The sequence below is a fragment of the Barbus barbus genome (genome assembly GCF_936440315.1).
Source record: "Barbus barbus genome assembly, chromosome: 3".
NCBI lineage: Eukaryota > Metazoa > Chordata > Actinopteri > Cypriniformes > Cyprinidae > Barbus > Barbus barbus.
The window spans coordinates 41840779-41947520 of NC_136731.1; the positions used below are offsets into that span (position 1 = coordinate 41840779).

General features: G+C 39.0%; 5 protein-coding genes and 1 long non-coding RNA gene across 7 annotated transcripts; 4 read left to right on the top strand and 2 right to left on the bottom strand.

The window, feature by feature from the left end:
• The first annotated feature begins 380 nt into the window (after positions 1-380).
• Positions 381-15774, top strand: LOC306850903 (cytoglobin-1-like). Its single transcript, XM_079386857.1, has 3 exons — positions 381-582; positions 14015-14246; positions 14712-15774. Exons 1-3 carry the CDS (start codon positions 449-451, stop codon positions 14877-14879), a joined length of 534 nt encoding a protein of 177 aa, XP_079242983.1. The 5' UTR covers positions 381-448; the 3' UTR covers positions 14880-15774.
• A 3307-nt stretch (positions 15775-19081) lies between these two features.
• On the top strand, positions 19082-33741 carry LOC306845963 (uncharacterized protein). 2 transcript variants are annotated; one of them, XM_079378991.1, is made up of 5 exons: positions 19082-19448; positions 28794-28955; positions 29519-30988; positions 31609-31697; positions 33496-33741. In XM_079378991.1, exons 1-4 carry the CDS (start codon positions 19364-19366, stop codon positions 31695-31697), a joined length of 1806 nt encoding a protein of 601 aa, XP_079235117.1. In that variant the 5' UTR covers positions 19082-19363; the 3' UTR covers positions 33496-33741. The 2 variants fall into 2 exon arrangements, with proteins under 2 accessions (XP_079235117.1, XP_079235118.1); XM_079378992.1 differs by having other exon boundaries at positions 19092-19448; positions 33468-33741.
• Positions 33742-36228: 2487 nt separating this feature from the next.
• Positions 36229-47877, top strand: LOC306854068. The gene is made up of 3 exons (XR_013782799.1): positions 36229-36304; positions 36879-36981; positions 45903-47877. It is a non-coding gene; the product is annotated as an uncharacterized lncRNA (long non-coding RNA).
• A 7596-nt stretch (positions 47878-55473) lies between these two features.
• LOC306857620 (uncharacterized protein) lies at positions 55474-70554 on the bottom strand. Its single transcript, XM_079397646.1, has 3 exons — positions 70485-70554; positions 69799-69918; positions 55474-58701 (listed from the first exon to the last, which is right to left on the bottom strand). Exons 2-3 carry the CDS (start codon positions 69881-69883, stop codon positions 57647-57649), a joined length of 1140 nt encoding a protein of 379 aa, XP_079253772.1. The 5' UTR covers positions 69884-69918; positions 70485-70554; the 3' UTR covers positions 55474-57646.
• A 4965-nt stretch (positions 70555-75519) lies between these two features.
• On the bottom strand, positions 75520-82938 carry LOC306857631 (uncharacterized protein). Its single transcript, XM_079397657.1, has 4 exons — positions 82885-82938; positions 82216-82335; positions 78739-78900; positions 75520-78361 (listed from the first exon to the last, which is right to left on the bottom strand). The coding sequence occupies exons 2-4, from the start codon at positions 82298-82300 to the stop codon at positions 76683-76685; spliced, it is 1926 nt and encodes a 641-aa protein (XP_079253783.1). The 5' UTR covers positions 82301-82335; positions 82885-82938; the 3' UTR covers positions 75520-76682.
• A 4633-nt stretch (positions 82939-87571) lies between these two features.
• On the top strand, positions 87572-95584 carry LOC306848426 (cytoglobin-1-like). The gene is made up of 3 exons (XM_079382967.1): positions 87572-87773; positions 94055-94286; positions 94752-95584. The coding sequence occupies exons 1-3, from the start codon at positions 87640-87642 to the stop codon at positions 94917-94919; spliced, it is 534 nt and encodes a 177-aa protein (XP_079239093.1). The 5' UTR covers positions 87572-87639; the 3' UTR covers positions 94920-95584.
• The last annotated feature ends 11158 nt before the right edge of the window (positions 95585-106742 follow it).

Sequence of the window (106742 nt, forward strand, 5' to 3'; positions counted from 1 at the left end):
AAATTCAATGTATTCTCATATATATTTTCAATGGGCCCTTATAAAACCCTCAGAAAGAAGACAATCTCCATAAAGAAACGGTTCAACCAATGACCTTCATGTCATCCCAAACCTGTGGGACTTTCTTTCTTCTGTGGAACATGAAAGATGTTTTAAAGAACATTAATGACCAAACAACACTGAAACAACTGATATTAAAATGAGATAGAGATCTCGTTTTTTTTCTTTCCTGTGGGTGAGCAGCAGACGGACACAAGAGTGTGAGAAAAAAACAAGTAAACCGAAGGGGGAAGGTGTGATTTGAGTTAAGAGGAGAGTGTGTGAGTGAGTGAGTGAGAGAGAGATAAAGGGCAGCATGTGGGAGGATCTTCTTCATTCAGCAGTAACTCTTGAAGAGACCCCAGCAGCAGCACACACACAGCTCAAGTGTTTCTCAGCGAGCGTCTGGATGGAGGGAGACAGAGGTGTGGAGCTCACACAGAGTCCTGAGACTCTGACCGAGTACGATGTGTGTGTGATCCAGGACACGTGGAGACCCGTCTACGTGAACCGAGAGAACGCTGGAGTCGCTGTGCTCATCAGGTACGCCTGTCCATCTTATTTACACACATCAATCATTCACAGAAACTACCATGTTATCACTGTGATTGTTTGCACATACACCATAGATTTATACTTATGTTATACCCAGGTTTTTTGGGCATGGACCATAGTAATTCCATGGTATTTTGGCATTTATAATAGGCAATTTTTTATTTATTTATGTTAAAACGTTTATTTTTATTTATTTATTTTTGTACAATGATAATATCATGGTTAACAGTTTGCAATATGCACAATGATAGAACAATGAACGTACCATGGTAAAACAGTGTTTTTGACCATTTACCATGATGGTTTTGACATTAATAATTGATAATACAAGAGGTTTTGAAAATGCACCATTGCAGGACCATGTTTTGTCTTTTTTTTGTTTTGTACTATTGTAATACTATTTTTGTTTGGACATTTACCATGGCTACACCATAGTTTTGACACATACCATAGAAATGCAAATATTTTTACATATACCATAACAGTGTTTTGGGGCATGTATCAAGGTGTATTCATGTTTGTACGGTGTGTGTGTATATACACTCACTGGCCACTTTATTAGGTACATCTTGCTAGTAAGGGGTTGGACCCCCTTTTGCCTTCAGAACTGCCTTAATTCTTCGTGGCATAGATTCAACAAGGTGTTGGAAACATTCCTCAGAGATTTTGGTCCATATTGACATGATAGCATCACGCAGTTGCTGCAGATTTGTTGGCTGCACATCCATGATGCGAATCTCCCGTTCCACCACATCCCAAAGGTGCTCTAATGGATTGAGATCTGATGACTGTGGAGGCCATTTGAGTAAAGTGAACTCACTGTCATGTTCAAGAAACCAGTCTGAGATGATTTGAGCTTTGCGACACGGTACATTATCCTGCTGGATGTAGCCATCAGAAGATGGGTACACTGTAGTCATAAAGGGATGGAAATTGTCAGCAACAATACTCAGATAGGCTGTGGCGTTTAAACGATGCTCAATTGGTACTAAGGGGCCCGAAGTGCGCCAAGAAAATATCCCCCACACCATTACACCACCACCACCAGCCTGAACCGTTGAGACAAGGCAGGATGGATCCATGCTTTCATGTTCTTTATGCCAAATTCTGACCCTACCATCTGAATGTAGCAGCAGAAATCAAGACTCTTCAAACCAGGCAACGTTTTTCCAATCTTCTATTGTTCAATTTTGGTGAGCCTGTGCGAATTGTAGCCTCTGTTTCCTGTTCTTAGCTGACAGGAGCGGCACCCGATGTGGTCTTCTGCTGCTGTAGCCCATCTGCTTCAGGGGCCGACGTGTTGTGCGTTCAGAGATGGTATTCTGCATACCTTGGTTGTAACGAGTGGTTATTTGAGTAACTGTTGCCTTTCTATCATCTCTAACCAGTCTGCCCATTCTCCTCTGACCTCTGACATCAACAAGGCATTTTCGTCCACACAACTGCCGCTCACTGGATATTTTCTCTTTTTCAGACCATTCTCTGTAAACCCTAGAGATGGTTGTGCGTGAAAATCCCAGTAGATCAGCTGTTTTTGAAATACTCAGACCAGCCCGTCTGGCACCAACAACCATTCCACGTTCAAAGTCACTTAAATCCCCATTCTGATGCTCGGTTTGAACTTCAGCAAGTCGTCTTCACCACATCTAGATGCCTAAATGCATTGAGTTGCTGCCATGTGATTGGCTGATTAGCAATTTGTGTTACCAAGCAATTGAACAGGTGTACCTAATAAAGCACGCTCAAAGTAATGAAGTGCTTTGAGCGACTGGTCCTGGCACACCTCAAGAACTGCCTCCCACCCACACTGGACCCACACCAATTTGCCTACCGTAGCAATAGGAGCACTGAGGATGCAGTATGCACAGTACTGCACTCGGTACTCACACACCTGGATAATAACAACACTTATGCACGGATGTTGTTTGTTGATTTCAGCTCAGCATTCAACACCGTCATTCCCTCCAAGCTGATCACTAAACTTGGTGACTTGGGTGTTAACACCTCCCTCTGCAGCTGGATTATGGACTTTCTGACCAACAGACCTCAGCATGTTAGGTCAGGCCACACCTGCTCCACCACCATCACACTCAACACTGGCGTACCACAGGGCTGTGTGCTGAGCCCATTCCTCTACTCCCTCTACACCCATGACTGCAGGCCTGTGCATGGATCCAACTCCATCGTCAAGTTTGCTGACGACACCACAGTGATTGGCCTCATCAGAGACAACGATGAGACTGCCTACAGGGAGGAGGTACAGCACCTGGCTGCATGGTGCGCTGACAATAACCTGCTCCTCAACACCAGCAAGACAAAGGAACTTATTGTGGACTTCAGGAAGAAGAAAAGTGGAACACATGACCCCATCCTCATTAACGGGATGGTTGTTGAACGTGTCTCCAGCTTCAAGTTCCTGGGAACCCACATCTCGGAGGACCTGACCTGGACCACCAACACATCCAGCCTAGTCAAGAAGGCTCACCAACGCCTCTTCTTCCTTAGGACACTGAAGAAGAACCACCTGTCTCCAACCATCCTGGTGAACTTCTACCGGTGTGCGATTGAATGCATCCTTACCAACTGCATCACAGTCTGGTATGGGAACTGCACAGTTGCTGACCGCAAGGCACTGCAGAGGGTGGTGAAAACCGCCCAACGCATCACAGGGACACCACTTCCTGCCATTGAGGACGTCCAGAGAAAACGCTGTTTACGTCGAGCTCGCGGCATTCTTAAGGACTCCTCTCACCCTGACCATAGACTGTTTAACTTACTGCCCTCTGGGAGGCGCTTCAGGAGCCTCCGATCAAGGACAAGCAGACTCAGGAACAGTCTATGTGATAAAAACATAGAGGTGAATCCAGGAGGACCGATGCTCTATGGTGACTAATCCCACTGGTGCTGCTCATGTGGATATAAGTAAAGATTGATATCCATTGTACAGAAAGAGAAGTTAAATTGGGTGCAGAAGGATAGTTGAGGTGTAACACACTGACCTTGAACGCTTGTTGGGATCTCCAGCTGCTCTTTATGGTTTCAGAGATGACCGCTTTAGTGCAGAAACTTCTCATGCTTCTTTCACACTCCTGATCTTCTGTGCTGCAAAAACTTCACCACATTTGCACTGCTATGTCCTGATTTAGATACCTAGATAAACCAGTGTGTATCTAAATCAGGACATACCAGTGTTGTTATTGATGACTACAACTTATTTCAGTTAACTTAACAGGTGAAACAGTCGATGGGAAACAGTTGATGGGGTTCGTAGAATCAACATCACAGCCACTCTGGCGCTGGATGCTTGAGGCACGACTGTAAAAATACAAAATATGCTTCAGTCAGATAGATTTACTAATCATAATAAAACAGTATTTCAAGGCAAAAATGAAATGAAATTTTAAAGCAACATGAAATCAAACCCAACTCTATTTAATTTTAAGATTCCTCTTTGAGTTTTTCTTCAAAAACTTTCATTTAATAATTATAATAATATATAATTTTAATAATATAGAATAGTAATAATAATATAATTTTTCCAAAAATCTGATTCCATTTAGGCATGAAAAACTCACTTTTTATGATTCAATCCTTAAAAAAAATCCCACCTGCATGTTTTCTAGTTGAATGTCCTGTTTCATTTTATCAGATTTTTTGCTACATAAAATGTTTGTTTTCAGTTTATTTAGCATGTCAGCATGAATTTATAAGCAAGGCAAAGACAAATAATGATTGAACCACTGAGTAACTTATTATTCGGTGTATCCACTGTCTAGGCTACGTCCACACGAAGACAGGTTTCTCAGGAAATATTTGCGTCCACACGGAATCACTGAAAACGACTGAAAATGATGTAGTACACATGCCAGACCAATATGTGGCGCTTTAATTCTGCCACAGAGATACACAAAAAAACAGAGAAGAAGACTTGGACCATGTGCGTAAACCTTGCGTGCTGAATATAAACTAACACACAAAGCAGAAGATTTTGCTTTAATAAAGCTAATGAGCTCAGTAGGTTCTGCAGCACGAACACAGGCACAAAGGCCGTTTCTCAATATGCGTACTTATCTGTACTTGTGTTCTTGTGGACTTGTGAAACGTCATCAGTCGCTGCCGAAGTACTGTTCCAATTCAAAGTTCACATCTAGCCAAGTCCAGTTCAAATCCCCGGATGTGTTCTTGATCCGCCCCTTTTACCGAGGATGCATCCAGAGGTGACTTGTGCGGACTTGATACGGGCCATAACCCAGAATTCAGTTCGTCCTCGAGAGTTCGTTCTTCCGAGTCGAACTTGGCAAGTCCAAACTCGAAAGGACGGAAGTCCAGACTCTGCGAACTTGGTATTGAGAAACGGCCGTAGTCTGACATTGTTGTTGTTGTTGTCGCTGTTATGTGACGTAGCGGTGTCCGATTAGGGGCGAGACGTGGGCTGATGACGTCATCGTTTCAGAAAATATACGGATTCGCCGTCCACACGAAAACATGAAACCGGCGTTTTCAAATTTATCCACCCTGGGACCCGGTTTCAAAAATGATCGGTTTCACTCTTCGAAAACGCCGGTTTCGTGTGGACGAAACGCCTATACGGTAAAAAATGTATGCGTATACAGAGAAACCCGTCTTCGTGTGGACGGGGCCTTGGTAGAAAATGTCACCTGTAGCAGGTAAGTAAATATGAAAATTATAAATGTTGCCTTGGCACACACCCCTGTTCTCTGTCACACCCCTGTTCTCTGTTCTCTGTCCGGGGCCGGGGGCTGTGAGGATGAGCTGGCCGCCCGGTCGGGGTCTGGGCTGGTGGTCTTCTCTGCTGCTGCGGGGACCGGGGTGGTCTTCCTGTCCCCACGCCAGAGCGAAGGGAGTTCAGCTCCGGGATCGGGCGCTGATTACCCCTCTGGGGGTGGTGGTGCCTGGATCTAGGAGTATAGAGTGCATATAGGGAGTGTGAGTGTGGGTACCATGTCCATTTTTGTGTGTCTACATGTGGGGCGAGGGTGAGAATATTCGTTGCGTGCATGAGGGTGGGAACGTATGCTTGTGTATATATGTGCTTGTTCGTCTACGTCTATGTGTCAGGTCGGGCCTTAGACTCCACCTCACTCATCATCTCAGTCGACCCCCACCCCACCACCATGCCCTGCCGGTGGAGGATGCCGCCGGTGCGTTGGTGGTTTCTCGCGCCGGGGCAGGATGCTCGGGTGAGCGCTGGCCCACTCTCGGCGGTCGCTTGGCGGGGCCTGGCCCTACTGGCCTTGCTGGGCCCCGGTTGGGGGGTGGGGGGCCCTTGGATCTCCGGGCCCAGGGCTCGGTCTGCCCTGGTGTGGTCGGCTGCCGGCGGAGCCTGCGGGCTTGCCGCCACGGCACCCTGGGGTGTCTATACTGTGGCTGTCGGATGTCCCACCTTCGGGCTCTCCTCTGCCCTTTTCTGGGTGGGGGCCGCAGTTGTCCCTGCGGTGGTTCCCCTGGGGGTCCCGTGCCCTGGGGGGCCTCCGGATGTTTGGGGCCTGGGTCTCTTCCATGCCTGCGTCATGCCTTGCGGGATGGGGCTGTTGTTCCCCACACACACACTATTAAACATTTACATGGAGGAACCTTATGAACACAAGCGCGCTCACACACACAGGTGTACACTCAAGCATTCACATTGGTGTAAAAACGGGTGCTCACAGACACACATTGTTCTGATCTGCTGTTGCTTCAAAACTTATTTTGTAATATTAGTTATGCGTGTTGCTCAATAACATTTAACATTTAGAATTTATTGTGATTCATACAGATGTTGGTTGTTGCTGCAGTTTCTCTGATGTTGTGTCTTCTGTTGTGTCTTCTGTTGTTTTCTCTTTTTGTCAGCAGGTATCGAAGCAAATTGTCTGTTTTTTTTTTTTTCCTCTCTCTCTCTATCCCCCATTCTCCTTTTTTTTTTATCTTTCTCTCCCCCTTCTCTGTTGACTTTATCCACAATTTTTTTTTGTTTGTTTGTTTGTTTTGTTTTCTAATTCCTTTTTTTTTATTATTATTATTATTATTATTATTTTTATTATTATCATTATAATTATTATTATTTTTTATTATTATTATTTATTTATTTATTTTTTTCTTTCTCTCTCTTGTTTTCTCTGTCCCCTGGTCTTGTCGGTCATAGTATGGTTAAATAAAAGGGTATATAAAATTTTATTAATTAATTAATAAAAAAAAAAATAATAAAAAAAAAAAAATATATAAAAAAAAAAAAAAAAAAAAAAGGCTGTGAATGATGATAGCATAGCTACACATACGTACGGTCATGTGTTATCTGTGTTACTGACAGGCCGGGAAAAAAAAAAAAAAAAAAAAAAAAAAAAGAAAAAAAAATGTTGCCTTGGCTGAAATAAATGAAGTTGAAGTATTAAAAATGACTAAAACTAAAACTGAATTTAAAAATAAATAAATAAAAGGTATAAAGGTTAGTTTGCACTTAAAATAAATTTGGTGTAGAAACATTGCAAACATTGAAACATTCAGACATTGCTAGTAAATTGCACAAATAATTGCAAAGAAGAGGCAAATAACACATTGGATTTAACATGAAAATTTTAGGTATAGGAAAACTGAAATAGTATTTTCTTGTAACGTCAATAATTTGTGCTTAACTTCCAAAAAAAAAAAATGTTGGTTTATTTGGTTTCTTTAAAGGTTTGTTCAACCCACAATTAAAAATAATTCAATAATTTAAGCACCCTTTTGTTATGCAGCTGGAACAGATTCTCTCATGAGAACATGTAGTTCTTAAGGGAATGGTATTTTTTAATAGAGTAAACTAGTCCACTCTTGTTCTGTTTTATTATTGTGGTCTAACAGCCTTAACTAGGATTAACATGTCTGTTCTCTTCTCAGAAAACCTCTATTCAACCTTTCACCCAGCAGCATGATTCAAACCCTAAAACCTTCGAGGATGATCTTATATTAGTAACCGGGATTTTATATGTGTGAAATATGCTGCAAGCGTCAGATAATGTACATTATGAAAATGCTTTAAAGGAAACTGAAGGGATGCACAGACAAGATGACACAGCACTATGCGTGTTTAAAAGGAGAAGATGTGCCAAAAAAAAAAAACACCATTAAACATGCGCATGTGGTGGAACTCGTTTTTAAAGCTTGAGATTGCAGGATTTACAAGCAGAAAAATAAATTAAGTTTGGGATGGTTTTAACCCTGCGGCCTTTAACTGAACATCATCTGAACGTTACATCGGAGCAAACACATACAGTAGCGTTCAGAGCGGAGTTCATTACAGTAACACTGGAAATGTCACTGATGTCACAACAGAAATCGAGACTCATCAGACCAGGCAACGTTTTTCCAGTCTTCTATTGTTCAATTTTGGTGAGCCTGTGCGAATTGTAGCCTCCGTTTCCTGTTCTTAGCTGACAGGAGCGGCACCCGATGTGGTCTTCTGCTGCTGTAGCCCATCTGCTTCAGGGGTCGACGTGTTGTGCGTTCAGAGATGGTATTCTGCATACCTTGGTTGTAACGAGTGGTTATTTGAGTAACTGTTGCCTTTCTATCATCTCTAACCAGTCTGCCCATTCTCCTCTGACCTCTGACATCAACAAGGCATTTTCGACCACACAACTGCCGCTCACTGGATATTTTCTCTTTTTCAGACCATTCTCTGTAAACCCTAGAGATGGTTGTGCGTGAAAATCTCAGCAAGATCAGCAGTTTTTGAAATACTCAGACCAGCCCGTCTGGCACCAACAACCAGTCCACGTTCAAAGTCACTTAAATCCCCTTTCTTCCCCATTCTGATGCTCGGTTTGAACTTCAGCAAGTCGTCTTCACCACATCTAGATGCTTATATGCACTGAGTTGCTGCCATGTGATTGGCTGATTAGCAATTTGTGTTACCAAGCAATTGAACAGGTGTACCTAATAAAGCACGCTCAAAGTTGGGTGCAGAAGGATAGTTGAGGTGTAACATACTGACCTAGAACGCTTGTTGGGATCTCCAGCTGCTCTTTATGGTTTCAGAGATGACAGCTTTAGTGCAGAAACTTCTCATGCTTCTTTCACACTCCTGATCTTCTGTGCTGCAAAAACTTCACCACATTTGCACTGCTATGTCCTGATTTAGATACCTAGATAAACCAGTGTGTATCTAAATCAGGACATACCAGTGTTGTTATTGATAACTACAACTTATTTCAGTTAACTTAACAGGTGAAACAGTCGATGGGAAACAGTTGATGGGGTTCGTAGAATCAACATCACAGCCACTCTGGCGCTGGATGCTTGAGGCACGACTGTAAAAATACAAAATATGCTTCAGTCAGATAGATTTACTAATCATAATAAAACAGTATTTCAAGGCAAAAATGAAATGAAATTTAAAAGCAACATGAAATCAAAACCAACTCTATTTAATTTTAAGATTCCTCTTTGAGTTTGTCTTCAAAAACTTTCATTTAATAATTATAATAATATAGAATTTTAATAATATAGAATAATAATATAATTTTTCCAAAAATCTGATTCCATTTAGGCATGAAAAACTCACTTTTTATGATTCAATCCTTTAAAAAATGCCACCTTCATGTTTTCCAGTTGAATGCCCTTTTCATTTTATCTGATTTTTTGCAAAAATAAAATGTTTGGATACAAATGTTTTAAAAAACGGTCTGATAAAATGAAGATGACTTCAAATGTTAAGTAATATTAAATGTAGAATTTCCAAAGAATATGAAAATAACAGTCTGATGAGAAATAACAAAATAAAAGCCTTTCATGAACTTGCATATAACCATATTTATCTGTACATTCACATAGTTATAAAAAGAAAACTTCCTGTCTCCACAAAAAAGTTTAAATTTTGATTAATAGTACACCACTCCAGAATGTCATTTGCCCAATGTCACGGCTTTCTGATTTTCTGTTATAAAATAAAAGCCCTCCAAAAACTCATATATGACCAGTTTTGTCTTTGATTTTAGGTAGCTCTAAAAAGGAAACTCCCTGTTTCCACAGACCAGTTTCAATTCAGATTAATAGTCCACTACCCCAGGGTCTCACTCAACCAGTTTCAAGACGCCCTAAAATCAAAGACAAAACTGGTCATATATGAGATTTTGGAGGGCTTTAAGTTTTTAGTGCAACATCAGATCGTCTTGAAACTCGTTGAGTGACACCCTGGGGCAGTGGACTGTCAATCTGAATTGAAATTGTTCTGTGGAAACAGGGAGTTTCCTATTTAGAGCTACCTAAAATCAGACAAAACTGGTCATATATGAGTTTTTGGACGGCTCTAATTTTGTAATGCAACATCAGATCGTCTTGAAACTGGTTGGGAGACACCCTGGGGCAGTGGACTGTCAATCTGAATCGAAATTGTTCCGTGGAAATAGGGAGTTTCCTTTTTAGGGCAATACAAATTCACAAGCAGAAGAAGTAGAATATGAGTTTTGGAGGGCTTTTATTATGTAATGCAACATCAGATCGTCTTGAAACTGGTTGAGTGACACCCTGGGCTAATGGTCTGTCAATCTAAATCTAAACTGGTCTGTGGAAACAGGGAGTTTCCTTTTTAGAGCTACCTAAAATCAAATACAAAACTGGTTATATATGAGTTTTTGGAGGGCTCTAATTTTGTAATACAACATCAGATCGTCTTGAAACTGGTTGAGTGACACCCTGGGGTAATGTTCTGTCAATCTGAATTTAAATTGTTCTGTGGAAACAGGGAGTTTCCTTTTTATAGCTACCTAAAATCAAAGACAAAACTGGTCATATATGAGTTTTTGGAGGGCTTTAAATTTGTAATGCAACATCAGATCATCTTGAAACTTGAGTGACACCCTGGGGTAGTGGACTATTAATCTGAATTGAAATTGTTCTGTGTAAATCTGATCTGAATTTTTACAAGCTATTACCGCAATGCCTAGTATATTCGCGCACCACAAATAATGTGGCGGCTAGAATGACCGTGTTTTTCAAAGTGGAGGCTGGCCTGACCTCAGTGATCTAACGCACCTGCGGGGCTTCTGTGAACAGAGAAAATGCAATAAAACTATAGGCTTACATAAAAAGGAATATATATACACTAAATATATTTTACGTGAATAATTTACAGATTAACAAAACGAAAGAAAAAACATATATGCTGAGTTAGGCCAATACGGTTCATTGTGATGCATTCCAACGCTCTCAGAAAGGAAAACGAGACGCAGAAAGTTTTCTTTATTTTGCAAAAGCTTTACAGTTTTATTTTATAGTTTTATTTTGCAATAGCTTGACAGTTTTGAATGATGTCTTGCATCTGTATAACCAACCAACGTTGGTATGGCCATATCGCGCTGGCGCCTCACGCACACAAAGACACATATTTTTGCGACATTGCTGTCAGTTCATTATCAAAATAAAATACAGTTAAAGAAACGTGTAAAAATTTCCAGTGCTCCGTTGTCCAATCTGTTGCGTTCAGCATGACCACCACCTCGCTGTGCTGATATTGCCGATGTCAAGTCAAGTCACCTTTATTTATATAGCGCTTTTTACAATGCAAATTGTGTCAAAGCAACTGCACAATATCAAAAAAGGAAAATAATGTGTCAATAAGTTTAAATAGTGTCTTTGCAATCAGGTCGACGATATCGCTGGAAATGAAGCGTCCCCAACTAAGCAAGCCAGAGGCGACAGCGGCAAGGAACCAAAACTCCATCGGTGACAGAATGGAGAAAAAACCTTGGGAGAAACCAGGCTCAGTCGGGGGGCCAATTCTCCTCTGGCCAAACAAACCAGCAGTTCAGTTCCAAACTGCAGCAAGTCAGATTGTAAGGGCTCAGCTGGTTCCAGTGGTATTTCCCGATGGCTGTCTAAGTGGCGGGGTCCTCAATGGGGATCTGTCTCTGGCGCTCATCCAGGTGTCTGGCCTCCCCCTACGATCAGGGCCACATACGTCATCTCCCGGCGCTGATCCTCCATGTGGCGATGTGAAGGATGATGTTTTACGTCGATGAAAGTAAAAGCCAATTAATAATATTTTAGTATACATTGAGAATATGGAAACATTTGGATTCGTGCCGAGTGAGAGAGGTAGGCATCTGTTTCACCTTTAATTTGTTTTTGGAAGGACGTTTTAGGAACTTAAGGATATAGCCTATAGGCTATATCCTTAAGTTTAGAGGATTTGTTGTGGAGAGAAACTAATAACTGCATTTATAATGTTTGTAAACATTTTTGATTTGCTGGCATTTTAGCCTACATAATTTCTGAATAATAGCCTAATAAAATGCGATGCGGCTTAGCCTTTGTTTTTTTTTTTTCCTCAAAACGCAATTTATAGTAGCACTTTTTATTGTTTTTTTAGAATTTGCAGCAAACATTTTGAAATATCTTTAAAAAATACTTTAATGTCTTTAAAGCATTAATAGATTTTTTTTTCTTTTGTTTAGTAGAAATTATATTTCGAAATTAAAAAATTTAGAAAAGATGATGCTGTAGCGCACCGGGTTAAGATATCATCTCTTTCTGTATTTTTTTTTTCTTTTTGTGTAAAGAAAACACTGTACTTTCTTATTATAGGCAAAGACAATTTTAATAATGGTATTAATGGTAATAATTATATTTTTAATATAAAAATGTATTTTTTTAAACAAAATTTTAAAATATCGATTCTGCTCTTAGTGAACCGATTGACATTTTTTTTTCCATTTTCAAGCCCTGTATGAAACATTAAAATGCTTTAAAGGAAACTGAAGGGATGCACAGACAAAAGATGACACAGCACTGTGTGTGTTTAAAAGGAGAAGATGTGCCAAAAAAAAAAAAACGCCATCAAACACGCACATGTGGTGGAACTCATTTTTTAAATCTTGAGATTGCAGGATTTACAAGCAGAAAAATAATTTATTACGTTTGGGACAGTTTTTAACCCTGTAGCCTTTAACTGAACATCATCGGAACGTTACATCGGCACAAACACATACAGTAGCGTTCAGAGCAGAGGTCATTACAGTAACACTGGAAATGTCACTGGTGCAGCTGAATTATGAATTTAGCTCATATTTAGGGCTATTTGTTGAAGTTGAGTGAGTTTTATAGAAATATTTGTTGTGAGTGAAGGAGAATTTCAGCAATGCTGGTTAAATATTAGATTAGTATTATCTCAGGAACGCTCATCTGTCCAGCTGGGCTGAGATACACTTTCTCACACACGGCACAGCTCACTTTAACATTATCTATATTATCTGTAGGATCCTTATGAAATTGCCCTGCTATAATAGTATTTCCTTTTAAAACAGGAAGTTTGCAGCCTCAGTCTGGAACCCTATCCTCTACTACCTACTACACATTTTTATTATTATAAACAATCAAAAATGATTGAAGATTGGTAACTTTATCATGTGATGACGAGGATCTTCTGTTCCAGTCCAATCAAAAGGCTTCTGTGTGCAGCTCACTTGTGCATGTCTGTAAAATTTAACATCACAAAATGAATTATATTTCATTTAAACAGTTATTTTTTCTGTGGAACATAAAGGTAATATTTTAACAGATATTGGGAAGCAAGTAATATTGGAGCCCATGTCTCAAACTATCATCTTTTAAGTTTCAAAGAACAAAGAAAGTCATAGGAATATTTCATAGTCATAGGAATATTTCACAAAGAAAATGTTCTCACCTTCAGGTCATCCAGGAGTATGTGAGTTTGCTTCTTCATCAGATTTGGAGAAATTTAGCATGACGTTTCTGCAGTGAATGGGTGCCGTCAGAATGAGAGTCCAAATAGCTGATAAAAACATGACAATAATCAACAAGTAATCCACACCACTCCAGCTCATCAGTTAATGTCTTGTGAAGAGAAAAGCTGCGTGTTTGTAAGACAAAATCATTAAGATGTTTTTAACATCAAACCACTGCTTCTGGCAAAAATCCTTTATCCATAATATTTCCTCCTCCAGTGAACAAGTCTCAGTCTCGTCTGAATCAGGAGAGAAATCTGCACAGATCAAGCACCGTTTACAAGCCAGAACATTTTCACTAGAGGAAGTGTTATTATGGATTATAGAGTTGGAAGCAGCAATTTGAACTCAAAACATCTTAATAATGGATTTGTTTTTTTTTTTACAAACATGCAGCTTTTCACTTCACAAGATGTTAATTGATGGACTGGAGTGGTGTGGAGTACTTGTGGATTATTGTGATGTTTTTTATCAGCTGTTTGGACTCTCAGCCTGATGGCACCCATTCACTGTCCATTGCTGAGCAAGTGATGTAATGCTACATTTTTCTAAATCTGATGAAGAAACAAATTTTGGATGGCCTGAGGATGAGTAAATTTAACTTTTGGGTGAACTATTCTATTAAATCTTATGGGGGGGGGGGGTCATGTTGTCAATTAATTTTTGTTTTGAGAGTAACTAAATGTGTGTTTCTCCAGGTTCTTCTCAAACTTCCCATTGGTGAAGCAGTACTTTGAACAGTTCCGTGATATGCAGGATCCTGAGGAAATGAAGCAAAGCATCCAGCTGAAGAAAATCGCACTGCTGGTCATGAACGGCCTCAACACACTGGTGGAAAACCTGCGCGACGGAGACAAACTCAATACCATCTTCCAGCAGATGGGCAAATCACACGCGCTCAGACACAAGGTGGACCCAGTTTACTTCAAAGTAAGTATGAGGAACAAACAGCATGATACAACTTCATAAAGGACGTTTTTGAAAGAAGTCTCTTCTGCTTATCAAGGCTGCATTTAATTGATCAAAATACAGTAATATTGTGAAATATTATCACAGTTTAAAATAATTGTTTTATATGAGAATATATTGTAAAATGTCATTTATTTCTGTGAAAGTCTTCAGTGTCACATGGTCCTTCAGAAATCATTCTAATATGCTGGTTTGCTGCTCAAGATACATGTCTGATGATTAATGTTTAAAACATTATGCTTCTTCATGTTTTTGTGGAAACAATAATGCATTATATTTTTCAGGATCCACAGATGATTAGAAAGTTCAAAAGAACAGCATTTATTTGAAATATAAATCTTTTGTAACACTATAAATGTCTTTACTGTCACATTTGATCAATTCAATGCATCCTTGCTGAATGAAAGTATTAATGTCTTACTGCAGATTCTGGCTGGAGTGATTCTGGAGGTGCTGGTGGAAGCTTTCCCACAATGCTTCAGTCCAGCACCGGTGCAGAGCGCGTGGTCTAAACTCCTGGGCGTCCTGGACTGGCAGATGAACAAAGTCTACGCTGAAGTCGGCTGGGAATACATCAAAAAATCTGCAAAGTGAAATAGAGAATATATGCATGATTATACGAATTAAACCAAAGATTATTACAGCTATGTCATGTATATTTGATTTATTTCTATAAGTGGAAGAAAAAGACATAGTAGAAAATTAAGACGTGTTGTTGTAAAATGAGAACATGAGCTCATACCAGATGATGTTTTATTAATGTTGATGGACCCTACATGATATTTTATCTGGACTTTATTGATGTCAGATCCCTGGAAACTGTTATTCAGCTCAGATAATAAACACACATATAAATCAGTGCAGAAATCTCAAGCTCTCTGCAGTCCATCTCCCATTAAATATTTACACATACTCCAGATAAAGGCATACAAGGGCAGTCGTGGCCTAATGGATAGAGATTTGGACTTGTAACCCGAAGGTTGTGGGTTCGAGTCTCAGTTCCGGCAGGGATTGGGGTGAGTGAATAACCAACACTTTCTCCACCCTCAATACCACGACTGAGGTGAGACCAAACTCCCAACTGCTCCCCGGACAGGTGTATGTCCAGGTGTATGTTCACTACTGTGTGTACACTTGGATGGGTTAAATGCAGCGCACAAATACTGAGTATGGGTCACCATACTTGGCCACACACATGTTTGTGTGGACCCGTACACAAACATGACCTCCAACAGATACAAAAATGTGCATTTCTGATGAAACATTTGGGTGTCTGCTGGAGCTTTAGATAAATATCCAGTTCATCTGAAGCAGATGTTTTTGAAAGAGACTGCTTTTTCAAAGAGTCTCTTCCTCTGTGTGTTGTGAGCAAAATGAGTAGAAAGGACTGTTCTGTGCTAAAGCAGCTAAACTGATTTATTTTTGTACTTATTGAAAGGTTTTGTACATGTAAAATAACCACTGATTCAGAAATAAACTCGGAAACATTAAAGAAATAAACTCTGAGTCTTGCACTTTTATACACTATAATATTGCATATATTCAGACTTTTTTGTTTGTTTCTAGTTTGTTTTTGAAAGAAGTCTCTTCTGCTCACCAAGGCTGCATTTATTTGATCAAAAACAGTAAAAACAGTGAAATATTATTGTAATGTAAAATAACTGTTTTCTATGTGAATATACTGTAAAATAGACTTTATTCCTGTGCTCAAAGCTGAATTTTCAGCATCATTACTCCAGTCTTAAGTGTTCAGCATCATTACTCCAGTCTTAAGTGTTCAGCATCATTACTCCAGTCTCACATGATTCTTCAGAAATCATTCTGATATGCTAATTTGCTGCTCAAGAAATATTTATGATTATTAGCAATGTTCAAAACTGTTGTACTGCAGAATATTTTGTGGAAACGTGCCACAAAAATGTATTATGCTTTCACAGGAATAGCATTAACTGTGGTAAATGTGGTATTTTGACTGACATTGGATACCATGTTAAAGCTATGGAAGCAAACACTGAGAGCTGAATGTGATTAAATCTCTATTAAATGAGTCATTTTATCAGTGTCTTCACCTGTAGTCTGTGTCCGTGTGTGATAATCTACAGCGAACCAGAGATATTCAGCATCTGACCTGATCAAACTTTACAAAGGAACTAATAAAACTTCATTATCAAGAGCTACGTGATAAGATGGAGCGTTGGAGAGAAAGATAAACCACGGATGGAGTAAATGAGCGGAACTCAGCAGGACAAATGTCAGTATAAAGCTCTGTGTGTGTGTGTTTGTGTGTGGGAAATTTCTGTGGGTGATTAACTAACAATGCGCAAATTAAAGAACACGCAAGAAGACGCAACATCTAATTTACATACCGACCAACACAATATACTAAATGCAGTGCAAATTAGCGTAGTCACAAATAAGAAATAAAGAAGCCACAGGATGTTGAAAAGAACCGGAGGTCAAACAGTGAAGGTTTTGATAGACCTGCTATATTGCGTGACTCCTAGTTGAGGGTTCCAAGTCGTCTTTTAGTTCCTGAAGCAAATTAAAAATAACATGGCTTGGGAAACAATATTTTCAGATAATGTGTTCTTCAAATAAATTAATACATGTGGAAAAAATACTCTCCCTTCTACCACGTGCTCTCTGTTCTCTGTGGTGCCTCCTCCTAATTGCAGCCATTTCAAGCGCAAAATAGTTTAAAACATGCTAATTTTGGGCGTTAAATAATGGCGCAAATGCAAATATTTGGAAAAACACATTGCATGATTAAAGAAATCTGTCTTTTCTCTACAAGATATTTAGTTTAATTAGTCTGAGAAAGAGCTAATTTCAACATGATCAGTTTATTCTTGTGTTACATAAAGAACATACTGGATTATTCCTGAATGAACTAAAACTGAATTATCTTCATATCAAGAGTGTGTTTGTGATTTCAACAGCTCTCTGATAAAGAAAACAGCTTATTCTGGAGAGTGTGTTTTTTACATTAAGTGACGAAAAAAAGACTGTATGATCTGAATCTTCTGCTTTTCATGCTGCTGTGTTAGAGTCATTTTCATTTATTAATATGTTATATGATGATCACTCAGATGTTCTTGTTTTTCAGGTTCCAGTGAAGTGAATGATGCTCATGTGCTCATCAGTTCTGGTGAAAATATCCATCTGTCCTGTAATAATGCTCTTCCTGACTGCAAATCAACTGCATGGAACTATAACAGATTCAGACAATCAGCAGCAGTTGAACTGATTGGTTTAGAGATAAAGAAGAAAGACACAGAGAGACATGAGAGACTGAGTCTGGGGTCTGACTGCTCTCTGAACATCAAGGACATCACAGAAGAAGATTATGGATTTTACATCTGCAGACAATATGTGAATGGACAACAACAAGGACTTGATGAATGTGTTTATCTGCATGTTCTTCATGGTAAGTGTATGATTATGTAGTCAATGTAAAAAGTGCAAATTCTTCATTTAAATGTTCATGATTGAAGAGTGTGTGATCTGTGTGTTATTTTGTGTTTCAGTCTCTTCATCATCCTCATCCTCATCCACACAGACTGAGATCAGTGTAGGTCGCTCTGTGACTCTCTTCTGTCAGTTGTATTCTCTTGCTGCAGTCTCTTGTAATGATTGGATCTGTTCTGAAGGAATTGAGCTGTTCTGGGTGAATCAGGCTGGTGTTAAACTGAAGATATCAGATATTATTCTCATCAGATCACTGTATCATCTCTCTGAATACAACACTCCTGAATGAAGAAGACAACAGAGAGTGGAGATGCAATGTTACTCACAGAGATCAAGTCAAGAGCTCAGTCACATATACTGTCAAGATCTCATCAATCAGTTACTGAAGAGTCTCTGTTAGATCTGCTAATATAATGATGCTAGAGTTATCTTGTGTGTTTACTAATCAAAATATGATTGTCATATTCTACAGTTTGATGCATCTGAACTAACATTCATCTTCATACAGTGTCACCAGTGATTCCAGTCCACACCACAAAATCAACTACAACCACACCAATAACTTCTACACAAGGTACAGACAACAAATGATCTTTCACTGTTTTAATGGTGATTTTGGAGAAGTTTTTTTTATAAAATTGTACAAGTAAACCCCATACAGGTGAAAACACACAAAAAAAGTCATAGAATTATTTCCTTTGTGGTCCTTTTTTATGTCCAATAAAAGCTATTATTTGCATGTGTTTATCAGTGTTTTTTTTTTTTTTTTTTTAAGAAATCCCTATTAGGTTATATATGGCACGTGTCTTCACTCAGTTTTTCACCACACTCATCTATTATAAGGAAATTAAATCAGGGAGGGCACACACAATCACAATTCATTTTGCCAGTTGATAATGTTTTGTAAAATGTTACTTTTACCATTGACTATTTTACCATTGTTTTTTTGAGTCTGCTGCCCTATATCAAAAGTTTAATTATATGGACAAATGTTTGTTGAATTAAACATTGATAAATCTATAAAAGAAAAAAAAAAAGATCAAATAAAAGATCAAATAAAACATAAGTGTGAAGCCACACAAATCTCACAGATTGTTTTCATTCAACAATTTAAATTCAAATGTGTATTTCACCAAGAATGTAACTCTGAACATTGTTGATATGTTTTATTATTTGTATTTGAATATGTCTGCACATTTCTGATTTTACATTTACATTTATGCATTTAGCAGACGCTTTTATCCAAAGCGACTTACATTGCATTCAAGTTAGAGTTTTACATTTTATCAGCTCTTGCTTTCCCTGGGAAGTGTGTGAAAGGGACTTTTATTTTGGAGGGGAGATATGACATCACAAGGCTGTGCCACAGTCCTGCTTTGTTGTGATTTGTCTGAAGAAAGATTTGTGTTTTGAGCATTTGACGTGTTCCAAACTCTTAAATGATTGTTTCATTACTGAATGTAACATCGTAATGCTTTTTATAAAATGTTTTTTGGCAAAGTGCATCTGCACATGAGTAACATTTAGTTTGGATTTATTTTCTTTGTGTTGATTATTCTCATCTTGTCCAAACTCACAGAAAAACATCCACATGACACACTATTATAAAGATGGCGTTTATTAAAGAGGAAAGTGAAGACATAAGGATTGCAGAAGTATTCAGCATCAAACAAGAAGATGCTGAGGAACAAACAGGTTGGTTTCTTTCTCAAAGCTGAACTCAGTCATTTGATTCTTATTCACAGTACAGCTCTACAGAAATGAATGATATTTCTGAAGAATGTCATATGATTTTCCTAATTATGGCTTTTATTTGACCTGGAGTGTAGGCCAGGCCAGTTTTAGACATTTAAAATGTTTTTGAAAGAAGTCTTTTATACTTTCATCAAGCCTGGATTTAGCCTATGTGGTCAAAAAATAAAATAAATTATATATATATATATATATATATATATATATATATATATATATATATCAACGTTAGAAACAGTGCTTAATGTTTTTTATTATTTTTTTTTTTTCAGTATTTTTTAATTAATAAAAAGATGCTTAAAAATAAAAATATAAATCTTGTAAAAATATATATATATAAAAAAATAAATCTTTTATAAGAATATAAGTGTTCATTATCACTTTTTATCTGTTTAACACATCCTTGCTGAATATTATTATTATTATAATTTTTTTTTTTTTGATCAAATAAATGCAGGCTTTATGAGCATAATAAATTTCTTTCAAAAACATTAAAAATAGTAATGGGTCCAAACTTTTGACCAGTATTATATGCAAATATTAATTAAACTTTATCTAAGGTAATCTCGTTGTTGTTTGATGATGTTGTTTTTGTTATAATTTTGCTGTTTTATTTAATTTAATCAAGTTTCAGACAACCACTTCAGTAAGTGCTTTTATCATTTTTCCTAGCTGGGTATGGGCAGGATTTCTCCCTCCCATTTAATCAATACTGACTACAGATATTGTCATATTATTAATATCAATAATATGATATTATGTATTGCATTCAGTGTTGGGTAAGTTACTTTCAAAAAGTAATTAATTACAGTTACTAATTACTTAATATTGCATTTAAATTACTTCTCTAATTACTCTGTCTGAAAAGTAACTTAGTTACTCAATAAGTAACTTAATTATTCAAATCACTAATTAGGCTACATCTTAAAATCTATATAAACCTTAATAGAATTTAAACTCTTTATTCTTTCAATTTGAGTCAAACATAGAATAGTTTAGCCTTTTAGCTTTAAACAACTGTAATACTTAAACTTTTTTTATGTAAAAAATGTAACCACCTTTGGTTAACAAATAGAAATACTCTGCAAATTATCTGAATAACAAAAAAGCTTAAAAGTTAAACAATAAATTTCAGTTTGGCAAGATGTTCAGGAAAAGCCCAACTAGTAAAATCCATACAGGTTTATGTAAAAATAACATGTTAACCAATAAAATAAATGACAGAAATGATCTTCTCTGCTGAATAAAGCCATGTCAGATCACGCTGTTCTTATGAAGTAAATTCCTCATAGCAGGTCTATGAAATTTAGATGAATTAGATTGATTTTTTATTTATTTTTTATTTTTGGTATCTAGGTGAGGGCATCTACATATAATGAGCTCAGATACGGGAAAGACTGTACTTCAGTTTCATACAGATTACATAATCAGATAACATTCATTTTTGATTTGAATTCATTAATTTAAAAGTGAAGTGTGAAGTGTGAAGTGACATTCAGCCAAGTATGGTGACCCATACTCGGAATTCGTGCTCTGCATTTAACCCATCCAACGTGCACACACACAGCAGTGAACACACACACACCGTGAACACACACCCGGAGCAGTCGGCAGCCATTTTATGCTGCAGCGCCCGGGGAGCAGTTGGGGGTTCGGTGCCTTGCTCAAGGGCACCTCAGTCGTGGTATTGAGGGTGGAGAGAGCGCTGGACATTCACTCTCCCCATCTACAATTCCTGCCGGCCGGAGACTCGAACTCGCAACCTTCGGATTACAAGTCCGACTCTCTATAATGACACCAAGATGGCGGCGCGAAAACATCGCGAGGCTCAGCGTCTTACCAGATTTAGGAAAATAGTGTTAATTTACCTGGTTATTTCACTCGTGTTCGCGCGATTCAGCTATGCGAACTACAGCTATACTAAACAGTCACTTTTGGACATCAACAAACAGTGTTCCAACATAGTTTTAGATCATCCTTTCGACTTCAGCGAATTCCCGCCGGAGCTACTGAGATCACCGCGGACAAGCGGATCACTCGTACCGGCCGGAAGTGCTCGGCGTCGAGACCGTAAACAAAGACGGGGAAAGCGTGGAGGGCTGCGTGCTAAGCTAAGGCTAAACCCACATCGACCAGCTCTGCCCCGCATCTTCCTTGCCAATGTACGGTCTCTGATGAACAAGATGGACGAACTAAAGATCTGGACCCTCACACAGAAATGGCTTATGGACTGTAATGTTATGTTCTTCACTGAAACATGGCTCTGCAACGATGTCCCAAACAGCGTGGTGCATATGGATGGACGCTCTCTCTTCAGGGCTGACAGAGTAGCAGCATCCTCTGGTAAAAACAAGGGTGGTGGAGTATGCATTTATGTAAATAAATCATGGTGTAAAGACTCTGTCATTGTTGATACCTACTGCTCTGCTGAGCTGGAGTTCCTGATTATCAAGTGCAGGCCATTCTATCTACCACGTGAGTTTACTTGCATTGTTGCTGCTGCAGTTTATGTACCTCCGGACGCTAATGCTAACGTGGCTATGAAAGAACTTTGTGCTGCTATTAGCAAATTACAAACCATGCACCCGGATGGAGCCTTTATCGTTGCTGGGGACTTCAATCACTGCACTTTTAGATCTGTTCTCCCTAAATTTCATCAAAATGTCTCCTGCACTACAAGGGGACATAAAACATTGGACCACGTTTATACTAATGTGAGTGATGCCTACAAAGTCACACCCCTCCCCCACCTGGGTCAGTCTGACCACCTCTCTTTGTTCCTGCTCCCCAAGTATACCCCAGTCATCAAATGTGTGAAACCTACAATAAGGACTGTTAAAATCTGGCTGGAAGGTGCTGACTCCACTCTTCAACATCAATTCCAGCACACAGACTGGAGTGAGTTTGCTGCCCAGGCCACCACAAACTCTCAGATTAACATTGACATTTATACCAACTCTGTCATGGAGCACATCAACAGCTGTGTGAGCAGAGTGACCACACACAAAAAAATAAAAATTTTCCCCAATCAGAAGCCCTGGATGAACAGAGAGGTTCGCCTCCTGTTCAAAGCAAGAGATGCAGCCTTCAGGTCTGGAGACCAGGAGGCTTACAGCTCAGCCAGAGCCAACCTGAGGAAGGGTATCTGCCAGGCCAAACTCACACACAAACAGAAGATTGAAGATCACTTCAATTCTTCAGACCCCCGGCGTATGTGGCAAGGCATACAATCTATCACAGATTACAAACCACCTAACTCTGTGCCCCCCTCCAGCTCTGCCTCCCTCCCAGACGAGCTCAATCACTTTTATGCACTGAGGACCATCTGTGCCTTTGGAAACAAATTTTCCGCAGAGGTGAGAGCAGATCCATTGCTGGCTGACGAGTTAAAACATCTTCTACGGCCGCTTCGATTGCAACGGCGGCGGCGCGACTCTGCTGTCCAGCGCGTCAGGAAGCAGCAGGCAGAGCAGCGATAATCCTGTAATCACCGTGTCGGAGGATGAGGTTCGGAGGGCGCTAAAGAAAGTGAACGTCAGGAAAGCAGCCGGACCTGATGGGATAACCGGCCGTGTTCTGAGGTCCTGCGCTGATCAGCTCACTGGTTTGTTCACTTCCATCTTTAATGAGTCCCTTGCCACCTCTGTGGTTCCCACCTCATTCAAAAAATCTGTCATTATCCCTGTGCCAAAGAACAATAAACCCTCTTGCCTGAATGACTATCGCCCAGTTGCCCTCACATCAATAGTCATGAAGGTTTTTGAGAGACTTGTAAAGAGCCACATTTGCTCCTTCATACCTGATACTTTGGACCCTCTTCAGTTTGCCTATCGCCCCAATAGATCTACTGACGATGCCATCTCTCACGTCCTCCACTCTTTCCTCACACACACAGACAGCAACAATGGGAATTATATAAGGCTGCTATTCATTGACTATATCTCAGCTTTCAATACTATAGTCCCCATCAAGCTGGCTTCTAAACTCACAGACCTCGGCCTAAACTCCTCACTCTGTGACTGGATTCAAGACTTCCTCACCGGCAGACCTCAAGTGGTGAAAGTTGGCCAGTTCACCTCAAACTCCATCACCCTGAACGTAGGAGCCCCACGGGCTGTGTCCTTAGTCCCCTGCTCTACTCTCTCTACACACATAACTGCGTGTCCTCTCACAGTTCCACATCTATTATCAAATTTGCTGATGATACTGTGGTTCTGGGCCTCATTTCCAACTTGGATGAGGTAGAGAGACTCACATCATGGTGCCAGGACAACTGTCTCTCTCTGAATGTGAGCAAAACTAAAGAGCTGATCATGGACTTTAGGAAGAGACAGCAGCAGCCCTACACTCCTCTTATGATCAGTGGGACCCCTATGGAGAGGGTGAGTAGCTTCAAGTACCTCGGTGTAAACATCTCCGAGAACCTGACTTGGACTACACACATCCAAACACAGGTTAAGGAAGCCAGGCAAAGACTGTACCACCTGCGACAGCTGAGGAAATTCAGTGTCTCAGTTTTCAATCCTGAAAACTTTCTATTCAGGGACCATAGAAAGTGTATTGACTCTTATAGACCAATCAGACACACAATTTTGCATTTGATTTAACAAATCAATTAGCTATTAGATTAACAAATGGTCACAGACCATACACATACTGGGTGCTGGTATGTCTGTCAATGACTCCAGGCTCCTGGTTCCATGGCAACCCATCTGATAACACTTATTTTATTAACTCAAAGGAATGCGGGCAGTGCAACACTCACTTCATTTTCCCTTAGGAAAAAGAGACATTAGGCCATAAAAATGGACTCTTCTCTAATTAATTCATAGAAAAACCCTTATTTGAATGAACACACATATCTTTAGGTCATTGTGTATATTATTACTGTTCTTGTATATGTTCTTGTGTACTGTATCCTGTTTTATGAATGCGTATGCACGCATTATCTAAGATGGCGCTGCAGATGGCAGCTACTGTGCATTGCTCTTCAGTGTTTGTACTTGTTTTTCCTGTTTTTTGTTCCTCAACCTTTTACCAGGGTTGACCTGCTGAACATTCGGCAGAACACACCACAAAATCTTTTACCGGATTTTGACTACTCCGATGTTTTGCTGGACATTGTAGTTGGCGGAGCCGTAGCTCTGGTCAAATGCTTCAGGAGGACGCACAGACGGGGGAAGCGAGCCGGCGCGCTCGTGAAGCTTAGTCAGCGCGGATTTCGAATGCTGTTGCCTAGCATCCATCTGGCTAATCTCTGTTCTCTACCCAACAAAACGGACAAACTCCTTCTGCTCTCCCGGACAAACAAGGATTTTTCTAACTCTGCTGCTCTGTGTTTCACGGAAACCTGGCTAAATGGCGACATAACGGACAGCGTACTACATCTGCCTAATTTCCAGCTGATCAGAGCAGATCGGGACGCAGAATCAACGGGGAAATCACGTGGCGGGGGGATGTGCTTTTACATCAATGAGAGGTGGTATACAGATGTAACTGTGTTAAAGAAGATGTGCTGTTCAGATCTCGAAACGCTCTTCATTAACTGCAAGCCATTCTATTCACTGCGGGAGTTCTGCTCGTTCATTCTTGTGAATGTCTACATTCCACCGCAAGCTCAGCTTTACAGAAACTCGCTGATATGATCACAGAGAGTGAGCAACAACACCCGGACTCTGTTTTAATCATTCACAACTTTAATAAAGAAAATCTCTCCCGAGAACTGCCAAAATACAGACAGCACATCACATGTCCCAGCAGAGACAGTAATATACTGGATGACTGTTACACAGCGATAAAGGACGCCTATCACTCGGTTCCACAATCAGCTTTAGGACTCTCTGATCACTGTTTGGTTCATCTTATTCCGTCCTACATGCAGAAACTTAAATCCGCAAAACCTGTATTAAGAACTGTTTAAAGATGGACTAATGAAACAGAGTGGGATTTACAAGCCTGTTTCTCTCTCACTGATTGGACTGTTTTTGAAAATGCTGCCAACGATCTGGACAAGCTCACAGAGACTGTAACATCTTATATCAGTTTCTGTGAGGATATGTGCATTCCTGCCATGACTCATTTAACCTACAACAATGACAAACCATGATTCACTGCAAAACTCAGACAGCTCCGTCAGGCCAAAGAAGATGCTTACAGAAAGGGGGATAAAGTCTTGTATAAACAGGCGAAATACACACTGGAAAAGGAGATCAGAGTGGCAAAGAGGAATTATTCTGGAAAACTAAAGGATTCAGTTCACTTCCAGAGACTCAGCATCAGTGTGGAAAGGTCTGAAAGTGATCACCAACTACAAGACACAATCAACAACTGGCAGACGATCTGAATTCGACTGCAGGTTTGAAAAAACACCCCACAACTGCCCTGAACACCTCTCCACACAACCAATAACACCTCCAGCAACCCCCTCTCCCCCACATCTGCAATTCAGGTTAGCGAAGACGATGTGCGCCAGGTCTTCCAGAAGCAGAAGAGGAAGAAAGCACCAGGTCCTGATGGTCAACATGGGACTGCATTATGTTCTGCAACACCTAGACAGACCAGGAGCCTATGTGAAGATCCTGTTTGTGGACTTCAGCTCGGCTTTTAACACTATCATCCCAAACCTCCTCCTGCCCAAACTAACTCAGTCCTCCGTGCCCACCTCTCTCTGTCAGTGGATCACCAGCTTCCTGACAGACAGGCAGCAGCTAGTGAGGCTGGGACAATTCTCATCCAGCACCCGCACCATCAGCACTGGTGCCCCTCAGGGTTGCGTTCTCTCCCCACTGCTATTCTGTACACCAACGACTACACCTCGAAAGACCCCCGTCAAGCTCCTGAAGTTTGCAGATGACACCACAGTCATCGGCCTCATTCAAGATGGTGACAAGTGTGCTTACAGACAGGAGGTTAAGGAGCTGGCTGTCTGGTGCAGTCTTAACAACCTGGAGCTCAACACGCTCAAAACAGTGGAGATGATCGTGGACTTCAGGAGAAACCCTCTACTCTCCGCCACTCACCATCATGGAAAGCACTGTAACAACAGTGGTGTCATTCAGATTCCTGGGCAGCACCATCTCCCAGGACCTGAAGTGTGACATTCACATTAACTCTATTGTTAAATTACAAAGGTTATACTTCCTTTGCCAGCTGAGGAAGTTCAACCTACCACAGGAGCTTCTGAAACAGTTCTACTCTGCCATCATTGAATCTGTCCTCCGCATTTCAATAACTGTCTGATTCAGCTCAGCTACCAAATCTGACCACAGCGAATCATTGGTACAACCCTCCCTACTCTCCAAGAACTGTACTTATCCAGAGTGAGCAAAAGGGCTGGTAAAATCACTCTGGACCCCTCACATCCAGCACACTCCCTCTTTGAACTGTTACCGTCTGGTCAACACTAAAGAGCTCTGAGCACCAGAACGACCAGACACAGAAACAGTTTCTTCCCTCAGGCAATCCATCTCATGAACATTTGAACTCTTAACAATAAACATGAAACACACAACACTATCATACTTTTTTATTTTTTATTTAACATATTACATTTCAATTTTACACCTAACATACCTGTACATACTGAATTGTCTATTTTATATATTGTGTTTGTGCTACTTTGCATATTGTCCATTTTGTATATTTGTACATTATTTATTATCTGTGTCTTGTCACTGTCATTAAATTTTTTGGATAGCTATGTGATCAGAGAAAACACAAGAATTGAGTCTCCACATGCATATTGGAAAGCAGGGTGGCCGATATCAAGCCAATATAATTTTATTTATTTTAATTCATATTTAAGAAATTAACTCATTTGAAAATGGATAAAAAATAATGTGAATAAGCATACTTAAGAAGCAAAGTATTTTTCACAAATATTTAATAAAAGTATAATTAAAAATGAACTAAACACTGTAACCAACAGGGCACTCAGTATTCTGGGAAGTTTGTGTGCATTGGGAATCATATTTTTTTCAAATAAAGCCAAGGTAACACTCATTTTACATACAGCACACAGTAAAAATGACATTAATTTGACAGTGGGCAAATGCATAAAGCACAGCTTAATTTAAAATCACGAGTTTAAAGTTTTTCTATCGTGCATATCCAGTGAAGCTGTCTGCATTCAATTTGCACAGAAAGTCACGCAGAGAAAACACGATCATGCAGGATACACATGCACACTTCACACAATTACACAACTGGATTCGACTGAGTTTGCAAAGTTTGTGAAATTAAATGTTCATTAGTCATTCAAACAAAGTATTGTTTGCCTATATTACTAATTAAAGCAATCGTTATAATACTTTTTGTATACATTTGATTTCCTTTGTTTAACAGTTCTATCTGTTTATTAGACTTCTATCCGTATTAGACAGAACTAAACGACGACGGCGAACAAGAGGGAGAATGTGAGCACTGTGTGCTCAGGTGCTGCCGTTCTCAGCACCGTCAAAATAAAAGTCCGGCCTCGAACTCATCGGCCCAACAGAAACACTTATCAAATGACAAATATCGGCCGACCACTACTCTGTATACTTGGCTTAAGTTTATGGCATTAACTATTTACTGCAGAACAAGCTGTAAGGTTTTTTTTTTGTTTGTTTGTTTTTTAGTTATTGTGTCAGAAATGTTGGATATTCGTATAGAATTGTATTTTGTTATTAATGTTTCCATTATAGCACTTTTTACAATACAGAATGTGTCAAAGCAGCATTAACAGCTCTTTAAATCTTGAAAAATAGCCTAATAAATTCACAAAACTTTTTTTTTTTTTTTTTTTTCTGGGTCTCACACGTGCTCTAGTGCAGTGGTTCTCAAACCTGTCCGGAGACCCCCAGCCACCACATATTTTGTATGCCTCTCTCATAGGCCACACCCATTTCAAGTCTTGCAGACTCTACTAATGAGGTGATGAGTTGAATCAGGTGTGTTAAATGAGGGAGACATACAAAATATTCTGTGGTTGGGGGTCCCCATGACAGGTTTGAGAACCACTGCTCTAGTGTAGTTATTTACCTGTAGTTGTTAATGATGATGGGTGTCATCAGATTTCTGTTTATGCTTTAATTTTTCATTCTTACTGTTATTTAGAAAGACAGACAACAGAAATACATAGAATGTGAATTAGCTCTTATGTGACAGCAGAGTTACTGAATGAGCATTTTAAATTTATCTACTCTACACTCTCTCTTTTGTGTTGACACACTTCTAATATAGTGATAATGATTTGCAGTGCCTCTTTGATTTCTTGTTGATTTTGGCAAATCTGCTTCTTCCACACAGATATTCAGTTGGAATATTCCCATCAGTTTACAAGTGCAGACGAGCATCAAAGCATCAGGAAGAAATCTGTGAAGACTGAGTTTATTAACGAGGACAGAGAGGAGATTAGAGATCCAGAACCCTGTAGAATCAAACACACTGAAGATACTGAACAAAAAACAGGTTGGTGTTTATTTTTCTTTCTTTATTAATAGTGCTGATGGTTATAATGTTCAAGTAGTTTTAAAGTAGTTTTGGAAAATTATTTAAAGATCTTCATTAATATACCTAAATCAAATAATAATGTACACTTTCTATGAACTGGGTACTTTTTTGCAAGAAAATTATGTTAGATTAACGTTCTTCCTACAGAAACATGGGATTTGTGCCTTCATAATTCGAAAATCAAGGTACCTCATTAATGAAAAGTGCGCAGTGGATAAGACACATGCCTTTGGTGTGAGAGACCCGGGTTCGAATCCACTGTGAGACACCAATGTGTCCCTGAGCAAGACACTTAACCCCTAGTTGCTCCAGAGGCGTGCGACCTCTGACATATATAGCAATTGTAAGTCGCTTTGGATAAAAGCGTCAGCTAAATGAATAAATGTAAATGTAAAATTGCATCAAAGTATCAAACATTTTGTATACCAATTGTCTACTTTCCACTGTTACAACAGGGTTTAATTTGTCTTTTCATTTTTTATGAGTTACTGACAAAGGAACTGTTTTTGATTTTATTTCAGAGTTGAATGAAGAAAATGAGAACAATGAAGAAATAAGTGAAGTTGAGGAGAAAAATCACTTCAAAACTGAAGAAAAAATTTTGAATTGTAGTCAACGCAAACAGATAATATTAAGGAAAACAAGAGCCAAGGAATCTTTCACCTGCACTCAGTGTGGAAAGAGACTGAAATGCAGATATAGTCTTGATATTCACATGAGAGTTCATACTGGAGAAAAACCTTATAAGTGTTCACACTGTAATAAGAGATTCAGTGTGTCATCAAATCTGAAAACACATGAAAGGATCCACGCTGGAGAGAAACCGCACACATGTGATCAGTGCGGCAGAACATTTTTGTGGGCTTCAGTCCTGAAGAAACACCTGAGAGTTCATACAAAGGAGAAGCCATATTCATGTAATTTGTGTGGAAAGAGTTTTTCACAGCTACAAAGTTTGAAAATGCATCATAAAATACACACTGGTGTAGGAGATTACATGTGCTTTGAGTGCGAGAAGACTTTTACTACAGCAAACTATTTAAAACTGCACCAGAGGATTCACACTGGAGAGAAACCTTACAAGTGTTCACACTGTGACAAGAGATTCAGTCAGTCAGGAACCCTGAAAAGACATGAGGTTGTTCACACTGGAGAAAAACCTTACAAGTGTTCACACTGTGACAAGAGATTCAGTGTGTCATCACATCTGAAAACACATGAGAGGATCCACACTGGAGAAAAACCTTACAAGTGTTCACACTGCGACAAGAGATTCAGTGTGGCAGATATCCTGAAAACACATGAGAGGATTCACACTGGAGAGAAACCATATAAGTGTTCACACTGTGACAAGAGATTCAGTCAATCAGGACGCCTGAAAACGCATGAGATGATCCACACTGGAGAAAAACCTTACAAGTGTTCACACTGTGACAAGAGATTCAGTCAGTCAGGACCCCTGAAAACGCACGAGATGATCCACACTGGAGAAAAACCTTATGCGTGTTCACACTGCGACAAGAGATTTGGTCGGTCATCAACTCTGAAAAGACATGAAATGATCCACACTGGAGAGAAACTGTACACATGTGATCAGTGCGGGAAGACATTTCTGTGGGCTTCAGTCCTGAAGACACACCTGAAAGTTCATATAAAGGACAAGCTACATTCATGTCATTTGTGTGGAAAGAGTTTTTCATGGCTGCAAAGTTTGAAAGAACATCAGAAAATACACAATGCTGTGAGAGAGTACATGTGCTTTGAGTGTGAGAAGATTTTTACTTCAGCGAGCCGTTTAAAACTGCACCAGAGGATCCACACTGGAGAGAAACCGTACAAATGTTCACACTGTGACAAGAGATTCAGTCAGTCAGGAGAGTTGAAAACACATGAGAGGATTCACACTGGAGAGAAACTGTATCACTGCAGTGCATGTGGGAAGCATTTCAATGATACAACTGCTCTACACAGACATACAAAAAACTATCACAGTAAGTAGATAATCTTCAGATCTTTCAGATCTGATGTAGCGTCCTCTCCAAATGTTACACAATAATGCATCAAGCAATATAATATAATCTGGATAAATCTGTCATAACAAGCGACATCAGAGAGAAACATTATCTAAAGTTTTCACAGTGCATAAAGTTTTGCTTATAAATATTTAAAAATGTGGTAACATTACAATAAGGTTCATTAGTTAACATTAACGTTAGTTAAAAACTAATTAGTAAACATGAACTAAGAATGAACAATACTTCTACAACATTTATTAATCTTAGTGTTAATTTCAGCATTTACTAATGCATTATTAAAATCACAAGTTGTATTTGTTAACATTAGTTAATGCACTGTGAACTAACATAAATAAACAACTGTATTTTCATTAACTAACATTAACAAAGATTAATAGTGTAATAAATGCATTGTTCATTGTTTGTTCATGTTAGTTAATACATTAACTAATGTTAACAAATGACACCTTATTGTAAAGTGTTACTAAAAAAGTTTATTTTATTAAAAATATTTGTATTACTGTACGGTAGTTTTTTTTTATTTTTCTGATCATAAACTATAGTAACACTAAAAGGGTGTTGTGACTCTGTTACAGGAGATTTCTCCAAGCAAAAGCAGGATCCTGAATATGAGGGCAGAATCATCAAACAGGCAGCTGTCCATTTTACAGAAATGCAGAATTAGGTAGCCCAAAATACATTTTGTTTTACATTGCATTACATTCATGCATTTGCCAGATGCTTTTATCCAAAGCAAGTTATATTGTATTTAAAGTAGGGGAGCACGGGCCACAACCTAACACTGTTTGACTTTCTTAGTTTGTGTAAATCCACAGCCATGGGGTTCAGAGTGTAATTTTTTTAATTTCACACTTTTCTAGTGCAAATATGTTGCGTTGTTTTATAATTACAGTGTGTATGTTTTTCGTTATTTATCTCAAAAGAATGGAAGTGAAATGTGACAACATGCCCCGTAGGTGGGGTACATTGTAACATATGAGGGGCATGCTGTAACATAACCATATGACAGCTTAAAATGTTATCAGATCGAATAAATGGCAGATCATTGAATATCGGATCATTGATATGGCAGCTAGTAAATAGTCAAGTCAAGTCTGCTTTATAGTCAATTCTTCCACATGTACAGCACATACATACAGAGAATTGAAATTGCTTTACTCTCAGACCCTTGGTGCATACAGTTAACATTTAAGACACTGACAGTAGACGTTCAAATACAGATAAATACAGTTTAAACATATGCACATACAACTATACAGATATACAAATGAGGACATTGTAGAAAAATAAAAAGAGATAGATAAAGTGGCATAAGTCGCATGGCAGAATAGATAGAGTGCAAACCAGTTAAATAAAGCAAAGCTGTGTAGATATATGTGTAGTGCAAGAAGAGCTTATCCTGTAAATACTGTAAATTTGGTTATGCTATTACGTGTGGAAATATTTAAACCATGTGTGTTACAACTAACCCCGTGTTAGTTTGTGCCCTGAGCTCCCCGACACATTTGATTAAGTTATTCATTCCCTGGGAATCAAACAGTGGCGGCGCTAGGGGTGGGCAAAGGGGGCTGAAGCCCGAATTTTTTTATTACCATGTCTTGTGTGCATCAAGGTTCAGTTTTCATGCGCATTAAAAAAATTTATATTACTACATATACTTCATTTCTATTTCTTTCCTGTAGCTCAAATAGTAGAGCATGGTGCTTGCAACGCCATGATCATGGGTTCGATTCCCAGGGAAAGCAAGAGCTGATAAAAATGTAGAAACTGTAACTTGAATGCAATGTAAGTTGGTTTGGATAAAAGCGTCTACTAAATGCATAAATGTAAATGTATTAAACCAGCACTTGAACAGCAAAATGCAATTTAGGTATCTTTAACTTACAGTAGCCTATAAATTCATAATACCGATATCCCCATCTGACAAAATTAGATTACTGTTACTGTAGCAACAAATATAGATTTTTAATCATGGTATTATAAGCACAGATTTTCTAGGACACACACATTTAGAATGACTAGATTATATGAACAGATTGGTTAGCATTTAGCATGGTCTGTGGCAGACTTTACTAAGGCAAAGTCAGGGCAACAAAATTCAATAAACAAGAAGTTAATATTAAGTGATTTAAATCTGATTTAGTCTTTTTGCTCTATTTCGCAAAAATGTTTCTGAACAAAGGTTTCCATCCAGATTTTGCACTGTTTTGTTGTCGACAAAGAGAGATTGTCACAGATCTGCCAGGCTCTGCCACAAGCCAATCACAATGCACACCCTCACCCGATTACTGATCACACGCATCTGCACATCATTATGCCACTCATCACCTCTGCCATAAAAGACACACACCGCCAAGCATTCAATGTCCGCTCTCGTTAATCGAAAGAGGACGGCTATCGCTGTCTCAACTATAGTCTTGTTACTTACCTGCAGAACGACCTTCCTGTGTGTGTACTCCTAGGATCTCCAGCCTGTCTGGTCCTGTGTTCCCCCCGAGTCAGCTCCCAGTCTCCTCCAGTTCACCTCTCTGCCTAAAAGAAGATATGCAAGTTATTCCTCCAGTTTATCCGTCAAGACTTCCAAGCTTGCTACTTACCTGACATCTCACTCCATTGCTCACCAGTAGACAAATAAACCCTATTCATTAACCCATCTCTCTGTCTCCGTCCTACTTCTGTAACAGATATGCATTAAAAAAAACTTTGCGAAATTTGCTGTCTACAGCCTGTTTCCATCCAACTGACCTTTTACTGATAAAATGGTGTGCGTCATGACGTCAGCCCTAAAAAACGAATTGTTGTATAAGTTTTGGTGTATCGCAAAAAAATGTTGCCCTCGAGCTGTTTCCATACATAATTTATCCTATTGTGTACATTATAGGCTAGGCTAGTTGTTCTTCATCCATTTGAAACAAAAAAAAAGCCTATATTAAATTGTATAGGGTTACATAAAATAATTTGTATTAAGTGTCATGAGTATTTTTTTTTTGTACTTTCTTATAGACTAGATAGGCCACTGTTGATAATCAAGCAATGATCATAAACAGTTGCAGTTGTATTATTATAATTTTTCTGATTAAAGTTTATAGGAAATATGAATGTTCATTCCGGTTATTTTATTTCTCCTAACCGACGGTCGTTAAGCCATATTAACCATTAACCGACAAGAATATGTTAAATTACAATTCAATTAAATTGAAATGGATAGATGGCTTGACCCATTACAAATACCTAAATGTGTTTTCCAGGGATTCATTTTATACTCGCAAAAAGCAGCATAAACATGAACGTGAGGATTCACGCACCTGCAACGCTTCTGCGAACTGAGAAAAACATAAGCTATTATATATAAAAGAAACAGGCCCATATACAAAATATATATTTTTCTAAATAATTAATGAATTAACAAAACAAAAGAAAAAAAACTGCAACAATTAGCAGCCTATATGCAGAATTTCGGTTCATTTTTGTGATGCACTCTTGAGAAAGCGGCAGTTTTCCTTTATTTCACAAAAGTACGTTTTGTTTTTTATTGTGAATGTACAACAAATAAAATAAATATTTTGAATAGTTTTGAATAATGTCTTACTCTTATATGACTACAAATGAAGGAGTAGGCTAGTGCAAGTTATTTCCACTTTTACAAGGGAAAAAAACCCCTAAAAAACACAAGCGATCGTGCCGGCGCCTCGCGCGCAGTTAAGCATAACTCCACAACACAGCCTGTTCATGTCATAATAAAATGCAGTCAGCCAAACATATTGAAGAAACATGAAAAAAATATTTCATTTCCCCTCACTCCACAACAAATCATTTAAATTGAATGGTTGAAAGAACTCAGAACAAAGCAAGAATAAAAATATAAGAAGCTAACAAGCCAAAACAAATTAATTTAAACTTTTGTACTTCACGTTCATGTAAAACAAAATATGCGTGGCATAATATCACGGGGTTATGGTGGTCAAGCTGAAAGGCACGGACCACAGGCTGTTTAAACTGAACAGTGCACTGTAAAAAAAATTAATAATCATGTAAACGTAGGCTAGCCTAACAACAAATTAAGATAAGTATGTTTGAGAGGTAACTCGTCTTTTTCTTACCATGTATAAAATAATTTTAGATACAGTTTAATAATATGAATATGATTTAATGCGCTTTTGAACTACAGGGAAACAGTGCTTTAACGTGAGCACCACCGTAAACATGGACGCTACCTATAGGCTAATTCTGTCACGTGACACCACATTTATTTGCGTTAAAGCCCCATTTCTTGACAAAAAGTGTTTCCAAACTAATTTTTGCGACATTTGAAGTATCGATATGGAATTTATGCGCTAAAGTTAAACGGAAAAAGATTTTGTCGACACATGAGAAATTTTATCGATAATTGGCATTTCCATCAGCTATATCGTAAATATTTTAAAGCGCTAAATATTTTTTTCGCAAAAAAAAAATCCTTGGATGGAAACCTGGTTACTGATCCATTCATAAAAACAGTTTCTTCAGTCCTAAATGAATCAGCAGTTTTTTTTTTCATCTCTGAATTCAATAATGAAATACCTTAACTGATAATTGAATGTTTAATCTTATTATTATACATTACTGACACTCTATCCTCCAATCTGATACTGTTAAGTGCTTTGACACAATCTGTATTGTTAAAAGCGCTATATAAATAAAGGTGACTTGACTTGACTTGACAGATATATATATATATATATATATATATATATATATATATATATAATTTATGTGCAATTTATGGAAAATGTAAAAAGTTAATGCTACAGTGCTATTATATCATGAAAGTAGGGCATTTAAGTAGAAGCATGCAATGGTGATTTCTTCAGCTAAATCTCAAACTATGTCTCGAGACAAAAGCTAACAACAGTGTGTGTGTGTGTGTGTGTTTGTCTGTGGCTTTAAAAAGATTATAACCAAGCCCTTTCCATTAATAAATAAATAAATAAAACAAAAAAGTTCCTGGCTCCTTAAATGGTTTCTGCAGACAAACATTGTAATGTATGAACTGTATTAATGTAGTTCAAACTCTCTGGAATTTAACATTGGCCAACATTTATTTAAACAAATATATTATGCAAGAATTCACCTCTGAACACCATTGATATGTGTTTTATTATTTGTATGTATATTTTTATGTGCATTTCTGATTTGAGCGCGTGAACGGGACTTTTATTTTGGAATGGCTGAATGACGTCATAAGGCAGCGCTGTTAACCAAACGCGAAACTTGTAACTCACCTGAAGAAAGGTTTGTTTTAAACATTTAAAATCTTTAAATGAAGTCGAACCGTTCATGCAAATGTATAATTTTACCAAGAATTGCAAAACGAAAGTTTTCTTACTGAATGAAACAATGTAATGCTTGATATAAGATGAATGAGTGTTATTTTTGTGAGTAAAGCACATCCACACATGAGAAACAGAAAAGATCCCTATATCGAGAATCAGTTCAAAAACAGGTTTTTTGGAAGTTGAACCAGATGTTTTGTACAATGATCACATCTGTTTGGTTAAAACAGTGTAAATACAACGAGAAGACAAAGATGTAGGCTATAAGACAATTTTCACAATCCAACTGCAAAGGTTTCCATAACAGTACAATCTACTGAATTTAACATAAACATCATTAAATACCAAATGTAAACGATATATCTAAACCTGTCATGGCTTTATTGGCATAATTTGTGTTCTTTTAGTAATGTGTAGTTCTAGTTTTGAGTGTTTTTTGGCTGATTAGTTCACTGACAACTGAAATAGTAAGCTGACTGAGACGCATCCAGAAATTTAGTTTTCTTTTTTTTTTTTTTTTACTCCTGGTGAAGTGCCTGAGATCCATAAAGATGGCGTTTATTAAAGAGGAGAGTGAAGACATAAGGATTGCAGAAGTTTTCAGCTTGAAACAAGAAGATGCTGAGGAACAAACAGGTTGGTTTCTTTCTCAAAGCTGAACTCAGTCATTTGATCCTTATTCTGTCCACTTCTACAGAAACAGTAAGAGTGTACTTAGTTTGTCACACATTGCTTCTCCATTTTGCCAAATGATGACACATGAGTTGTTATTCGTCTGAGGTTGTATTTACCTAATTTAAAGACTACTAAGGACTAGATTATATATTTTTAATATTATTTCCTGATACATAAAATTATAGAATTTAAAGGAGGTTTACTTTCTCTTTCACATGACTGTATCTGTTGTTTCCTCCTCTGAACAGACCAGAGACACAGAATTTAGTCTATATTGCTGCCTCCTATCTAGCAGGCCAGAGACTCAGGTGTATATATGGTTTAATAGGGGTACTGCAAGGCTCAGTACTAGGCCCATTGCTTTTCACCCTGTACATCCTACCTTTGGATATTAGATATGAGGAAGCATGGCATTAGTTCTCTTTCATAGGTTCACTGAGGCAATGGGTGTGACAATTGTCTGAAGCCCATATAGAATCACGCCAATCAGGAGGAAAGGGAAGTGGTGTGTGACCAAGTATGGTGACCCATACTCTGAATTTGTGCTCTGCATTTAAGCCATCCAAGTGTACACACAGTAGTGAACATACACCCGGAGCAGTGGGCAGCCAATGCTGCGGTGCCCGGGGAGCAGTTGGGGGTTCAGTGCCTTGCTCAAGGGTCTCACCTCAGTCGTGGTATTGAGGGTGGAGAGAGTGTTGGTTATTCACTCCCCCACCTACAATCGCTGCCAGACCTGAGACTCGAACCCACGACCAGGGCTCTACACTAACTTGTTGCACTGGTGCACCTAACTTTTTTTTCTTAGGTACACCAGCACAAAAGTTAGGTACACACAAATTTTCATATTGGCAATATTGACTTGTAAATGATTAACTAACAATCTGGTTAACATAAACTTCTTTATTTGAAGCTCAATTGTACAAGAAAGGTAACTTACTAAAAAAGTGTTGGTGCTTAAAGTGCTTCACTGAGCTGACATTTAAGCTTAAAACATCTCACGATAAATGAAATAAAAAGAAAATCTAAATTAAGTGTTTTAAGGGCTTCAAACTGAACATCTCATGGCTCAATGTCTTAAGGACTATCCTCCATTGCAGTCACATGCCCCTCGGATGGCCAACTCCTGTAGTTTGACCTTCTGTCAATCAGAAATGCCATGCACGCACTGTTCGCAATTTGCACAGACATCTTTTTTCCAATGTCTCTGCGATAACTCCTAGAAATTGGGCGCACGCGACATCATTGCTGTACATCGGGTTTATGTTCAAGCCATTTTTCTTCATAAGAATTATTTCGGATTTGAACTTAGTGAAGGGAAGTTCTTCTTTTGCAATATTGTAGGCAACGTTAAACTTGATTATCGTCTCGGCCTCGTCTGATGATCTGTTTGCTGCTGGCTTCCACTGAAAGGCAGCGGGGAGAGGGGACACTTGAGCAGTGCATTTATCGCAGCATGCAATGTGTTTTATAGATGCATTGCCACATATTGCCAGCTTTTGCAGCCACTTGCATCTACATTTTTTGCCAAATTGGATCTGTCCTCAAAGACACCCCCCGCGTTCGTTTTTTTTTTTCTTTTTTTTTTATATCCGAAGGGATGGAGATTAGATATCCAGATTTGTATAGATTATATATAGAATTTTCCACTGTACGTGCGTGAAAGCAGCCGAGCGAAAATAAGTTGCACCCCCCCCCCCCCCCCCCCCATCTCATAAGAGAGTTTGAGTAAATGATTATTGCCAGAGGTCTAAAGTATTGGAGTAAAGATTGACTTTTTAAATTTATTTATTGCAATTTTGAGGTGTTCTGTTTTATTTCGGTTTTAGAAAATAAATGTGATTGCTCTCCTCACAAATAAGAGCTCTTTCTTGTTTGTAACGTTCTCTGTGCCTTGTCTTAGACGTTTGTCACTTCCTGCCTCCCTTGTTGTTTGTAGTCAGTTTGTATTAGTTTGTATCTTATGTTGTTCAGCTTGTTAGCCTCCTGTATTTATTTATTTATTTATATATATATATATATATATATATATATATTATTATTATTAGGGCTGTCAATCGATTAAAATATTTAATCGCGATTAATTGCATGATTGTCATGAGTTAACTCGCAATTAATCCGATTTAATCGCACATTTTAATTTGTTCTAAATGTATCTTAAATTAATACTTTAAGTTTTTAATACTCTGATCAGCATGGGCTTGGACAAATATCGATGCTTTATGCAAATGTATGTTTATTATTATAGCCTAGATGTTTTTCAAAGAACTTGTTCATGTCTATTAGACACATGAAAAAAGAAATGCCAGTTTCCCGTTACTTCTCTTTCTTTGTACTGAGCAATTTACTTACACAAACCTGTTTACATTTTTGCAGGACAGGGCAGCTCTTCTTCTGAACATGCAAAATGACATATATTATTTATTATTACATTTGTTTACCTCTCTGTGCCCACATACTATATTTTGATGAAGCTAAATTCTCAATAAAACTGTTTTCATTTATATATTTTATTGTTTCTGTTGTCAGACAACGGAATGAATATGAAATAGTGACTGAAACGCGACCCATTAAGACTAGGCTACATAACCAGCTCTCCTTTCCAAGATGTTAATCTGCACAAAAATCCTGATAATCGAGCCGTCGTCTGATCAAATCAAATACACATAAGATAAAAGACAATAGCTGTGCTGTGATTTCGGCTATACTTGCATGTAAAATTAGAGAAACAACATAATATCTGTGTTTAACTGAAAGCGTTGCTCCTCTCCGTCGCTCGTAGAGCAGACGCACAGAGAGAGAGAGAGAAAGAGAGAGGTGTGTGCGCTTGCTGGGAAAGCAAGAGCTCGCTAAATAAGGTTTGGACGCTTTTTTGAAGGGAAATGAAGTCCATAAAGGGGTCTGCAATGTCGCTAAGTTAGCAACACTGTGCTATATTATTTAGTATAAGTAAAATACTCAAGTACTGTTAAAATCAGATACTCTAAGACTATTGCTCAAGTTGTTTTGGAACTGGTGACTTGTAACTTGTAGTGGAGTAATTTTCACTGTAAGGTATCTGAACTTTTACTCAAGTATGGTTTGCGGTACTCTTTACACATCTGATTATTGCAGGGTGCAAGATAGTAGTAGTAGCCTAATTCATAGTAATAATAAATGGCTCAACTAAGCACCTTCTCAAAACAGCTTTGAAGCATGCTTTTTGTTTATGTTTGCTGACAGACACTAGTGTTTCCCACAGACTTGCAAATGCAAATTCATTCTCTGCCAGCAGAAGGTGCTGTTGGAGCGGGAGATATAGCGGTTTCGCCGGTAATTAAGTCTAACTGTTTGCCAGTTTCACTTGGAAGAAATGAAACATTCAGCACATTTTCCACTTGTTCTTAAAATCCCAAATATTTAAAAATTAATAAATCAGCCCGTGTAACATGTAATACTTTATTAACTGACTAAAGAAATACAGTTCTTTATTTATAAAAAAAAAATAAACAAATATTTCCTGTGAAATTCAGTAATTCTGTAAAAGTAGTAATACCATTATAATCTTACCCTGCTGAAAAAAAAAATGTAGAACCCGTCCCAAAACACAATAGAAAATGTAATGGATTTAAGGGTTCTAATGGAAATTGTATTGGTTTTAATGTAAACTATAATGGTGTCTAGTGGTATTTGATGCATTCTATTGGTGGTATCTAATCTAGGAGATGGCAAATGATAGAACAACAGTAATTCCTATTGAATAATGCCCAAAACAAAAAGGGATTTTGTAATGGTTTTATGGAAACTATAAGAATTTCTGTCAAGGTTTTTTTTTTTTTTTTTTTTTTACTTTACTTTTAGTCATTTAGCAGATGCTTTTATCCAAAGCGACTTACAAATGAGAAAAAGTAACTAGAACTAAAAGTTAACACTCTGTAAATACTCTATACACACCCATTTAAGAAAATACAGAAATTAAATAAAATTGACAAATGCATACAACAACATTTCAATAGTAAACATAGAAAGGAAAAAAATAAATAAAATAACAATTTTCAGCAGGGTAACGATACTCATACTGTGCTGCACATTATTGACAATTTTGAGCTGAAGCTTGACTTTGCAAATTTAAAATCGCTATATCTGTCAAAATAAATGGCAATTAGATATTTTTCCCAAATCGCATTGCCCTAGTTTGGGCCCTGGCATTGTGGCAGCGGCCAGCGAGCTCTCACAGGAGGAGGGGGGCAAGCTGGGCCTGCAGTCTTTGGTGTTTGTGGGGCCTGCCGTTTTTTAGTTGCTATCTGGTGGCTTGCAGCAAAAGAGTGGAAGTGTTTGGTCCCAGCATACACCAGTTCCTCCAATTTCTGTGAGAAGCTTAGAAGTGGAGATGCTGGAGAGAGGGATAATGTGTCTGGTGAGATGGGCTCTGGCTCTTGTGTTTCCGGTGACTGTGATATGTTGTCCTGGCTTCCCTGGCTGTTTTCCAGAAATTCATCCTTGAGTGCGGAGCTTTTGTAATACATCACAGTCTGCATGTGATGAGCTTTGTGGGCGGAAATCCTTCTTAAGGTGTTCTGACTGCTCTTTCCGAATATCATTCTTACCCACATGGATGATGACTCGATTTGCAGTCTTGTGCTTTATCAGAATGTTCCTTGTTCACATCAGAGATGGTTGCTTGACGAAAGCAGCATGTAATTGTAGTCCTGCTACTGATGTTTCTGATAATAGAGTCGCCCACTATCAGAGTCCTGGACTCGGCTGCGCTCTGAGCTGAGTGCTTTAACTTGAGCGCCTGTTAGTAGCATTTACATTTACATTTACATTTAGTCATTTGGCAGACGCTTTTATCCAAAGCGACTTACAATTGGGGAATACAAAAAGCGATTCATCTTGAAGAGGCAGTCAGACAGAGGAAGTGCTCGTAACACCAAGTCTCAGTCATTGTTCAAATAAGTGCAAGCTAGTAGGTGGTGAGAAAGATAGAGGGAAAGTTTTTTTTTTTTTTTTTTTTTGAGTTTAGGATGAAGTCAAGTACTGCCGAAAGAGATGAGTTTTCAGTTGTTGCTTGAAGGTTGCCAGGGATCCGGCGTTCCGGATAGGGGTGGGAAGATTATTCCACCAGCCAGGAATGGTGAACGAGAATGTTCTGGAGAGTGATTTTGAGCCTCTCTGTGATGGTACCACAAGGCATCGCTCACTAGCAGATCTCAAACTTCTGGAGGGGATGTAGGTTCGTAATAGTGAGTGGAAGTAGGAGGGTGCAGAGCCTGTGGTAGATCTGTACGCAAGCATCAGTGACTTGAACTGGATGCGAGCTGCCACTGGTAGCCAGTGCAAGGAGATGAGGAGAGGTGTAACATGCGCTCTTTTGGGCTCGTTGAAGATCAATCGTGCCGCTGCATTCTGAATCATTTGTAGAGGTTTGATTGCGTTTGATGGCAGACCAGCCAGAAGAGCATTGCAGTAGTCCAGTCTAGAAACAACCAGGGCCTGGACAAGAAGTTGCGCAGCATGCTCTGTCAGAAAGGGCCTGATCTTTCTGATGTTGTGTAGTGCAAACCTGCAGGAACGAGCAGTCTTTGCAATGTGCTCTTTGAAGGTCAGCTGGTCATCAAAGATTACACCAAGATTTCTGACCGAAGTTGATGGGGTAATCATTGATGAGCCGAACTGAATCGTGAAGTCATGCCGTAGAGTCGGAGTGGCAGGGAAGACCAGAAGTTCCGTCTTTGCCAGGTTGAGCTGTAGGTGATGTTCTTTCATCCATGCCGAGATGTCCGCCAGGCAGCCTGAGATCCGTGCAGCTACCGTTGGGTCATCTGGTTGAAAAGAGAGATAGAGCTGCGTGTCATCGGCGTAGCAGTGATAGGAGAAGCCATGTGCATGTATGATGGGTCCCAGCGATGTAGTGTACGTGGAGAAGAGGAGGGGTCCAAGAGCCGATCCCTGAGGAACTCCAGTGATCAGTTGATGTGGTTTGGATACCTCCCCTCCCCAGGTCACCCTGAAGGATCTACCGGTGAGATAGGATTCAAACCAGCGAAGTGGAATTCCAGTGATGCCCAGTGAAGAGAGTGTAGACAGGAGAATCTGATGATTGACAGTGTCAAAAGCAGCAGAGAGATCCAGCAGAATGAGGACTGACGATTTGGAATCAGCCTTTGCAGTTCGCAGGGCTTCAGTGACTGAGAGTAGCGCAGTCTCTGTTGAATGGCCACTCCTGAAACCTGACTGTTTAGCATCCAGCTTGTTGTACTGTGAAAGAAACCGCGAGAGCTGGTTGAAGACAGCTCGTTCGAGTGTTTTCCCTATGAATGGAAGGAGAGAGACAGGTCTGTAGTTATCTAAAAGAGAAGCATTTAATGTAGGTTTTTTGATCAGTGGGGTTACCCGAGCCTGCTTGAATGCTGTGGGGAAGATGCCTGTGAGGAGAGATGTGTTAATAATGTGTGTGAGTGCCGGTAAGAGTGTGGGAGAGATTGTTTGGAGAAGATGTGAGGGGATCGGGTCGAGAGGACATGTTGTAGGATGGCTGGAGAGGAGAAGTTTGGATACTTCTGCCTCGGTGAGGGGACAGAAGGAGAAGATGGGAGCTAGAGCGGTGGATGTGGTTGATCGGAGGTCCTGCGGAGTTGAGAACTGGTTGCTGATTGTTCTAGTTTTGTCTGTGAAAAAAGAGGCAAAGTCATCAGCGGTTATCAAAGTGGTGGGAGGTGGAGGAGGGGGACAGAGGAGAGAATTAAATGTTCTGAAGAGATTACGCATGTCTGGAGCGCTGGTGATCTTGTTGTGGAAATGTGAGGATTTGGCAGTGTGGACTTCAGTAGAGAAAGATGAAAGCAAAGACTGATACCTACTCAGGTCCGACGGATCGTTTGATTTGCGCCATTTTCCCTCTGCCGCTCTGAGTTTGGTCCGATTCTCTCGAAGAACATCGGATAACCAGGGGGTAGCAATGTTAGCTGCTGGCTGACTCGATCCGTGTTTAGTCACATTTGCGGATTCCTCACCCACATTCATTAATGCTTCAAATCTGTTTTCAAGATGTATAGGGGGTGGTAGAATACCAGTGTTTACAAGTCTTGTCATAGCCGTATCTGGGGTAGAGGATGCTACGGCAGCAATACGAGATACTCGTGATAATCTGATGTCTCGAGTACCTTTGGGTCTCGCTCCCTGTTTGTGTCATCGATTAGTCTGTCGATCAGTTTCGGCTTGTTCCTCTACACTTTGTATAGACTGTTGAGATTCACTAGATTCACAGGACTCACCGGCTGTATGCTGAGGGTCTCTGTGATGACCATCTGCTGTGTGTTCTGCCTGTTTTGGTACGACAGCAAGTAACTTTGTTTCAAGAACCGCAATCCTTTGTAGAAGTCTGTGGCAGTTCATGCAGCAGGTAGATTCCACGAGAGGCATTTTCTCTCATCTGTTTAAATGTAGACAGCTGTGTTTTTCCATCTCTGGAATGTAAACTGCTGGCAGTGGGAGGCAAAGAGCCTTCTTTTTCCAAAACAATTTGTTGTTTGAGCACTGTGCTGATCTGCTGAAGTTAAAATATTAGAGAGATCTGAGAAAAGTACAAAAATAGGGAGCAAAGCGCAGCGCAATAAGCAAGAGCATCCGAACAGTAGCAAAGCCAGAATTGTAATCGGTGTAATTTAAGTGAATTTTACATTAATTTCACTAGTTTAATAAGCCCAGTTATATACCAACATTACTAAATTAATTCAAATAAAAAATAACACAAGTCCTCAAATATTACACAACTATAGTGTACAAAATATTATTAAAACATGTCATGTTACATGAAAAATGACACTTATGTTACAAAATCTCGGATCTGTGGAAAGTCTGCCAGTGATCAAAATATTGATTTTGAAGCCATTGAAAACAATAGTTTTCAGAATATGGTTGAGATCGTGAATATGAGTCAGATGCTGGATGTACTGTGGAAGTGCGCTCTGACGATGACAGTGATGGTAAAATCATCTGCTCAAATTGAACCCTTCCAAGTAGGGCTGCACAATTAATTGAATTTCTAATCGTGATTACGATTACGGATTCCACGATTATATAAATTGTACTGTAAAATGTTACTGTAATTTGAAATTTTGTCTGTTTAATTGTAAATGAAATATATAGCTTTAGTAAACCATTTGTTCTTTTTTCTTTTAGTTTTAGTATAACATTATACCATGCATAATTTTACCTTTTTTTGTTTAAAGAAGAAACCAAACCAATGTATAGTTGACATTTTAGGCTCCATGCTATAGAAAATCAATAAAAGTTCAGGAAGATTGTTTTCAGCCTTTTTTTAAAAATATATATTTTATATAAAAAATATAGCATGCAGCTTCAAACAATGGCATAAATCTGTTCAAAATAATCGTTATTAATAATCACAATTACAATCGCAAGGGAATAATCGACAATTATGATTTTTGTCATAATCGTGCAGCCCTACTTCCAAGTTTAAAAAGGTAACAAAATATGCTTTAATTTTTCTGTAATTCTTAAAATATCAAGATAGTTTTTTTGCTATTGCAGCAGTTAGAGATTCACCCGTGTTGGATATATAGGTGAGGGTCTCTAAAGACATGAATATTATAACAGTAACATAGCTAAATAATCAAATAGTAAGGGACATTTTCTGTAAACTGTGTACTTTTTTTGTGTAGTTGATCAAACATGTCTAATTGTTCTCCGTATAGAACCTATAGATCCCTATTTTTTAAAAATCATAATTTGAAGGTAAATGTACCTCATTCATTGATGAATGAAAAAGTTTCTAAAATACTAGATTTATTTATATTTATATAGATTTATTATTTATAAAACTGCATCAAAATAGCAATTGAGTTAATGAAAATAAACCATTTTTACTTTTATTTCAGAGTCGATTAAAGACAATGAGGAGAATGAAGAACTGAGTGAAGTTGAGGGAAAAAGAAGAGCCAAGAAATCTTTCACCTGCACTCAGTGTGAAAAGAGATTGACATGCAAATATAATCTTGATGTTCACATGAGAGTTCATACTGGAGAGAAACCGTTCAAGTGTTCACACTGTGACAAGAGATTCAGTCACTCAGGAATCCTGAAAACACATGAGATGATCCACACTGGAGAGAAACCGCACACATGTGATCAGTGCGGGAAGAGTTTTATACAAAAAGGAGAACTTACATCACATATGAGAGTTCACACTGGAGAGAAACCTTTCACTTGTGATCAGTGCGGGAAGAGTTTCACACAATCATCAAGCCTTAAGCATCACATGAACATCCACACTAGAGAGAAACTGCACACATGTGATCAATGCGGGAAGAGTTTCACACAAAAAGGAGAACTTGCATCACATATGAGAGTTCACACTGGAGAGAAACCGTTCACTTGTGATCAGTGTGGAAAGAGTTTCACACAATCATCAAGCCTTAAGCAACACATGAAAATCCACACTGGAGAGAAACCGTTCACTTGTGATCAGTGTGGAAAGAGTTTCACACAATCAGCACATCTTAAGGATCACATGAACATCCACACTAGAGAGAAGCGGCACACATGTGATCAATGCGGGAAAACATTTTTGAGAGCTTCATACCTCAAGAAACACCTGAGAGTTCATACAAAGGAGAAGCCACATTCAGTTCCTCTCCAAAGAACAATGTCAAAACGTTTTAGTCTTGTATGCCAGAAGATACTGTAACACTTTTAAGAGAGACTGAGATTTATATTTAATTTTGTTCTTTGTTCTCTGCGGAACAGAACCACCAAAAAGCTGCAGAATAAACACATTCCCAAAACAGGATCTAAAGATTCCCCCACACAGCCATCATGAGGTGGTCAAACTCACAACACCCTCATTATCTGGATTAGTTTCCTCTCAACATGATAATAGCAAATCCAATCAAGGGAAAAGAGAACTCCTTTGTCTCGACGAACTGAAGTCATTTAAGCAACATACGGTACTGCCTCGTGGCCACTATGCATAAATCCATAGTAGAAAAAATATATATACTGTATAACTTAACCCTTGTGCATCATTAAAAAAAAGTTACACTTAGGTCCATAGTGGACAAGTTTTAATTTATTTATATAGCACATATAAAACAGCCACACGGCTGACCAAAGTGCTGCACAGAGATTCAAAAATCATAAAAGAATATAGAAATCATCACAACTGCACAATTGAACAGGGTCTCGCCCTACAAAATAAGTAAATAGATATTAAAAACACAAGAGAGACAAAAATTTAAACCCAGAAAACGAAGCAAAACCGAGATAAAAAAAATATATATATATACAGTATTTATAAGCCAGAGAGAACAGATATGATTTAAGGAGAGATTTGAAAGTGGACAGAGAAGATGCGAGTCTGAGTCTGACCCATGGCAGATTGTTAAAGTAAAAAAAATGTTTAAAAAGTGAAACCAAAAAAAAAAGTTATACAGGTTTAAGTTTATGAAAATTATTTCTGAACAATATTTATATTTTATTTTATGAATAATTTATATATGAAACATGTTGAACTCTAAACCTGCTAGAAAATCAAAGCCATAAATCTAAATTTGTGTTCCAAATTTGAGGTTGATATCTCAAAAAATGAGCTTTCAGTAAAATTTTGTTTGGGCGCAGTACCAAATTTTCCCCATTAGATGTCAGCAAAACTCCGCTGGTGCACACAGTGGTTGGATTTGTGATTTTCGCTATTAAAAATAGCAGTTTTAATGGGTTTCAATGGGGACATTTTTGTCCAAAAGGCGCTGAGAGGAATAATTTTGTGTACCTAGTGCATACTTATTTTTAGCTTGGGAGCACAGAGTTAAGTTTGGTCTCATTTTAAAGAAGACCCATGGCAGATTAACATTGAAGTAAAAAAAAAGTTTAAAAAATGAAACCAAAAAAAAGTTATAGAAGTTTAAGTTTATGAAAATGCTTTATGAACTATATTTTATTTAAAATATATATTTTATGTTACATGTTGAACTCTAAACCTGCTAGAAAATCAAAGCCATAAATCTAAACAAGTTGTGTTAAAAATTTGAGGTTGATATCTCAAAAAATGAGCTTTCAGTAAGATTTTGTTTGGGCGCAGTACCAAATTTTCCCCCATTAGATGCCAGCTAAACTCTGCTGGTGCACACAGTGCTTGGATTTGTGATTTACAGTAGAGTTTTTCTTTCTCAAATATTACAAGCACACACACACTTTTTTTATGACACACATACAAACCACACTCTGACATCTATACCAACACACACACACAATTATAGCTGCATTATTTATTCAATTGGCTCTATAATATGCAGAAGCAGAAACGAAGAATAAAGTGAGTATTTGCTTTATAGCCCCTTTATAGACCAAACCTGAAGAAATGGCACCATGTGGTAAAAAATTAAATTGTGAAGCCTTGATAACAGAATGAAAGCCTATTAACAAAAATTGCATCATTTTACAGTTAAAAGGCACTGCGATTAAAAAATAGCAGTTTTAATGGGTTTCAATGGGGACATTTTTGTCCAAAAGGTGCTGAGTGGTTCACTTTTTTGTACCTAGTGTAAAATAGATTTATTAAAGGAAATGAGGGTGGGATATTAAAATTCCAATAAAAATACACACCTGAGCCAAAATTTGTGCAGTTAGCATTAACACAGGAAAAATTATATATATATAAAAAACTAAAATGGACAAAAATGTCCATAAGGTTGCACAGGGGTTAAAAAAAGAGTTTATATGGTTGCTTCTTATTTATTTTGTATCAATTAATACTGCTCTTGGTGTTTGTGGTGGTGTGGCAGGGCTCAGACTAATGCTCTTTAAATCTGTTATGTTGTTGTGTCCTCTAGAAAGCTCTAGACTTATATCTACATAGAGACACTGAGTAGTTAAAAATCAAATAATAAAACCTAAAAAGTTGCTGCTCAATATACTTGAGGTTGTCCAGATCCTTGAGATTTTCAGAGAGCAGCTTGACACCTGAATCTCCTTGGTGATTGTAGCTCAGATCCAGCTCTCTCAGGTGTGAGGGGTTTAAACTCAAAGCTGAAGACAAATAACCACAGCCTTCCTCTGTCACCATACAGCCAGATAACCTACAGAAACACAGCAACAGTCCACTGTACATTAGTTTGGCTGTCAGACATCACTAACACACAGTCATTTGTGCAGTTATTTTCTGTAGTTTCAGTCAAAAAAGTAATCAGAAACAGTTATACTCCATTAAAGTACAAATGTAATTAAAAATAGGCACAAAGTATTTCTACATTGTCACTAGACACCCAGGGTTAACCACCTGGGGTCAACAATGGCGCCATCACTTGCATTTTTTTCCTGATGACAGCAAAAAGAACTTAAAATGCTCCGTAATATAAGTGCAATTCATGATTTGAATCTGTAAAAGGGTCTACTGTTATTTGTGTACATTCACAATATCAACAAAACAGTGTGCTTTTGTAAAATAAAGAAAATATACATGGTGTGCTTTCAGCCATCTCAGTCTCCGCGAATATCATTCTGAAATGCATCAATAAAATGAACTGAAACTCAGCGAATATTTGACACACAGACATGAGGGACATATCTATGGAATGCTTGAAGTGTCTACTTTTAATTTGTTTGTGTATTTTAAGTCTGATCGAACACATATATTCTGTGTTTTAAGTAATCCGTATGAAACTAACGCGAGGTACAGTTCCCTTCTGTCTGAGCTCATTATCTGTAATGTGATCACGCCTACGAACAGCGTGCACTGTTCATATGATAATTATCAATGTGAGACATGTGGAAATGTAAACGCTCACATTCAAAACTATAATGGTATAAGAAACAGAAAACAAATTATTCATTGTTTACCTAGGTCTTTAGTCTATGATTAGCTCACCTCACCTCTTATCTGACAAGTCTTCAGGTTTGAGTCGTTCGTTCATCACGTGACAGCCCCATAAACTTCACCAATGCAATCAGAGCTGGAAAGAGAATTGATTAGTTCATCTAGTCTATGGCAGCCCATAGAAACGGTTGCGGGAAAGTTGTAAAATTTGGCACACTGATAGAGGATAGTGTCAATACTAACCACACCACATTTGGAGTGTCTCTCTCAAATTCTCTAGCACCACCACTTGTCCAAAGTTTAACTCATGTTTATGCTAATAACTTTTGAACCGTAAGCCACAAAATTAAAATTATTTTTTCCTCTGAATCCTTGGCTCAAGCCGAGTTGAAGTTTTTTTTTGCTATTTTCAATTGTTTGTAAAACCTACTTTTTCGAAATCATCCAAGACGGTTCATCCGATTTTCACCAAAATTGGCTCAGATCATCTACAGACCATGATGGCACAACGTTATGGAATTCAAGTTGATTCACTTAACTGTTCTTGAATACCACATTAACAAATTCGCCGAAAAGCACGCAAAATAGATCTGAGGCTATATCTCCGCAAGGGTTTGACATATTGAGACAAAACTTGGTGTGTGTTATAACAAGCATAACCTGATGCTACCTGCAGTGTTTCGGCACTGTGCCACCTAGTGGTCAGGAGATATGAAAAATGCATATTTTGGCTTATAACTTGTGAATGGTTTGGCCAAAAATCACAAAACTGGTCTCTTTAGATTCGGTGCATCATGCTGAGTCGAATTTTCCCATGTCAGCCATTTTGGGCGTCGGCCATGTTGAATTTTGTAGTAAAATGCTATATTTTACGAACGCATTGACGTATCGTTACGAAACTTGGTATGGGTCATCAGCACGATGCCCTAAAGGAGCCTGAGAAGGCAGCGCCACCTAGTGGTAAAATCAAATATTCACATGCTTATAACTTTGGGTGGCATTGACTTATTTTCACAAGATTTAAATTTTTAGACTCCTGAATCCTTGCCGAGTCCAGTGAAACCAAACTTGGCAGGTTTTGCCTTATGGTTTGTGCTACATTGCATTTTAGCGCTTAAAAAACATTTGCCAATATCTTAGAAACCATTACTCCGATCGACACGAAACCACCGTAGGAAATTCGGAAACATAGCATGCCGGAATAAAGTTAATACCCGATTGCCAAAATTTTGATAGTAATTGGCACAAAAATGCAAACAAAGTCAACAATCAGTCATTTTTCATCTACTCATTTGCAAATATGTCTGTAACTCCAAAACAAAATGAGATATTTTCACCAAATTTGACACACACATGTATGGGCACACTCTAAGGACACATAAAAAAATTGGTGGGATTGTGCCTCTTGGTGGCGCTATAATTGAACAAAACATGAAATTGCCATTGACTACAATAGAGTATTATGACATAAAATACTATATTTTACGAATGCATTGGTTTACCATTACGAAACTTTGTATGTACCATTGAGACCATGACCTGAAAGTACTCAAAATGTTTTGAGACAGTGATTTTCTTAAAAACCTACTTTTTCGAACTCCTCCTTGACCGTTGGTCCGATTTTCACCAAAACCGAATCATATCATCTTCAGACCGTGCTGACAAAAAGTTATGGATTTTGTTTTGATAGACAAAACAGTTTTCACATACCACAACAACGAATTTGAGACATGATGCCAAAATGACACTTGAGGCCGTACCTCTGCAATGCTTTTGCACATTTACACCAAACTTTGTGTGTGCCATTGTCACCTCACATAAATACACCACATCGATTTGATAATGTATACTTTATAATTGCACTGTCCTTGGAGCGGACCTGACTTACATTTCACTGCTGGTTATACCCTGTATAATTGTGTATGTGACAAATAAAAATCTTGAATCTTGAATAATGGTGCCACCTGTTGGTCAAACGTGATAAGCCAATAAATCATATTACTAGAGGTTTATTTATGATTTTTCAGCCGTTTTGACTAAAATAATCCTAAATGGCTTCAATTACTAATTTCTGCAGTTGGTCTGATGCTCCATGCTATGCTTAGCTTCTCATTTTGCTGCTGGAGTGCTTGGCCCCATCATTATTGTTATTATTATTTACTCTTACAGTTACGTGATGCGCTTCTGGTCTCAAATTGTAGCTTTTTATTTCTTACAGTTTATAAATGTGTGAATTTCTGTCATGATGGTTCTTTTCCATAACACTGAATGTGGTAACACAGGTAATAAACTAAAGAGTTGGTTAGTCTTTTCCCCTCAGACAGCATAGGTTTAGCTTATGGGGCTGTCACGTGATGAACGAATGACTCGAAAAACCCAAAGACTCGATAGATGAACTCATCAATTCTCTTTCCGGCTCAGACTGCATTGGTGAAGTTTATAGGGCTGTCCCATGATGAACGAACGACTCCAACCCGAAGACTCGAGAGATGAACTAATCAATTCTCTTTCCATCTCTGACTGCATAGGTTACGCATATGGGGCTGTCACATGATGAACGAAAGACTCGAAAAACCCGAAGACTCGAAACAGGTGAATTAATTCAGTGCAGAACCTATAGGATGTTGTGCATGCGTGACTGAAAGAATCACTCCCCATTTAATCATACAGCAGTCAGTGAAATTACTCGCAGGGCTTTTCTGCCGCATCTCATGGCTGGAATGAGTCTCTCGTAGTTTTCTTGTGATGACGTGAACCTCTTTGGGTTGAACTCCTCCAGCACCTTCTCTGACATCAGCAGTACTGTGGTCAGCAGAGTGCACATTGAAGATGAGAGGTCTCTTTCTGGATGTTCATCTAAACTGAGGTATCTCTGGATTTCCTCATATAATGAATAATCCTTGAGCTCAAGCAAGCAGTAGAATAGGTTGACTAACGCTTCATCTGAGGTATTCTTGTCTGAGGTATTCTTTTGCACTTGTTTAATGTATTGAGTTATTTGTCTGATGCTCTCTGTGGTGTTTTCAGTATGTGTGATCAGACCTTGGAGCAGGTCTTGCCTGGATTTCAGTGTAATGCTATCAGAAACCGCAGGAACAGGTCCAGTTGTCCTCTTCGACTCCACATGGCTTTACCAACAGCATTCTGCAGTAGCTCCTGCAATGTGATATTTTCTTCTGGCTTAAAAAAAAACTGAAGCTCCTGCATGTTCTTGTTCTGGTAACAGGAGAACACATGCACTGTAGCTAGGGTTGCCACCCGTCCCGGTTTTCCAGGGATTGTTCTCTTTTTTGAGCGACAGTCCCAGAAAATTTATATTCTTTCCCGGGACACGAATTGTCCCGTTTTTTTGTGAAAATGTACTTCTAAAGTCGAATTTCCTGGTTTCAAATTAAACCGTTTTTTCTTCATGGTTGTGTACATCCAATCCTGTGTCCGTAAACGGGTAAAAACGGGTAAACAAACAGTGGATTTACAATGCCAGGCGTTTACTTTTATTTGATTGGAAGCTCAATTTATCGCCTAGCAACAGCCTGTGCTGTCGGTCCGTCGCGCGCGCACGCGCGCACACATCCAGGATGAAACAGTGTGAGTTCTTCAGTTACTAGCTACAGTATATGTTTACACAATGTTTTTAATGTATGTATTTAATGTAGAAAGGAGTCCAGAGTGAGTGCATGTACGCCAGGGAGTGCATCTATGTCAGGGAGTGCCTCTACGTCAGGGAGAGCAGGACAATTGTTAACAAAGTATATTTGCAAATATGGGTTGACCCCCCCCCCCCCCCCAAAAAAAAGTGTCCCGGTTTTTCACAAATCAAAGGTGGCAACCCTAACTGCAGCGAGGAACTCTTGAACACTCAGATGGACAAAGGAGAAGACCTTCGTCTCATGAAGTCCATCTTTAACATCTCAGCGATCATTCCTGTCAACAAGCTTTTAAATCTTTCTCATAGAGCACAATGTTTTTTTCTGCTTCAGCTGTTCAAATGCTAGCGTGGCTAACTTTAAAATCATTCTTTGTACGTTGTCTTTCTGTTTTTTCATCATATTTCTGGTTCTTAATGTTCATCTGTATCAGCAGGAACTGGATGTACATTACAGTGAGTGTTGTGCTGATGTTCTCTTCACTGTTCTTGATGACATGACTTGTGAATGTACAACAGCACAAATTAATGGGGCCAAGCCCTCTAATATTGATGCTTAGCAGTGTTTTTTTGTTTTACATGATTATATAAAGGAATGACTTGTTTTTTTTTTTATCCCCCCTCCCTCTCTATCTCCCTTTTGACTAGACTCTTTAATGTATTTATTACATGCCTGTTGTTGTTGTTTTTTATGGATGTTATGATGTTGTATGTAAAAAACAAAACAAAAAAAGTTGATAAAAAAATAAAATCTTAAAGGGGTGGTTGATTGCGATTTCACTTTTTTAATTTTAAATAGTGTGTAATGTTGCTGTTGGTGCATGAACAGTATCTGCAAAGTTGCTGCGCTGAAAGTTCAACGTAAGCGGAGATATCGTCTTTTAAAAATCAGGAAGTTTAATGCCTACAAAATAATGGGACTACAACGAGATACTTCCTGGGTTTTATACCTAACAAACCCATAAATTTACATCAACCCTCCCTCCGGAACATCCAAAAAAGAGGGCAAGGCCATGTTCTGCAGCTTTGTCGAAGAGGAAGAGTTATAGTGGAGAGCTGTAGCCATGCCGTCGAAAGTGTGTTATTTTCACCCAGCTGTCAGGTCTTCTGTGTTCGGGCTTCCTATGGACGCTGTAGTTCGTCAACAATGGTTAAAATTTATGTTTGATTATGTTCCTGACAATTACAATCATAACTTAGCTCTCTGTGCTGCGCATTTTACGGAAGACAGCTTCCAGAATCTACACCAGAGTTCAATGCCGGATTCAACCAGAAACTATTACTAAAGCATGGAGCAGTTCCAACTTTAAAACCAGAGGCAGCAGTTGTTGGGCCACAACCAGATTTAATAATTTTAAATGTATTTGCATGTATAATTTCAGACGTAATGTTTTAGTTTTATCAAGGACGTAAACAAATGCCAACGCTGGCTTTAGTAGCCAGTTAGTTATGCTATTTCGTGTGTCTATGACAAACGCGTACAAACATTTTGGACCCGAATTTGTAATTATGTACTAATTTTGTAAATGTATTTTCCATATGTACTTTATGACATAATTTTTCATGTAATTACTCAGTCATGTATTCAGTTATAATAAATGTTTAATCAGGAGAAAACCGTATCTCAAAAGCTAACAAACAGCAGTAGCATTTTCAAGTAACAGCGTATCGAAATTCTTTGAGAGAATAATAATAAAAGAAACGTTTTGTAAGAGCCATGTTTGCGGAGGTTCTGCTTGACTCTCTTCATTACCGCTTTCTGGCTCAAACTGATATTGACACCATTATTTACATTTGACCAGAGCACATGCAACTGTCGCCCGTAAAGATAATGGGCGTGAAGTTTCCGGACAATGTGCAGTATGCAGTTTAGCCAATCACAACACACCGGCCCAACTAACCAATCTCAGCCCATTGCCTGTTTCTGAGGGAGTGGTTTCATAGAATCAGGAAGTCAGCCGGTCGTTCAAATGACAGAGGAGAAAGCGGCTTACAATAAAGGTGAAATTTATGAAAAATAAGGCGTTTTTTAACAAACGAAACACGAAGACATGTTATATTGCACCCCATAAACACAATCAAGCAAAGAAAAAAAGTCAGTAAACCACCCCTTTAAATTGTGCTCCGAATACAAACAAAGCTTTTTCGTGTTTAGAACTACATGAGGGTAAGCAATTAATGACAAAATTTTCATTTTGGGGTGGAGTATCCCTTTAAAACCTACCCCATTCCAGAACAAGACATCCAGAGATTTTTGTATTAGAATAAATGCAAATAAAACATAAGAACTGAAGGAACATAAAGACAAAAACATAAGATTAAGACAACAGATAGCTTAACGGTGTGCTAGACATAGGATATTTTCACAAAAATGTATAATGCAAGCATCATAGCTTTTATCAGAGTATAATATTACACAGGCCTATAATAATAAATGCTAATGATGTCACAGAGTCGTTTCACACTGAATGTTACTTTACTTACTTTTGTCATTTAACAGACGCTTTTGTCCAAAGCGACTTACAAATAAGAAAAAGTAACTAAAACTAAACGTTACAACTCTATAAATACTATATACCCACATATTTAAGAAAATAAAGAAATTAAATAAAATTGACACATGCATATAACAACATTTCAATAATAAACATGTAAATGAAAAAACTAAAATAAAAAGTGATACTACTATCCCTTGCCGGTGTCCCTGCCCGGTGGAGTCGCACGGTAGTTGATGGTCTTTACACTCTTCGGTCTTCACACTAAGAGGGCTTCACACGACGACTGCCATTAGAATGTTATTGAATGAGTCTGTGTAAAACTGAATGAATGAGTCTGAGTAAAACATGTCATTAAATATAGAAAACATATGTAAATACTTCTCAATGTAAATATATTGGACATGTTTTATGGTCGTGTTCTATTAAATGCACGTTAAAGGAGGCAACTGGGTGGTGATGGCGCAGTGGATAAGACACATGCCTTTGGTGTGAGAGACCTGGGTTCGAATCCACTGTGAGACACCAATGTGTCCCTGAGCAAGACACTTAACCCCCTAGTTGCTCCAGAGGCGTGCGACCTCTAACATATATAGCAATTGTAAGTCGCTTTGGATAAAAGCGTCAGCTAAATGAATAAATGTAAATGTAACTGAGCTTGTCAAGGCAGATCGTGCAGCATTATACAAACTAATTCATGCACTCTGATCTCAGTACTGTATTTCACCAATTATACGCTGAGCAAATAATTATTTAATTAATTTCAAAATTGGACCAAGTTGCAAATCGCAACCTAGGTTCAAATTGGGTTAATCATGCAGCACTAGTTTGCTAGATTAAATTCGACGAAGAGTCACACAACAAGCGATCACTTTGTAAACCAAACGCTTTGTCTTAAACACATGCGTGTGAATAACCTTGCAAAAATGATCAATTCTACACCCAACTGTATAAAACAATATGAATACTTATCATGGTTTAGGCTGATGTAGTGATGAAGACGGAATGCTGATTTTGATAGCAGGCCCGGAGAGTCTTCAATGAAAGTTAACATGAGAGTTCAGGCAAAAATATAATTTGGTGATTGAGACTTGAGTATTGACGTGACAACTCGATGATGATGGGCATTCAGACTGATAGCAGACATTAACTGCTGTTTCACATTTTCCGCTGTGAAATAGTACCACGCACATCATAGTAGGATGATCAAACAAACGTAAACGGTACGGTTATATTAGTTTGTTGCACAATATTAACAGCGTGCATCATGAAAGTAATGCAATTTACGCAATCGTTCACAGAAGTTTACATTTATATTATGTTAGAATAAGCAAACTACAAGTGACACATATAAATAAGACAATTGAACGATATGAAACTCATAAGAAAGCACAATGATATAATTTATGAAGAAAAATTACATACAAGAATTTAACTTTTTGACATTGTCCTTTGGGGAGGAACTCCATCTTTGAGTTGATCTGAATCTCAGTTGAATCTGCTGGTTTTGAAGATGAACTTTATTCACTGTGGAAACTTTAGATAAAGTTTCTTTGTCATGTCCCTTGTAATGTCTGGTTAGAACAGATTTATCCAGATGATATTTTACAGCTTGACACATTATTGTCACATTTGGTGATGACACAAATCAGACCTAAAAGTGCAGATGATCTACTTATTGTGAATGTTTTTTGTATGTCTGCGTAGAGCAGATGAATCACTGAAACGCTTCCCACATGCAGTGCAGTGATACGGTTTCTCTCCAGTGTGAATCCTCTCATGTGTTTTCAGATGTGCTGAATTACTGAATCTCTTGTCACAGTGTGAACAATTATAAGGTTTCTCTCCCGTGTGAATCCTCTCATGTGTTTTCAAGTGTCCTGAATGATTGAATCTCTTGTCACAGTGTGAACACTTGTACGGTTTCTCTCCAGTGTGAATCATCTCATGCTGTTTTAAGCGGCTCGCTGTAGTAAAAGTCTTCTCACACTCAAAGCACATGTACTCTCTCACACCAGTGTGTATTTTCAGATGTATTTTTAAATGTTGTAGAAATGAAAAACTCTTTCCACACAAATTACATGAATGTGGCTTCTCCTTTATATGAACTCTCAGGTGATTCGTCAGGTTTGAAGCTCTTAAAAATGTTTTGCTGCACTGATAACATGTGTACAGTTTCTTTCCAGTGTGGAAGTTCATGTGACACTTAAGGGATGATGATCGTGTGAAACTCTTTCCACACTGATCACAAGTGAACGGTTTCGCTCCAGTATGAACTCTCATATGGTCCGTAAGGTTTCCTGTTTGTGCAAAACTCTTCCCGCACTGATCACATGTGTACGGTTTCTCTCCAGAGTGAATTATCTCATGTCTTTTCAGGGTTCCTGACTGACTGAATCTCTTATCGCATTGTGAACACTTGTAAGGTTTCTCTCCAGTGTGAATCCTCTCATGTGTTTTCAGACTTGATAACACACTGAATCTCTTGTCACAGTGTGAACACTTGTATGGTTTCTCTCCAGTATAAAGTCTAATGTGAAAATTAAGATTATATTTGCATGTCAAACTCTTTGCACACGTGTAGGTGAAAGATTTCTTGGTTTTTGATTTCCTTAAAATTATCTTTTGGCTTTGACAGCAACTCAAAGGTTTTTCTCCAGTTTTGAAGTGGTTTTTTTCCTCAAATTCACTCAATTCTTCATTGTCCTCATTTTCTTTAATCAACTCTGAAATAAAAGCAAAAACAGTTCCTTTGTCAGTAACTCAAAGTAAAAAGACAAAATTGAACCCTGGTGTAACAGTGGAATTGCTATACAAAATATTGATAATTTTTATGCAGTTTTATAAATACATCTAATACATTATATATTTAGTCATTTAGCAGACGCTTTTATCCAAAGCAATATACAAATGATGACAATAGAAGCAATCAAAACCAACAAAACAACAATAAAATGCAAGTGCAATGACAAGTCTCGGTTAGCCTAACGCATACACACACACAGACACACACACAGTCATGTACTGTTAATGCTTTTGATATTTTATTTAAAATGTAATTTAATTAAATTCATAAAAATCTAACCTTTCATTGGATAAAAAGAATTTAAAATGGGGGGAAAGATCATAATGAAATAAATGTTTTTATCAAATACACCCCTAGAAATTCTTGTGAGTAAAATATCTCTGACGTTCATTCCCATTCCCATATTCACAATTTTAAGCACTCCAGGGGGATTATGAACATGAAATTATCCAGCCATGGCTTCCTGTTTCACAGAACTATAAATAGGAGAGAAAACAAAGCCCAAATTCCCTTAATCATCCATCACAATGAGAAAAACCAAAGAATATATTTCTGATGTGCAGCAAAAGATAATTGAGCTTCACAAATTAGTGAAGTGGCTTTAAGAAAAGAGCTAGAGCAATGAAAATTCCCATTTCCACCATCAGGGCAATAATTAAGAATTTCCAATCAACATAAAATGTTATGAAACTGCCTGGAAGAGGACGTGTGTCTATATCGTCCTAATGCACAGTGAGAAGGAGAGTTTGAGTGGCTAAAGACTCTCCAAGGACCACAGCTGGAGAATTGTACATTGTACAATATAAAATAGAAATAAATACATTTATACATTTTAAATTTTAATTAAAACAATAAGTAAACAATAATCTCCTGGCCAGAGGAGAACTGGCCCCCCAACTGAGCCTGGTTTCTCCCAAGGTTTTTTTTCTCCATTCTGTCACAGAGGGAATTTTGGTTCCTTGCCGCTGTCGCCTCTGGCTTGCTCAGTTGGGGACACTTAACTTCTAGTGATTATCATCAATTTGATTTCACAGATACTATTTAAACTAAACTGATCTAGACAATGACATCTCTGAATTCAATAATGAAATGCCTTTAACTGAAAACCTTTTTTTTTTAAATCTTTTCATTTTACATTATTGACACACTATTTTCCTGTTTTTGATATTGTGCTGTTGCTTTGACACAATATACATTGTAAAAAGCGCTATATAAAAAAAGGCGACTTGACTTGACTAATAGCCTACTAAAATGATTAAAACCTTATTTTTAAGAAATAATCAAAATATGTCTTCAATGTTTTAATTGTAAAAATTTTATTCTCTTTATTTTCCAAAAAAATGTCATTAATTAAAAGATAAATTAAATTAATGTTTTACGTCGGAAAAAAACGGAACTTCACAGTACTTGAGAACCTAGACTTTGCCGATGATACAGCCCTACTATCATCGACATTTGACCAGCTGCAGACGAAGACCACAAGATTGGAAGTAAATGCAAGAAGGGTAGGACTCCAACTGAAAGCCCAAAAGTGCAAGGTGATGAAGTTGAACAGCAAGGAGGAAGATGCACTGCGAGTACGGCAGAACGGTGTGAAGGACGTGGAGTGCTTCACATACCTTGATGCGGAAGTGACCCATGATGGAGGTGGCACAGTGGACATACAGAGGAGAATAGCTTTGGCCAGTGCAGTTTTTCACTAGCTGGCCAATGTATTTTATGCCAGAGACATCGACAGGAAGACCAAGGTGACATTGTTCAAGACTTTGGTGCTATCTACACTACTATATGGGTGTGGAACTTGGAAGCTGACCAAAGGGGAGGAGAAAAAACTGGATACCCTCCAGAACAAGTGTCTCAGAAGAATCCTCAGGATTCGCTGGCAAAAACATGTCACCAACGAGAGGATACTGGAATTGGCAGAGACTGAGAGAGTCAGAGATGAAGTGAGGAGGAGAAGATGGGCCTGGATTGGTCACGTGCTGAGGAAACATCCAACTAGTGACTGTTCAAGATTCAAGATATTTATTCGTCACATACACAATTATGCAGAGTATAACCAGCACTGAAATGTAAGTCAGGTCCGCTCCAAGGACAGTGCAATTATATAGCATACAAATATTAAGAAAAAGAAAAGTAGAAAAAAAAATACAATAAAATAAAAGATAAAAAATATAAATATAAATGTGCAGGTCAGTATGTTGTTGACTTAAATAGTAATATAAGAGGAATGTGCAAAAGAATGTGCAAAACACCACCCCCCAGCACTCTGGAGAATCAACACCTGGCAGACGACTTAAACGAGTTCTTTTGTCGTTTTGAACGATCACCCCACACCCGCCCAGAACACCCCTCCACACAACCATTCACACCTCCAGCAACCCCTCTCTCCCCCACACCTACAATTCAAATCAGCGAAGACGATGTGTGCCAGGTCTTCAGGAAGAACAAAAGAAGGAAAGCACCTGGTCCAGATGGTGTGTCACCAGCCTGCCTAAAAATCTGTGCTGAGCAGCTGGCCCCCATCTTCACACAGATCTTCAATAGATCACTGGAGCTGTGTGAAGTCCCCTCATGCTTCAAACGCTCCACCATCATCCCCGTCCCAAAGAAACACAAAATTACTGGACTTAATGACTACAGACCTGTGGCACTAACGTCTGTAGCCATGAAATCATTCGAAAGACTGGTTCTGGCTCATCTGAAGGACATCACTGGACCCTTACTGGACCCCCTGCAGTTTGCCTACAGAGCAAACAGGTCTGTGGATGATGCAGTCAACATGGGACTGCACTTCATGCTGCAGCATCTGGACAGACCAGGGACTTATGTGAGGATCCTGTTTGTGGACTTCAGCTCTGCTTTTAACACCATTATCCCGGAAACCCTTCAAAATAAACTAACTCAGCTCTCCGTCCCCACCTCCGTCTGCCAGTGGATCAACAGCTTCCTGACAGACAGACAGCAGTTAGTAAAGCTTGGCAAATTCACATCCAGCACTCGAACCATCAGCACTGGAGCTCCTCAGGGCTGCGTACTCTCCCCACTGCTCTTCTCCCTCTACACCAACGACTGCACATCTAAAGACCCCTCTGTCAAGCTCCTGAAGTTCGCAGACGACACCACACTGATCGGCCTCATCCAGGACGGTGACGAGTCTGCTTACAGACAGGAGGTTAAGGAGCTGGCTGTCTGGTGCAGTCTCAACAACCTGGAGCTTAACACGCTCAAAACGGTGGAGATGATCGTGGACTTCAGGAGAAACCCCCCTGCTCTCCCCCCACTCACCATCATGAACAGCACCGTGACTGCAGTGGAGTCATTCAGATTCCTGGGCACCACCATCTCTCAGGACCTGAAGTGGGATATTCACATTGACTCCATTGTCAGGAAGGCCCAGCAGAGGTTGTACTTTCTTCGCCAGCTGAGGAAGTTCAACCTGCCACAGGACTTACTGAAACAGTTCTACTCTGCCATCATTGAATCCATCCTCTGCACCTCAATAACTGTCTGGTTCAGCTCAGCTACCAAATCTGGCCTCAGAAGACTACGGAGGGTAGTCCGGACTGCTGAGCGAATCATTGGTACAACCCTCCCCACTCTCCAAGAACTGTACTTATCCAGAGTGAGCAAAAAGGCTGGTAAAATCACTCTGGACCCCTCACATCCAGCACACAACCTTTTTGAACTTTTACCATCTGGTCGACGCTACAGAGCTCTGAGCACCAGAACGACCAGACACAGGAACAGTTTCTTCCCTCAGTCAATACATCTCATGAACACTCAATAAATAAACGTAGAACACACAACTAATACATTATCCATTCACCACACTCACTTATTTTATTTTCTCATTTCTAATTTGCACATACTTGACCTGTACATACATAGTCGCCTATATTATATATTATATATTGTGTATTTTTTATTTTTTTTTGCTGCTTTGTACATTGGTCATTGGCTATTTCCTGTTATTTTGTTTCATTACCTGTGTCCTGTCCTGTTACTGTCCTTCCGTTGCACTGTGGAGCTTCTGTCACTACAACAAATTCCTTGTATGTGTAAACATACTTGGCCAATAAAGCTCATTCTGATTCTGATTCTGATTCTGAAAAAGGTTGTACAGGGTATTTAAATAGCAGCAATATGAGGTATTGAAAGATTATGAATAGCTTATTGATATAGTGTTATTTACATGGAGTCAAGTGACGTTATGACACAGAGTTAGAATTTAGGAGCCTGATGGCCTGGGGGAAGAAGCTCCTCCTAAGTCTCTCAGTTTTTGCCATCAGGCTACGGAAGCGCTTGCCAGATGGAAGCAAAGTGAATAGTCGGTTACCAGGGTGATTTGAGTCCTTGATCATTTTGACAGCTCTATTTTTGCAGCGTTTGAGGTAGATGTCCTGCAGAGAGGGGAGAGCAAACCCTGAGATGCACTCAGCTAAGCGCACAACTCTCTGTAGTGCTTTGCAGTCCTGATTGGAGCTGTTTCCATACCACACTGAGATGCACTGAGTCAATACACTTTCTATGGTCCCTGAAAAAATGTTTTCAGGATTGCTGGTGAGACCCTGAATTTCCTCAGCTGTCGCAGGTGGTACAGTCTTTGCCTGGCTTTCTTAACCTGTGTTTGGATGTGTGTAGACCAAGTCAGGTTCTCGGAGATGTTTACACCGAGGTACTTAAAGCTACTCACCCGCTCCACAGGGGTCCCACTGATCATAAGAGGAGTGTAGGGCCGCTGCTGTCTCTTCCTAAAGTCCATGATCAGCTCTTTAGTTTTCCCCACATTCAGAGAGAGACAGTTGTCCTGGCACCAAGATGTGAGTCTCTCTACCTCATCCAAGTATGCGGTCTCATCGTTGTTGGAGATGAGGCCCAGAACCACAGTATCATCAGCGAATTTGATGATAGATGTGGAGCTGTAAGAGGACACGCAGTCATGCGTGTAGAGAGAGTAGAGCAGGGGACTCAGGACACAGCCCTGTGCGGCTCCTACGTTCAGAGTGATGGAGTTTGAGGTGAACTGGCCAACTTTCACCACTTGGTCTGCCGGTGAGGAAGTCTTGAATCCAGTCACAGAGTGAGGAGTTTAGGCCGAGGTCTGTGAGTTTAGAAGTCAGCTTGATGGGGACTATAGTATTGAAAGCTGAGCTATAGTCAATGAATAGCAGCCTTACATAATTCCCATTGTTGCTGTCCAAGTGTGTGAGGGAAGAGTGGAGGACGTGAGAGATGGCATCGTCAGTAGATCTATTTGGATGATAGGCAAACTGAAGAGGGTCCAAAGTAACAGGGATGGAGGAGCAAATGTGGCTCTTTACAAGTCTTTCAAAAACCTTCAAGACTATAGATGTGAGGGCAACTGGGCGATAGTCATTCAGGCAAGAGGGTTTATTGTTCTTAGACACAGGGATAATGACACATTTTTTAAATGAGGTGGGAACCACAGAGGTAGCAAGGGACTCATTAAAGATAGAAGTGAACAAACCAGCGAGCTGATCAGCGCAGGACCTCAGAACACGGCCGGTTATCCCATCTGGTCTGGCTGCTTTCCTGATGTTCACTTTCTTTAGCGCCCTCCGAACCTCATCCTCCTACACGGTGATTACAGGATTATCGCTGCTCTGCCTGCTGCTTCCTGACGTGCTGGTCAGCAGAGTTGCACTGCCACCGTTGCAATCGAAGCGGCCGTAGAAGATGTTTAACTCGCTGGCCAGCAACGGATCTGCTCTCACCTCAGCGGAGGATTTGTTTCCGAAGGCACAGATTGTCCTCAGTCCCTGCCACATCCGTCGAGAGTCATTGAGCAGGAAATGAGACTCAATTCTCTCTCTGTATCTGTGTTTGGTGGCTCTTACTGCGCGTCGGAGAGCATAGCACGATGCTTTGTACTCGCTCATATTCCCGGTCAGAAGAGCCTCATTGTAAGCGGCAGTGCGTTTGTTAACCGCAGCACGGATTGTTCTGTCCACCCACGGTTTCTGATTAGAGAATGTCCTTATAGTTATTGTTTCTGTAGCTTGCTCAGTTAGCGTGTTTACAAAGCTTAATGCTACATCCGTGAACTCGCTGACATCAGAAGAACTCGTCCGGAACATGTCCTAGTCGACGTCATCAAGAGCCGACTGTAGCATAGCCTCTGAGTGGGAGGACCAGCGCGTCACTACTCTCTGCACCGGGGGATCCTGAATGAGCCTTTGTTTATATTCCGGTGTGAGGAAAATGGTGGCATGGTCCGATTTGCCAAAAGCCGGTAGTGAGCGGGCTTTGTAGGCATTCTTAAACTGCGTGTAGCAGTGATCCAGTGTATTTGGTCCTCTAGTTGGACAGGATACCTGTTGATGAAAGTTTGGCATGACCTGCCTGAGGTTGGCTTTGTTAAAGTCTGTGCTGTTGCCTTGGGTTGGAGGCCAGAAGTAAGGAGAAGAAAACGACGGCCAAAAACAACATGGCATTGAACTGTTGAAAAGGAAAGAGATGGAGAGGGGTGGCCTTCATGGGAGAGAGCCAGACAAGCAGCCAAAGATAGGAAGCAGTGGAAAGAAAATGTCCAGGCCTTATGCGCCTCCTGGCGCAGAGAGGATTAAGTTAAGTAAGTTCATATCTTCTTCATAGTAGCCTGCAGGTAAATGGACAGACCCCAACATTGGCCAATCATAGCACATATACAGTACATATACAGCACAAATACAGTAGTCATCATTAACTAAGCATTAACTTCTCATGACTTCATGTGTGTGGCCCCTCAACTAAAGTGGTGACTTGGTCCATTTAAATACTGATAATTCAGTGTGTTATTAATGATGGCATAATTGTAAAATGACATGAATATGAACATGAAATTTCAAGCTTTTGCACACAATGTACTGTGGACACAAAGGGACTTTGATCATAACTTTCTGCTTTATTCTTAAACAGTACAACCCAGTTAAATCAACAGCAATGCCTAGTAAGAACTGAGAAGGAATTCAGTACATATAAAATAAACTTTATGAATGAATGAATGAATGATGCATTTATATAGCGCATTTATTGTGTATTGCCGTACACCCAAAGCGCTTTACAATCATGTGGGGGGTCTCTCCTCAACCACCACCAGTGTGCAGCATCCACTTGGATGATGCGACGGCAGCCACAGTACAACGGCGCCAGTGCGCTCACCACACACCAGCTACAGGTGGAGAGGAGAGTGTGATAGAGCCAATCAAATGGATGGGGATTACTAGGAGGCCATGATTGATAAGGGCCAGTGGTGGGAATTTGGCCAGGACACCGGGGTTACACCCCTACTCTTTACGAGAAGTGCCATGGGATTTTTAGTGACCACAGACAGTCAGGACCTCGGTTTAACGTCTCATCCGAAAGACGGTGCTTTTTACAGTATATTTTCCCCGTCACTATACTGGGGTGTTAGGACCCACACAGACCACAGGGTGAGCACCCCCTGCTGGCCTCACTAACACCTCTTCCAACAGCAACCTAGTTTTCCCAGGAGGTCTCCCATCCAGGTACTGACCAGGCTCAACCCTGCTTAGCTTCAGTGGGCAACCTGTCTTGGGCTGCAGGGTGATATGGCTGTGGAGTGATATGGCTTTAAGTGCCTTTATATCTGAAAACTCTTTACAAAACCATAAAGCTGGTTTACAGGACCATAAAGGATTTACAAAAAAAAAGATGAGAAGGTTTCACAAACAGCTTAGTCTTTTTTAAGGTAAGGAGACACCTTTTAGTGTAACAAGCTACTGATGCGGAATCCTCATTAAATATTTCATGTTGAACAAAAATAAACTGATCAAATAAATGGCACAAACATGGCAGTACCTATACAAACTTGTCCTTTGTAGGGTATAGAGTGCAGAAAATGGAATTATATGTTAGTTGCAGGGGGTTTTGTGAGCAGTAGCCTACAGCTTCATCTATCTTAAAGAAAAAATGTATGGTTTTGTAAAGAGTTTTCAGACATACAGGCACTTAAAGTTCATGGTATATGAAGTTACCACTTTAGTTGAGGGGCCAAACACATGAAGCCATGAGAATCTTCAGGCACTTCACGATCCGATCCAATTCCGATTCTGAGAGTCACGATCCGATTCCAATTTCCCCCAATTAATTATTCTGCTGTGTAAATACATCTTTACAACTTTACATCTGAACCAAAATGGCAGTTTCTATGCTTTTTGTTTATAGTTGGAATCTCTGTATGTCAGTACCGCCATCTTAAATGTAAGGGTGTGAATCTTCACTGGTTTCACGATTGAATTCAATTACGATTATCATTATCAACTCAATATCACGATGCGTCACATTCTCAGTTTTCAATATTACTGCACATGGCTACATTTTCATATAAATTTTAAATCAAATTTATTTTGTGCAAAATTTACTTTATTTTTTTATTAAGCAGGCTACTTTTTAAAAACAATTACTTATTTAAAATAAGTGTTCTTTAAGTATCCGAAAGTTTATAGACAATAGTTATGGATTTTTCTTTTTTTTTTCCTCAGCCATTTGATTATTACTGATGAGATCATAGACAGTGGCAGATTTAACAGGCTGCATTCAGACTAATGCACAGATCTATTTCGAGATATCAGATGTTTTGTCCTGCTCTGAAAACATAACTGACTGCGTATACATAGATTTTGTCTAAAAGTATAAAAAAAATGCAAGTGCATTTAACCGCAGCCGCAATCAAGCTTCAAGACAAACAAACACAAAGTGCACGTGAAAGTCTCAGTGCGCGAATATTGTACATCTAATAGTACTGCATTCCAAATGGTATAAATGAAAGCATATCTAAAGTAAAACATGGTGGGTGGAAGCACACGCTGTCAAGCAATGTGCACATGTCTCACAGCGCAAATTCTGTGCAATGAAGCCCGCCGTGTCTCTAGCGCGCACACGTGCCATATGTGGGGAAGAAAAAAGAATCGTGATGCATCGGAGAATACATTTTTTCTCCCACCCCTAGTCACACTTTCTCCTTCGTCCATCTCCTTCAGCACCTCCAAATGATAGGCTTGAAGGATGGCCATGGTGTGGAGAGCCGCGCCTGCCTGTCCCGCTGCCGTGTAGGACTTACCGATCAAAGCGGAAGTGGTCCTACATCCTCGGAGTCGGAGGCCGCAATAAACAAAATATCCTCCAATCCCAAGGAAACGGCTTCCCGTGCCTCCAGACTGGGCGTATGATAGCTGCGAAAAAACTCAATCGGAGAATCTGCACGGTGACGCTCGGGTGATGGAGGGAGTGAAAGTGAAAACTCTCCATGGCCTCGAGCTCCGGATCCAAACTCCAGGCCGCGGCTTCGCAGAGGGAGGAGGCCTCCGGAGCAGTGCGGTGGGAGAGAACGGCAGATTCACAATCAAAAGCCGCGAGTCTAGCACGCAAGGTTTTTAAAGTTAAATTCTCGCAGCACTTGCAGTTAGAAACGCCAAAGATAGCATCTCGTGCATGGGCCAGGCCCATACATCTGATGCACTTGCCATGCTGGTCGTCACTCGCGATGAGACGAGAGCACGGCAGCTGGCACCGACGAAAGTCCATTCCAATCACCGCTCGGAGAATAATATTCCACTGATGCGGTCACTGAATTGGAAAGAAAGTCCAAAACGTTGGGCCAGAAAAACCGTAAGAAGCGAACGCTTCTGAAGAGAGAAAATCTGAGGGATAAGATGGCACGAGCGTGGGTCTACGTCAATCACGTATGACGTAGGGGCGGTATTTCGCGCCATCAGCCAATGAATTGGCGTGATTCTATAAGGGCTTCAGACAATCGTCACACCCATTGCCTCAGTGAACCTATGAAAGAGAACTAATGCCATGCTTCCTCATATCTAATATCCAAAGGTAGGATGTACAGGGTGAAAAGCAATGGGCCTAGTACTGAGCCTCGCAGTACCCCTATTAAACCATATACACCCGAGTCTCTGGCCTGCTAGATAGGAGGCAGCAATAAAGACTAAATTCTGTGTCTCTGGTCTGTTCAGAGAAGGAAACACCAGATACAGTCATGTGAAAGAGAAAGTAAACCTCCTTTAAATTCTATAATTTTATGTATCAGGACATAATAATATACATAAAAAAAGATCAATTAGTCCCTGATAGTCTTTAAATTAGGTAAATGCAACCTCAGATGAATAACTCATAACACACTGTGTCATCATTTGTTTAAAAAAAAAGGAGGCAAAATGGAGAATCCATGTGTGACAAATTAAGTACACTCTTACTGTTTCTGTAGGAATTTAGAGGCATTTGCTGCTAATCAAATCCCTTGAAAAAAACTCTGAGAAACTTCTCATCAGACTTTGAATGTTTTCTTGGCCTTCCAGTCCTTTTCTATTCCATTAAGGTTTAAGAGAGCCAGGTTCCTGCTATTGCTCAAGTGTAATATACAGAAACCTTTTTTTCAGATTTGTTTGCGCTGCGCTTCACGTTGAGTTCATCACTGGACAGACCAAATGATAACTTTCCCATTCAGCCCTGCATCTGGAGAGCCTCTTGTGTTCAAAGGGCAGACGTGAGCTCATCATGTTTTGAGAAACCACGCAGGTGAACTTAATGCTGTGTTCTGTGTGAAATGGCCATAAAACGGCACATTTTTTTCCAGACTCTGTGGCTGTAGAAACAAAGAGGATGAAACACAATCATGGGCAAATAAGCTTCTCTACTACTTCTTTTGAAACTGATTTCATCATAATTGCTATTAGTATTATCTACACTGAAAAATCCTTATTTGTTTATTCAACTAAGTGTGGACCTTTGTAAAATATGTGACAAATTATGTCCCGTATTGATTTGACACAGGACACATTATTTTACCTTATTACCTATTTTACCGATTCCATCATTAGAAAAGTTAAAGATTTGATTTTACTCTATAATAATCTTATAGTAACAGTATTTGTGTCTTATTCGCCTTAATTAGGACACCCATTCTTCACAAATATCATTCTGTAGAAGTGGACAGAATAAGGATCAAATGACTGAGTTCAGCTTTGAGAAAGAAACCAACCTGTTTGTTCCTCAGCATCTTCTTGTTTCAAGCTGAAAACTTCTGCAATCCTTATGTCTTCACTCTCCTCTTTAATAAACGCCATCTTTATGGATCTCAGGCACTTCACCAGGAGTTTTTCTGAGAAAAATAAAAGAAGAAAAATCTAAATGTCTGGATGTGTCTCAGTCAGCTTCCTATTTCAGTTGTCAGTGAACTGATCAGCCAAAAAACACTCAAAATTAGAACTACACATTACTAAAAGAACACAATTATACCAATAAAGACATGACAGGTTTAGATATTTATCGTTTACATTTGGTATTTAATGATGTTTATGTTAAATTCAGTAGATTGTACTGTTATGGAAACCTTTGCAGTTGGATTGTGAAAATTGTCTTATAGCCTACATCTGTGTCTTCTCGTTGTATTTACACTGTTTTAACCAAACAGATGTGATCATTGTACAAAACATCTGGTTCAACTTCCAAAAAACCTGTTTTTGAACTGATTCTCGATATAGGGATCTTTTCTGTTTCTCATGTGTGGATGTGCTTTACTCACAAAAATAACACTCATTCATCTTATATCAAGCATTACATTGTTTCATTCAGTAAGAAAACTTTCGTTTTGCAATTCTTGGTAAAATTATACATTTGCATGAACGGTTCGACTTCATTTAAAGCCTTTAAATGTTTAAAACAAACCTTTCTTCAGGTGAAGTTTCGCGTTCGGTTAACAGCGCTGCCTTATGACGTCATACAGCCATTCCAAAATAGAAGTCCCGTTCACGCGCTCAAATCAGAAATGCACATAAAAATATACACACAAATAATAAAACACATATCAATGGTGTTCAGAGTTGCATAATATATTTGTTTAAATAAACTTTGGCCAATGTTAAATTCCAGTGAGAGTTTGTCTGCAGAAACCATTTAAGGAGCCAGGAACCTTTTAGGTTTTTTATTTATTTATTTATAGAAAGGGCTTGGTTATAATCTTTTTAAAGCCACAGACACACACACACACTGTTGTACGCTTTTGTCTCAATACATAGTTTGAGATGAAGAAATCAGCATTTTATGCTTTTTACATTTTCCATAAATTTCACATAAATGTCATATACTATACAGTATATATATATGTGTGTATATATATATATATATATATATATATATAATTAAATAATAAAAACTAAATTGTGCTCCATGATTCTGGATAAATTGAGAGTCATGATTTACGTTTCTTTAACATAAACATCACAATTCTCCCATAAGTCCAACTAGACAAGTAAATAAAATAAGATGTAATTCACTAGAGGCTCTTTAATATTTCAAATTAATATATCTTGATTATTTAAACAAAGGTAGAGTGAATGATTAAAAGATTCAAAGACTTCACTTGTTGCATTACTGGATGAATCAGCATTTTTAACTATCTTGAATGAATGAATGAATGAATGACTCAATGACAAGTACATTTTTAGCAATCATTTGCCACCACCTACTGATATAACTATATAATTGATACAACCTTTATGAGGCTAAAGTCACTTTCAAAATATTTTAAAATTTCAAAAACTCTTATTTTGGTCTGCATTGTAGACATTAGTGTATATATCAGAAATACAAACTTTTATCCCAGTACCTCTGATATTCTGAATTATTGTAAGACAGAAATAATGATACTATGTGACTGAAGAGACTGTTTGTGAAGCGGTTTAATAATACCTATACATGACAACAGCTCTCTGGCTCAGGGGCAGCACCAAAGCAAATCTGAACTTGACATTGTTGTCATTTAGGAATTAGATCGCACGACTGATTGAATTGAAATTGCCATGTTTTAAATGCTTAATAGTGCAACTTTAATTCACTCTGTTATACACATTTGAGCTGTAAATGAAATAAAAGCAAACCTGGTGGCATCCAGATCAGAGCATGTGAGCGATGATATTCAATACTCCACTTTGTGGGTGCGCGCTCCGCTCAGTCGCTCACGGCCAAAGCAAACGCTCCGCTAATGTTCTGCTCACGCTCACCGGTAAACCAAATCCCGCTCAGATCACGCTCTGACATAATAGTTCTCTGGTAGGCCTAATTATTTTTTGTGTATGTGAATTGGGTTTCATGCATGTGAATTGGGATACTCTTGTGTGCATCGTGTCTTTTGTGTGAATTATTAATGAGATAAATCAGCTTCCATAGTTTAATACCAAGCACTGTTACCCATCCCTGCTTACAAGAGAAGCACAGAAGCATCAGTTGCAAAGCTACATGACAGTATATATTGCATCTGCATTTTATATATACAGTGCCCTCCAAAAGTATTGGAACAGTAAAGACAAAATTGCTCTGTTGGCTGTGGAGTCAAGGCATATACAAATATGATTAAAAGATGAATATGAGACAAAACTACAGAATGTCATATTTTATTATTGGGTGATTCAACACATACATGTTTTACCAGCTATGAAGTTCGGCACTTCTAGAGTTTCTTCCCTCTATCTGATGTGAGCATAAGTATTGGGACAGTTGCCTCACAGGTCTTTCTAAGTGATCAGCTGTGTCCTGTTGCATTAATTCTTCAGATATTAAAAGCAGGGAGTGTGTTGTATTAGTTATATCCATAACTTCTGCATTCTGAATCTTGCATTTGATGATGACACACACAAACCAGGATGAAGATGAGGGAGCTGACTTTGAGAGAAAAGCAAGCAATTTGGATACTAAAAGAAAAGAGGAAGTCAGTTAGAGCTATAGCAAAAACAAAGGGCATGGAGAAATCAAGAGTTTGGAAACCACCAGCAACATCAGCAACCAACAATGACCTGATCGGCTGAGAAAACAGTAGTTGATGACAGACAAATCATAAAAGCTGTGAAAATGAATCCTAAAAGACGTGTCTGTAAAATCACCAGCAACTTCCAGAAAGCTGGGGTGATGCTCTGACAATCTACTGTCCTCAGGAGACTTTGATACAGAATTACAGATGCTATAGTAGTAGTAGTAGTAGTAGCCCTTTATTGTCACTAGTCACAAGTACCAGCGAAATTAGCCATCAACCTGTCCATACATACACAAACATACATACAATATGACAAGGGGGTAGACAGGACAGGAAGACAGGGAATTTTGGAAGATAATACAGCATAAACATGAGGAAGGGAGAGGAGAAAAAAATATATAACCCCCAGACTATGCTCCTGCGGGAGTACAGTGTGAGAACAGGAAAAAAACACCTCAGCAACAGAAGCACATAATCATAACATAGACACATGACTAGCAACGGGGGGAGAGTTGAACCAGCTCTGGCAAGCAGCCATCCGGTCCTGCAGCCCAAGGCGCCGGTCACAGACCCGCTTGTCAGGTGGCGGTGCGAAGCGGCGAAGGCGTTGGATTAGGGTTGGGAGGTGAAATGCATATCAGTATATGAGTGGAGTTCGTGTGTTCGTTGGCCTGGTGAGAAGTCACGCTGGAATTCAAAAACAAGTTGCCTCAGTCCGCAGATTGTAATAGCGACACAGCAGGTTGCCACGGAAACAGCATTGGTCAGGACCCCGACAGAGTTAACAACATCAGGTGTCTGGAAGGGGGGAGGAACGCAAGAGAGTGTCTTCACTGCAGTGCTCTTCCGGGGTTGTTTACACCAGCAGTGACGTTGCCGAGCCAGCTGGTTTAGGGGAGCCGAAAGAAGATAAGTTTGCGATTGTTTGGTCTTGGATTGAGTAGCCGCAATCCAATTTCACGGCTACTCTCTTAGTCCTTTCTGGTCTCCAAATCCATCAATTTTCAATCATGACGGGCAGCCTTGTGAGGCTTTGGACAGCTGTTTCCGTCTCCTGAATTCTTCGAAAACCCAGACCAAAGCTTAATCCAATCAGCAGAAAACCCGTTATCTTGGTTCCGAATAGGTAAATGTCAATGTCCTCCATGGAAAGAGCCGCCAGACACACGACCCCGATCAGGTTCCCCGATCCCCTCGATCCCAGGCTTCTCGTCGAGAAGATGGTGTCAATTTCATTGCGAGACCAGTTGATCAAATCCATGATTTTTCAGTTTTTCAGAGCACTGCAGAAGGAATCTCTCAAGTACAAGATGAGACGAAGAGCAAGCAGGGAAGATAAGGGGAGGACAGGAGAGAAAATGCGACCACCTTCGCTGAGAGCCAAACAAGAAATATACAGCAAGATGCAACCTCTGACCAGCACCAAAAATAGAAAGGCAAGATTAGAGTTTGCAAAAAAGCACAAAGGTGAGCCAGAAGAGTTTTGGAACTGTTCTTATGGACCGATGAGACAAAGATGAACCTTTATCTAAGTGATAGGAAAGCAAAAATGTGGAGAAAAAAAGGGAACTGCAATGATCCCAAGCATACCGCCTCATCTGTAAAGCATAGTGGAGGTGGTGTCATGGCATGGGCAAGCATGGCTGTCTCTGGAACAGGCCCTCTCAACTTTGCTGATGACTTAATGTATGATGACAGTAGCAGAATGAATTTGGAAGGGTACAAAACCACCTTGAATACCAATATTCAAGAAAATGCCACCAGATTCATTGGGAAGTGCTTCATATTGCATCAGGACAATGGCCCAAAACACCCTGCCAGTTCAGTCAAGGAATTTATAAAGGCAAAGAAATGGAAAGTCTTAGATTGCCCAAGTCAGTTTCCAGATTTAAATCTGATTGAACATGAATTTCACCAGCTGAAGAGGAGAGTAAAGGCAGAAACTCCCCAAAACAAGCAACAATTGGAATTGGCTGCATTAAAGGCTAGGAAAAGTATTTCAAAGGATGAGACCAAGAGTCTGGTGATGTCTATGGGTCACAGACTCACTGCTGTGATTGTGTGCAAGGGATCTGCAACTAAATAATAGCTTTTAATCTTTTATATCTGCCTTATGTTCAACTGTCCCAATTCTTATGCTCACATCAATGAGTGGGGTGAACTCTAAAAGTGCTGTTCTTTTTATTTGGTAAAACATGTATGTGTTGAAACTGCTAATAATAAAATGTGACATTCTGTAGTTTTGCCTCATATTCATCTTTTAATCATATTTGCAAATGTCTTGACTCCACAGCCAACAGAGCAATTTTGTCTTTACTGTTCCAATACTTATGGAGGGCACTGTATATTGCATCTGCATTTTCTAAATACATCAAAAGTGGAAAAAATAACTAGTCGTTTTGAAAACAACAGTGAAGAACAAAATTGAAAATCTCAGTCTCTCTTAAAAGTGTTACAGTCTCTTCTTCAGCTTCCTGAACAAGAACCGTTTGTAAAAGCTTCTACTTTTCTTCATAACAGAGTAATATGCAAGTGACACATATGCATTATAAGACAATTGAACATAATATAAAACTCATTAAAAAACACAATGATATAATTTAAATTATGAAGCAAAATTATATACAAGAATATAACTTTTTAACATTGTTCTTTGGGGAGGAACTACATTTTTGAGTTGATCTGAATCTCACAGTTCAATCTGCTGGTTTTGAAGATGAAGACGAACTTTATTCACTGTAAAAACTTTAGATAATATTTATTTGTCATGTCACTTGTAATGTCTGGTTAGAACAGATTAATCCAGATTATATTCTATTGCTTGATTCATTATTGTGTCACATTTCGTGAGGATGCAGCATCAGACCTAAAAGACCTGAACATGATCTACAAATCCGATTCCAAAAAAGTTGGGACACTGTACAAATTGTGAATAAAAACAGAATGCAATGATGTGGAAGTTTCAAATTTCAATATTTTATTCAGAATACAACATAGATGACATATCAAATGTTTAAACTGAGAAAATTTATCATTTTAAGGGAAACATAAGTTTATTTTAAATTTCATGGCATCAACACATCTCAAAAAAGTTGGGACAAGGCCATGTTTACCACTGTGTGGCATCCCCTCTTCTTTTTATAACAGTCTGCAAACTTCTGGGGACTGAGGAAACAAGTTTCTCAAGTTTAGGAATAGGAATGTTGTCCCATTCTTGTCTAATACAGGCTTCTATTTGCTCAACTGTCTTAGGTCTTCTTTGTCGCATCTTCCTCTTTATGATGTGCCAAATGTTTTCTATGGGTGAAAGAGCTGGACTGCAGGCTGGCCATTTCAGTACCCGGATCCTCCTTCTACGCAGCCATGATGTTGTAATTGATGCAGTATGTGGTCTGGCATTGTCATGTTGGAAAATGCAAGGTCTTCCCTGAAAGAGATAACGTCTGGATGGGAGCATATGTTGTTCTAGAACTTGGATATACCTTTCAGCATTGATGGTGCCTTTCCAGATGTGTAAGCTGCCCATGCCACACGCACTCATGCAACCCCATACCATCAGAGATGCAGGCTTCTGAACTGAGCGCTGATAACAACTTGGGTTGTCCTTGTCCTCTTTAGTCCGGATGACATGGCGTCCCAATTTTCCAAAAAGAACTTCAAATTTTGATTCGTCTGACCACAGAACAGTTTTCCACTTTGCCACAGTCCATTTAAAATAAGCCTTGGCCCAAAGAAAACGCCTGCGCTTCTGGATCATGTTTAGATATGGCTTCTTTTTTGACCTATAGATTTTTAGCCGGCAACGGCGAATGTCACGGTGGATTGTGTTCACCGACAATGTGTTCTGGAAGTATTCCTGAGCCCATGTTGTGATTTCCATTACAGTAACATTCCTGTATGTGATGCAGTGCCGTCTAAGGGCCCGAAGATCACGGGCATCCAGTATGGTTTCAACATTTGATGTTATCTATATTCTATTGTAAATAAAATATAAGTTTATGAGATTTGTAAATTATTGCATTCCTTTTTTATTCGTAATTTGTACAGTCCTGACTTTTTTGGAATCGGGTTTGTACTTACTGTGATATCTTTGTGTATGACTGTGTAGAGCAGAAGATTTATTGAAATGCTTCCCACATGCAGTGCAGTGATTTGGCTTCTCTGTGAATCCTTTCGTGTGTTTTCAGATGAGCTGACTGACTGAATCTCTCGTCACAGTGTGAACACTTGTAAGGTTTCTCTCCAGTGTGGATCATCTCATGTGTTTTCAGGGTTCCTGACTGACTGAATCTCTTGTCACAGTGTGAACACTTGTAAGGTTTCTCTCCAGTGTGAATCCTCTCATGTGTTTTCAGATGTGCTGACTGACTGAATCTCTTGTCACAGTGTGAACACTTGTAAGGTTTCTCTCGAGTGTGAATCCTCTCATGTGTTTTCAGATGTGCTGACTGACTGAATCTCTTGTCACAGTGTGAACACTTATAAGGTTTCTCTCCCGTGTGAATCATCTCATGCAGTTTTAAATGGCTCGCTGAAATAAAAGTCTTCTCACACTCAAAGCACATATACTCTCTCACACCAGTGTGTATTTTCTCATGTATTTTCAAATTTTGTAGTAATGAAAAACTCTTTCCACACAAATGACATGAATGTGGTTTCTCCTCTGTATGAACTCTCAGGTGATTCTTCAGGTCTGAAGCTCTCAAAAATGCTTTGCCGCATTGATCACATGAGTATAGTTTCTCTCCAGCGTGGATGCTCATGTGATGCTTAAGATGTGCTGATTGTGAGAAACTCTTCCCGCACTGATCACAAGTGAAAGGTTTATCTCCAGTATGAACTCTCATATGTGAAGTAAGGCTTAATTTTATTGCGAAACTCTTCCCGCACTGATCACATGTGAAAGGTTTATCTCCAGTATGAACTCTCATATGTGATGTAAGGCTTAATTTTATTGTGAAACTCTTCCCGCACTGATCACATGTGTAAGGTTTCTCTCCAGAGTGGATCATCTCATGTGTTTTCAGGGTTCCAGACCGACTGAATCTCTTGTCACAGTGTGAACACTTGTAAGGTTTCTCTCCAGTGTGAATCCTCTGGTGCCGTTTTAAACTCTTTGCTGTAGTAAAAGTCTTCTCACACTCAAAGCACATGTACTCTCTCACACCAGTATGAATTTTCTGATGTATTTTCAAACTTTGTAGAAATGCAAAACTCTTTCCACATAAATAACATGAATGTGGCTTCTCCTTTGAATGAACTCTCAGGTGTGTCCTCAAGTATGAAGCCCACAGAAATGCTTTCCCGCATAGATCACATGCATATGGTTTCTCTCCAGTGTGAATGTTTGTGTGTCTCCTAAGGCTTGATGAGTGTGAGAAACTCTTTCTACACTGATCACAAGTGAATGGTTTATCTCCAGTATGAACTCTCATATGGTCTGCAAGGCTTCCTTTTATTGTGAAACTCTTCCTGCACTGATCACATGTGTGCGGTTTCTCTGCAGTGTGGATCATCTCATGTGTTTTCAGGTCTCCTGACTGATTGAATCTCTTGTCACATTGTGAACACTTGAACGGTTTCTCTCCAGTGTGAACTCTCATGTGAAGCTCAAGACTATATTTGGATGTCAAACTCTTTCCACACTGAGTGCAGGTGAAATATTTCTTGGCTCTTGTTTTACTTAATATTATCTGTTTGCTTTGACAGCAACTCAAAGTGTTTTCTCCAGTTTTGAAGTGAGCTTTTCCCTCAGCTTCACTCAGTTCTTCATTGTCCTCATTTTCTTCAATCATCTCTGAAATAAAAGCAAAAACAGTTCCTTTGTCAGTAACTGTGAAAAGACATACAATTGAACCCTGATGTAACAGCAGAAATTAGACAATTGCTATACAATATTTAGATCATTTTGATGCAGTTTTATAAATATATCTAGTACATTTAATATATACGTCCATTAAAATTTCCATGAATGAGGTACATTGATCTTCAAATTATGATTTTTAAAACATTATAGGCACATATCCCATGTTTCTGTAGGAAAAAAAATTAAATGTGTTTGATCAACAACACAATTATCTAGCATTATTAATTTTGTTGCAAAAAAAGTATTAATATATTATTTAGTTATATTATTGCAGAGCTAAGGTATTTCCAATTACAATAAACACCAACCTGTTTGTTGTTCAGTATCTTCAGTGTGTTTGATTCTACAGGGTTCTGGATCTCCCATCTCCTCTCTGTCCTCTTTAATAAACTCAGTCTTTACAGATTTCTTCCTGATGCTTTGATGCTCGTCTTCACTTGTAAACTGATGGGAATATTCCAACTGAATATCTGTGTGGAAGAAGCAGATTTGACAAAATCAACAAGAAATCGACACAAAAGCAAGCGTTTAGCACATCAATTTAAAATGCTCATTCAGTAACACTGCACTCACATAAGTGCTAATTCACACATTCTATGTATTTCGGTGTTATCTGTTGTTCTAAATAGCATTAAGAATTAAAAATGAAAGCATAAACAGAAATCTGATGACACCCATCTTCATTAACAACTACAGGTAAATAACTAGAGCACTTATGTAAATATCCTCCTGAGACTTGGAGAGAGAGAGAGAAAAGAAAGCTGGCTTTGAACTAGTTTAGAATCATTTGTGTTCTTCACTTCACACTGGATCTTACAGCGCTGTTTAGTGCTCACGGGACCGAGGCTTATCGGTGAGTAAGCACATCTGCTTATCGGCCGAGCCGATAAACTGTCCGTGTGGTGCACTGAATCTTCACTGGTTTCACGATTCAATTCAATTACAATTATCATTATCAACTCAATATCATGATGCGTCACATTCCCAGTTTTCAATATTACTGCACATGGCTACATTTTCATGTAAATTTTAAATCAAATTTATTTTGTGCAAAATGTACTTAATTTTTTTATTAAATAAGCAGGCTACTTTTTAAAAACAATTACTTATTTAAAATAAATGTTCTTTAAGTATCCGAAAGTTTATAGACAATAGTTATGGGTTTTTCTTTTTTTCCTCAGCCATTTGATTGTTACTGATGAGGTCATAGACAGTGGCAGCTTTAACAGGCTGCATTCAGACTAATGCACAGATCTATTTCGAGATATCAGATGTTTTGTCCTGCTCTGAAAACATAACTGACTGCGTGTACATCAATTTCATATAAAAGTATAGAAAAATGCAAGTGCATTTAACCGCAGCCGCAATCGAGCTTCAAGACAAACAAACACAAAGTGCACGTGAAAGCAGTGGCGGCTGCTGGTCTTTCAAAGAGGGGAAGCTCATTTTCGGCCTACATCATAAAAATTGTCCATTTATTTATACGTAAATTCTGCCATCGTGTGCAGTTTGCTAGCTGGCTAGTTCACCGCCTGGCCTACTGTATGAATGAATGAATGAACAAACGATCTAAAAAAACATTAAACTCGACGGAGGAAATGTGGGAATTAGGTTAAACTGAAACAAGGAATGTGGTGTATAATTGTGTGAAACGTATAATGAAAATTGGCCAGCAATTTCGCCAAGCAAATATCAAGAAATAGGTTGCAGCAGTTTGTCTTTTGACTACACTTGCAAAGTCCACTATGTGACTGAGCTCGAATCAGTGTTGCCAACTTCTTTCGATGGAAAGTAGCTAAAGCCAGTTTGAAAAGTCGCTAAATGTCGCCAGATGACGTCATGCGCTAATTAGCATATTAATTACGTCATCGCGTCATATTGCCTTTTACATTTGTTTGTCTCTCTGTGCTCATACTGTATTTTAATGCAGCCAAATTCTCAATAAAACTGTTCTCCTTTATATATTTTACTGTTTATGTTGTCAGTCAACGGGATAAATATGAAATAGTGACTGAAACGCAGCCCTTTAAGAATACATAACCAGCTCTCCCTTCCAAGAAGTTAGTATGCACAAAAATCCTAATTTATAATCGAGCCGTCGTCTGATTAAATCAAATAATACACACAAGATAAGACAAGACAATTCCTGTGCTGTGATTTTGGCTATATTTGCATGTAAAATTAGAGAAGCAACATAATATCTATTTGAACTGAACGCGCTGCTCCTCTCAGCCGCTCACTGAACAGAGAAAGAGCTGCGTGCGCGCTCACCACGCGCCGTTGCGGCAGTACCAGCGATCACAGAGACTCGCTAAGGTTTGTCAAAGAAGTCGCTAGATTTGTCGCTAGTCACTTTTGGGGAAAAAGGTCGCTAGGGTGGTCTGAAAAGTCGCTAAATTGGCAACACTGGCTCGAATAGCTTCAGCATCAGCGACTTCTTATAGGACACAATCGCTGTCAATCAAAAGGAGATGCAGTCTTTCGACAAACCCTCCAATCATCACGCAGAAGCCCGGAGTCCAGTCCCGCCCACTCCTCCATTCACCCCCAGAGACGCTGAGCGTCCGGGGGCGGGACATAATCGCAGCATTTATCCAATGACCGTCTAGTTTTGAAGCACTGAAAAAAACTGTTCAAAGCAGCCCCATTGAAGTCAATGGACGCTGGGCTTCAACAGGCAAATACACTGATGCTACGGGAATATATGAGAAGGAAATCGAGTTACCTGCTATATGTAGCTGATTCTGAACGAACTCGTCTTCGAGATGAACGTGTTCTAACGCATTTTTAATCAATAAAATGTTAACACAATAGTACATGTTTGACCATTAATTTTTTGACATTATAGGGGAAGCTGAGCTTCCCTTGCAGTCTTAAAGAAATCGCCACTGCGTGAAAGTCTGTCAGTGTGCGAATTTCATGCATCTAATAGTACTGCATTCCAAATGGTATAAATTAAAGCATATCTGAAGCATAAGCATAAAACATGGTGGGTGGAAGCACACGCTGTCAAGCAATACGCACGTGTCTCACAGTGCAAATTCTGTGCAATGAAGCCCACCGTGTCTCTAGCGCGCACACGTGCCATATGCGGGGGAAAAAAAGAATTGCGATGCATCGGAGAAACGATTTTTTCCTCCCACCCCTAGTCACACTTTCTCCTTCGTCCATCTCCTTCAGCACCTTCGCTTGGTAGGCTTGAAGGATAGGACGGCCATGGTGTGGAGAGCTGCGCCCACTGGACAGACCAAATGATAACTTTCCCATTCAGCCCTACATCTGGAGAGCCTCGTGTTCAAAGGGCAGACGTGAGCTCATCATGTTTTGAGAAACCACGCAGGTGAACTTAATGCTGTGTTCTGTGTGAAATGGCCATAAAACGGCACATTTTTTTCCAGACTCTGTGGCTGTAGAAACAAAGAGGATGAAACGCAATCATGGGCAAATAAGCTTCTCTACTACTTCTTTTGATCATAATTGCTATTAGTATTATCTACACTGAAAAATCCTTATTTGTTTATTCAACTAAGTGTGGACCTTTGTAAAATATGTGACAAATTATGTCCCGTATTGATTTTACATCATTTTACCTTCAAGTACAGGACAATTACATCATTAGAAAGGTTAAAGAATCAATTTTACCCTATAATAATCTTATAGTAACAGTATTTGTGTCTTATTCGCCTTAATTAGGACACCCATTCTTCACAAATATCATTAGTTTCTGTAGAAGTGGACAGAATAAGGATCGAATGACTGAGTTCAGCTTTGAGAAAGAAACCAACCTGTTTGTTCCTCAGCATCTTCTTGTTTCAAGCTGAAAACTTCTGCAATCCTTATGTCTTCACTCTCCTCTTTAATAAACGCCATCTTTATGGATCTCAGGCACTTCACCAGGAGTTTTTCTGAGAAAAATAAAAGAAGAAAAAACTAAATGTCTGGATGTGTCTCAGTCAGCTTCCTATTTCAGTTGTCAGTGAACTGATCAGCCAAAAAACACTCAAAACTAGAACTACACATTATGCCAATAAAGCCATGACAGGTTTAGATATTTATCGTTTACATTTGGTATTTAATGATGTTTATGTTAAATTCAGTAGATTGTACTGTTATGGAAACCTTTGCAGTTGGATTGTGAAAATTGTCTTATAGCCTACATCTTTGTCTTCTCGTTGTATTTACACTGTTTTAACCAAACAGATGTGATCATTGTACAAAACATCTGGTTCAACTTCCAAAAAACCTGTTTTTGAACTGATTCTCGATATAGGGATCTTTTCTGTTTCTCATGTGTGGATGTGCTTTACTCACAAAAATAACACTCATTCATCTTATATCAAGCATTACATTGTTTCATTCAGTAAGAAAACTTTCGTTTTGCAATTCTTGGTAAAACTATACATTTGCATGAACGGTTCGACTTCATTTAAAGCCTTTAAATGTTTAAAACAAACCTTTCTTCAGGTGAGTTACAAGTTTCGCGTTTGGATAACAGCGCTGCCTTATGACGTCATACAGCAATTCCAAAATAGCAGTCCCGTTCACGCGCTCAAATCAGAAATGCACATAAAAATATACATACAAATAATAAAACACGTATCAATGGCGTTCAGAGTTGAATTCTTGCATAATATATTTGCTTAAATAAATTTTGGTCAATGTTAAATTCCAGTGAGATTTTGAATATTTTGACTTTTTAATATATATATACATATATATATATATATATACATATACATATATATATATATATATATATATATATATATATATATATATATATATATATATATATATATGTGTGTGTGTGTGTGTGTGTGTGTGTGTGTGTGTGTGTGTGTGACCCTGGAGCACAAAATCAATCATAAGTAGCAATAGCCAACAATACATTGTATGGGTCAGTTATGAAATTTTACTTTTATGACAAAACTCATTAGTTTATCAATTAAGATCATGTTCCATGAAGATATTTTGTAAATTTCCTACCGTAAATATATAAAAACATAATTTTTGTGAGTGGATGCAACAAAATCGTGAATTAAAAAGGGCCGGAAACACACCTACAAACTTTGCTCTTTGAGAATAATTCACTCAAGTCTGGTATCTGAGTAAATCTTACAATTTCCACTTTCAGGTTCATCTACTCTCCAAAACTTAATTATATTATCATATATATATGATATTGGAACTGTGTTTGGCAGAACAGTCATATGTGAATAGAGAGTATAGGAGGGGGCTGAGAACACAGCCCTGTGGGGCTCCTGTGCTCAGGGTCAGTGGGGATGAGAAATGGTTACCAATTCTCACCACTTGGGGTCTGCAAGTCAGAAAGTCCAGTTACAGAGATGAGCGTTCAGTCCTAAATCTCTGAGCTTTATGATAAGCTTATCTAAATGTGTAAGGGCATTGTGAATGGTTAGAGCAATGGTGTCATCAGTCGATCTGTTTTTCCTATATGCGAACTAGAGAGGGTCCACGGTGTCTGGCAAGAAGGAATAAATGTGGTCTTTTGATGAGTCCCTCTAAACACTTCATGATGATCGAGGTCAGTGCCACAGGGCGGTAGTCATTCATGCAGGTGACTTCTTAGGGACAGGGATGATGGAGGTTTTCTTAAAGCAGGTGGGGATCACAGACAGTCTAAGAGAGAGGACAGGTCATGACAGAAAGTGGAAATTTACTGAATTATAATTCAAAAGAAATTCAGTACAGCTAATGCATTCTGGACAATTAAGTCTTTGTCCACTTTTTTCAATTTTTCAAATTCAATTCAAATTCAAGAACTGAACTGGAATTTAGGCATTTAAATGGAGCATAACCCTGATGTACAGATTATTATTAAACACTCAGTAGAGGAGTGACTACCATATTTAGCTGAAGACAAAATTTGACTTTTACACATCTCCAAATAGATTAAAGAATTATGCAACTGCTTTAAGTACAACCACCAACCTTATCCAAAAACATACAGGATTCAGTGGTTTGTACTATAGCAGATGTGTGATTCTTGTATAATATAAACAAATGTGGGGGGTTTTTTGTCACAAAAATGTAATCCATATTATCATGCAGCAATATAATAAAAAATGGGATATTTAGTACATCTGGGTTTACCTGCATACACAGCATTTTAAAATGCATAGTAAATCTCATCTGCGTGTTTATATCACAAAAATTTAATCATATTATCACCCAGCTCTAGTCTGCTAATTATGATTATAACGTATGTGTTACGGGAAGCAGACTCACACAAGGGATTAATATAATCACAGAAGCGTTTATTGGACAACAGAGTAAGGAATGACTGGTGAGGAAGAGTCTAAAGTTCAAGGGACTGATTGTAGTGGAGATGAGAACGTGAGAGAATGTCTTTGTCTTGCCAGGAACTCGTGGAAGCAGGGAGAAGCGCACACCTCACTGGATGACTTGGGATCCAGGCTGGCGATTGCTGGAGGAGACTGACGCAGGAGATAGGAGGACAAGACGCTGGAGAGGACACAGGAGTTAGGTAAACAAACAGTTTCTGTACAAATAGACACACTTGAATTCTGCAAGTCTTTCTTGCAATTAACTGCATCCAGCTTCCATTAGAGGGCAGCAGAAACACAGTAAATTAAAGGATCAATGACAGTTGTTGCATTGTCAGGTTACATTCACTAGCCGAGGCACTGAATCCACTCAAACATGGCTGTGAGCAGATCTAATGTTTTTCTCAAAAAAAAAAAAAAAAAATCTTTCAGTTTGTTCTGTCAAGTGCACTAAAATTGTAATGTACAACCAGTGCTTTAACATAAAAATGACTGACTGTGTAATTGCTCTTCAGAAGTTAAGTATGAAAAGAAGGATTATGATAAATACTGTAACAAATCTGTAAAGACGGCTCACAGGCCTCGGGGTTGGGAAAAAAAAAAAATCAGGGTTTCCACAAAAATATGAAGCAACACAACGGTTTTCAACATTGATAATAATCATAATCAAATGTTTCTTGAGCAGCAAATCAGCATTTTAGAATGATTTGGATCATGTGTTACTGAAGACTGGAGCAATGATGCTGAAAATGGATGAAGTCTACACCATCAGGCTACAGAGGAAAGCAAGGAGTATTATCAGGGATGTCACTCACCCTGGATATCCTCGGTTTGACCTTCTTCATTCTGGGAGATGATATCGGACAAAGCAATCGCGTACAAACAGACAGAGAAATAACTTTTATCCGAGAGCAGCTTCTCTTAATGCTGTCCTTGAATACTGTGATTAGACTTTAGGAATTCCTTATTTTTATACTAATGCATTTGTTATTTTATTATATTTTATTGTATTTGATTATTGATTTTAATGGTATGCTGCAGACTGGATTGTGCCACTGAGAATTTCATTGGAACTCTGTTAGAACGACAATAAAGTTAGTAAAATTGAGCTTTGATCACAGGAATACATTACATTTTACAGTATATTTACATAGAAGACAGGTTTTTAACTGTAGTAATATTTCACAATATTATTGTTTTGCTGTATTTTTGATCAAATGAATGCCTTGGTGAGCAGAAGAGGCTTCTATCAAAAACACTGTAGAACCTGCTTTTTTCAAAGCAATGCATGAGAACTGCTGAAACGATGCAAATCGACAGAAGTGATAATCACTCAGATCACAGCACACACTGCAGACAGGTGTCAAACTAACCCCACGGCCCCACAAAGCATGCCGCACCCTGAACAATAAGACTAAAACCTCTGATCTGCCCCTGAACACCCAAACACCTGCCGCTCTCTGTCTGTCTGTCTGTGTGACATGAGCTCAGTCTGACTAAACCTCTCTTTAAAAATCGCTCTGTTTATCTATGTATTTATCCATCCATCTATCTGTCTGGCCAGTAAACCAGTCTTTCTGTCCAGTTGAACTCATAGTGTAAGTGAATCTCTCCCTCAGTGATTATGTCAATGTGAAAGTGTGTAAAGAGTCTGTCATACACGTACACATGCTTCACGCCCAGCAGTCTAGTTACAAGATCATAAACACTCAAGAAACCGCTTCATCATGCTAACTATGAACTCAAACATTTCTCAACCAATCTATACACTTACTGGAAGACCACTACTGTCCTGTTTTTATTTCTCCTGTGGGGATTCAAAGGAGAAACATCTGAGACAATATTTGTACTTCAATAAATCATTACAGAAAAAGCTGTTAAACTGTTGAAACATCAGCATCCGAGCAATAAAACAATCTTCTGGATGTGCAGCTGTTCGTGTATGGCGCGATAGAGGAAGTTGAAGCCGTGATGATGTAAGGTGGAGCGTGTTCGTTTGCTCTTGCAGTGCTCCTGTGTGTTTGTTCAAGATAGAGAATAAGGATTTACCTGGAGTTCTCCATTGTGTTTCATGTGAGAGTAAAGAGTTATAAAAGGATGTGGCGTTCATATTGTCAACTAAATTCAATGTATTCTCATATATATTTTCAGTGGACCCTTATAAAACCCTCAGAAAGAAGACAATCTCCATAAAGAAACGGTTCAACCAATGACCTTCATGTCATCCCAAACCTGTGGGACTTTCTTTCTTCTGTGGAACATGAAAGATGTTTTAATTACTGACCAAACAACACTGAAACCCCACTGACTTTAATTTAAAACCTCATAAACCTTTAAAACATTCATCATTTTGTGTTCCACAGAAGAAAGAAAGTCTTGGAACGAAGTAAAATCACTTCTGGGTGAACTGTAGATATTTAAGGAGATGGGTAACTTTGGTTCTCAGTGTCTCGTTTAAGGACATGTTGATATTTTACTATAAAACAAGACAAATACCAAAACTTTAGATTGCAGATTTCCGTATTTGAGTTAAAATGTCTTCTGAAACTCTAGAGGAGATTAAAACAAGTTTGCTCTTCATTTAATCTCCTCGCTGTCCAGGAGAAAAAAATGAGATATTATAGAGATCTCGTTTGTTTTCTTTCCTGTGGGTGGGCAGCAGACGGATACAAGAGCGTGAGAAAAAAAAAAAAAAAAGTAAACCGAAGGGGGAAGGTGTGATTGTGAGTTAAGAGGAGAGTGTGTGAGTGTGTGAGTGAGTGAGTGAGTGAGTGAGTGAGTGAGTGAGAGAGAGAGATAAAGGGCAGCAGGTGGGAGGATCTTCTTCATTCAGCAGTAACTCTTGAAGAGACCCCAGCAGCAGCACACACACAGCTCAAGTGTTTCTCAGCGAGCGTCTGGATGGAGGGAGACAGAGGTGTGGAGCTCACACAGAGTCCTGAGACTCTGACCGAGTACGATGTGTGTGTGATCCAGGACACGTGGAGACCCGTCTACGAGAACCGAGAGAACGCTGGAGTCGCTGTGCTCATCAGGTACGCCTGTCTATCTTATTTACACACATCAATCATTCAGAGAAACTACCATGTTATCACTGTGATTGTTTGCACATACACCATAGATTTATACTTATGTTATACCCAGGTTTTTTGGGCATGGACCATAGTAATTCCATGGTATTTTGGCATTTATAATAGGCAATTTTTAATTTATTTATGTTAAAACGTTTATTTTTATTTATTTATTTGATAATATCATGGTTAACAGTTTGCAATATGCACAATGATAGTACAATGAACGTACCATGGTAAAACAGTGTTTTTGACCATTTACCATGATGGTTTTGACATTAATAATTGATAATACAAGAGGTTTTGAAAATGCACCATTGCAGGACCATGATCTATTTTTGTTTGGACATTTACCATGGCTACACCATAGTTTTGGCATGCACTGTATATAAATAGAAATATTTTAACATATACCCTAACAGTGTTTTGGGGCATGTATCAAGGTGTATTCATGTTTGTGTGTGTATATATATATATATATATATCTTGGTGGAGAATTTCCATCAGTCTCTATTATTTTCATATTGAAGTGATCATCATCAGTGTGTGTGATAAAAACATACAGGTGAATCCAGGAGGACCGATGCTCTATGGTGACATCACATGAAAGATGTGAAAACGAATCCCACTGGCGCTGCTTATGTGGCCATAAGTACAGATTGATATCCATTGTACGGAAAGAAAATAAGTTAAATTGGGTGCAGGAGGACTGTGGGTATAGTTGAGGTGTGACTGCTGGGATTTGGTGAACATACTGACCTTGAACACATGTTGGGATCTCCAGCTGCTCTTTATGGTTTCAGAGATGACAGCTTTAGTGCAGAAACTTCTCACGCTTCTTTCACACTCCTGATCTTCTGTGCTGCAAAAACTTCACCACATTTGCACTGCTATGTCCTGATTTAGATACCTAGATAAACCAGTGTGTATCTAAATCAGGACATACAAGTCATGATAGTTTGTGATTCAGTTCACAGAAGTTTACTTCACTTTCAACTGTATCTCTCTTCTAGATCTACTGGCACAACCTTAAATGATTATAAAGAGTTCAAGATTGTATATAATACAGCAGGGAGAAATAAATAATTAAAACATTAACATTACATTAAATGAAAGAATGTGCATTTGATTAAACTGATTCAGTATATTATATAAAACCTATTAACTGTAATTTAAACATATATGACATCAGTAGATCTATGCAAATAAATAAAATGATGATTCAGTGATAGTTATATTTGATATCATATTATCATTAAAGAGGGTGTCCTGCTGCTCTTCTGATGTTCAGGAATCTGGTGAATGTGAGCAAATCACTGACGCAGCGTGAAGTTTTTCCACATGAAAGCCTCACGTGAGCTCATATTTCTGCATTCCTTGTGCACGTCTAACAGCGCTTGAGGACTGTGATGGATGTTAGCAGTCATTTCTCTCTAAAGATAACAGCTCCCATCTATCTGAAGATCACACCTGATGGGCTGCAATAAAGATTCATAATTAAACTCTTTCAGCTCGTGAAATTGGATTTATTTCTCAGAGGGGATGTGCTTTTAAGTGGACGTTCACAGGAGGAGACTTTATATCTCCCTGTGATGCTTTAATTTAGCAGGTCAGTGGATTAAATCAGATGTTATCATCCATTTTTCTGTAAATTTTAAACCCTTCAAGACACCCTTTCATTATCTGTTAGTTGATGACAAAAAGCACCAGACTGCAGCCAAGAAGTAGTTGCAAACTGCAAAAACATGACATGCAAGCGAGAGACAAAGAAGAGCGAGTGAAGGGCGAGACAACCAAACTATCAAAATGTCTAGATGCTCTCTACATCTCATCTATTTTTAGCACGATTTTCTCATTCTGTGCAAATAAATACACAAGCCACTGTGAACCTTCCTTCATTTTGTCAAAAATCAACACATGACGGAAAACAAGAACTGCATGTCTTAAAGAGATAATTCAGTCTCATCATTTAGCGTTCATTCACACCAAGAACAATACAGCAATAAATATATTATCATCTCCACCAACAAACAATAACTATAGTGATAACCATATGTGACCATGGACCACAAAACACCACAAGACCACAAAACAAAAATAAGGTTTTTAAACTTGAGATTATTTCCATTGATGTATGGTTTGTTATGATCGGACAATATTTGGCTGAGATACAACTATTTGAAAATCTGGAATCTGAGGGAGCAAAAAAATCTAAATATTGAGAAAATCACCTTTAAAGTTGTCCAAATGAAGTTCTTAGCAATGCATATTACTAATCAAAAATTACGTTTTGATATATTTACAGTAGGAAATTTACAAAATATCTTCATGGAACATGATTTTTACTTAATATCCGAATGATTTTTGGCATCAAAGAAAAATTTATAATTTTGACCCATACAGTGTATTTTTGGCTATTGCTACAAATATACCCCAGCGACTTAAGACTGCTTTTGTGCTCCAGGGTCACATATTAGCATTCACACCAGCAGACGATAAATATACTGATAACTATATTAATGCGCACACAAATGGATTAGACCTATACCAATAATTGCATTAGTGTCCACATCAATGAGCGATAAGTATAATGATAAATATACCAATAGCTATACCAGTGTCCACACCAACAGATGATAACTATATAACAGTGTTGGAGCGTCAATTAAAAAAAATTGAGTAAAATACAAATATTACATGAAAAATGTATAAAACAAAAATGATAAAATTTATCATTTTTGTTTTATTAGTTTTTCATATAATTTAATGTTGCCTTAACTACCTTAAACTGAAGTTGAAGTACTAAAAATGACATAAAGCTAAACAGAAATATAAAAAAGACAAGCTAAACTGAAAGGATACAAATAATACAAGTAGTAAAATAACACGCAAAGTACATAATGACTTTGACGTGAGCTGGGAAACAAGTGAGTGTCTTATCACACGTATATGGACTCCAAGTGTCTTCTTAACTGCTCGTCTGCATGCTCTGTTTATTATCCCCATGATTGTTTTCACATTTCCAGGGGATTTTAACTGCCTTTATTCGTCCTCCAGCTGCTGACACACGAATCTGCTGTCAGAGGTTAAGAGCGCATGTACTTAAACATGAGTTATGGCCTACATTAAGATGAGAGAGAAACACAGTCTCTCTTTATCTCCTGTTTGATTTGGACATGTGAGGGCATTTACTAGATTCTGTCTCTGTTTAATGGGACAGATCTTCCTGTTGCGGATTGACTCACGGTTCAGTTTAGTGGGCCGTAAGAGGCGAAACAGTTAATGGGGCTCGTAGAAACATCACAGCCACTCTAGCGCTGGATGCTTGAGGCACGACTGCAAAACCACAAAAGATGCTTCAGTCAAATAGATTTACTAATCATAATAAAACAGTATTTCAAGGCAAAAATGAAATGAAATTTAAAAGCAACATGAAATCAAAACCAACTCTATTTAATTTTAAGATTCCTGCGTTGTCGTTTGTCTTAAAAAAAACTTTCATTTAATAATTATAATATATCATTTTAATAATATGATTCCATTTAGGCATGAAACACTCACTTTTTTTGATTCAATCCTTAAAAAAAAAAAAATTCTAGATGAATGCCCTGTTTCATTTTATCAGATTTTTGCTACATAAAATGTTTGTTTTCAGTTTATTCAGCATGTAAGCATGAATTTATAAGTAAGACAAAGACAAATAATATTAATGGTTTAACCACTGAGTGACTTATTATTCGGCGTATCCACTTAGTAGAAAAAGTCACCTGTAGCAGGTAAGTAAATATGAAAATTATAAATGTTGCCTTGGCTGAAATAAATGAAGTTGAAGTATTAAAAATGACTAAAACTAAAACTGATTAATTAAAGGTAAGGTCAGTGTGCACTGAAAATAAATTTGGCGTGGAAACATTTTTAACTCAGACATTGCTAGTAAATTCCACAAATAATTGCAAAGAAAAGGCAAACAACACATTGGATTTAACATGAACATTTTAGAAAACTGAAATAGTATTTTCTTGTAAAATCAATAATCTGTGCTTAATAAAATAAAAAATAAAAAGTTGGTTTATTTGGTTTTTTTAAAGGTTTGTTCAACCCACAATTAAAAATTATTTAATAATTTAAGCATCCTTTTGTTATGCAGCTGGAACAGATTCTCTCATGAGAACATTTAGTTCTTAAGGGAATGGTATTTTTTAATAGAGTAAACTAGTCCACTCTTGTTCTGTTTTATTATTGTGGTCTAACAGCCCTAACTAGGATTAACATGTCTGTTCTCTTCCCAGAAAACCTCTATTCAACCTTTCACCCAGCAGCATGATTCAAACCCTAAAACCTTCGAGGATGATCTGACATAACTACATGTCAAACACTGATATTAGTAACAGGGATTTCATACGTGTGAAATACACCGCAAGCGTCAGATAGTGTACCTTATGAAACATTTAAAGGAAACTGATGCACAGACAAGATGACAAAGCACTATGTGTGATTAAAAGGAGGAGATGTGCCAAAAAAACACCATTATAACAAACACACACATGTGGTGGAACTCATTTTTTAAAGGAATTGCAGGATTTACAAGGAGCCTGTTATCAGAAAAATAAGTTATTAAGTTTGGGACGGTTTTTAATCCTGCGGCCTTTAACTGGACATCATCTGAACGTTACATCGGCACAAACACATACAGTAGAGTTCAGAGCAGAGGTCATTACAGTAACACTGGAAATGTCACTGATGCAGCTGAATTATGAATTTAGCTCATATTTAGGGCTATTTGTTGCAACTGAAAATATTAAAAATAAAAGCTAATTCAAAATTGACGTCAACTCGGAAACTTGCACCAGAGTGCTTCTGCTGGATGAGAGTAATAACAGAGAGAACAATCACAACACAAACACGTGATCATGTGTCAGGAACGACGGCACCCATGCCACACACTACAGAGTTCAACGTGCTCAACATCCCCTTAACTGCTTCTAGGTCATTTTATCACTAAGTTGAGTGAGTTTTATAGCAATATTTGTTGTGAGTGAAGGAGAATTTCAGCAATGCTGGTTAAATATTAGATTAGTATTATCTCAGGAACGCTTATCTGTCCAGCTGGGCTGAGATACACTTTCACACACACGGCACAGCTCACTTTCACATATTTCACATCACTTGTGCATGTCTGTAGAATCAATTTAACATCACAAAATGAATTATATTTCATTTAAACAATTCAACAAGATATGTTTAATTCATTGAAACACGATCATGTTATGTTTCACCCAAACACTAATCTTTTACCCTCGTGTCATTCCAAACCTGTATGTCTTTCTTTTTTCTGTGGAACATAAAGATAATATTTTAAAAGATATTGGGAACCAAGTAAAATTGGAGCCCATGTCTCAAAATATCACCTTTTAATTTTCAAAGAACAAAGAAAGTCGTAGGGATTTAAAGAAATAGTTCACAAATAAAATGAAAGTTTGAATGTTCTCACCTTCAGGTCATCCGGGAATATGTGAGTTTGTATCGTCATCAGATTTGGAGAAATGTAGCATGACGTCTCTGCAGTGAATGGGTGCCGTCAGAATGAGAGTCCAAATAGCTGATAAAAACATCACAATAATCCACAAGTAATCTACACCACTCCAATCCATCAATTAATGTCTTGTGAAGAGAAAAGCAGCGTGTTTGTAAGATGAAATCATTAAGATGTTTTTAACATCAAGCCATTGCTTCTGACAAAAATATGAGTAATTTATCCATAATATTGCCTCCTCCAGTTAACAAGTCTCAGTCTCGTCTGAATCAGGAAAGATATCTTCACAGATCAAGCACCGTTTACAATCCAAAACCTTTTCGCTGGAGGAAGTGTTATTATGGATTATAGAGTTGGAAGCAGCAATTTGAATTTAAAACATCTTAATAATGGATTTGTTTTTTTTACAAACACACAGCTTTTCTCTTCTCAAGACATTAACTGATGGACTGGAGGGGTGTGGATTACTTGTGATGTTTTTATCAGCTGTTTGGACTCTCAGCCTGACGGCACCCATTCACTGTAGAAGATCCATTGCTGAGCAAGTGATGTAATGCTACATATTTCTAAATCTGAAGAAGCAAATTTTGGATGAGTAAATTTAACTTTTGGGTGAACTATTCTATTAAATCTTATGGGGGGGGGGGGGGGGGGGGGGTCATGTTGTCAATGAATTTTTGTTTTGAGAGTAACTAAATGTGTGTTTCTCCAGGTTTTTCTCAAACTTCCCATCGGCGAAGCAGTACTTTGATCAGTTCCGTGATATGCAGGATCCTGAGGAAATGAAGCAAAGCATCCAGCTGAAGAAACACGCGCTGCGGGTCATGACCACCCTCAACACACTGGTGGAAAACCTGCGCGACGGAGACAAACTCAATACCATCTTCCAGCAGATGGGCAAATCACACGCGCTCAGACACAAGGTGGACCCAGTTTACTTCAAAGTAAGTATGAGGAACAAACAGCATGATACAACTTCATAAAGGACGTTTTTGAAAGAAGTCTCTTCTGCTTATCAAGGCTGCATTTAATTGATCAAAATACAGTAATATTGTGAAATATTATCACAGTTTAAAATAACTGTTTTATATGAGAATATATTGTAAAATGTCATTTATTTCTGTGAAAGTCTTCAGTGTCACATGATCCTTCAGAAATCATTCTAATATGCTGGTTTGCTGCTCAAGATACATGTCTGATGATTAATGTTTAAAACATTATGCTGCTTCATGTTTTTGTGGAAACAATAATGCATTATATTTTTCAGGATCCACAGATGATTAGAAAGTTCAAAAGAACAGCATTTATTTGAAATATAAATCTTTTGTAACACTATAAATGTCTTTACTGTCACATTTGATCAATTCAATGCATCCTTGCTGAATGAAAGTATTAATGTCTTACTGCAGATTCTGGCTGGAGTGATTCTGGAGGTGCTGGTGGAAGCTTTCCCACAATGCTTCAGTCCAGCACCGGTGCAGAGCGCGTGGTCTAAACTCCTGGGCGTCCTGGACTGGCAGATGAACAAAGTCTACGCTGAAGTCGGCTGGGAATACATCAAAAAATCTGCAAAGTGAAGGAGAGAATATTTGCATGATTATACGAATTAAACCAAAGATTATTACAGCTATGTCATGTATATTTGATTTATTTCTATAAGTGGAAGAAAAAGACATAGTAGAAAATTAAGACGTGTTGTTGTAAAATGAGCTCATACCAGACAATGTTTTATAAATGTTGATGGACCCTACATGATATTTTATCTGGACTTCATTGATGTCAGATCCCTGGAAACTGTTATTCAGCTCAGATATTAAACACACATATAAATCAGTGCAGAAATCTCAAGCTCTCTGCAGTCCATCTCCCATTAAATATTTACACATACTCCAGATAAACTATGGGCCCGTACACAAACATGACCTCCGTCAGAAACAAAAATGTGCATTTCTGATTAAATATTCGGGTCTCTGTTGGAGCTTTAGATAAATATCCAGTTAATCTGAAGCGGATGTTTTTGAAAGAGATGAGTGCTTTTGTATCAGTCTCTTCCTCTGTTTGTTGTGAGCAAAATGAGTAGAAAGGACTGTTCTGTGCTAAAGCAGCTAAACGGATTTCTTTTTGTACTTAGTCAAAGGTTTTGTACATGTAAAATAACCACTGATTCAGAAATAAACTCGGAAACATCAAAGAAATAAACTCTGTCTTGCAGTTTTTATAGACCATAATACTGCATATATTCAGATTTTTTTGTTTGTTTCTAGTTTGTTTTTGAAAGAAGTCTCTTCTGCTCACCAAGGCTGCATTTATTTGATCAAAAACAGTAAAAACGTACTCGGTTACTAACGTAACCTCGGTTCCCTTAGATACGGGAACGAGTACTGCGTCGCTAGACGCTATGGGGAAAACAAATTTTTCTCCGAGGACTGAAGACTTTTTCAATCACACAGTGTGACTGCACGGCCATTGGTTCGTGCAGTAATAAAAAACAAACCAATGGCTTGTCAGCGGCGCTGCACGAGCCTATGGCGGCAAAGCCCGCCAGAGCCCGCCAGAAGGGGCGGGGTCATCTGGCTATATAAGCGGGCACGTCGCCATAGGAAAACAGGCCAATTCGACTGAAGCGACGACCTGAGTCGTGCAGCTGCATGGCATGGCATAGTACGCAGTACTCGTTCCCGTATCTAAGGGAACCAAGGTTACTTTGGTACGTTAGTAACCGAGTACGTTCACTGTCGATACTTCACTCGTACTGCGTCGCTAGACGCTATGGGCAACAAATACAATCCCGCCATGCCATGAAGGGAAACGACAAACATAAACTGGCCTTGAGCAATAAGGCTCCGAGGGACCAATTATGAGCAGGAAGAATCCTGCAGGAGGCATGAGGATCAAACTCTTAGAGGTCTGTCCAGCCTAGAATTCATTTCAACGGTCATAAGTACAGCTTATGGGACATAGCTGTGTTTTGGTTTTAGGACGACCTTAGAGTCTTTAGGCCCAAACTCAAGACAGGCAGGGTTTACGGAGAGAGCCTGCAAGTCACCTACTCGCTTCAACAATGCTAGCGCTAGTATCAGAGCGGTCTTGAGCGACAGTGTTTTTAAGCTTGCAGATTGTAGTGGCTCAAAAGGAGGGCCCTTAAGGGCTCTCAGGACCGTGGGCAGGTCCCATGCAGGTACTGTGAGGGGTCGGGGCGGATGGAGCCTCCTAGATCCCCTCAGGAACGGACAACCAGGTTGTTCCGGCCCACCGACTGTCCGGCTATAGGAGCGTGAGAGGCTGCTATAGCTGCCACGTAGACTGAGCGTGGAAGGGGCGCGGCCCTTATCCAACAGCTCTTGTAGATATGACAATATCACTGATATGTCACATGTTGTCGGGTCCTCACCGCGGGCTTGACACCAGAACCCAACGAGACACTCCGGGGATGGCCCGCCAGGCCTCGGCCCGTGTGGCAAGGGTGTTGGAATTAATTTGGGTGGTGAGTTGCCGTGTGGGGACTCGACACACCTGTTAAGAGAAAATTACTCCTTTGAAAATGTTTGTGTTTTTTTTTTCCTCACTATAGCAGTGATCGCCTGTGTGGGCGCTATAGGAATGGGCCCAGTTCACAACAGTATGTACACAAACACATTGCCGTCGACACGTCGAGCTAAACGGGGTGTTCGGAAGTGTGACAGAGGCCGTTTCGCGGTGCTAGACTCAATGCTTCCATCAGGAGAGCAGTTAACCCCCCCCCCCCCCCCCCCCCCCACCCACCCCCCCGTGGTCGGGGTCTAGAGTCTGAACCTGACAGAGATAATCATAATGACAGCCCTTTCTATCGATCTGCCTAAAAAGATCAAACCACTCATTAGAAGAGGGGTGCGGATGATCTTTGTGTGTGAACACCCTGGCAGATCAAAAACTGATGCGCGCATCCCATCAGATCCGTTCGTAGCGGACGAGGGGAGGCAGGGCAAGACACAGACTGTCACGCTGTCAGATCAAAGCTGTATGGAGAGTGAAACACGGGGCTTTGGCCAGCGTAAATTCACTCAAGCCTGAACGCTCAATCCCGCGATTTGACATTTCTTCTCCGAGGTAACTGGGAGAGGAGAAACATGAGAGCAGGGGAGGCGGGGCCAACTTCGTTGAAGTAGGATAACCGCGAGCGCAGCAAGGACAGCTTAATAGTGAAAATAGCGCTAGCAGATCAAAGAGCTGCGAGAGGCGCTAATCCTTAGTGCAAACACACCGGCAGATCAAAGCGCTGTGTGCAGAGTGAAACACGCAGGGCTATGCCAGCGCGCAAAAAATCACTCGAGCATGCCCGCTCAGCCCCGCGATCTCTCAGTTTCCAGAGAGTGAGAGCGGGGAAGGCAGGGCCAACCAGCGCAGTACTGTAAGATCTGTATAAAAGGATTGTGCCACTCAGTGCGATGAGGAGCACAGATCCTCGCGTGTTTAACACTCTAGCAGATTAAAGTGAGCACACGAGATAAACCGGCGTGCAATCACTCAAGCCTGATCGCTCCGCTCCGCGAGTTAAGTGTTCCTTCCTCCGAGGTGTCTGGGAGGAGAGGAACATGAAAGAGGGAAAGGCGGTGGCGCCTTATAGCGAGCGAATCAGGGGCGGCTTTCGACGAAAGTAGTCTGTTTGTGAGGGAGCAGCTTTAGCGACGCACACGCAAAGCTGTCAAAGATAGCTTTCTACTCCGGTCCACTCTCCGGATATAGCCGCTCATGTAACGAGGGGCGGGGATTCTCACGTGTAAAAACACAGACGGATCAGAGCATCACGGTAAAAGTGAGCACGCGGGCTCTTGAGCCGGCGTGGGATCACTCAAAACCGGTTACTTAGCCCCGTGGCTCTATAATTTCATTCTCCGAGCTTGCTGAGAGAGGAGAAACGGAAGAGCGGAGCTGCCTTGCTAGAAGGCCAGCGAGTGGAGAAGAGCGAGACTCATACTCGAGTGAGCATTCTGTCTCAGTGAACGCGCAGTCTGTGTGGGCGTTGCCCACAGAGGAGAAGCGCTCACTGCCCTTCTGCATCGTGCAGAATTCCCTGCGCGAGCCACACTCGCAGTGCGACATTTGCAACAACGTCGCTTGAAATTTAGCTCTTTCAGAGAAATTTGATTTTAGACTCACCGGATGGCCGCAGGGGACGAGGCTGGCATCTGCACAGGTCGCTGGAGCAGCTCGAAGAGCAGGCAGAGCAGCGAGAGGGCGCAGAGGAAAAGGCAGCTTCTATCCACAGCGAGATAGCTTCTATCGGCCGTGAAGCGCCGCTGACGAGCCATTGGTTCGTTTTTATTACTGCGCGAACCAATGGCCGTGCAGTTACACTGCGTGATTGAAAAAGTCTTCAGTCCTCGGAGAAAAAGGAGTTTTCCCCATAGCGTCTAGCGACGCAGTACGAGTGAAGTATCGACAGGGAACAGTGAAATATTATTGTAATTTAAAATAACTGTTTTCTATGTGAATATACTGTAAAACAGGCTTTTTTTCCTGTGCTCAAAGCTGAATTTTCAGCATCGTTATTCCAGTCTTAAGTGTCACATGATTCTTCAGACATCATTCTGATATGCTGATTTGCTGCTCTAAAAATATTTCAGATTATTAGCAATGTTGAAAACTGTTGTACTGCAGAATATTTTGAGGAAATAATTTAATATTTTGAGGAAATAATTTTGTGGTATTTTGACTGACATTATGGATACCATGTTAAAGCTATGGAAGCAAACACTGAGAGCTGAATGTGATTAAATCTAGTCATTTTATCAGCGTCTTCACCTGTAGTCTGTGTCCGTGTGTGATAATCTACAGCGAACCAGAGATATTCAGCATCTGACCTGATCAAACTTTACAAAGGAACTAATAAAACTTCATTATCAAGAGCTACGTGATAAGATGGAGCGTTGGAGAGAAAGATAAACCACGAATGGAGTAAATGAGCGGAATTCAGCAGGACAAATGTCAGTATAAAGCTCTGTCTGTGTGTGTGTGTGTGTGTGTGTGTGTGTGTGTTTACACAGATGTAGAAAAGGCCTGCAGCATCAGACAGACAGACAGACATACAGACAGATATGACCACCTACTGCTCACAGACTCCAGTGGAAACAGAGCTGCACTTCATTCACGCCACATTCTTTCCCCATTTTACCCCTTCAGGGATCTTCAATGCTAATCCAGTTCTTAAATCTCCCATATCTGCTCAGAGAAACTGCATTCTGTATGATTTATAAGCTTGTTTCTTATGGGGACAATTGGTCCCTATAATGTAAGGAATACCAGGTTGGATGGCTTTTTTTGTAATTGATTGAAAGAAAGCTGAAACAAAAATGAGAAATGTTGCCTTGGTTGCAGAAGTAAAATGTCAAGTTCTGTCTGAAACTTTAGATGGTGCAGGCTGATGGGTTGTTAACGTAAATTGATGATATTCACAGCGTTAAACTACTTGGCACAAGCTGATTGATTCATGTTGCATAGGCAGCCAATAAGCTTGTTGCTTTAAATTTAAATGGCTGTTTAGCATTCACTAGAGCATTTTGCACCGTGCTTTCAGAGTTACGCTGAAATCCTTCACCTTCCCCAGCTCCACCTGTATATATCTGCTATGGGTTAGGCTATTATATATGCTATTTGTGCAGCAGCAGTATGTCTTAGAGCTGTAAAATGACTGTGAAGAGCAGCTCAGATCATTTGATGAGAAAGGTTTGAGGTCATATTGAGATCTCTGACTGCTGACTGCTTGGCAAATCTGATTCACACATTGAGATCTCTTCTAGAACTCTATGGGCCAGTTTTAATAAACAGAGCAAATTAGTGCGAGAACGCAATTCCAAAACAGCGCCGATAGAAGTGGAAATTTCTGTGGGTGATTTACTAACAATGCACAAATTAAAGAACACAGACGCAACATCTAATTTACATACCGACCAACACAATATACCAAATGCAGTGCAAATTAGCGTAGTCACAAATAACAAATAAAGAAATAAAGAAGCCACAGGATGTTGAAAAGAACCGGAGGTCAAACAGTAAATGTTTTGATAGACCTGGTATATTGCGTGACTCCTAGTTGAGGGTGCAAGTCGTCTTTTTGTTCCTGAAGCAAATTAAAAATAACATGGCTTGGCAAACAATATTTTCAGATAATGTGTTCTTCAAATAAATTAATACATGTGGAAAAAATACTCTCCCTTCTACCACGTGCTCTCTGTTCTCTGTGGTGCCTCCTCCTAATTGCAGCCATTTCAAGCACAAAATAGTTTAAAACATGCTTTTTTGGGCGTTAAATAATGGCGCAAATGCAAACATTTGTAAAATGCGTTGCATGATTCATTTGAATACTCTCCTCCCATAAATTTTGCGTCTGAAAGGGAAATTCCTACAAATGCATATTCAATAAGGTCAGGTGCAAAAATAACTCTGTCAATGCCTTGTCAGTGCCAATTCATCACTGCGCATCTTTAGAAAAGGGTCTTTCTTCATTTGTGGTGGCAAGTGATGTCTTTACAACAGTTGAAATTAACTTTAAATACCAATAAATCATCAAATGTTTGCATGTTTGTATTCTGTGGGGTAAACACAATTTGTGCACTGTTAATAGTTACATTTTATGTTTTTAAAATACATATTTAATTGAGTTTTAGAGATTGCATTTGTAACAAAATATGGATGTTGCCGCCACTCCTTAGAGAGGTATCATGGAATGTAATTGCAACAATATAACAGTTTTAACACAAATAAAGTGGCTATATTGTGAATATAGATTTTATTTAACATGTACAATTTTATTAAAATGTTTTTAAAAAATACATATTTTGTTATATTTAAGATAAAAAAGTGTGTCCCCCAAATTCATGCCTGTGGGGTTACATTAATGGATGTCGCCCCTTTAAGAAAAGGGGGAATTCTATTTGGACTACTTCCTGTGTTTTAAGGTCACTGCAGGTGCTGGTTGATCTGAGGGGTGCATGGGGAGGACATTCTTTCTTATTCATTTTCTTAAAGTTAGCTAAATTTCTGACAATTTCATGTGTCGCACTTTATTAGTGACTGTGGTGTTATGTTGATAACATGCAGATCTGACATATTTTAATCAAAATTTTGATAAATACATAATTATTAATATTTGCAAAATGTCCCCTGATCTTGAAATCATCATGGTGGTAACCTCCATCCAAAAGTCTGGATTTAGGCTGATTTGTGACCCTGGAGCACAAAACCAGTCTTAAGTCGCTGGGGTATATTTGTAGCAATAGCCAAAAATACAGTGTATGGGTCAAAATTATCGATTTTTCTTTTATGCCAAAAATCATTAGGATATTAAGTAAAGATCATATTCCATGAAGATATTTTGTAAATTTCCTACTGTAAATATATCAAAACTTAATTTTTGATTAGTAATATGCATTGATAAGAACTTAATTTGGACAATTTTAAAGGTGATTTTCTCAATATTTAGATTTTTTTGCACCCTCAGATTCCAGATTTTCAAATATGTATCTCAGACAAATATTGTCCGATCCTAACAAACCATACATCAATGGGAAGCTTATTTGTTCAGCTTTCAGATGATGCATAAATCTCAATTTCGAAAAATTGACTCTTATGACTGGTTTTGTGGTCCAGGGTCACATTTGTCTATGGTGTAAGTGTCTGTGGTGTTACTGTCTCTTCTGGTAACACCACAGAGCCTGTTACTTCAAAATGACATAGACATAAGTGGCTGTGTCCCCAGTGTTTGATTGAAATTATTTAAAAATCAAAATGTCAAAAGCTTTCGTTTTAATGGATATAGCATATTAAACTAAGTTTAAATGCATAGTAATACAAAAAACAAACAAACATTTTTAAAAATTCTCATTTGCCGCCTCAATTGAAGAATGACTCCAAAACCTCACAGTACAATTTTAAAGCCAAAAGATGGTTTGTGTTGGCGCAAGCTGTTAGTAAAACTGGCCATATGTGTGAAAAAACTGACAATGAAGAAACATCTGACAATGTTCAGATGAATGTTCAGCAAAAGTCTCCAGTTGCACAAGAGAAACAGTTGAGATGTTACAGAGATCTTGTTTGTGATATTCTCCCCTGCAGAGATCTGAAGGGTCTCTGGTTTAAAGGTCAGATGAAGGTCAGCAGCACAGCCGATAAATGACTTACACAGACATACATTCCTTATCAGTTTTGCCTCAAACAGCAGCTCTTCAGCTGTGATCAATGTCTGCTGCTTCATGAGAGTCGCCATGACTCATCATAATCACATCACTGAAAAATACAGTGACTCAACAGGATTTCACCATGTTTGATGAATGTGCAGTTCACTTTAACACACTTATCATCCCAGTTCCCGTGAACTCAGTCACGTAACGCAATAAACGTTAGCTGAATATTTGAGAACAACAGAGCGCTTTAGACCTTACTACCACAATGCTAGCCTGTTGTGATTTGTTGCCAGTGGTTGCTACACATTTTCCAAGACATTCGGTACATTCTAGTATCTGCATAGCTAAAAAATACCATATCAATTCTGGCAGTCACCGAAAACTCCCTAGCAGCTTTCAAACAACCTAAACCACCATAGCAACCCATTAGCAACCCAAAATCTTTAGCAACTTACTAACAACACTCTGGCAGTTAAATCCCTAGCAACCTCTAAGCAAAACGACCTAGTAATCACCTAGCAACCCCAAACACCATAACAACTCCCTAGCAAAACACTGGCAGCACCCACATCTCCTTAGCAACCTCCAAGCAATCCAAAACACCCTAGCAACACTCTAGCAGCCAACCAAAACTCCCTAGCAACTCCCAAGAAAGCACAAAACACCCCAGCAACCTCCTAGCAACCCAAAATACCATGGCAACCCCCTAGCAACACTCTGGCAGCCACCCCAACTCCCTAACAACATTCAAGCAAACCGAAACACACTAGCAACACTCTCGCAGCTACTCAAAACTCCCTAGCAACCTCCAAGCAAACACAAAATGCCCTAGCAACCCAAATCACCATAGCAACACTCTGGCAGCCACCCACAACTCCCTAGCAACCTCCATGCAAACACAAAACACCCTAGCATCCTCCTAATACCCCAAACGCACTAATAATCTCCTAGCACCCTCCAAGTAACCCAAAGCACCCTAGCAACAAACTGACATCCACTCAAAAATCCCTAGAAGCGATCAAAGAACCTTAAACACCCTACCAACCTACCACAACTCCCTAACAACCTGCAAAGAAACTAAAATACCCTAGTAACCTCTTTGCTACCAAAAATATCCTAGCAACATTCTAGCAACCACCCAAAACTCCCTAGTAACCTCCAATCCCCCCCCCCCCCCCTAAAAAAACAAAAACAAACAAACAAAAAAAATAGCAACCTCCTACCAACACTCTGACAACCACCCAAAACTTTCTAGCAACCTAAAACCCCCTAAAGCGACCCATTAGCAACCCCAACCAACACAGAAAACCTTCAAGCAACACAACCACCAAAAACACCCTAGCAACCTCCCAGAATCCCAAAAATCCTAGCAACCTCCTAATAACACTCTGGCAGCCACCCAAAACTCCCTAGCAATCCAAAACACCATAGCAACCTCCTAGCAAAATTCTGGCAGGCATTCAAAACACCCTAGAATCACTTCAGCATCAGGCAGCTCTGCACAGGCTGTTTCGGTATGTTGCTGGTTTCCTGTGGTTTCGCTGCATGTCTCTGGGGCCGTGTCGAGTGTTTGGGTTCAGTTCTGATCAGGTAAACTGATGTGTCAGCAGGTGTTGACAGCTCCGACCCCCCACGCAACTCACGCTGGCTGAGATTAGCACTAATCTAGCCACATAATCTGACTCGCGCGCAGGGCATGGTGAAAGAGTGTGACCCCAGCTCACTTCCTCTGCCTGCTGAGGATGTCCTGAGCTTTGTTTTTGTGTTCGCTCCCAGTTTCCCTGAACTACAGCAGTCATGTGCACCACCATCATGGTCCTGAGCACCATCGCTCTCCTGCTGCGACGGATGTTCGTCAACCGCGTCAAACCGTGAGTCCACATCATTCTCTGTAGGATCAGAACAAAAACTTGCACAGACTGTGATGTAAAACAGTACAAATGTGTTGTGGTTGTTGTTGCTGTTGTGTAACAAGAGCCATTTCTACCTGAACTGATTCTACTGTCGTACCTAATGTAACAAAAATGATTCAGTCATATTGTTAACAAATGACTTATTTTTGTGTATACATCTATTAATCTTCAATTAAACAGTTCATTTTATGCAACAATCTCCATCTTCCCAATAATATAACTTAATATTGTAATATAAGAGACAAATGTGACCTGGATCATAAAACCAGTCTGAAGTCGCTGGGGTATATTTGTAGCAATAGCAACAATACATTGTATGGGTCGAGATTATCTATTTTTCTTTTTTGCCAAAAATCATTAGGATATTACGTAAAAATCATATGTGACCCTGGACCACAAAACCAGTCATAAGTGTCAATTTTATTAAAATTGAAATTTAAACAATCTGAAAGCTGAATAAATAAACTTTTCATTGATGTATGGTTTGTTATGATAGGACAATATTTGGCCGAGATACAATTATTTGAAAATCTAGAATCTGAGGGTGCAAAAACATCTAAATATTGAGAAAATCGCCTTTAAAGTTGTTCAAATGAAGTTCTTATGAATATGAAATTTAGCAATGAATATTACTAATCAAAAATTAAGTTTTGATATATTTACATTAGGAAATTTACAAAATTTAAAAACATGATCTTTACTTAATATCCTAATGATTTTTGGCATCAAAGAAAAATTGATAATTTGGACTCATACAATGTATTTTTGGCTATTGCTGCAAATATACCCCAGCGACTTAAGACTGGTTTTGTGCTCCAGGGTCACATTTTTTGTAAATTTCCTACTGTAAATATATCAAAACTTAATTTTTGATTAGTAATATGCATTGCTAAGAACTTCATTTGGACAACTTTAAAGGAGATTTTCTCAATATTTAGATTTTTTTTTTTTTTGGCACCCTCAGATTCCAGATTTTGAAATAGTTGTATCTCAGACAAATATTGTCCGATCCCTTCAGATGCTGTATAAATCTCAATTTCAAAAAACTGACCCTTATGACTGGTTTTGTGGTCCAGGGTCACAAATATGATTCAAACTTTCAATCATGCAAAATGGGGGCCTTAAAAGAGAAAATTAAAAGAGAAAGTACACATTTTATAATATGTAAAAATAATAATATAATTACACAAATTATATTTATATATTCAAATAGATTCAAATAGTATTTAAAGATTTTATTATACTTAAATTATAATAATATGATATAATATAATATAATAATTACTACATGGGCAGCAGCTCCTCTTGTCACACAAATTGTGTTCCGCATGTAAAGCAAGAGAGATCTAATTTACAAATGAATTCAGAATTAGCATGTTACTAAACCTATGTTACTAAGCATTACAAATAAACAGCACAGACAAATATACACAACTAGTTTACTTTAATTGTCCATCATTTTGAATGCCTTTTTTTATTTTTTTGCATCAAGCTCTGCTTTCTATGATTGCTTTCACTATGAAGAACACATGTGATGCTGCTTTAGGATTTGGCTTCAAGAATAAATCGTCTAAAGCAATGTAAAGTTGCTGCCAACATTTTAGAGCAGACCGCTTGCTGCCTTAAAATACTGTTCTAGATAGGGAGCTCAGCGGGTTTTAAAACAGAGCATGTAGTGTATTTTTGAGAGTTATCGCAGGTTTATTTTTTCTGTCCATATCTCCAGACAGCCAGATGCGAATGGGACAAAGGAAACGCCGCATGAGAACGATGCAACAGCTTCAAAAAAATAATGATAAGAGACATCATTCATCCAGCTGAGACTCAGCTCAGCCTGGGAGGATCTTCTCAGGGACACGAAGTAAACGGCCATCCTGAAATATTTAAGAGCATTGTCAGATTGAATACAAGACGACACGTGTACAGCGCACACAAAGGAGAGCACTCAGAGAGAGGAAAAGGGTTTTGTGCGGCTCCATTCCCAACACAGCGAGGATGGTTTGAACTGGACACAGGAGGAATAATAACATCTGTGAAAAAGTGCTTTCAGGACAGGATGCCATGAACTTGCCTGCTCCATTTTAGAGCTGTAAGTGCTGTCCGCGGCTGAAGACGGATGCAGCGCCCTGTAAATCATTCATACACAACAACCGGCCATCAGCTGCTTGCAGGACTGGACCGGTAGAGACCTTCATCATCACCATCACCATCATCATCCAGATATGTTATTAACTGAGAGGGAAATAGTATGTCACTGCAAGAGTTTTAAATGAGTAATAGAGGCTCGTCTGATGAGCTCCTTGCTGGAGGAGGCAGTTTAGTGCATGAA

Excerpts from the sequence above, each read along its gene's own strand:
- LOC306850903 (XM_079386857.1), top strand. The coding sequence starts at position 449 with ATGGAGGGAGACAGAGGTGTGGAGCTCACACAGAGTCCTGAGACTCTG. Across the intron at positions 583-14,014 it reads GGAGTCGCTGTGCTCATCAG|GTTCTTCTCAAACTTCCCAT; the intron begins GTACGCCTGTCC and ends GTGTTTCTCCAG. Across the intron at positions 14,247-14,711 it reads TGGACCCAGTTTACTTCAAA|ATTCTGGCTGGAGTGATTCT; the intron begins GTAAGTATGAGG and ends GTCTTACTGCAG.
- LOC306845963 (XM_079378991.1), top strand. The coding sequence starts at position 19,364 with ATGGCGTTTATTAAAGAGGAAAGTGAAGACATAAGGATTGCAGAAGTA. Across the intron at positions 28,956-29,518 it reads AGATACTGAACAAAAAACAG|AGTTGAATGAAGAAAATGAG; the intron begins GTTGGTGTTTAT and ends ATTTTATTTCAG. Across the intron at positions 30,989-31,608 it reads ACATACAAAAAACTATCACA|GAGATTTCTCCAAGCAAAAG; the intron begins GTAAGTAGATAA and ends ACTCTGTTACAG.
- LOC306857620 (XM_079397646.1), bottom strand. The coding sequence starts at position 69,883 with ATGGCGTTTATTAAAGAGGAGAGTGAAGACATAAGGATTGCAGAAGTT. Across the intron at positions 58,702-69,798 it reads AGATGCTGAGGAACAAACAG|AGTTGATTAAAGAAAATGAG; the intron begins GTTGGTTTCTTT and ends CTTTTATTTCAG.
- LOC306857631 (XM_079397657.1), bottom strand. The coding sequence starts at position 82,300 with ATGGCGTTTATTAAAGAGGAGAGTGAAGACATAAGGATTGCAGAAGTT. Across the intron at positions 78,901-82,215 it reads AGATGCTGAGGAACAAACAG|ATATTCAGTTGGAATATTCC; the intron begins GTTGGTTTCTTT and ends TCTTCCACACAG. Across the intron at positions 78,362-78,738 it reads AGATACTGAACAACAAACAG|AGATGATTGAAGAAAATGAG; the intron begins GTTGGTGTTTAT and ends CTTTTATTTCAG.
- LOC306848426 (XM_079382967.1), top strand. The coding sequence starts at position 87,640 with ATGGAGGGAGACAGAGGTGTGGAGCTCACACAGAGTCCTGAGACTCTG. Across the intron at positions 87,774-94,054 it reads GGAGTCGCTGTGCTCATCAG|GTTTTTCTCAAACTTCCCAT; the intron begins GTACGCCTGTCT and ends GTGTTTCTCCAG. Across the intron at positions 94,287-94,751 it reads TGGACCCAGTTTACTTCAAA|ATTCTGGCTGGAGTGATTCT; the intron begins GTAAGTATGAGG and ends GTCTTACTGCAG.